Source organism: Carex rostrata, chromosome 8, assembly GCF_964058835.1.
Source record: "Carex rostrata chromosome 8, lpCarRost1.2, whole genome shotgun sequence".
NCBI classification, from domain to species: Eukaryota; Viridiplantae; Streptophyta; class Magnoliopsida; order Poales; family Cyperaceae; genus Carex; species Carex rostrata.
The window spans coordinates 512,992-657,170 of record NC_135925.1 but is presented as its reverse complement, the minus strand read 5'-3'; the positions used below and the strand labels follow the sequence as shown (position 1 = coordinate 657,170).

The window sequence follows — 144,179 nt, the reverse complement described above, 5'->3', positions numbered from 1 at the left end:
GGCAGTGCATAGAGAAGAGAAAGAGAAAGAGAAAGAGAGAGAGAATGAGGAGTTGTTGTATTGGTTTAGTTTGGGGCTTTGTGGGGGGAATGGGGGCTTTTATGAGAGAGTAAGGGAAGGGTAGACCGTAGACTAGAGAGAGAGAAAAAGAAAAGAAAAGGCAGCAAGAAAAGAAAAAGGAAAAAGAAAAAGAAAAAGAAAAAAAATATAGTTGGGTTTGCAAGAGAACTGAAGAGATGCATATAGAGCTGGGGGCAGTTGTGTAATGATTTGTGATATTTGACACCATCTATGTAAGTAGTAAAATTCTTCTTCTTTTAGGGTTAGTGAAGTCGGGATTAGTTTTGGAATAGAAGAATAGAGATGGTGTGTAATGTGTATCATGTGAGTTTGACCTAATTTTGGTTTTCTTTTATGTCAAGTCAATTAGACAATTACATTAATTTGGTGCTTTGGTTTTAGCTAGTTTATTCATAGAACAATGCGCAGTCATTCATTTAATTTGCTTATAATTTACTTCCAATTCACTCCTCTTCATTAATACTCTAAAAATTGTTATTTTTCTAATGAGGGTTCCTAGCTAGAAAAAATAAAAAATAAACAAGTTGCAAGATCAACACCGTTCCATATAATAAATAATAATAATAATGATAATAATGTTATAATTCTCTGATTTCAGCCCTCCAGTTGGGAAGCCCATGTGCATGTCTTCTATGAGTGTATATAAAAAAAAAAAAAAAAAAAAAAAAAAACACTTTATACATTTATTTGATTAAATTGAAAGAAAAATTAATTTCATAGATTGTTTTCTCATAATTTCTAATTATGATGGATACAATGATCAAGGAGCCATTAAAAAAGTTACTCAAAAGAGCCTTTACTGTTTTTTCTGTATATGGTAATCTTACTTTTTTCCATTTTTGGCTCAGTTTAATTATTCATCTATTTGATTCAATTGAAAGAAAGATTCCATTGATTGTTTTCTTATAATTCTATAACGTATCTCTTAAGTTTTATTTATGATGGATATAATGATCAAGGAGCCATTCAAAAAAATTACTCAAAGAGCCTTTACTTTTTTCTTTTTCTTTTTTCTGTATATGGTTATCTTACTTTTTTTGTCTTATTTCCAAATTTGGTTCAGGTTGAATAATACGGTTTAATTAATAAAAGTACAATTGGATTTGCTAAATGCACCCATAACTTGCATCTTCAACACTTGCTCTGCAAGTTAAGATCGTATAGATCCATAGAACCTTTTTTTATTATATTATATATTTAAGAAAATAACTTCTTGAATTATTGAAAAAAAAAAAAACTTCCAGCTTTACTATAACATTAGTTTTTACAATATAGACACTAACATAATAACATTAACAACTTTAAGAAAAAAAATACAGCATTAGTATAATCATCTAATTCAATTAATAATATAAACACCAACATCAATAATTTAAAATTTATCTGTCCTTGGGCATTTTGTCACATGGTCACGCGTCACGCTCACGCCTCATTCGTAGAACATTGACCAGTCGTGCATTCTTACTATACAACATTCTTATTATATTTTTTCAATTTTATTACTAATTTTTAATATGTAAAAAATATTACTATTAGACTATCATGGGAGTGGCAAAATAATTCATAGGTCGTGATTCGATTTGAGTTTGATTTGAGTTTAATTCGATTTGAAATTAGTTCGTTCTAAAACAAATCAAATTAGTTAAGTTCGAATCTTATTCAAATAAAACTCAAACTGGATATAATTCATTCAAAATTAATTCGCGAACTATTTAGGTTTGAATCTCAAATAATGCAACTAATGGATTCAACCATTAATCTTTAATAATGCAGGAACCAAATTTATATCACAGCTGAAAATTGTTAATATCATGGTAATTTATATTAGAAAAATGTTTCAGCAGCGTAACAAATTAACAATGAAATAAGTTTCATTTGACTAAGTTCATGCTGTGATTTTAATCAATCCAGCAACATAAAAGGTAAGGAAATCTTGAACTGATCCATAATTCATTAGTGTGAATTCGTAAAAGGTAAAAAGAAACTGTGTAAATTTTGTTTCATGAGAAGAAAACTAATCCATAAACTACCGATATAATTAGGGCTGCTAAAAAAATTTGTAGTTTGTAATTCGATTGACTTCAATTTGAAAAATTTGTAGTTCGTAATTGTCACACCCCAAATCCCGGGTCTGACAGCCTGCCGCGTATATTTATTAAGGCATATATATACGCAAGGCAGTGGATCTTTTATATGCATTACCAATATCCTCATCTGCTGTATCCCTGTAATAAACCTGAAAATGACCCAAAGGGAGGGGGTGAGAATAAATTCTCAGTGCGAATTTGCCACAGTTAGATTATTGGACTTGCAATCAAACTCCATATTCAAAAATGAAACCCATTCAATAGCAATTCAAACAAATACATATTCATAATAAAAAGGAATGCATATGCTCGACAACAAATAATAAATCGAATCACAGTTTACGGAATTTCCAAGATGAATTTCAAACACGACACATATTTGGCTTAACTCGACTCATTAGGGCTTGTAACAACTACAGATGTTCTTTCGAGCTGGACCCTTTATCAAACCCACATCTGTAGGGTTACTGGCACCTACAGATGGTCCATCGAGCTGGACCCTTTATCTGACACCCATCTGTAGCTGTTTGGCTTAACCATTTCCTAAGGTCTGGTTACAAGTCACCTATACAGGTCAACTTGACAAAAATGCAATCACGCGGAATCAAAGTCAGCCATACTGCTCAACTTTGCAATTTCATTCAAATAGAACCAAAGTCGGCTATCAGCCTTGCAAAATTCAGTAAACAGATCAACGGATAGGTCACTGTCACCTGATCCAGCCACCTAAACAGGTCGGCCTGGCAAATTCAGAAACAGATCAACGGATAGGTCACCGTCACCTGATCCAGCCACCTAAACAGGTCGGCCTGGAAAATTCAGAAACAGATCAACGGATAGGTCACCGTCACCTGATCCAGCCACCTAAACAGGTCGGCCTGGCAAATTCAGAAACAGATCAACGGATAGGTCACCGTCACCTGATCCATCCGCCTAAACAGGTCGGCCTGGCAAATTCACTCACGTATAGAACAATTAATAGAACTAATCAAATAATAACCATACCAACATGCCAATTTACCTTAACCGAACAATTCAATCATTCTCATTTATGCGAGAATCAATATGCAGCATGAATTTCAAAGTATGCAACAATTAAGCATTCAACATGACAAACGAATAAACAGTTTAATTCCTGAAAATAAAGTATCAAACAAGTCCAAGAATCCCGCACCTGATTACGACGAGCGTACAGCTTAGTTATGGATCAGACGTCTCGAAATGTCCCGCAAAGTCTTGCTCGACCGAGCCTACACCTATATTACATGTACCCTTGTTTAACCTTTGTTCGAGTGCTTGCTTGAGTTTTACTAATCTCTTTATACTTTTCTTAACGAAATTCATATATTTTAGTGTCAACCCTTTCTTCATTGGTCTTAATTACTTAACATCTCTTATCAATTCTCATATTTACGTTTGGGTCCTCTAGACCATACACAATTTCAATTGGGTAACAATTCCTCTCACTATTTTGGTTCTCGTAACAATTCAATGTGCCGATTAATTAAACCCTAATTTGGTCGAAAATTGAATTAATCGCTCTATGTCAAGGTTGAGAAGGAGGTTTACCGATTACAAGTCTATTTGGTCGGATTAGCCTAAGCGATCAACAACATTTCCCAATTTCGGATTTGGTACCAAAAACCCTAGAAATGGAAATCCAAAATCGAAATGAAATCGGGAAAAGAATCGACACATAAACAACCAAGGAGGCTTAAGGAGCCAGTCTACAAGCAATTCAAACACAAATCTCGGATTTACAACGAAAAACCCTAACAATGGTGAAATTCAGATTTTGAGGGAGAAGAGGAGAGAAGGGAATACCAAATGGGAGAGCTAGATGAGATCCACGTCCAATTTCTCGTTCCTACCTTCGATTTCCCGAACTTTTGTGAAATAATGGAGCTCTCTCTCTCTCTTTTCTCTTTGGGGCGGAACACACACCAAGCAGGGAGAAGGGACGGAGTGAGAGAGAAAGAGACACATAATTTTGCTAAATAGACCCTCACATTGTCGCATAAAACGTTATAACGTTTTGGTAAATCGTTATAACGATTCAGCCGGTGAAAAACGTAGAAAATAGTGTATAAAACGCATAATTTAGTGTATAAAACGTTATAACGTTTTCTGAAAACGTTATGACGTTTTAATTGAATCCAGCCTATATAAAATTGTCATTTTTATCAAGTTTTTACGGTGAAAAACGTTACATAACGTTTTACGAATTTTTTTTTTTTGCTTGCAGATGTAACAGTAATTAATTCAATTCGAAATTAGTTTGTTTTAAAACAAATCAAACCAGTTCGATTCGAATCTTATTCAAACTCAAACTCAAACTGGAGTAAGTTCGATTCGGTTTGATTCGTTTACAGCCCTAGACTATCATGAATGAAATTTTATTAATTTAAGATGAAGTGATACTCAAGTCATATTAAATCCGTCAATATGTGCAAACTTTATGATTTGGAATGAATTGTTTGATACTTTATAAGTCTATTTTTGAATAGTACTTTATAAAAAAAATATTTATTTTGTATAGTTTTCTACTATCACACACACACACACAAACATTTTTTTTTCCAAAACGTCAAGTTGGAGCTATAAATTTGCCAGTGTGACTTTGCCTGAAAAGTGAAAACACACAAATTGTCATTTGATATTAAATTGAGAGCATGTGACCTGCTATCTGTCTGATTGCTTTTTCATCTTAAAATAATTTCAATGTTTAATTTAATTGCTATCATCAAGTAGCAATTTTGCACCTAAATTTTCCCAAAATGTTTAACATAGCATCAAGTTAAAATGCCAAGCAAACTGTTGGGCATATTAATACCGGTATTAGGTACCGTACATAAATATAAGTAGAATCTATGATTCCAAAAATGTTGAATTCCAACTGAAACTAGTAACATACAAGTACAATATGTTAGGTTTTTGAGAGGCACCTTTCACAATTTGTTATGTATCAATTTAAAGCATTCTTTCTTTATTTTCATGGGCATTTATATACATCTTTTTTAGAACAGATGCTGCCATGGTTTTCATTGAACGAAAGAAGAATTCAACAATATTTATTATTTCTCAACAAATAAAAGATACCAAAAAAAATGAAAAACATGGGAACTTGTCATCGTTTTAAGTAGAAAGGTGTTACCAAAATTACTAAACTAAAATAAATAAAATGAAAAATATGGGAACTTGTCATTGTTATAATAACTCACTAAATGTTAATTATAATTAGCTAAACATTACATAAGATTCCCTAATTGTTAAATGGACCAATTAATTTGACAAAAATTCTAGCAGTTTAAACTGTGTTGTTTAATTTGACAAAGAACATGTGGACCGGTTACTTATACTTATTAAGAGCATTAAACCAACAAAAGTTGATTCTTTCATTGTTAATTGGGTGGCCATTGGAAGCTTGCTAAACAAGCATGAGACATAAGAGTAATTCAGCACACATAACCAGTGTTCTAAATAGCGTGCTATAGCGCTATAGTGTTTTTGGACACTAAACGCTAAGCTATGACATAATAATGCGCTATTTGAGCTACGGACGCTATAGCGCATAGCGTGTAGCGCAAATAGCGCCCACTATGCAACATTTGCTGTTTTTTTTTCAATTTATATGAGCTTTAAATAAAGGCTCAGATTGGATTTTAACCGTAATTTTTTTTTCAATTAATGTACTAAGCTTTATATTAAACTATTAAATATTTAATGAGAGATCCATCAAACGAAATTAAAATAAGGAAGCTACAACGCGCTATGCAACATGAGTTTTTTTTTTCTTTTCAATTTATATGGGTTTCAAATAAAGGCTTAGATTGAATATATTAAGACATTTCTTGAAGTAATAAAATAATACTTACTATACAGTAGTTTGAATATTTTGAATATATTAAGATAGTTAATTATGCCATGATGTCTAGCTTATTTTGAAATTTAAATAGAAAAAAGATAGATCATGTCATGATGCTGAATATATTTTGAATAGAAAAAAATTCATAGTATATGATATTAGTATTACTATGAATATTTTGAGTCGCAATTTGGACTTTGTATTGGTTCAATATGAATATTATAAATTTTTAATCAATTTGATATTATTTATTGTTCTATGAGACTTAGATAATGTTAATATTTAGTACAAATATATGACATAATTTCTATAAAAATAAAAAAACGCAATGTAGCATAACTTTCGCTATAGCGACGCTATTCGCTATAACTTTTTTTGTAGGCTTCCCGCTATGACGCGATAAACGCTATTTAGAAACTTGCACATAACATAACATTCTTTATTTTTATTAACTATATATATATATATATATAATTAGATGCCTATTTGCACCTTGACCTGATCATTGGTACTGATAACTCTCTGATAAACCTTTCTACAAAACAAAAGGGCATTTCTTATACTTTTATTGCTGTATTGGAGATAAGAGGAGCATTTTTTATTTTTAGAAATTAAAAATCGATTTATAGGAAAATATATTGATGATTTTTTTCTTTAAATATTATCAAGGACCAAATTAATAGTTCAGTCCACATTTTATTATTTTAGCAACGTTGTTCAAAATTTATATCTGGAATTTATACCTAAATTTTGTTAGAAATGTACTAACAGTCCAGAATATTTTGGGTCTAAATTAATAATTAAGTCTTATTGGGTTGTATCATTAATGGACTCGGAATTTTGATAGATCTCTTTGATTGGGTGCGAATTATGAATCGGTGCGATCTGAATAGGTGCGGTGTATTATATATACATGTACTGTTGATTTTCGGATGAGAAATATCTTTTATATTTTTGGATTAGGATTAGAAAGTACAGACAAAAATTGATAGAGAAAAACATAGAAGCAGATTTTCAGTTTTAGATAAAAACTGAAAATATGATTTATCTATTCTTGTACCAATTCAGAAACTGAGAGAGAAGGAGAAAGACACAAAGGGGATTGTTAGTTGGAACCAGCACTCTGATTCACGGTTGTTTTTGAATCTGTTCGTGTACATACTGATAGAGACACAACTACTGATTGGTGTGTTTATCGAGACGAGATCGAATCAAGAAGAAAGGTTTTTCTTTTTTTTAAATCATGAGTTGAGGATCAAGCCACCCAATACATTTTCAAACTCCTATGTATATTATAGAAGATTTTTTCACTTTGTGGGTTTCGAACCCATGACCTCCTATATGGGAGTCATGTGCCTTTTGCCACTAGACCAAAGGCAAGTTCTTGAATCAAGAAGAAGGTTACTGCTAGAATTTAAATTATCCGTTACGTGTCTAGTAGTAAACTCTATATTAAATTTGAAATTAGTTGTATACATGAATTCTTATTTTTAGATAATGAACAAATTATGAACTGAATCAAATTGTTATGCATATAACCTAATTTATTATGGTTCAGTCTAGCTATTACTGGTTGTCTATAAGTCTAACCTTCAACATTTTGATTTTTTTTTTTTTTTTTAAAAAAAACCTGTTTTTGCTTTGCAAACTATTACCGTTAATTGGTTCATTAAGTCTTTGAATTTTTTGTAGTTCAATCAACACCTTAACGATTAAGCATAGTTAATGCGTCCGTTTATGTTAACTTTTCTTCTATAATTGCTGACTGTGTAAGACGGACTTTTTTCGAAAGGAATGTAATTTAGACGGACTTAAATATAATTTATTAACATGTGCTGATTATTTTATGACATAAAAATAAATAAATGACACAGGGACCAATTAATTATAAAAATATCACGAATACCCAATTAATTTATAGAAATATCGCGAATACCCAATTAATTATAAAAATATCACGCATACCCACATTACTAGCGTCTGGACTGAAAATAGAAATGCATAAAATCAATGTCTTTAAATTGAGAACAGGGTAGGTTTGATGGGTATGGAATTTACTTTTGGGTCCAATAAGTTCTTACACCGTCCAATCTGAATTAAGATCTGTATGCACGAAATTAAAGCAAACACACATGAATTTAAAGTAGAGTACACGTATCTTAATACAGATTGGATGGTGATTGAACCCATCAACATCGGACCTAGGGGTGAGTAAATTGCTCATAACTCGTGAGCCGCTCATAACTGGCTCATTAAATGCTCACTTAAACTCGCTTATTTATCAACTCGCTTAAACTCGCTCATTTAATAAATGAGCGGGCATGAGCATGCCCCAACTCGCTCATAACCCGCTCATTTAGGATTTGCCACATTTAATTTCTGCCACATTCAATCCTAAATAAATTTCTGCCACATCAGCCTTGCCTCATTAAATCCTGTGTAATATTCATAGTTTCATCATATATTCAAATTTGTCCCACATCTCTTGGACGACACATTAAAACTTGTTCTAAAATAAAAATTACACTAGGTAGAAATCAAGGTCTTCTTAAATTTGAACCTGATAGTACTATACCTGATGTGAGTATCACTGTTGAAGTATTGATGATACTGTTGATTTTTCTAATATGATTATATTTTTGTTGAATTTTTATTCTATTTTATTTAAATGAATTATGACAATTTATTAAATTTTAGCACTCATAACTCATGAGTCGTTCATAACTCGCTCATTTCCGACTCGCTCATTTATCAACTCGCTTAAACTCACTCATTTACTAAATGAGCGAGCATGAGCATACCATAACTTGCTCATTAATCACTCCTAATCGGACCTACTCTAAATTCCTTTAAATTTGACGATGTCAAAATATTTATTCTTACTTTCTTAAAACTTATCGCACAAAGTATTTTTTATTTTCAATCGGGAATGTTGGTTGTAGCTTGTACGAGTGCTCGAACTATTTTAAAAAAGAATAAAGGATATATTTTGCCGGATGTCACTAAACTTTGTCATTTGTCACAAATTGATTATTGAAGTTTGATTTGTCCCTCTATATATAGGTACTTATTTTTTAATTTGTTCCAATCAAGTCATCCTATAATTTTTTTCATCCAAAATATTAATAAAATATAACTTTTTCGTTAGTATTTTAGACGGAATCAGCATATTATATTAAAATTTTGGATGGAATGAGCATATTTCGATATATTTTGAACATAATGAGAATATTATGTTAATATATTAAAATTTTGGATGGAATGAGCATATTTCAATATATTTTGAACATAATTAATTTATTTATCTATGCCACTGTAAAAAAAATTGTAATTCGTGAAAGTAACAAAGATCGAGTCAGCTATCGCCGAAAAACTAGTTCGCCACTTCAAAAAAAAAACCCTAAACCCATCGGAGTCCACATCCTATGAGGTAACAAAATATTTCCATTTTGATCCGGACCGTCCGATCAGAATTCGGCTCAATCCGGTCCTAGGTAGAATTCACAGGCTCTTTTAATATTCGTGCAATTCTGATTGAACGGTCCTGATCTAAATAGGAATATTTTGTTACCTAAACTTAGGTGATATGAATACCGTTTTCATCACCGTACTTACTCCATATATAGAAGCAAAATCCTGATTCTACAAAACCCGACCTTTAATTTATATTGCTCGTTGCTCCCCACTGAGAAGTTCAACGAATCTCGCTCAAACATGGTTGATTAATGCCAGTAAATTAAGTCAATTTTAGAAGTGGTTTGGTGACTTTGTACTCATATATATATATATATACACCTAGCCGCCTGTTACTGGGATGTTTTAATTTGTTGTCTATAAAATTAAGGTTGGTTTTGTTGATTTATATATATGTGGAGCATGCATGTCGATCTCTTTACCTGAGTTGTGACATGATGAAATAAGAGATCAGTACTTTAATTCAGGTGAAGAAGATAGTTAATTGTACTGAGACTAGAGAAGAATTAGAAGAAAACGTACATCAATCGGTTTATCAAGTTTTAAAGCCACTAATTAGAATGTAGTAATTAAGATCCGCCCTTGAATATATATATATATGTATATATGTCATTATTGCTATATTAATTCTACCATGGTACGTAAAGCACCGAACCGAAGGATCGATATTGTATCCTTATATTAGACAAAGACAAAGACAAAGACAAAGACAAAGTAGATGCACCAAATGACCTCTCTCATGTTTTAAAGCCACTCGTTAACTTGGAGATCATCATTGGCCAAGAACTGAATCTGATGCTCCGGAATCCACCACTCAAAAAGAAAATGATCGAGAAATGTCGAAGAGGAGAATATATAAGGTGTTGTATTACTAAAAGTACTAGTCACAACCACTAAAGCTTCAAGATCCGGAACAGTCATAAGATGCAAGATGTGTTGCAACTTGCAAGGAAGGACACAACAAAGCCACTTAATCTATTAACAGATACAGAGGTATATTATTATTATTATTTTTTTTTTTTTATGATAATCGCAGTTACTTCCAACTATTAATGGATTAGATGCTTATTGAAATGTAGGAAGAAAATTGCAAAGATCGATGTGCTTTTTATTTTTATTTTTATTTTTATAGGAACTGAAATTGTATTGATTTTTCGTTATTTAATTTGTTAGTAATATTGAACGTGGTACTGTGTTAACTGTTTTGTTATTTTGATAGTAATAGAAAATGTGAAGATCGATGTTGATCAAATATCAATACATGATGTGATTGTTTATACTAATAGTGATGATTATGATGTGTGCTTAATATTTGATTCTTAGTTTTATATTTTATATTGGAGAAAATTTCTAGTGTATCCATTCAAACTTTAAAATAGCTATTTTTCCAATCAAAACATCATAATATCCAATATCCCTATAAAAACTTGTAATCATTTCTTCTATCCCCTTTTGTTTATTCAATCTACAATTTAGTTTTTTTTTTAATTGAAATTGGCAAATATACTCTTTTCCCTCCTTCTCCTTCACTCTTCACTGTAGCAACCGCTTTACATCACTGTATAAATGGTAGAGCCATTTAACAAGGAGCACATTATGTGACTTATGTGGCGAGATACACGCCACCTCTCCAGTGACCGGCACAAGAGTCAACGACTCGCCATCTCTTCTCCACTGTCTCGACGTCGACACAAGTATGACACGATTTGAGAGGTGGGTTGAGAGATTATTTATAGGATGGATGAATTTGAGAGTGAAGAGGCAATTTTCAATCCAACCATTTGAATTTGGCGACAATGAATTTAAATTAAATTCAAATTTAGTTAATATAAGTATGAAATGAATCAAATTGGGAGGACAAGAAATTGACGAACAATTTTTTTGAAATTAATTTGACATTTGGTTCAGATCAAGTTTGATCGAGTGTTAGTCAGTATTTGTATTTGGGTTGTCTTTCTTTTTTTTCTTTTTTTTCTTTTTTTTTTTCTTTTGCTAAAACTCTAGGCAAAGGCTGCCAAAATTTGACTTAGAAAATAAAAATAAAAAAACATCTTTTACATCAAGCTAGGGGTGTCAATGACACCCGTTTACCCGTTTATCCTACCCGTATCGTATTCGATAAGACGGGTATGGGTAAGGTTTTTTTTTCGTTAGTTTATTGGGTATGGGTATGGGTAAAGATTTTTTTTCATTAGATAAACGGGTATGGGTACGGGTAAAGGTTATTTCGTACCCGTTGGGTAATGGGTAATTATATGAAATATATTATATATAAATATATCAATATTATATCTAATTTATTTATTTTTCTTCTTTTCATATTGTTGTATGCTTGTATCAACGCTAGAGACATATATATTAATGAATTAATTTCCTTGTTTTCTTCCTTATTCATCGTTATTGCCTTTTTCTCAATTCTACAAATGAAAATATTCTATGTTTCAAAGAAAATATATCATCACCTTATTTTCTGGCAATAATGTATTGTTTGGCATAAATAAGTAATCCATTAATGTCAGCTCAGGTGTTAGCGTCTGAATTTTGCATTACATGTCAGCTTTCTCAAGGTTATACTATATATTTAATAATTGAATGAGATGGAATGAAATGTTAGAAGAAAGAATGTAACAAATGACAAAATTGACCATATGTTGTCCGAACCATTATATTGGTATTTTCGTTATTCGCCCACTACCGTTTCGTTACCCGTTAATCATAACGGGTATGGATAAGGTAGGGTAAGACAAATTCTTAACGGGTATGGGTAGGGTATGGGTAAGGTCAATTCTTAGTGGGTATGGGTATGAAAATGGTTCCACCCTCCCCGTATCGTACCCATTGACACCCCTACATCAAGCTCTCAAGAATAAAGGAAATAAACTAAATATAAATAACATTCACAATGTAAGCCCCTGTATCACTGAGTATTTGGATTGTCAGGTCTCCTTATCAGATTATGTGCCTTTCTTTTGAACCTACTAACCTGCTTTGGAAACTATTATTTAGCCCTTGCCAATATAAATCTTCGTCAAGATCAAATTTATAAAACAGCTATGACCTGTAATTTGAAATATTGTTTGGGTTTGTAATGTTGGTATAGGCGATAGTTGAAGAATTGTCAATTAAAATCTTGCCTCTCGTTCACGGGCTCCACCATTTTTACAGTAACGTAAGGTTGTTGCTATAGTGAAGAGTGAAGGAGGAGAAGGAGAGATGAGGAAGGAGGGTATATTTGTCAATTTCAATTTTAAAATAACTAAATAATAGATTGAATAAATAATAGGGAATAGAAAAAAAGAATTATAGGTTTGTATAGAGATATTGGATATTATGGTATTTTAATGAGAAAATTAGCCATTTTAAAAGTTTGTATGGGTACCCTAGAAATTGTATATCATTTATAATGTTTTCAATTAAGACAAATGTTGTGTGTGAATGACAAGGGGAAAAGAGAACAAAAGGTGAGAAGAGTTTACTCTTTTTTTTCTCCAGTATAAACTTTTAAAAGAACAAAAAAGGTGAGAAAGAGGGGGGAAAAATTAAACGACATGGATGTCGGCACTTTTAAAAGAGAATATAACGGAAGAATTAACAGAAGGGGTAGAACGAATTAAATTTAATAGTTGAGAGGGTTAATTGAACTAAGGAAAATGGTTAAGGTACTGAATTGCAATTATACAAATGTCACAACTCACAATGGCTGAGTTATACAGTTATAGTTGGTCGTTTGCTTTCTGCTTCAAGCAATTCTGGTATCCCACGTGTTCTGGTTTTGAACTCGGTGTCTCTCTCGTTTTGAACCAAAATTAATTAAAAAAATTGACTAAAGTTCCTAATACAGCCTACATCAAACTTATATTAGTACGAAAATTTAATACGAAAGATCTTTCATACTAAAAGTATATATCTGGTTGGGACTAATTGAATTTACCAGTACAAAAATAGACATGGACAAAAAATTGGGTACACATTTGACAGAGAAATTTTTAATTCATACATCATACAAAATAAAGTTAAAACAATACTGCATATAATTCGTCCATTACATAGAGGCGGGTGACAATGGTCGTTATCAGTTTAACAAAACAGTAAAACTAGAAGTCACCGTTGGATTAATAATTTTCAAAATGGCTTAGTAAATAGTAAAAAATTCCGAAAAATGTAAAATTTGGTTTCCAAGCACATTACTATATAGATCAACTTGAACGGTTCCAATGCATCATGTCTTTCATACCTCATCAAACCTCATATTTTATATCTTCGTTTTCAAAGTCTAAATTATCTATCCGAGCTGTTAAACATGATAGATATACTAAATATGGTTAGAGATGGAATTTTATAAATTTTGAAATTTTTTTACTATTTTTTAACATGAGTAGAAAATCACTGTTTTTTGAACGGTTGAAAAACAATGATTTTGTACCTATTTTAAAAAAGAGGAGGGTTCAAATGCCTCCATTTTTTGTGCCCCATCATGCCTCCATTTTTAAAAACTTAAATAACTCAAAATTTAAATCTTAAAATTCAAAATAAAGCCGTTGGATATGAACTACATCATTTTATCAATGCATGTGTAAAAAATTATGGCATTTCAACTTTGTTTTGGTTGTCATCTTGAGCATGTAAAAATGTATACTAATGTGGATAATTTCTAGACGTTGATTTTTCAACTTATGGATTCATATAAAAGAAAAATCAAAATGTGATAATTTTTTTATGGACACATAGAGAAAATAACATAGATCACATATAACAGTTTTATTTTGACATTTAAGTTTCAAATATTGAGTTATTTAAGTTTTTAAAAATGGAGACATGATGGAGGCACAAAAAATGGAGGCATTTGAACCCTCCTCCTTAAAATAATAGTAAAAAAAAAATTAAAAATATAAAATTTCATCCCCATGCATATTTTAGTATAAAAATTATATTGAACGGTTCGGATTGACAATTTGGACTTTGAAAACGAAGATATAAAATATGAGGTATGAAAAAGATGAGGCATTGAAACCCTCCTCTCCCTCTCTATACATATATATATACTAGTATCGTGCCCGTGCATTGCAATGGAGTTATATTATAAGATTGAACTTTAAAATTGAACATATAGATAAATAAATAATAAATAGCAGTAGAAGATAGCATACACAATTTTCTTTTTCTTTTTTTTTTCAAGATTATTTGCAACACAAATAATCCATGTATACTAAATTCGAAGAAGGAACAAATAATTGTTTTATTTCTTCATTCAACACTAATGGTGAAAAAACATATTCTTATTTATTTATACCAAATAAGTATTGGTTATTAAAACTAACTTAATAAAGATGAACATAAATTGTTGGTGAAATAAGATGAGTAAAACTATAGTAAATTCTATCATTTTCTTCCGATTATTTTTATTGCATTTTGAGATTTTCAATCAAGAGATTTTGAAGGTTGGAACCACAATTGGCTAGTATGGTTCCGGTAATTTGGTTAGGCTTTAGATTTTATGTTTTCAACATTTTATGTTTTTAATTTTGAAATGCAATAAGTTTCAAGAGAAATTCAAAAAATGCACTTAATTTATCGTATTCGGATGGATGATAAATGTATATGTTGGTTTCTGTGACTTGTGCAAAGATCACGAAGGAGTAGGTTTATATGAGTACTAGAAATTTATGTAAATAAGTTTTGATAAATGATGCTAATATGCAACTGTAGTCATAACCTATATGAATTGAGTTTGAACATAACAGTAAACGTACAATTTGGCTGGACATAGACCCCTTTAATATAACTTAATTTACTTACCAAGTGATATGGAAAGAGATTTGATTCGCTTTTTGGAGGCCTTAATTTTTTCCATTATGTCATAGGAATTTGTATAGAAACAAATAAAGAGAAATAAGAAAACAGTGAAAAGTTTGATTCTATACAAATAAGGCAAAATAAGAAAAAAAAAAAAAACTAATAAAAAGTCACTAAAATGCAGTGTATTTAATTTTAATTATAACATATTGTGTGACCATATGTGTGATGAGTATATTTTTAAATATATTTAGACTTCTACACGTAAAAAGTATATATTTAATCAAAAGAAGATAAATTATTTGATTGGAGGACTGAGATTAAATATGAAATTTCATCTTTCAATCATAGCCGTTGGTGGATTAGACACCCAACATGCTTAATAATAGAATAGATATATATATATATAGAGAGAGAGAGAGAGAGAGAGAGTGGCTAATATGCATTCGGTTGCATATGGACCAAAGTGCTTACGGTCCAAATTTGATTTTTCAAAATCCAAACGGTCGATCTGAACCGTTCATCTTGTTCTCCATATTAATATGTGCTTGGAGACCAACTTTTATATTTTTCTGAATTTTTTTACTATTTATTAAGTATTTTACCAAATTGTTGATCCAACGGTAGCTGCTGATTTTACTGTTTTGTTAAGCTACCGTTGGATCAACAATTTTGTAAAATAATTAATAAATAGTAAAAAAATTCAGAAAAATATAAAATTTGGTCTCTGATATTGCTATATCCGACCTATTGTTTTGACCAATTTCAGTACCAAAACACGAATTTTGAGCCATTAAATAACATATATTATAATGATTATGCGTAGAATTGGTACTGCTGTGCTTTCATTCTTATCTTGTAGGAAAATTGGTGAAATCAAGCGAATTGCTGAAGTTAAGAGACCTTGATGCGACCCTCATCAGACTTGACGCGAGGCGCATCGACCACTCAGAGCCGCACCAGCAGGTCGCAGCACCACTGCATGCGAGGCGCATCCATCACACTCCGATGCGGGTCGCTTCAGTGGTGATGCGGGTCGCATCGCGAGCTTCCAGAGCAGACAGCAAGGGCCCAATAAGGGCCCAGAATTAAAGCAACCGTTTTGAAAGGTCTATAAATAGACCACCTCTGTCACCAGAGAGGGGGTTCCGAAATTTGAAGATTCAAAACCTCAAGATCCTTGGAGTGTGGTGCAAGAAAGGGAAGAAGGAGAGAAGATCCTTGCAAGATTGCTTCATTTGGTTTTATCATGATCTTCCCTCTTATCTCTTCTTTTATTATGATGCTTGAGTAGATCTTTCTTGTTTCTAGGGTTGATGTAGTCTAAAGCTTTGATTGTATGTATTGCATTTGAATTTGAGTTGTTCTTGTGATCAATTGATTGAGTATCAATTCTTTCATTGCTTGATTTTGATTGTTTGAATCTTGATTGTCTATTGTTGAATGTTTCTTGCATCTCTTCTAATTTCTTGACTTGATCCTTCTTGCAATTTAATCAAGCACATGAGGTAGGTTAGAAATCTGAAAAGATAGATCAATTGAACCGAAAGGTGAGATTTCCATTTATTGAGAGATAGTGGATACCTTTAGCAAACCGATCAATTGACCTAGATTGAACACGAATAAACGAGAGTTGAAAGTAGTAGATCTAAGAAGGTGAAATTGCAATTCCTTACTAGGTTTCTGGTGCTAATAAACGAGAGTTGAGGCTCAGGAATCGTGGGTAGGGTCAGTAGAACCTTGCACAATCGAATAACTCAGAAATAGGTGCAATGCTGCATTCACTCGAGGGCCATGCGAGTCGCATAGGAGACCATGCGGGTCGCATCACTAGGGTCGCATCAGAGATGATGCGAGTCGAGTGAGGGTCCAGAGAGGCAAAGCTGAGGATGAAATCTGAAACCCTGGAAACATCATTTTAAACTTGACTGAAGCAAACATTTATTTTCTTTTGCAATCTTTTGTTATTGAATTGAGAAATTGAAACGAATTCAACCCAAACTTTTCACTTCTAGTACCTAACTCGGATTTGTAGGAATTTAGAATCGAATCAAACCGTCCCTGAGGATCGAAAACTTATTATACTATACGGATAGGGTTGTGCACTTGCAACCTTAGACGAGAGTAGATTCAAGGTTTAAACTGGTACAGCTAGCTGTACCTGAGACTTTGTAGCATACCTTTGTAAGCGAACAGTCTCCAAGCACATATTAATATGGAGAACAAGATGAACGGTTCAGATCGACCGTTTGGATTTTAAAAAATCAAATTTGGACCGTAAGCACTTCGGTCCATATGCAACCGAATGCATATTAGCCACTATATATATATATATATATGCTGTGGCTAATTTGCTGCCGGCAGCATTTCTGCCGGCGATGTTGCCGCCTTTTTTTTTATTATGTGATGTCCAAACAATAAATCCAAATTGTTAGATGTTTAATTTATATTATAATCTACTTGGAGACCAAATTTTACATTTTTTGAAATTTTTTTTACTATTTATTAAGCTAGTTTGAAAACCGCTATTTTCAGTAAATTTCTGCAGTATTGAAATCAGCGATTTTCAAACCAGCTTAATAAATAGTAAAAAAATTTCAAAAATATAAAATTTGGTCTCCAAGTAGATTATAATATAGATTAAACATCTAACGGTTTGGATTTGTTGTTTGGACATCACAAAATAAAAAAAAAGGCGGCAACATCGCCGGCAGAAATGTTGTCGACAGCAAATTAGCCACAGCCTATATATATATATATATATATATAGAGAGAGAGAGAGAGAGAGAGAGAGAGATGGGCTATGGTGCATTGCAATGCATGGAGGGGTTTGTGCATTGGACCATAAATCTAAAATTCAAAATCCAAATGACTGATCCAAACCGTTCATCTTGTTCTCCATATTAATATGTGCTTGGAGACCAAATTTTACATTTTTCTGAATTTTTTTACTATTTATTAAGTATTTTACAAAATTGTTGATCCAACGGTGGCTTAACAAAACAGTAAAATCAGTAGCCACCGTTGGATCAACAATTTTGTAAAATACTTAATAAATAGTAAAAAAAATCATAAAAATGTAAAATTTGGTCTCCAATCACATATTAATATGGAGAACAAGATGAACGGTTTGGATCGGCCATTTGGATTTTGAATTTTAGATTTATGGTCCAATGCACAAACCCCTCCATGCATTGCAATGCACCATAACCCATCTCTCTCTCTCTATATATATATATATATATCTATATATATATATATAGAGAGAGAGAGAGGAGGGTTCAAATGCCTCCATTTTTTGTATCTCCATTATGCCTCTATTTTTTAAAACTTAACTAAATCAAAGTTTAAAACTTAAACGTCAAAATAAAACCGTTAGATGTGATCTATGTTATTTTCTCTGTCCAAAAAAAATTATCACATTTTGTTTTTGCTTTATGTGAATCAATAAGTTAAAAAATCAACGTTTAGAAATTATCCACATTAGTATACATTTTTACAAGCTCAAGATAACAACCAAAACAAAGTTGAAATGTCATAATTTTTTACACATGCTTTTTAAAATGATGTAGTTCATATCCAACGGTTTTATTTTGAATTTTAAGATTTAAATTTGGAGTTATTAAAGTTTTTAAAAATGGAGGCTTGATGGAGGCATTTGAACCCTCCTCATATAGAGAGAGAGAGAGAGAGAGAGTGTGACTAATGTGCAGTCGAATGTATATGGGCCGAAATACATACGGTCCAAATTCAAATTTTCAAAATCCAAACGGTCGATCTGAACCGTTCATCTTGTTCTCCATATTAATATGTGCTTGGATATCAAATTTTACATTTTTCTGAATTTTTTTATTATTTATTAAACATTTATTTTACAATCTATAAACAAACATTTTAATATTAGCCAACTTTCCCTCCCCCTCTATCTCTCTATCTCTACACACTATAAAGATATGACAATACAAAAAGAAAAAAAAAAAGGAAAGTAAAAAGAAAAGAAAATGAGTATAATTGGAGATGAGGGGCCTAATGAAATAGTTTGGATCCGAGGCCCCTGTCACGTCTCCAATGAATGTATTAAGTAGGCATCTCTAATATCTCTCTCTCATGTTAAAGTAAGATGTGGCTGTGACAACCACCAGCAATCTAATTAAACACGACAAGTATATATTTTTGTCCGTACACTGGCCACCTAACTTAAGACTGTTAGTGTCACTGCACTCTGATTTAACCTCTCGCATTATTATTTTCTTCACTCTTAGTAAAAACTTCCATTTTAATATTTTATGATTGATACGCAAACAGACAAACTTAACTTAACCCCGGTGAACAATAGAAGCTTCTAATAATACAACATGGACATTGACAATAATTGACCTTTGGAGCAACTGTTCCTTGTCTTTTATTACCCTCCCCCACTTTGTCTTCTTTTTTTTCTTTCTACTCTTTCTCTTTCTCTTTCTCTTTCTCTTTGACATCATTGATGCTTCTATTAATACAATCTGGAAGTATTTTTTTTTTTCGTAAAAATTATTTTGCATTTTATTTCTTTAAAAAATAAATCTGCTGCTGCAATCCAAATTAAGGAATTGCACGATATATATGTTGTTTCAAATCCAACTTTTGTTTTGAGATTTGTGTATAAAAATTACTTTTGTTGAGATTCGTGCATTCTAAATAATAAAAAGTTGGATTTGAAATAACAGAATTGTGCAATTCCTTTGGATCGCAGCAGATTTATTTCCAGTTCTTTTGGTAGCACGTGCTTATTGCGTTGACAGTGCATAGTTTAAAATGAAACAACGGTTCAACTTAAGTAGACAAATATGCTGAAAAAATTTTAACTACCACCTTAATAAATCAAAATTCTGACATTGGTACCATTTTGACAAAAATTTAGATTTTAACATGAGCACCGTTTTTTGATGGGCTACAAATGAGCGAAAATTTAAGCAGTTTTCATTTACTCAAGGTGATCATAAGCAAATTAAGTTCTAATTTTCAATTGAAGTTGTAAACTTTTTAGGTTTTATTTGTTAGTTATGTTGTAGTGAGTCATTTTTGAGTTAGGCTAATATGACATTGGTGTTATTTGAAACTAAATAACACCAAATCTTAAACCCTTAGATCTGCTTTAAGATTCGTACAAAATAAATTGCTTGAACAATAAAAGCGGATATTACGAATCTTAAAGCAGATCTAAGGGTTTAAGATTTGGTGTTATTTAGTTTCAAATAACACCAATGTCATATTAGCCTAACTCGTCATTTTTAGTTCAAACGTAGTGCAATTTTTTTATTTATTAAATATGTACGTTTAATTTGAATTCTATTTTCTAATCAAGTTCGGGTATATAATTTATTTATCTAATATGATGCGAACATATAATTTCAAACATAACAAAATAGAAAAAAACAAAAACAAAAAACAGATGACAACGTATAATTCTAACTAAACACAACAGAATCATAAACAGATTAGAAAAAAAAAAAATCATTCGGTGCACGTGTTAACATCTGAATTTTTGTCAAAACGGTAGTAATATCAGAATTTTGAATTATTGAGGTGATAACTAAAAAAAATTCGGACAAATAGGGGGCCAAATGCCAGGGACTATAGCATAATTTGCCAAAAAAAAAAAAAAATTGTATGTAATTGTTCAAGTGGTGGAAAATAGGCACGAGGTATTGACGTGTCTCGTGTCATGTTTCGGCCATCTAACACGTTGCGATGAAAATGTCCACATGAATTTTAATTTTATTTTCCTTTTCTGTCGGTTAAATGTTAATATAATTGGTACGTATACTTTGTCTTATATATAATATGACAGCGCGAACTATAATCAATTATAATATTCAAATAATTAAATAGAATAAAGTAACTTGCGTTCTTTCCAATTGAATAGGAAAAAGACACGCAAATCCAAACTAATATTTGAACATTCAACAAATCATTAAAAAAATGAAGCTAATATTTTTATTTTTTTTTAAATAAAAAATAAAAAATGAAGCTAACTAACGATTTTGGAACTGTGGTGAAGCACCTATATATTTGTGAGACAACTAACGACAATCAAATTGAATGAGGCAATGTGCATTGTTTTCTTTAATAAATTAATAATTCATGCAATTTAAAACTTGACTAATAAAGAACACAATTGGCAGAGATTAACAAAATTAGAGACTCAATCTTATATTATATATATATATATATATAGTACGGCTAACGCGCTTCCTCTAGCATATGGGCCGAAATGCTTCCAGTAGAAATTTGAAATTTCAAAATCCAAAAAGTCGATCTGAACCGTTCATCTTCTTCTCCATATTAATATCTGCTTGGAGACCAAATTTTACATTTTTCTAAATTTTTTTACTATTTATTAAGCCATTTTGAAAATCGCTGATCCAACAGTGGCTTACCAAACAGTAAAAATCAGAAGCTACCGTTGGATCAGCGATTTTCAAAATGACTTAATAAATAGTAAAAAAATTTAGAAAAATGTAAAATTTGGTCTCCAAGCAGATATTAATATGGAGAAGAAGATGAACGGTTCAGATCGACCTTTTGGATTTTGAAATTTCAAATTTTCACCGGAATCATTTCGGCCCATATGCTAGAGAAAGCGCGTTAGCCGTACTCTATATATATATATATATATATATATATATATATATTATTTGAGTTGACAGTGATGGGATTTGGTGTCAACCGCCTTTAATTTGCTGTTGTCATACACATAAACAGGAACAACTAACAATATCAAATCCATTATTCACATAACAATCTAAATAATAGCCAAGTTGGATTACAAACGGATAATAAATTAACAACAATAATATCAAGTGAAAAATATTATAAAATACAAATATGTGGCTGCGACTTTTCAATAAAATAATTATATGATTATTATAGTTTATGAGATAAAGTGCTACCAGAAATCAATATTCATAAACATTGATATTAAAATTATCAATATTTAATGTCTTATAAATTAAAAGTAACGAAGAAAATATTTCAAACAATAATTCTTGCGATATTAAATTCCGAAACTTTGAAGTCATTCTTTATATTGAATTATTGAATTTTAAAATTTATATTACAGTTGATATGTTATTCTTTAAGCATTCAAGAAAATACAACGATGAAATAAGTTTCCTATATCAAAATTTGGTAGAGGATGGTTCAAATGCCGAAATTTTTATAAATACCCAAAAAAATAAAAAAAATTATTAAATCTATCCACCTTTTGAAAGTATTTCGATTTATGTCCCTTCCGGTTACCAAATAACTAGATTTGGAACAAATTTCTGCTGACTAGGTAACCGGATGCATGCAAATTGTTGGGTTACTGGGTTACTGGGTTACCGGAAAGGTGATTTTTTTATAAAATTCGAAACCGGTTTTGGTTCGGTTATTGAGTAATCGGACATGTCCAATATTTCCAGTAACTTAGTTAGCGGAAAGAAATCCGGTGGTTTGATAACCGGTTTTGTAATTTGTCTATAAATTCGAAGCGCATCTCAGATTACACTCAGAGAAAGAAAATCACACTCAGATGGAGAGAAAAGCTTTCCTCAGACATAGGAAGAAAGAAAGAAAAAAAGTAACATTTTTTTTATAATTAATTTGTAAATTATTTAATTTATGAAATTATGTTAGTTATTATTATTTTTAAATATCAATTTTTAACTATCTATCTTTTTCAAAAATTATATTAATTATCTTTTATACTAATTAGAATATTTTGAGCTCTGTGACATACATCGCAACTCAAACAATCAAACAATTCAATAAAATACAATGCTAATTAATTAATGGGCCAATAGGACCTATTTAAGTGCTACATGCTGTGTGTACTATTATCAGCCAAATTTTTTATAAATACCCAAAAAAAAAATTACAAAATCTATCCAATTTTTGAATGGTATTATAACCGGATTTCGATTTAATTTATGAAATTAGTTATTATTTGTTTAAAAATAATAGGCCTTCAATTTTTAACTATCTATCTTTTTTTTGAAATTATGTTAATTATTATTTCTTTTAAATATCAATTTTTATAATTGGTTTTGTAATCTGCTATAAATATGAAGCACACTATCACACTCAGATGGAGAGAAAGGAAGACACTCAGATAGATAGAAAGGAAGAGAAAAAAAAAAAAGAAAAAAGGTAATTTTTTTATAATTAATTTGTAAATTATTTAATTTCTAAAATTATGTTATTTATTGTTTAATTTGTTATAAATTGTAGTTTATTATTTTTTATAATTAATTTTATTTAATTAATTGTTTAATTTGTTATAAGTATGTACGATGCCGAGAAATTGTTTAACCAAACCAAAACCGGTTTCGAATTTTATAAAAAAAATCACCTTTCCGGTTACTGAGTAACCCAACTCTATTTCCGGTTACCCAGTAACCCAACAAATGCTTCCTTTCCGGTTACCCAGTAACCCAACAATTTGCATACATCCGGTTGCCCAGTCAACGAAAATTTGTTCCAAATCCGGTTATTTGGTAACTGGAAGGGGCATAAATCGAAATACTTTCAAAAGATGGGTAGATTTGGTAATTTTTTTATTTTTTTGGGTATTTATAAAAATTTCGGGTTCAAATGCCTCAATTTTGTGTACCTCCACCATGTCTCTATTTTTAAAAACATTAATAACATAAAATTTAAAACTTAAAAGTCAAAATAAAACCGTTAGATATGATGTACACCATTTTATCTATGCACATGCAGAAAATTATAATATTTCAATTTTGTTTTGATTGTCATCAATAGTTTGTAAAAAACGCACTAATATGGATAATTTATAAACATTGATTTTTCAACTTATTTATTCACATAAAGATAAAATTGAAATGGGATATTTTTTTTTATGAGCACAGAGAGAAAAAATAACATAGATCACATCTAACGGTTTCATTTTGATTTTTATATTTTAAATTTTGAGTTATTAAAGTTTTTAAAAATAAAAGCATAGTGAAGGTACAAAATATGGAGGTATTTCAAGCCTCCTCAATTTGGTAATTGCATCAAGATTTTTTGTGCAATCAAGTAATAAATTAACTAAATTATAAACGACGCTTGCCCCTTGCCCCTTGCCCCTTGCGCCTTGCCCCCATGGCACGTGATGTGACGAGGTTTTTTTGTGCAATCAAGTAATGAATTACAGGAGTAACATATGGATCTGGTCGCATGCCGATAAATGTTTAACGCAAATGAATGAAAGACAGCGATAAATGTCGCATGAAATGATTGAAACCTCAATGTGGAAGAACTACTTTAAATATGGGCCTTGGCCCAAATAAAAGAGACAAAGGACGAAGCCATCAGTAAAATTTTAAGACTGAGATAGCTCCATTCTTACATTAAATATTTATATTTTCTTATTCGTCAACCATGTGTAAAAGTTTAAATTTATTTAGACATGTACTCGTCACATATAAATTATATTATCTTTCTGATTGATTATTATTTTTTTCTACTTCTTAAATGTTATTTAAAAAAAAATAGATTGATTGATAATTGATTGACATATCTTCATTTCATTCTATTTTTTTATATCATTTAAGAAGTGGCGTTTGTAATAAGATATTTCATTTTGTCTAAAAAATTTGTATGAAAATATGCACACACAAAAAAAATGTATGTCATTTAAAGAATATTATTTACGTGTAGATGTCTTTTAATATGTCATTTAGTAATTTATTTTTATGAAAATATGTCATTTTGTAAGAGATTTCAATTTGTTTTCTTATAATGTCTCCATTGCAATACGTACATTATACTAGTATATTTATAATTATTTTAAAGTTCAATTATACATATAATTTTGTGATATTATTTTAAGATCAATTATACTTATAATTTTGTGATAAGAAATATATACTTTACAAAATATTTATATTTATATGTGAATTTGTTGTTTCTGACTCATCCATCAATGACTCTGTACAAATTATCTAGAAAAAGAAATTCAGTAAAAAATTCACTCAGGTTTCTGAAATATACACTTCCACTGTCCCATACATCCAAATTCCAACTTATATAGTTTTACTTATCAGTGTTCTCCATTTTGGCAGGGACTGGTGAGAATGATTTATAAAATGTATACTTCAGCTCGAATATTTTTATGATTACAAAATTTTATAAGGAATTTTTAAAGAGAATATAGATATCACTAATTTAGGGGTGGAAGAAGGTAGAGGGGATATATATATATTTTTTCTTATTTTTTGTCCTTTAAAATTATTCATTTTTGTAAAAAAAATATTATAATTAGACATCTTTGTAAAATGAAACTACATAACACTTATTGATTCATCTAATCCCGAAATTTTTATTTATACTGTATTCCAAAAAAAAACCAAAAAATCACGTTTTATGTGGAATTGCAAAAATATCAGAGCCGCCAATTCAATCTGCGGCACTCCAAAAATTAGAGGCCATGGACCCATGGTACTTTCGAATTCTTCCATTTCAGGAGTATTATGGTTCTTTTTTTTTTAAGAATAATTATATTATTCTCCTTACCCCTGTCCCTCCATTTATCCCCCCACTTTCTCTCTCCAAATTAACTTCCTCAACTGCCTTTTATCTCCCCATTAATTATGCTAAGAATTTTCATTTATCCCCGCATTAATTACTGTCCTTTAATAACAATCCCCGCATTAATTATACTGTCTTTTTAATAACAATCATCAAATTAATTATATTGTCATCTAATAACAATCCCCGCATTAATTATACTGTCATTTAATAACAATCCCTACTAATAATTATTTATCTGTTTATTGATGTTCAAGAAACTATTTATCATTGTTCTAACAAGTATTTATCATTGTGTCTCAGAATAATTTATCATTGTCCTTGACATGATAATACTTTGATTTAATTAAACATTACTTACTGACAAGTTCAAGCAAGTATTTATCATTGTTCTGACAAGTATTTATCATTGTCTTTGACGTACATATGTTTTACTGAAAATTACAATTATGTCTGAGAAGTATTTATCCATGTAACATAAAGTATTTATCATTACTTTTGAGAAGTATTTATCGTTGTCTTTGACATACATATATTTTACTGAAAATTGCAATTTAAAGTTGATAAAAATTGATAACAACCAATTATTAAAAAAAATAACGTTATATGGTATAAATTTTTTATATGAAAAATATACATTAAACTTCCGTTGGGTCAATTATTATATATGAATTCATATAAAACCATAGAAAATACTAACAGATTACAATTTGTGCAACATATATATATACATAACATTTTGTACATGCAATCCCATGTGATCCACGTAACATATACTCCTCAGAATTTAATACAATGTTTGTATAGAAGTTATATTCTTACCACTTAATAACCATGTAATCAAGCTTTGGCCCACAATTCGTAAAAGTTGGGCTCATGTTGCCAAAACGCTTGGTTATGATCTAGTTTGGACCGAAATTTCATACATACTTAGTTGTATTAGATCCAACATATCAAAAAATGAGTGTGCATGTGATTCATGGCATGATGCCTCTTAGTTAAAGGTCTCCAACAAAATTGCATCTCCAATGGAAAAATACAAGGATCAACATATATGTGCATACATACATACATAAGAAAATTATAATGTGCATGCATACATATATAAGAAAATTATAATGTGCATGCATACATACATAATAGAGAATAAAAATTCTTAGTTAAAATTTTCGTCCAAAATTATAAGAAAATTGCAATTATGTCTGAGAAATATTTATCCATGTAACATAAAGTATTTATCATTATGCTTGAAAAATATTTATCATTGATGTTTTACTAAAAGTTATTGTTATGTATGAGAAGTACTAATCCATGTAACATAAAGTATTTATCCATGTAATATAAAATATTTATTATTATGTCTGAGAAGTATTTATTATTGATGTTTTACTGAAAGTTGCAATTATGTTTGAGAATTATTTATCCATGTAGCATAAAATATTTATCCATGTAACATAAAGTTTTTATCATTATGTCTGAGAAGTATTTATCATTGGGTGAGGTGATTGTTTATTTAATGGTCACCAGTTGTGTGGGGACAATCCAAAAAAAAAAAAATTGTGCGGGGATAAATGACAAGTATTTATGAGGGGAGTGTTTATTTAATGGTCTCCAGTTGTACGGGGACGATTAAAAAAAAATTGTGCAGAGACAATTGATAGATTGATTTATTCTTTCATAAATGGAGATCATTGCATAGGGATTAATACTTTGAAAATTCAAGATAAATACTTTGATGCTTCAAGTTAAATACTAACATTTTACAAAATGCTTATTAATGACTGAGCAGTCCCCCCATGATTTTTTTGACAGTTTGTGCGGAGTTTTTTTGCGGAGATAAAGCTGAGGGAATTGCTATCATGATCCTTTTTTTAAATGGTTTTAATAAAAATTCCGGCATCTATTCTCTGCACAATCTCAATTTTATGGACTAATTATAGAACAAAAATTGAGCGTTGAGTAGATAAATAGGGGGCCGCATGCTAAGTACTTGTAGCATAATTGATAATTGCCTAAAAGGAAAAAAAAAATGAAGAAATTTTGTTTAATTAATTGTTCAAGTGGAAAATGAAAATAGGCAGGAGTTTGTCTTGTGTGATGTTTGGACCATGTAGCATGCACGTTGCGATGAAAAATGCCCACATGCATTTTTAATTAATTTTCGTTTTCTTTTATGTCGGTTATATTTTAATATAATTGGTACATATTCCTTCCTTGTCTTGTATATGCCAATACGAACAATAATTAAACCTAATATTCCATGAAATTAATATATAGAATACAGTTACGGACATATACTCTTTCTAAATACCACCTTGATATTAAAACTAATATTTTAATATCAACAAATGAGCTTAGCAGCCACTGCATGTCAAGACGTTTTCAATATATATATTTTTAACTAAATAATAGAAAGTTCAATGCATGTTGCTCCAATTAATATTGTTTTGGACTCATCTGTCAATGGCTTATATATGGTAGGATGTGTTGTTTCTAATTTGTTAGTAAATAATAACATGCAATAATTAATTCAGGCTTCTAAAATATACACTTCCATTGTCCCACAGATCCAAACTCAATGCCCATGCATTCAAAGTTGCAACTTGGATATTTTATTTAATATCATTGCTCTCTCCATCAACGTCGGAGCCTAAATTAAAAGTTGTAACAAGTTTTTGTCCATATAAAAATTGTACACATACTTTCTAAATGAGAATAAAAATATGGGTTGTTGTTGGATTAAGAAACTGAAAATAAATAAGAGTAGGACAATAATTAAATATATAGTAATATGGATTAAGAAAAATATTCAAATTCAGAAGTGGACAGCATTAGCTCCGCCTCTGTTCTCCATTTTGATGCTGATTGATGAGAATATTTTTATATATGATTGCAAAATTTAACATGCACGTTAGAAAACGCACAGTGTTATAAATTTAAAAGTATATATATATTTGTTTTTGTATTTTTTAGTTTTATCTCCTTGTAATCATCGTTATTTGTTCATTTGTATTATTTCTTTCGCTACTAACATGTGCCCATCAATATATTGCTTTTTGTTTCCAAACATATTCAAACATATTGACGCACATTGCTATATTCACATAGGATCAAACCCAATTGCATTGTTTTTTATTAATATTTCAAAAAAAAAAATGTGTGTATTACATATTAAAATCTAAATTTTCTAATAATCAAGCACTATGCATTTAATAGTAAATTACATATTATAGAGTGGTCTAGAAAATAAGTATAGAAGTTCGCAATAGCAAGTATACAATACATTAATTCCAAATTTATATTATAAGATGCATGTAGAACAATTATAATGGTAATTACTAGGCCCGCATCTTATCTAAATTGCATTTAGAAGAAAAAAGAGAAGAAGATGGATACAAAAAATATTATAATAGTTTTCCAGCTGCCTTTCCTGATCAAAGCCTCAAACAATTCAACTGTCCCAACAAGTTCTGAAATTAGATCCTCTCAGGCAGGGGCGGACCCACATAGTTTCAGAGGGCAACTGCTTTCTTTGGATTTTGAATTTTAGTGGAAATCGGAATGTTTCGATCGATTTTGCCTCCTTGAATTTGTTTTTGCTCCCCTCTAAATGTTTGATTTGCAATTCGGGATAAATTTAGAGTTAAAATTAAAATAAATTTCTTGAATTATGATTGGTAATTAGAATTATAGATTAGAGAATCATAAATTACAAGTAAGAGTATTAGAAAATATAAGTTAAAACATTATTTTTATTGAGTACCTAATTAGTTAATGAGTTAAATCCGATTAGCTATTTAAAACTTTTTTTTTTTTTTTACCTCCCTCATGATTCATGAAAATCCTAGATTCGTCCCTGCTCACACGGGCTTTAGCTACAAAGTGCCATGTTTAGTTTCTCTCAGTGCAAGACCCATGAGGCCATGACCCCTTGCATGTTCTCCTTCTCCTATCATTGGAATGTATCCAAATCAATGCAATTTGAAAATTTGAAGAAACGACCTCCTGATGGGATACAAATTCAGTTGAAAGGTTATTCTCGGTTCCAGAAAAAAAAAATGCACAAATGACAACGATTGCTCAACTTCAAACGCCATTTAATTAGGACAAAAAAAATGACAACTGATGAACACAAATCTAAATTATGCATGTCACAGGTCATCATTTTAAATGGTCAATTTCTCCATGACGTGAGAGATCTTGACCCATTTATAACATAATACCCCACACTCCAAAAAAACAACAACAACAACCTAATATTATCAAATACCATACATTTGTATTCATCAGTGTTTTACACTTTTGCACAAGGAAATTGACAACAACAAAATTCAACTTGTTTCATCTGATTTTAAATAATAGGGCCGTTGATCTAACAACAAACAACATAAAAAAGGCCCAAAATTAAATCAAAATAAGTAGACGCAAAACATCTTTATTGCTTGGCGTGATTTGAATTTTGTTGTTGTCACAAATAACTTGAATATTCATGGCTTAGCTTTGTTGAATGCCACTGGGCCAGGTCTTGTTCTTAACAGGCTCTAGAATGTTCTCTAGTTCATCAAGTAGCTCTTTGTCAATTCCATTGCTGGATAACTCCAGTATAGCTGCTACATTCTCCTCAACCTGTTAAAATCTCACTATTAGTATTAATTACATTATTAAAGGGAGTGAGGCTATGATATTATGCATAGCACAGATTGGTCTGTACTACGGATCAATCTTTTCGTTTTCAAAGTCCAAATAGTTGATCTGAACTGTTCAATGTGATTTTCATATGAAAGTGTACTTGTAGATCAAATTTTATATTTTTTGATAATTTTTTACTATTTTTTTAGATAGTTAGAAAATCACTACTTTTGAATGGTCTAGAATCTTCAGATCAAGTGATTTTCTACCTATCTAAAAATTAGTAAAAAAAAACTCTAAAAAATGTAAACATGTTAAACGGTTCAGATCGATTTGAAAATGAAAAATATTGATCCATAGTACGGACCAATATGCGCTATGCATAGTACCATAGCCTCATCTTGACTACATTATTAAAGGATGTAAATATATGGTGTTAGCCAATTCCAGAAAAAATTTGTGCCTGACAGTACTGTCTAATACCTGAGTAGGAGAGTTCATCCCAACAAGCACAGTTGTGATGTCTTTGTTTGACAAGCTATACTGCATGGCTATTTTTGTAATTTTTTTGCCCTTCTTCCTGCAATGTTCTGCAGCCAATTTACATGCACTCTGAAAAAAGAAAAAAAGGAAAAATGTTGCCTATCATGGACATTATAAATTCACCTAGAACTGCTAAAAAAATTATCTTGAAATTGCTTAACAAGTTTAATGATTTTTATCCCAAAAGACTAGAACAATAATGTTGTTCATATTTTAGTATAGGACAAGTTTTTATACCGTTATTATATTAAAATAATAGACATTTCTTAATCTTGCATCAAATTATGGGCCTTCAGTCTAATACAAATCATCTAACAAATAGCATCCGACAACAAAAGTAACCATTTTAAGCACACCTCGTAGGCAAGGAGAGAGAACAAAAAAAATAACAGAGAGAGAAACTTGATCACTTCTTTAGAATACCAAACAGTCGGTATCACTATCACCCCTTAAGAAGCACTAAGTGTACATGGCAGCACATCTAGTAATTAAGAAAACAAATACGCAATGTACCTTCAATTCATCAGATGCAGGGTGCCAGGCTGGTGGCCCACTGTCAGTTAAAAGGCCCATGGCCAGAGGGGAGGCGCTAATCACACCCACGCCTTTGCTTTTCAAATAGGGAATTAAATCCACAAGAGTTGAATCATTGATCCCAAAATGGCAATATGAAAGAATGACATCTACCGAAGCAGGTGGGACCCGGTCCAGCACATAAGTGTAGACATCAAGTGGGAGTCCGGTAATGCCGATGAACCGAGCCTTTCCTGTCTCTTTTATCTTTTGGAGTGCTGGAATCGTCTCATTCACAATCTATAAAAGATAAAAAATTGAAAAAGATCAAATCATATTCATCTAAAAAATATCCAATTAAAAAAATTATGAAAAGAAAGTGTGCAGGATTTGCTAGAGTTAGACATACCATGAAGGAAGATCGACATATTGGAATCTAACTTAACTGGTACATAAAGGCCTCAGCTTAAGTAATGCACCAAACTTTGAAAACACTTGGATGGTCGCTTACCAAGCAAAGAGTGATTTATAGGTGCAGAAATTCTTGGTATAGAAATAATAATTTTTACCTGATCAAGTGATACAAACTCAATGTCATGGCATTGTAGGATGTCAACATAGTCTAACCCAAGCCTAGTGAGGCTCTCATCAATAGAGCGGGTAACCCGTTCAGCACTAAAATCAAATCCCTCAACGTATCTACCGCACTTGGTCGAGACAATGATCTGATCTCGTGGTACACCAATTGCCTTAAAACACTCTCCTAATACTTTCTCCGAGACTGTACCTCCATAGTACCTTACAAATGGTAACCCAATAGGAAAAAAGATATTCAGAAATTTTTTTCCGTGCTTAACTTTGTGTGAGATCAAAGATAATATTTTCTTTAACAAGATGAAGTTGTAGTCTTGTCACTGGTAGCATGTCTAAAAGTTGTATCTGGAAACTGGTTTTCATACCAGCAAGTGGTGATTCCTATTTGCCTTTGGCTTTTGGTATAGCTCAAGTACTTTATGAAATTAATTACATCACTACTTAAACACAGAATAAATCATTCAAAAGCATTTGTAAAATTAACAGTGCTGGATCAGTTAACCCAAGACCCGGGTCTGTCTAAGTTTTATTTACCAGAGCAACTCAAAACCCAAATTGAACCGAAAAGCACAAAAACAGTACTACCAATCAATTGAACTCTGTCATTATTAAACAGATGAAATCTAAAGAGATTCAGAGCTACTGGTGTACTAACGGAGAGGTGTCAAAGAAGTTGATCCCAAGGTCGAGAGCTCGACGAACGGAAGCAATGGAGTCAGAGAGAGGCACGTCACCGAACACGTTGCCGAGAGGAGAGGCGCCGAAGCCTAAAGCACTCACCTTTAATCCCGTCTTTCCCAATTCTCTCTTCTCCATCTTTCAATTTCTGATTTCTCTCTGAGTATCTGACCGACTGTTATTGGCCTCCTCTGCGTCTTGCGAGTGCTTCGCCATATCGAATTCAGAGTCTCCCCGGTACCGTAATGGGGAATCTTTTAGAAATATTGGATCCGGACCGTTCTTTTTAACTTGGCACGAATTGCAAAGCAATATAATACTGCCCATGCGTTAGCCCGAATCTCAAAGCGTGTGAGAATTAATCTGAAACCGTACAGTGAAGGGAATCTTTTACAATATTGGAGAGGATACTTGTCCTCGCCATATCTAGCGGTTGTTTTTGTTTCCCCTGAGTGCGAATCCTCTGAGATATCTCAAATTTTGCGTGACCGACGTGGCAGGTGCTTATTCGGGAACAGCGCAAAGGGCCAGTATTACTTGGGATTTAAGATTCGTGCATAACGTATTTAAACAGTTCAGATTTTCCAAAAGGTCACGCAAAATATGAGATATCTCAGAGGATGCGAACCACTCCTGGAAAGTGGCATGAGAAATTTTTTACAATTTCTTTAGCTAAGTTTGTGTTTTCTTCTGTGCAGCGAATCACTGAGAACAACGTACATGTTCGGTGCTATTTCCTTAGACCTCCTTTAACCTTAATCTCTCTTAATCCAGCCGAAATTGTCAAGTCAAGTTTTCTTAGAGTGGATTAAAGAGCTTCCTTAGCTGAAATTGTTAAGTCGAGTCGGACCCCTTCTTAACAAATGGGTCTCTTTTAAAGCTCTTTCTCTATGTTTGGTTGTGGCCTAAAGCTAAGCATGTTTAAATTGGTTATTCCAACTTAGGCCGGTCTAAATTTTTCATATTTGATTGAGACCTAAAGTTAAATCATAGCTTAAAACTATTTCTTGTTTAGTCAGAGTTAGTGGAGGACTAAAGTTTTGAAAGCCTAAATTGGTTAATTATTTATAATAAGATACTAATTATATAATATTAATATATTAATAATAACGGTAAGATATTATATATTATTATAAAATTTATTTAATATATTAATTATATATTAATAATAAAATACTAATTATATAATTATAAATTAATAATAATTATTAATAAAAATATACTAATTATATAATCTTATTAAAATAATTATTTAATATATTAACAATATAAAATATTAATTATATAATTATATATTAATAGTAATTATTAATAATAAGATACTAATTATATAATATTAATATATCAAGAGGAGGGTTCAAATGCCTCCATGTTTTTGTGCCTCCATCATGCCTCCATCCCTCTCCATCATTTTCAAAGTTCAAACAGTCGATCCGAACCGCTCAACATAACCTCCATACTAAAATATGTTTGGAGACCAAATTTTATATTTTTAGGAATTTTTTTACTATTTTTTTAGATAGGTACAAAATCAGTAAATCTGAACCATCTAAAAACAATATTTTTGTACCTATCTAAAAAAATAGTAAACAAATTCCTAAAAATATAAAATTTGGTCTCCAAACATATTTTAGTATGGAGGTTAGGTTGAGCGGTTCGGATCGACTATTTGAACTTTGAAAATGATGGAGAGAGATGGAGGCATGATGGAGGCACAAAAACATGAAGGCATTTGAACCCTCCTCATATATCAATAACAACTATAATATATTATAATATTATTATAATAATGATTTACTATATTAACAATATTAATTATATAATTATAAATTAATAATTATTATTAATAATAAGATACTAATTATATAATATTAATATATTAATAATAACTATAATATATTGTAATATTATTATAATAATTATTTAATATATTAACAATATAACATATTAATTATATAATAACAAATTAATTATTATTATGAATAAGAAAATATTAATTATACAATATTAATATACCTAATATTATTATAGTAATTATTTAATATATTAACAATATAGGATATTAATTATATAATTATATATTAAGAGTAAAACTAGGGTGCTCTTAAGCTCACCAAAGTTTTGGTGAGCTTAACTCTAAAACTCATTAAATCGATTTCAAATGACGAATCCGAACCATTGAAACCCGCCTACCTTACGTGTGATGCATCTACATGTGAAATTTTTAAACATTCGAATTAATTTAGTATAAAGTCAAGCGGTCAAAAAACGTTCAAAAAATGAATGCACTAAAATTAATTTATTAACCTTCTAATTTTGACCGCTTGACTTTATACTAAATTAATTTGAATGTTTAAAAATTTCACATGTAGATGCATCACACGTAAGGTAGGCGGGTTTCAACGGTTCGGATTCGTCATTTGAAATTGATTTGATGAGTTTTAGAGTTAAGCTCACCAAAACTTTGGTGAGCTTAAGAGCACCCTGGTTCTACTCATATATTAATAATAATTATTAATAATAAGATACTAATTATATAATATTAATATATTAATAATAACTATAAAATACTATAATATTATCATAATAATTATTTAATATATTAACAATATAACATATTAATTATATAGTTATATATCACTAATAAGATAGTAATTACACAATATTAATATATTAATAATAACTATAATATATTACAATATTATATAATAATTATTTAATATATTAACAATATAGCATAATAATTATATAATTATTTATTAATAATAATTATTAATAAAAGGATATTAATTATATAATATTATAATAATAATTATTTAATATATTAACATATTAATTATTTAATTATATACTAATAATTATTATTAATAATAATATACTAATTATATACAAAGAAAATATTATTATAATCATTCAAGTTAGGCCACGATGTGGAATAAAAGTTAAACCACCATGTGAGGTGGTTTAATTTAGGCCGGCCTAAAGATCGGCTTATGCCATCTTAGTCCAGCTCAATTAAGACACGTTTGGTGGAATAACGAGGCATAAACTCCTTATTCCACCCTTTAGGCCACAACCAAACATGATGCTTAGGCACTGTTTACGGACACTAATACTCCTGAAAAGGCATGCTTTAAGGAGCTCCTTTATATTTTGTCATATTTTATTTCCTTCTTCTTCCCACTCTAGTGTGCTTCCCTAAACAGGAGAAAAAAAATTCCCGCTTATTTCCGGCCTTGATGACTGGATCTCTGGTGATCAAAACTCAAATTTGACATCACAGTCGGTTTCTCATTGAGACGACATTTCTATAGACACCCGTCAAAGGTATTTCTCCTCCGCCACCCCCTCTCCCTTCCCCACCCTTTCCGACGGCGACCTCAATTTTTATACATTGATTACATTGAACGGTTCATATTAACTGTTTGAACTTTAAAAACGAATATATCGATCTATAGCACAAATCAATTCACAATTCACGCTATGCATAGTACCATGCACTCACTCTTTGTAATCTAAAATAATCAGAAATTAAAATGGAACCCGTTAAATCAGATTAAAAAAAAAATCTTGTAAACAATAAAACAATCAAAGATACAAGCCATCTAAGCCTTTCGTTTTTAATCAAAAGGACGACATAAATGATGGTACTTTGCTGTCACCCCAATAATAAATTCATAATATTTCGGAGACAGGACACCAAAGCAAAAACATTTCGGAGCTTATTTAGAATAGAATAGGGAAAATTTCACGTACACTCTTCAAAAATCTAGAAATTACATATATTTTTTTTCTAAAATTCATAATATACTATTTATCCTTCTAAATTTCTTTATTAACTTTTCTATTAAAACTCATTTTAAATTTATGAAGTATCCATTACATTTTTTTTTTGAAAAATAGTGGTATTTTACCACCGATTTCATTGAAATAAAAAACCATAGCATATTTGACCTAGTACCTAAATTTGGTATCAAAATCAAATATGTCAAATCTTTATAACTGTTCAAAACATAAGCAGAAACAATAGAAAAAACCAAAACATTCTTCCATGCCCACAACACAAGAAAGCAACAATCCTAGGAAAACACAAAAACATCATAACATACATAAAACTAAGTACTACAAATCTAATAAGTCTTCATCTTCTTCCTCGTCGCCAAACATTGGATATGGGGGGTTGCCATCCCCAAAACCTTGCACCAGGAGGTCCAAAGTTTGGGTCGTATCTGGGCTTCTTTCCTCTTCCAGCAGCAAGAAATCTGGAAGATTCTTAACATCAAAAGGCAATATAAGATTTAATTTAGAAAATTAATCATCATCTGGATTTACACCAAAATTGAGTTAAAACTATAATCTTAGTATCAATAACCTTAATAAAAATAAGGAGAACTAACATTAAAACATAATCTATTGCGTTCTAATCAAATAGTCCATAGAACAGCACATCGTAATAATTCAATTAATAATCTATCTTTTAAAGGAATAGAATCATCAATCATCCATAAATCCTCCAAAGTGTAACATTTATAACTAAAGTTATTATGATCTGCTATCCAGTTCCAGATTAAGCTAATGAAAGAACATTGAATAAAAAGATGCTCTGTACTCTCTATTTGATCACAAAACATACATTTCGTATCTCCTTGCCAACTTTTATTTACTAAGTTAGTCTTAGTTAAAATCTTGTCTTTTCGCACAAGTCATAAAAATATTTTAAATTTTAATGGAATATGAGATTTCCATGTAGTGTTATATTCAAAATTAGGCATGTCCCCATATTCTAACCATTTATAAAAGTAATGAACAGTAAAGTTATCGTCAGTGGACCATCTCCATATAATCCTATCTTCTAATTGGTCAGATAGAGTAAAGTGAAAAAATCTATCTTGCAAAGCTAACCATTTAGTCTTATATATACCAGTTAATTGTCTTCTAAAACTAAGTTGCAAATAAGAATTAACAAAAGCATCAGCCATAGACACAAATCTATTGGTAACAATTGAAAACAAATTTGGATAGAGTATGTTCAGTGTACAAATCATATATATACCATTACATTTTTTTCTTAAAAAAATTAAAATACAAATGTTTTTTTTTTTTTGGAAATAAGGTTTTTAAGCTCATTTCATTGCATAAACAATATATAACAAAACAGAGTTTGCAGATCACTAAGAAAAGCTGATATGATCCTTTAACCTAAGCAACTAACAGCGATAACAAAACAGAGTTTACAGAAACACTAACAACGATAACAAAAAACATATATATCACAAAATCAACACAAAGGTCAAAACTGCTGAGCGCAGTCAGCAAAAAGATAGCAATATTTTTGCAAAAGAGAATATAACTAGAGCTCTCTCATGCGGCATTAAAATATAAATGTTTAGTCTTCTAATTTGTCAATTTCGAGAGCAAATGATTTATTTTCTTACCTTGTATGTGTCATAAATAGAGAAATGTATCATTTGTCCTCGGAAATTGATTAGTTAGATGACAAAATATTTTTCTTGCACATACTATATATTTTTATTTTTAATAAAATATAAAATGACTATTTTATAAATTTGAAATGAGTCTTAATAGGAGATGAGCAGTAGCAAAGTCAGCTAGGAGAAAATGTCCTACGACTTTAGTTACCCAAAGGCCGATAATTCGAACCCTGCTCACAACTTTACAACTTTTGCAAAGATTAAAAAAAAAGAGTTTTAAATTTCAATAGAAAAATCAATAAAATTGAATTAATTTGTAAATTTTTAAAATTTAGAAGGGTAAATATAACATTATGACTCTCAGAGGGGTAAATACACAATTTCGAGGTTTTTGAGGGGTATACATGAAATTCCCCCTTAAAGGCTTCTGCTTTGAGATGCGTGTGAGATTAAAACGGACGACTTAGATCTCATTTTACCCGATCAGATATTGCACTGGATCTGAATTGAATAATGGCAACGGATGCGGAGTCTAGTAATGTAAAGTCCGTAAACCAGTAAAATTAACCCATCCCGATCCCATTCTTCCCTCAGACCCTCACTAAACCCGACCGACGAAAGCAAACCCTAACCCGTGCGATCCTCTTCTCCTTCCTTCGGCGGCTAACCCATCATCGCCACTCAGCTTCCCGCATCACTGTCGCTGCTCTTACCTCCTCGCTCCCCTCCCCGTTTGCATCTTACCTCCGTTTCATTTTTCTAGTACAAGAAGAGTCTTCGTGACGGGTCTCAAAAACAGTCGCCAAGATGAGGATTATGATCAAAGGAGGCGTATGGAAGAATACGGAGGACGAGATTCTGAAGGCGGCTGTAATGAAGTACGGCAAGAATCAGTGGGCCCGTATCTCGTCACTTCTAGTAAGAAAATCGGCCAAGCAGTGTAAGGCGCGCTGGTACGAGTGGCTTGATCCCTCAATTAAAAAGGTACTTTCTCTGTAGTGCTGTCAATGGGTACCGTATGGGTCGGATGGACACATTTTCGCATCCGTACCCGAAATATATCTTACCCTTATCCGGCAATTTTGTCATGAAATACTAAACAGAATTATATAAAATGCTGTATGAATTAATCTCATCATCATAATAAATAATTAAATATTATATGTGTATATGTACGAATAAAAAATTGTCATGTACAATTTTATTTTATATTTATTCATTATCCTATAGGTTGTGGGTAATAAATAGGTCTTACTTATACCTTTACCTGTTAAACTAGCAAAAATAATTATTTGCCATATGGGTACTGTAAATGGATAAAAGGTTTTTATTGACACCCTTATTTCTCTGCACTTTGGAAGCTCATTTAGAAATTGCTGATTGGGGCCTTTTAAGAGTATACTGTCTTTGATTTCTGTCTTTAGCTACTTCTTTTTCTTTCAATTTGTGGTGGTTTTGTTGAAAGTTCCTAAGTTTTGGTTCAGGTTTGATTATCTAAGTATTTGCCGCACGCATTAAATTGAACATAACAGCAATTCTAGTCATGGTTAAGTGATTCTATAGATTGGCGCAGTTGCTAACTGACCCATGTACCAGAATGTACTCTAATCTTTAGAGGGCTTGAGGAAACATAGTAGTTTTTAAAGAACATTAGATTAGGTATGTCTTGTGCTGTACCAACCTGGTTTCTTCAATTATGTATTACAGAAAAGACTGACTTTTGTCTGTCATGTCAGACTGAATGGACACGGGAAGAGGACGAAAAGCTTCTCCACCTTGCCAAACTCATGCCCACCCAGTGGCGCACCATTGCCCCTATTGTGGGCCGCACCCCATCCCAGTGCCTGGAAAGATACGAAAAACTCCTCGACGCGGCATGTGCTCGTGACGAAAACTATGAAGCGGGCGACGACCCCCGAAAGCTCCGACCCGGCGAGATTGATCCGAACCCGGAATCAAAGCCTGCTAGGCCTGATCCAGTTGACATGGACGAGGATGAAAAGGAGATGCTCTCTGAGGCCCGGGCCCGCCTTGCAAATACACGCGGAAAAAAGGCAAAGAGAAAGGCTAGAGAGAAACAGCTAGAAGAGGCTCGGAGGCTTGCATCTCTGCAAAAGCGAAGGGAGTTGAAAGCAGCTGGCATTGATATTAACAAGAGAAGAAGAAAGAGAAAAGGGATTGATTATAATGCTGAGATTCCCTTTGAAAAACGCCCACCACCTGGGTTTTATGACACGATAGGGGAGGATCAGGGGCCGGAGCCAATGAATTTCCCGACCACAATCGAAGAGCTGGAAGGAAAGAGAAGGGCGGATATAGAAGCACAACTGAGGAAACAGGATATTGCTAAGAACAAAATTGCTCAGAGGCAGGATGCACCAACAGCCATAATTCAAGCTAATAAAATGAATGATCCTGAGGCAGTGAGGAAACGAGCAAAGCTAATGTTGCCCGCACCTCAGATCTCTGATCAGGAGCTGGAGGAAATAGCAAGGATTGGCTATGCTAGTGATCTAACGTCACTGGCTAATGAGGAGATGTCTGGAGGTGGAGGGACTGCCACACGGGCCCTCCTAGCTAATTACGCCCAGACACCCAGGCTTGGGACAACTCCCTTGCGGACCCCACAGAGGACCCCATCTGGGAAGGGGGATGCTATTATGATGGAGGCTGAGAATTTGGCTCGGTTGAGGGAATCTCAGACTCCGCTTTTGGGGGGCGAGAATCCTGAGCTTCACCCATCTGATTTCTCAGGGGTTACGCCGAGGAAAAAGGAAATACAGACACCAAATCCAATGGCAACACCTGGTGGAACTCCTGGACCCGGTCTCACCCCCCGACTCGGCATGACACCTGCACGTGACGGGCAGTTGCTTGGTGCGACCCCTAGAGGGACTCCATTTCGAGATGAACTGAGGATAAATGAAGAAATGGAGATGACAGAAGATGCGAAGGCAGAGAAGAGAAGGCAGGAAGAACTGAGGAAGAACTTAAGGTCGAGTCTGATGTCCTTACCGCAGCCCAAGAATGAATACCAGATTGTGGTGCAACCGGTACAGGATGAGGCAGAGACTGAGGAGAGGATAGAAGAGGACATGTCAGATAGAATGGCTAGAGAGAGAGCTGAGGAGAGAGCCAGAGAGGAGGTGTTATTAAGAAAAAGGTCTAAGGTGTTACAGAGAGAGCTCCCCAGACCGCCAGCTGGTGCACTGGAGATTGTCCGGGCATTGATTGCTCGAGGAGGTGAGGGGAGGGGATCCTTCGTGCCACCAACATTGTTCGAGCAAGCTGATGAGTTGATTAACAGAGAAATGCTTGCTCTGTTGGAGCATGACAATGCAAAATACCCGCTTGAGGATAAAGAAAAAGAGAAAAAGAAGGGAAAGCGGAAAGAGAGAGTTTTTATACCGGAAATTGAAGATTTTGAAGAGGATGAGTTGAAAGAGGTATGTGCAGTAGGGTTTTATGGTGCTGAATAGCAATTTGTTTGGTAACTTAAAACTTTATTGATACAATTTAAAATTGATTTATTTATGCTCCACCCAAAATTATTCATAGTTGGATTGGCATGTTATGTGCTACTTAGCAGTTTCTAATGGTGTTCCGGCTAGTAAGCTTTGAGGGTTAATTATAATTTTAATTTTATTTTTGATGATATTTCTATGCTTTGAAAGAGTCATCTCATATGTCTTTGAACAACTATTCCGCAGCATGATTTCTGTTTGTTTTTTCTCTATTATAACTCCATTATACCTGCTATATGAGCAATTCATGTGTTACTAAACCAAACTGTGAGGGGTTGAGAGCGGGAAGTCTAATTCTTTATGGTCTCCTCAGTAACTAATCATTGATCAAGCATTTACTAAATAAAAAAAATACAAATGTTTATGTTAGAAATCAAACAACATATGCTGAACTGCAAAGGTGCTCTTTTCTATATAAAAGTTTGTTCCTTGTTTTCTCTTATAGGCGGATGCAATGATAAGGGAAGAGGTCGATTTCCTCCGTGTAGCCATGGGACACGAGAATGAACCCTTTGAGGAGTTTGTGCGGGCCCGTGATGCCTGCCAGGAAGACCTTATTTTCTTCCCAGGGACAAGCAGCTATGGTCTTGCTAGTGTCGCATCGAGCTCTGAAAAGCTTGCAGCTGTCCAGAATGAATTTGAGATAGTTAGGAGGCGTTTGGATGAAGAGGCCAAGAAAGCAACCAAGCTTGAACAAAAGATTAAGGTTCTCACTCATGGGTACCAGGTACTACAAATTTATTAACTTGAATTTTTAATCCTTTGTCTCAATATTTATTATCAATTATTGACAGTGGTTTTCGTTATCGAAGATCACATGCATGTGCACTTGTACAACACATACAAGCACATGCCACATCCTCGTACCAACTAGTACGCCTTAGGTCCCAGATCATTGTTAGTTTACTGTTGCCAAGTAATGATTGTGATCCTTAACCAAAATATGCCCAGAAATTATTCATGCTATTCTGTTACATAATCTGTTAGAGCAAAATGTGGCAGTGGGACTTGAACCGAAAAAATAAGAGTGATTCAATCAGTCGAACCAAAATAAGAGTGATTAAATCAGAACCAAACAATAAAACCGAAATAATTCAAGTAAATATCAAGTAAATTTTGGTTTGTTTGGTTGGACCGAAAAATAAGAGAGATTAAAGCGAACCAAATATAAAAAAACCAAAGCAATTCAAAAATTAAACTGAACCAAACCATTCAAACTGAAAAACCGAACCATTTAATCCAACATTTGTCAGTTCGGTTGAAAACCAAATAAACCGGATCCAATAAACACCCCTACATGCCACACAAATGTATTGACTTGTGAAAATTGGAAATTGCAGGCAAGGGCAGGGAAGTTATGGTCGCAAACAGAAGCTACTTACAAGCAAGTAAACAACCTATCGACTGAACTTACTTGCTTCAAGGAACTTCAGAAACAGGAGCAGCTTGCGGCCTCGTACAGAGTAAACAATCTTCTAGATGAAGTCAACAGGCAGAAAACACTCGAATCACAGCTCCAGCACCGGTACGGTGACCTCCTTGCTGAGTCTGAGAGACTCCAGAATTTTGTGGAAGATCACAAGAGAAAAGTGGCCGCTGAGAGTACTGAAGTTGGCCCCACTGAAGCAGCAGAGGAGATGAAAGTCGACAATGAAAATGACGCCTCTCAAGTAGCAGCGGTTAGTGAAGAGGAGATGAAAGTCGAAAATGAGGATGTCGCTGGGGTAAAAAATGACGCCTCTCAAGTAGCAGCGGATAGTGAAGAGGGGATGAAAATCGACAATGCTGATGTGGCTGAGGTTGAAAATGACGCCTCACAAGTAGCAGTGGGTAGTGAAGGGATACCTGAAGATACAGTCACCGGTGGAGATGATAAATCAGCCGCTGAACCAATTGCCCCTGAGAAGGATATAGAGGCTACAGAGAAAACAATGGATGGAGATGCCAATATTGTCCCTGGCCAAGATACAGTGTAATAAGCTGAGTAATTTTTTTTTTTTTTCCCTCATTTCGTCCTTTGAAATTTTCTATGCTTTTCCAAGGACTTGTAGGAAAACTGAGATGGATGTTTACTTGTTGATGTAAGGGGACTGTGTTATTCAGATTCTACACTGACAGTGGTGTTTCATTAGCAGAGACCACCAAATTGGTGATGGTTGTGTGAGACCTAGTTCAATTTACACATTGGGTTTGGTGGTATTTATAAATGTATTGAGATTTTTTTTTCAATTTGAAGGCCATCCATTTGGAAAACAATCTCAAACATTTTTGTTAATAAGTTTTATGTTTAGAACTTGAGTTTAAAACTTTGTAACATTGCCAATTTGTGGGATAGATCGCCATTCTTATTTAGCAATTGATTGTATTGTTTTTTCACTATTTTGACCTGCTGGCAAGATTTAATGAAATTCTACATTTTGTTTGCGGTGAAGTAAATGTTGTGCTCTTAAAATGAATGGAGATGTTGGGACTTTGAATTTTAACGTACAGTAAAAGTTCCCTTTTTACTTAGATGGACGTGGATTCTGCATTCTAAAACACAATTCTTTTGGATAAGCATAATTCAAACGCTTTGTGGCGCCAGTAACCTGGATTAAGTGATTAACTGAGATTTCTATGAGATGAGGTTGGGTCAAAGGAGAAAATCAGGTCAACTCCTTTTGAGATGAGGTTGGGTCAAACTCCAGAAGCCCAAGGATATCATTAAGAAATTTGCATGCTCTGTACTAGTAGATAGTTGTAACACTGCTAGTCAATAGTTACCATTTTATCACTTCGTTCAACAAACCAAATTTTAAATTTCCTTAAAAAGAGTTTAAACCAAATTCTTATAATTTGGACATTTTTCCTCTCAGATGTAAATAGAATCTGAATGTTATAGAATTTTTTTTTTTTTTTCTTTCTTTTGAACAAGAAGTTTATTGGTGGTAGCACACCTAAAGCTTGAGTAAGGCATGCAAGTCCGGATCCTCTGAAGTAGCTCAGATTTTGAGTTAAGATCCAGACCGTCCGATCATAATTCGGGCCAATTCAGCCCGAGGTAGAATGCACGGGTTCCCTGCTAAAGCATATCGAACGGTCCGGATAATTGCATGAATCCAAACAAAGTGTGTTATTCGAGTAAGGACGCCTAAAAGGAAATAAGTTTTATTTAATTATTTCTGGGGCTGTGTTTGACTTGGCAAGTGTACTATTGGTGTAAGTTCATGCTTGCATGAATCGGGACTACCGAATTATGCTCAAATTACCATAACTACGAGACATAGCAATGATATATACACAATCATATACAGGATGCGAGATTCAACAAACAAGTAGAGAATAAAAATGATATGATCAGATCAAATTCAAAATCGAAATTTGATTAAAGACTGCATAACAAATTTGTGATAGATCAACATTCAAAATGTAGTTCTTTACGTCTAGGTAAAATAAACACACATGATCACATAGCATAGAAAATTTGCATCATCCGCTGAGTTAACAATTTCATTGTAAAACTGACACTGACACATGCCTTGCACTCAAATTCGGAACATGTAACACTAAAAATGCAAGACCAAACATTACAACTAAACTCTAACAACTCAAAAATAAAAAAGAAAGGGAGGTGAGGCCACTCAAAATGACTTTAACACATCAGCCGTGAGGTCATCAAAAGTTAGAGGCGCACAGCAGGACCTACTACAGCCTAATAAGCAAGGATCAGATTCATGGTAAACAAGTTCATTTTCAGAAAGACGATCAAAGAATGGAGATTGGATTGATTGGATTTGCGGTGTCACGTTATTGAATGGTGTTGATGAGGGTCCACTCTTTATGCTGGGTACATTCAGGGTAGGTACAGTCAGAACAGGTGTTGCTGATGTGCAGTTCAGGAATTGACGTAGCATTACATCATCGAAAGGTGCTGATAAGGGTACTGTGTCGAGAGGTTTGATGGTGGGTAGAGTCAGAACAGGTGTTGTAGATGTGGCGTGGAGGTACTGCTGATGTGGCATTACACTATCGAAAGGTAATGACGAGGGTTCGTTATTCGTGTTGGGAGGTTTGCTGGTAGGTAAAGTCAGAACAGGTGTTACTGATGCGCCATTCAGGCATTGCTGAATTGGCATTACATTGTCAAAAGGTGCTAATGAGGATTCAGTCTTTATGTTGGGAGGTTTACTGGTTGGCCCAGTTAGAACAGGTGTTGCTGATGTGCCAGCGAAGCATTGATGAATATAAGCTAGGTCGATGGTTTCCTGATGGTTGAATGCAATGGCCTCGCTTTGTTGTTGATCGTTTGTGGGTGTCTGTCGTCAATAAACAATATATGTTATTATATTTATTTAAAAATAACAGATGCAAAATTGAAATAAGTTGTGAAGTATTAATTCTTTTTCGAATGTAAGACTGCAGTTAATCGCTTTAATAAGATAATTCATTCTATTACGCAAATGCTTAGCTAGCATCTATTACGCAAGTGCTTAGCCCAGTAAAAAAATGAATGCTCATGATCAGTAAAACTACCTGAGCTGTACCAGTGGCAAGTGTGAATTCTGATTTGTAATTAGGGTTAAATTTATGACAAAAATTAGGATAAATTCCTTAAATTCTTATTGGTAATTAAAAAGTTAGAACATTGAAAATTAGAATTAAGAGCATTGTTTTTTATCTAGAGTAATTAGCTAATGGATTTGAACCCAATTAACTATTTAAACCCATTCATTATTTTTTAGTTTTTACCCCTCTGACGAAAATCTTGGTCTGCCCATATAACTCCTACCAACTGCTGGTAAACAGTACATAAGGCACATAAAAATGCTTACCTCATAAATAGGTACCTCATTAGGGGTGACCGCCTGCTCTGGGCCATCCACGCCAGTTCCATTCTTGGATATGGACGGAAGTGGGCCCCGATGGCTGCGAGCAAGTCTCTTCTTACGTGTACTCCAGAAGTTCTTCACGTCATTGTCAGTGCGGCCCTGAAAGGACTTTGCGATACGGGCCCACTTGTTGCCGAAGCGGGCCTGAAGTTGTACCACCTTCTCTTCTTCCTCCGGTGAAAATTTGGGGCCCCTTTTGTTTAAGGTTGTAAAAATATTTGTCAGAAATTATTCAAAGTAAAATATGTTGTTCACAAGGATATATTACAAACTGAATCAATAAAGTTACCAAATTATCAGAGTTCTCTGGTTGAAGGTTATATAAAACTAGTAACACATGAAGATTATATAAAACTAAACTAGTAACTAGATCTTGACATGACATGATTAATGCAACTTTGGGTGGTGAAAAGAGCAACTGCGAGTCGACTCACATCAAATCAAAACTTGCAAACTATTGTTATAGAAATTCGCGACTATAGGAGGTGCAACAAAGAATACCCTAAAATAACATCAATGAAACAGAAGCAAAACAGTGTACGCATATAATTAAGTTGACTTACTTCTTCAAACCAGGTCGAAGCTTGTTGACCCATCTGAGGCGACAGGACTTGCCAGTGCGCTTGAGCAGGCCTTTGGATTGAATGCAGCTCCAATAGTGGGGTCCGTGTGCAGCCACCCAATCAAGTAGTATCGCGTCTTCCTCCTCTGACCATGGCCCCTTTTTGAAACCCTCCATTGATTTCCTTTGCAATCGATTGGAAATTGCGGTGCGAGGAGTTTGCAGAGATGCCTCTCGGTTTGTCTCTCAATAATGTGTTTATTTGATGGTGTGTGTGGGGAGTTCTCTACTCTCTAGTAATCGTGTATTTGTATTTCGAAATTGGAGCGCAATGGTCCAAGAGAGAGAGAGAGACTTGTTTCCTGAATTAATTAAATAAAAGGACCGGCTTTCTAAAACGATTGTGAATTAGTAAATTACACTTCACGGAAGATTTCTCTATGTCACAAGTTCATACATTAAATGCTGGTCTATGTCTATTTTATTATATATAAGATTGCTCCACGTTCGCACCCACGAAAGACACGTCAGACCACGGTAAGGAGTGCGAAAAGAGAGGGAAAAAAAAAAAAAACCGAAGCGACTAGCGAGCAGTGGACCTCTTTCAATGACATATTGGACCCACAGGAGTAATATTTATGCGGTGTACTAATTTAATGCAGTCCCGATACCTTCTGACAACATCTAAATTTGATCCCCACGAGCCGGGAGTTTCTAGAAGTTCGGAAACGTGGGATCGTCAGGAATTCAGATCCTCTCCGGTACCGTAATAGGGAATCTTTTAGAATTAGTGAATCTGGACCGTTTTTTTAACTTGGCACGAATCTCAAAGCCCAATAATCCTGCCTACTGCGGTAGCGCGAATCTCAAAGCGGATGGGAGCTCTAACTGTAAAGTGAGGGGAATCTTTTACGGTACCTGGGGCTGTTACTTTTCCGGATCGTGGGATGATAAAGCAAATAAAAGGTCCGATTAACCCAAAGGAGTGATCTTAACCCGATCCACTAATTATCCCCATTCCCACAGTGCTGGCCCAGTTCATAATCGGCCCGAATTTTGAGGAGCTTTTGCCCGCACTAAGCTCGTCCATAAATAGAAATAGCGTCAAGAAGTCAAATTTATCAAATGACTTCTTGAGATGTTGGAACTAGAAGATTGACCCGAGAATACATTGAGATGTTGGAACTAGAAGATGACTCATCTTCCTCAAATCAACCAAAAAAGAAAAGAGTGTACATTGAGAGAGGGCGTGAAGAAGCAGACCAAAAGTTGTATGAAGACTATTTCTCAGAAAATCCAACATACGATAAAGAATATATAATTTATGTGGAATAATTATTAATTTGGTCTTGTTAGAATATAAATTGCAGTAAATATTTCTCTGTCATTGATTTATTTGAAAAATTGTTGGTGTGACTTTTGAAATATTATAAATTTTGCTGTTTGGTTGGAGTTGGTACCAGCAGAGAAGAGGAGAATAGCGAGCGGTTAATGAACTTCAATTTTTCTTAAATTTTTCTTGAATAATACTGTATCCCAGCAATTCTAAATTATACTGTATCGGAACTTCAATTTAATTGCTCCATTCGAAGGGTTAATGAATTTAGGGAGATAAATAGCGAGAGAAGAGGGGACAGAGACAGCAACGGAGAGAACAGGAAAAGAATAAAATTAATTGACGGAGAAGAAGAGAAAGGAGCCGTTTTTTTTTTTATTTTCGCTGATGTGGCATTAATTGCAATTATTTGCGGATTGCTGGGATGGAGTGTTTAGCAATTTATAAGAGTCTTTAATTGGTAAAAGTAATGATGTGGCTGTTTAGCAATTAAATTGAATTGCTCTATTGGAGATGCTCTAAGCTGTCATCGAAACCTAACCTTTGTAAGAGTAGAAACAATTTTAATAAAAAAAAGAAATTGAATATATGCAATTCAGAATTTTAACTTTTATGATTGAAATGAAGCAGTATACAATAAGAATGAATTCATTGACATACAGAAAACATCAATCTTTACTTTTCTTCTTATTTATCTCATGTACCATCAAACTCCAACAATTAGGATTTTGTATAGAAGAATAACACAGTCAGAAAATCCTAATTAGGATTTTGCTCCTTCCAAATCACAACGAATCTTTTCCTTTCCCTGCTACTTTCTTGATCTTTAATTCTTTAAAATCATCATAATAAAATTGAAACCCAGAACCCATCATGTTAATAATTGATTTCAATCATATTTAGTTTTTTTTTTTCTACAGGTATCTATTTAGAAAAAAAAAAGGGCTAACATTCTCCGAATCTAGTCTAAATTACGTAATAATTATCTGAAAAAACACCTTAAAATGTAACAATAATTTCGTCTTTGGCTTTGTTATAACGGTTTTGTATCTGACCGAAACGTACTTTATTTTTGGTAACACACGGCAATCCGTTTCAACAGTTCCTCTCTAAATGCAATGATTTCCTCTATTAGAGACCTTTGTGTAAATAATTTGACCATTAATTATCATACTAGTTTTCATTTTAGTATATCACACCGAATTTACATTACATACTAGTGAGAATTTGACCATTAGTTTTAGAATCCTAATTCTCTTGAACAACACAGGGAGCTAGAAACCAATGTTGATTCAATGACAACGCTTTCAAGTGCTGCTTACATGCATAGTTAGTGCATGATCTTTTATACAATGTGGGTCCGATCAAAATAGATCGGCGGTGTTTTAAGTACAATTTGCAATCCGGTAATTTGTATTCGTAAAAGGAAAATCAAGCCAGACCGGGCGACCAGATCTGACGGCTGAAAGTTTATGTTATTCCTGTAAATTAGTTCATTGCTTGCATAGCAACTGAAAAATATCATATTGGAAGAGTGAATATTTGGTTTCCTTCTCTTGATCAGGAACTGAGAAATTTGAGATCACCTGACAAATGCTCAAAATCAACATAAATTTTACCAGCACTAACCTAAAGTGGAAAACAATATCTTTTGGAATTGTAAAAGGAACCAGCAGAAGGAGAATCTCATTCATTCCCACAAAAACTACATCCTTCATTTTTCACAGAAAAATTATCAACAGGGAAGATTATTGGATCATATCCTCCTCAATACAAAAATCCAATTACCTCGCAGTCCTTTTAGGTGGCGCACCCATCCATCTCCGACATCTCTCCCCAGCATCTTGCACATCCTCCAGCTGATTTCCAAATTCATCACAAAACATTCAGCAATCAACAGCAAGTAAAATGGAGGCTACAATAGGTAGTGAACCGACAAAGCGATCTGATATTACCGACTGGAAACCGGAGGCGAAGAAGGAGGCAGTGGCGGCCGAGGCCGCTGCTGATAAGAAGAGAGTGGCGTTGGCGAAGGCCTTGAGAGGCATGGAGGCGCCCGTACCGGAGTAACCTCGTCGACACCACGCTATTCCAGCCACCAACTGCGCCGAACTGGCTGCCGCCCACCAAATCCACCGTTGATCTCCGATTCCTATCGCCTCCGCTTCTTCACTCATCGCTGTTCCTGTCGATTTTGGTGGAATTGACAATAGAGGGGACTAAGGTCAGAAAAAAGAGAATGGGGGCGGTCCAAACCGTTCGATTTCTATCAAGATTTGCGCGAATAGCTTTCCGATTCGTGTCGATCTAATTTGCACGATTTTGATGCGAATCTAACGGTTTTCCTTTTGAGCGACTTTGGGTTATTAGCGTGTTAGTGGGCTTGTGCTAATTGGGCCTAATTTAGGTCTGATCTGCGAGTAGCTTGGGATTTTGGGATCTTTTTAGATGTTCGCAGGAATATGATGTGTTGATAACTTGATATTCTCACAAGTCACATGTCATTAGAATCTGTTGAAATCACATTATTTGATAATTTTGAAAATAGTAAAAGTTAATTATAATTTAAAAATCTAGCAGTCGGGATGCAATATATACTTTTTATACATTTTACATATAAAAATGATAAAATATGATGTAAATTTTAGACTTTAGTTTTACGATAATTTATATTTAAAAACATTAATGAAATAATAAATAATATTTAAATTACATGAAGAATAAAACACAGTAAAATTTAAGACAAAAACTGTACGTATAGCTTAATTTAAATTATTGTCAATGTTGTGAAATCAGTAGTAAGGTACATTACTTTGTGATGATATCCCTTTTCAGTTTTAAAAGAATGTTACTGTTACTGTTACTGTTACTCTTGTTGTGGAAGTCGTATCACTCAATCTAACAAATTTCTTTGTTTAGATCTGATCGTCGATCAAAATCCGCACGACATTAAAGGAGCCCTGAGCAACCCACCTCGGATCAAATTGGTCTTGATTCTGATCGGACGGTCCTGATCTAAACAGAAATATTCTATTACCTAAGAGGATATGGACTCCAACTCCAAGTCAGCTCTTCCATTTCCTTGACGAATGACAATCACATGAGTCCAGACCTCCGAAGTAACTCAAATTTTGTGTTTAGATCGGAACCGTCCGATTCAGCTCGTATCACGGAGGTCCTTTAATATTCGTGCCAAAACAATTATCACGGTCCCGATCTAAAGTAAAAAAAAATTGAGTTACTTTTCGATAAGAATCCGATCACACAGAGCTCCATGAATTCGCATCCTCTGATATATCTCATATTTTGCGTGACTTTTTGGAAAATTTCAACCGTTACAATACGTTCTGCGCGAATCTCGGAGCTCAACTAATACTGGCCCCCTACGTCACCCCCGAATAGGCACCGGACACGTCGGTCACGCAAAAATATGAGACATCTCAGAGGATACGCACTCAAGCTCCATTGCCCCAGTACGAATTTGGAGCTGAAACTAACCAATTCACCCATGGCTTCAGAACACTTCTCAACTATCTCCCTTCTACTATTAGTCCTTCAATGCGCAACCGTACCTACTCCGCTCCCCTCTTTATTTTTATTTTTATCCTTTTTAATACTCTACCAATGCAATCGATACATTTTGCTAATGGATCAGGGTTTGGAGGTGGAGGGAGTAGCTTATCCTCTGGTAGTCGCCACGTGGCCATTTAAGGAGGCGGTGAGAGCTGCGTGGAGATCAGCGAACGAGAAAGCATCCTCGGCTGTTGATGCTGTCATCGACGGTTGCTCTGCCTGTGAGGAGTTACGCTGTGATGGCACCGGTTAGTCAAGTTTCGACTTTTTAAAATCTTGCCTATCCAATCCTACAATCTTACCAGAATAAATCATTGTGCTGTTTCTGTAATGAAACTCCCAAATGACCTCAATTAGGTCTTAATTTAATAACAACAACAAAATAAAAATAATTTTGCTGTTCTTGTTACTTGTTTTATATATAATTTGTGTGTCTGTCTACTAATTCAACTTGAATCTATGTATAGTGGGGCCTGGTGGGAGTCCAGACGAGAATGGAGAAACCACTCTAGATGCTCTCATCATGAATGGAGTAATGAAATTCTTACTTCTATGTTTTGTAAACCTCACAATGAAGTACACAGCGTAATGTTAAGATAAACTTTTAATCCTTTTCGAATTGTTGTCTTAAAAATATGCCTCTTTATGTGAAATTGTGAACATTTTCTTTTGAGTTTGAGTTTTTGAGTTTTGACATATCTGAATTAAAGGCGGTTAGAAAAAAAACAAAGGTTCCTTGCCAGCAACTGAAATTTCACTGGTATGCTTGAACTTTTCCTTACCTGTATCATGAATTTTGCAACTAGAACTCAATTGCCTCGCATAAGCTCGAGACAAGTTATGATATCGCAATTGAGAATCAAATTAATCAATATTTACTCCTGTTAAGTTCAAATTATTCAATATTTTAGGTCGCTGTTTAGATTGGTATCAATATTGATTTTGTCTATTTTAAGGAAAGAGTAGACGACAATGGAGGTGGGAGCTGTGGCTGGAATGAGATTTGTGAAAGATGGCATAAAGGCAGCTAAACTGGTAATGGACCACACAGAACACACTTTACTAGTTGGTGAGATGGCTTCAGTTTTTGCAATTTCAATGGGCCTTTCTGGGCCTACAAACCTTAGCTCATCAGAATCAATTGAAAAATGGACCAACTGGAAACGGAATCATTGCCAGCCCAACTTCCGGAAAAATGTTTTCCCGGAAATTGGTTGCGGGCCCTACCATGTGCATGATGTGAAGTTGAATTTGTGTGGAGAGGATGACGCGAGAAACTGTTTTGAAGCATTCGAATTACAATCCAATGTAGTTGGTCGGCATAATCATGATACTATCTCCATGGCTGTTATTGATAAGGTAATTGTTGCATTAATTATTCTGACTAATATAAGTGAAAAATGTGAACTTGACCTGATGTTTCCTAAAAGTAATACTGTACTAGCTACTGAGGAGTTAAAACCATGTTTGTTTGTTTTTTTTCCAATGTAGTGGGGACACATAGCAGTTGGCACGTCAACTAATGGAGCTACATTTAAAATTCCTGGCAGGTTAAAATTTGAAAGATTTCCCTGTTATAAATTTTAATCTGAACTGGTATTAGTCTGATCCGTATATAGTCATGCATAAACTACCAAATATAGAAAAATAAGTAAAAAATAGCAAAAGAAAACACGTCAATGATTGGACTTCCAAATTCTCATGTCCTTTTTTTTTATGACTGGTTCTGCATGAAATATAGTTACCAGTATATCCAGTACATTTGTCATCTATTTCATGTAAAAGAGAATAAACCATTGATGCAAGAATGAGCATTCATGACACTTTTGAGTTCCATCGTTATTAGTATATATGATTGAATTTCTATAGGTTATGTTTGAGGGTCTGACTGGCATGGTAATAAAAATCAGGATTGTTAACATGGGCAGCGAGTTTATACCATCAAGTAATTTTGTAAGACAAAAACATAATCACTAAACTATTTATACTTTAATTTGGTCATTTTATTTGGAAGCCTGCTACGCCCACTCTGTTAGTTGACCTACTTGCAATCATTTAGCCTGTGACTGAACTTTCAATGGTTATAGGGTTGGAGATGGTCCAATTGCTGGATCGTCAGCCTATGCTGACGATGAAGTCGGTGCCTGTGGTGCTACAGGAGATGGTGATGTCATGATGCGCTTTCTTCCATGGTACTTTCATTCTTTGATCTCCTTGTTCTTTGCAAACTATGCACACTTGTACCATCACTTGCTATTTGATTTCCAGAAATATTAGGTTTCATCGTTTAAGAATCAAGGGGGGATTGGATGGAGGTTTAATCCGTGGTGATCTTTTTTCTTTTTTGTTGAATTAGCCTCTCTAATTGGTACATTTGCTACACCCAGCTAGATACTAAACTGAACAAAATAGGATAATGATTTTTCGTGCACTGAATTTCCCAGTTATCAAGTGGTAGAAAGCATGCGGCAAGGGATGGATCCTCAAAGGGCCGCATCAGATGCAATTTCACGAATTGCACGCAAGTTTCCCAATTTTGTTGGAGCTGTAGTTGCTGTAAATCGAAATGGTGTGCATGCAGGTGCTTGCTATGGTTGGACTTTCCAATACTCCATTATGAACTCAACCTTGGATGATGTGGAGATCATTACTGTACTTCCTTGAAAAAAATTGAGACAGGAGATTTTTTTTCATGCCACAGCAAGAATTGGCGGTACGCCTGTGAATTGTGTATTCTATTTTTACAAAAGCTGTGAGTTCTTGCACTTTTAATCAGTTCATACAAAATCTCATCCAAAAAAAATCAAACTTGCGAGGGCTGCTATTATCTTTTAATTTCACATGCTTTTGGTGAGATTTTATACAGGTCAGATATAAATCAAGATAAGTGTGGCAACGATGTTTTAAAAGTTAAAACAAATCAGCAGATGAATATTAAATGAGCTGCAAATATTAGGGGTGCTGGTAATGATAATGATCATAACAATAAAAGAAACAACTTAAAGTTGTTATTGCAGATAATGCGAAAAAAAATTAGCAGAAAGGTTAGGTTACAAATTAGCAGAAAGATTAGGTTGTACGTTACAAATTTTAGATTAAGATAGAAAACTTACGAAGATTGAAGACTAAAGGTCACACCAATTTAGGTTGTGATCACAACTTTTATTATTTTTGAGACTTATAGCGGTTAAGACCACACAGCATTGCACTAAAATAGAAACGGGTAAAAAATTTGAACGTATCAATTACATACTGATAAAGAAAATTTTCCGTCAAATCGTATTTGATTGACAAAATTATGTCGGAGGTGAAAGGTTTAATCTTGTATCATTATAATCAATATAATTGGTTTTTCTCTTAATTTGAGGTGTAACAGATGGAAAGAAATTTTATTACAAATATTTTTAGAAAAAATAACACAAATGTCAAATTCTATATCTTATCAATTTAATTCTCATATAAGTTTTTTTATCACAAATCTACAACAACCACCAAATATCTCATTAACCTTCTAAATTTTAATCAACTAAATAAGATAGAAAAAAAAATTAAATTTATTTTCTCTCATTAATCATTCAAACACCGAAGATATTAAATATGTTACTCTTCCTTTCTATTTCATTCCAATCCCTTCTATTTTTCACCTCCCCTTCCATTCTCAACTCTAGTGGTTTGCAAACGGGCCAAGCCAGGCGGACCGGGCAAAAGCCAGGCATGGGCACACGGGTACAACGGGTCGGGTATCACGGTTTTTTTTTCAAAAACCCTGCCATGCCCGTTTCAAACCCGTGCCCATCTCGGGTTCGGGGGCAAGGCGGTCTGGGTAGGGGGTAGGGCGGTCCGGTCCGGGTTTTTTTTTTTTTTCTCTTTGTAAACCAATAAATTATAAATCCAAATTCATTTAAACTAAAATTCATTTGACATGGTTGCATATTTGAACTCAATAATTTTTGTTATAATAAAAAATAAATAAAAAATTACTAATTATTTTAAAAAAATGTTGGTTAAATCAATTACTTTAAAATATCTTAACTCAATTACTTTAAAACAATAAAATATAAATCAAAAATTTCTTAAATCAATTACTTCAAAAATAATTATGAATTATTTTAAAACAATATATTACAAAATAAAAGTTACCCTCCTTTATTCTGGACTTGGGACTGGCTATGTAAAATAACATAGGTGGAGTTATAACTTTTTTTTTGTTAGTAATTCTTCTTTGAATTGAATAATTTAAAAAATTAAAATGTTTAGAAATTTATAATTTAAAAGATAATTATAAAGATTAAAAGAGGTTAGAAATTTATACCGACATTACCTATCTAGAAGTTCTCATTCATATACCATTGTTCGCTCTCCTCCGCACCGTCTGAATCCGAGTTAGACTCGGGCCGCGCCTCGGTACCGCTTTCTTTAGTGTTTACTCCGGATGATGATTATTGTTGATCTTGATGTTGGTTGCGCTCTTTAGCATCAATCCAATATTTCAAGCATACAAGTCTCTCAAAAACAGGTGCACCCAACTTATTGCGTTTATCGGAGAGGATCCTATTCGCCGAACTAAAACAACTTTCAGAACGGACGGTTGACACGAGCACGACAAATACGTCGCGGGCCATCATCGCCAGCGTTAGATAGGCCCTTCCATTCCTCCTCCACCAAGCCATGATGTCAACCTGTTCATTTTCGTTGCACCCCGCAAAATAGCTCAATAACTCGTTTGTGGATGTGTGTGGTTCGCTCTCCTATGAAAATCTGCTAACAATCCACCACTGCTAGTTCTCCTAGAAGTGAAACTATTAAAAAAAAAAAAAAATTAGCGGACAAATAATGTAGATATTATAAATAACAAAGATTAAAAACACATGTATATTTATATTCATACCTAGCGGCGGCACGGGACGAAGACGGGTTTTGGTTGTCACCCATTCTTGAGTTGTATAAGTTAAACATCTCATTGAACTTCGAATTCACGAATGCCTCCACCCCAGTTTTGTCTAAATATAGATTCTTTTTATACGTTTCAAGTATTCTGATCATGAAATATTTCTTGTATACCGGGTTAAGGTAGCTTGCGATAATAGCTAGGAGGGGTACATCGTCCCAATATTTTAGAAATTTTGTTTCATGGCATCTACGATTAGTGTGAGAGTGGAGTAGTTGCTTTCAACTTGTTCCAATTCACGATACACCTTGGAAATGTTATAGAGATGTTTGATCAACTCAAATGCCGTCAGTGAGTACGAGCAAGATAGTTTGACGGTTGCATTAAAAAAAGTTCCTAGGAAATTACTAAGGCTTTGTAGTTGCTCCCATTCTCCGTCAGTGGGATACAATGCCATTCCCTCGGGAGTAGAGCTTCTCAAAAACTCTCCTATGACAGCTTTGTAAGAAAGACCACGGTTTAACATCCTATAGGTTGAGTTCCAACGGGTATCTATATCCCAATGTACTCTCAACTTGCTCAATCCATTGTTGACACACATAAACGCAAACCGTTGTTTTCTTTCTTGGTTTGAAACAATGTGGTTGAGAGCATTTTTAAATTTAATTATCAATAGGTTTACGGCTTCTGTTTTAAGACCCGCCTTCACGACGAGGTTAAGTATGTGGCAAGCACATTTTTTGTGAAACATTACACAATTCATACTGGGATTAGTGACCATTTAAAAATATCAATGGAAGGTATGTTGTTGCTAGCATTATCGAATGAGATAGAAAAAATCTTGTTATCCATATCCCTCTTAAGGTTATACTCTTGTTAAACCTCAATAATGGATTTGAAAATTACATTTGAAGTGTGCGGGGAATCCAACACTCGAAAACTTAATACCCTTTTTTGTAATACCCAATGATCATCGATTCAATACCCGGTAATACAAGAGTACCCAAGTCCATGTTTACCGGCAGTCCATATATCAGAGGTAATTGAGACCTTATTATTTTGATATGGAAACATAACTTTAAGCTCGTTTTTTGTAATGGTAAACTGATTTTTTATTTCATTAACCATCTTTTTATGATGGAACCTCTTGTACATTGGTTGACCACACTCCCGAATGACTAGCCGGGTAAAACTCATGCAACCACCCATACTTATTGGTTGTTCTTTGTGAGTAATGTACTGGGTCAATTAATTAAGCATTTTTTATTCATCGTATTTTGGATTGGTTATGGTACCATCCAGGTTCACAAGGGTTTGGATTTGTCTCGGTTCATCACTTTCACTTGAAATCTCACCCTTTCTTTTGTGCATTTCGGCATGTCTCTTAAAGCTAGTCATACCAATATGTTTTTTATACTAAAAAACCTTGTTGTTGCATTTTTTTACCTTACATTGTAGATATTACATAGTGTCATCATCCAGGAGTGTCAGCTTATAATACTTCACCCACCATTGATTATATTCGGGAGCTCTTCTAGTCTTCTTTTATGCTGGTTCTTTGGGGGGGGGGGGGGGGGGCACTTGTCAAAGGAGGGACATCAACCTCTTGAATTTCAGGGACACTTGTAGGAGTACCTTCTATAGTGGACGTAAATTGACTAGATGCTACAGAAGAAGTGTCTCCATATGCATACGGTGGTGTCAATTGATATGTCTCTTGTGGAATGAATATGTTTGGATCGTTTGAAGTATAATACGGTGCACTCATTTTGGGGGTTGTTGATAATTTATTTATAGCATTTGGTCCAATTTTTGATAATTTTGTGGATAATTAGGTGGTGGCATTTGAGAGGAACTATCAAGATAATTTTGTGGGTAATTAGGTGGTGGCATATCGGGACCAAAAATATCAGTTGTCATTTTTTAAACCTATTCAAAAAAATAAATCTAAACTATTTATTTAACCTATTAAAAATAAATCTGAATTTAAAAAATAAAATCTAACATATTCAAAAATAAATCTAATTACTTAACATAAATCTAACATATTACATTTGAATTCGGATAAAATTAACATATGAAAAAATAAATCTAACCTATTTATTTAACCATTAAAAATAAATCCAAATTTAAAAAATAAAATCTAACATATTAAAAAATAAATCTAATTACTTAACATAAATCTAACATATTACATTTGAATTCGGATAAAATTAATATATGAAAAAATAAATCTAACATTATAATTAAAATCTAACCTATTTAAAAATGAATCTAACATTCATAAATAAATCTAATTACTTAACATATTAAACAAAAAATCTAACATATTTTTAACCTATTAAAAATAAATTCGAATTTGAAAAATAAAATCTAACCTATTCAAAAATAAATCTAATTACTTAACATATTCAAAAAATAAATCTAGCCTATTTTTTTAACCCATTAAAATAAATCCGAATTTAAAAAACAGATAAAATTATGTTGTTTCAACCTCTGCTCCTGGTCGGAACAGGCTGTTTTGGCATGTTCCGGCTAGTAATAGAGGCCGAAATAGCATATTTTTTTTCTGTTTTTTATTTATGTTTTTTAAAAATAAATCTAATATTTTTAAAATAAATTCTATTTAAAAAATAAATATAACCTATTCAAAATAAATCTAACATTTTCAAAATAAATCTAACATATTTAAAAATAAATCTAACATATTTAAAAATAAATCTAACATATTCAAAATAAATCTAATATTTTTAAAATAAATATAATATAACACATTTAACTTTTAATATTCAACAAATTTTAATCTAATAATCTAACCATATTCAAAAATATTTCTAACATTCAAAGATTTCTAATTATCTAACATATTCAAAAATAAAATCTAACATATTTAAAAATGAATCTAACATTTAAAATCAAAATGAATCTAACCTATTAAAAATAAATCTAACCTATTAAAAATAAATCTACCATTTTTAAAAATAAATCTAACCTATTAAAATTTAATCTAACCTTTTTGAAAAATAAATCTAACCTATTAAAAAAAAATCTACCATTTTCAAAAAAAAAAAAATCTACCATTTTCAAAAAAAAAATGTAACCTATTAAAAATAAATCTAAATTTTTTTAAATAAATCTAACCTATTAAAAATAAATCTAACATTTTTCAAAAATAAATGTAGTTATTTAACATATTCAAAAAATAAATCTAACATATTTATTTAACCAATTAAAAATAAATTCAAATTAAAAAAATAAAATCTAACATATTCAAAAATAAATCTAATTAACATATTCAAAAAATAAATCTAACATTTTTAGCAATCCACTAACATTCAATAAATCTAACATTCAATTTAAATTCTAAATTTCTTTACAAAAATAAATCTAACATCAAATTTAAATTTTAAATTACTCTACAAAAATAAATCTAACATTTAATATTTCAATCTAACAAAATTTAATCTAGCAAAATTTAATCTAATAAAATTTAATGTAACATGAAATAAATGTAACATTTAATCTCGCGGGAAAATCTTCGAGAATACCTTCGTAATTCCGTTTGTGTTTGCGTATTTGTTAAATGAATTAAATTAACAACTATATTTTTTTTAACAATAAAATTAAAATTGAATAATAATGAAAATATTGAGATTGGGATTGAGAGAATGAGAGATGAAAATATTGAGATAGAGATGTGAAAATTGTGAGAGATGAGGGGTTTATTTATAAAGTTTTGTTTGGAGGGATTGAAATTTGAATTTTAAAAAAAAACTGAAAAAAAAGGGTCAAATCGGGTGTGGGGCCGGGTAGGGGTCCGGGTTGGGGGAAATGGGGTTTAAAATTTGAATTTAAAAAAAAATCTAAAAAAAAAAGGTGGTCACAAGCACGGGTTCACTCCGGTCCGGGTTCCAATGGGTTTTTGCTCTAAAAACTGGGTCCAGTCCGTTTCAAACCCATACCCGTGTATACCCGGAGCACAGACATGATCCGGTCAAGTAACAGACACGGACAGACCGGACCGGATTTAGCCCCGCGGTCTTTTTGAAACCACTACTCTACTCTCCATCCAAACGGGGTGTTAGAAATTGAAGTAATTATCTCTTCTGGACCGTAGCGTTATAAACTTGTGATGAAAATTTGTTTGTAATGAAAAAACCACAATGAATCATTGCATGTTGCAGCCCGTTGGCCGCATTTAGTTAGTGTGGTTTTGTCCAGACAAGACAGCATTTTGAATAGCTGTTTTAAATTTTAGTAGCTGAGAGCGATGTGCGCTCTATAATTTGAGATCCATCATAAACTATTTATTGACTTAATAACTTAAATAATATACCTGTTGAGTAACAAACTTGGTTGTCAATGCGTGCAAGCAACTTAGTTGTCTTTATCAATACCAACAGCAAGACCATTAATTTTAGTAACAGAAAAGGTCTCTGTTTAGTGACAATTTTATATGTAATGTCTGTCAAAATCAATCGGATCGTTATTAGAAATACGTCCATTTTAAGATGGTTAAAAACACTAAGCATTATTTATTTTATTTATTTTTTATAATGGACAAAATCGAAAATGAGTATGAAAATCATAGTAGCTGCACGATTTTATTTTTAAGAATGACGATGTCTATTTTTTTCAAATTATATTTTATCACTAGACTAAAGACGGATAGGAATATTGATTGGATAAGATAGCAATTTTTATTTTCTATGTGCCATTTGAATTCGACTAAGCAATTATAATAATCTGATGATTTATTTTCTTAATCTGGAAAAACACTTGACATTATTAGAACAAAAAAGAGTCAAAACATTCCTGCTGACTTTCGATTAAAGTTTTCTAATTTATAGAAGAAAAAAAGCTGCAATACATCATCGTCAGATAAAAAAATAAAAAAAATAAATAAGCCTAAAATCGATTCCTTCATCAAATAGAAATTTTGAATATTGGTAATGCCAATTTTCTATTTATTTTCAAAGAAACCAAATGTCCTTTTAGTTTTAGCTTTATTTTTTTTTCATGAGCAATCTGACTCGTCACTTTATTTGTTTATAATTACATTTCACCAGATGACTGTTCTAAATATATATATATATATAGCAATTGTTTAAGCCTTGTGGAATATTTCTTGAAGGACGCAAGTTAGAATTTTATAATTCACCCTCCCCGATAAATTTAATTAAAATACGGGGGCTATCAATAAAGAATTTTTTTGATAAACCATAATTAAGAAAATCACTTTTACTAAACCAGCATGATTGCTTTTTTTTGTGAAAAACCACAAAGACCGAAAGCTCTATTCGGTCTACCCATTTTGCTTTTCTCCAAACCGAATGGAGCTCTCGGTCTAGCTCCTTTTTTTCAGTTTTTCCGACTTTTGGCGTGTGGCCATTCAGTCTGGAGTTTTTTTTTAAATAAAATAAAATGACTCGTGTAAAGAAATAAATAAATACATTTGTACTTAGCTGAATAAACATACAAATTTTTGTAAGAATATTTTTTACATATAAGTTACAAATTTTATTTATTTAGAAATTATAAAGATGTGACTTGATAATCATTCAACAATTATTACATGCATGTACACTAAAAAAAACTACATGCACATAAACCATGCAAATAAATAAATCATTCAACAATTACTACATGCACGTACACTAAAAAAAACTACATGCATATAAACAATGCATCTACATAAACCATGCAAATAAATAAATCATTCAACAATTACTACATACATCTACATAAACCATTTATACTGCTAAAAAAATTACACATAACCCATTTATTTATACTACATGCAAATAAATTACTATATAATCCATTTATTTATACTACATGCAAATAAATTACTACATAAATCATTTATTTATACTACATGGAAACTACATACAAATAAATTGCTACATGCAAATTAATTACTAGATAAATCATTTATTTATACTATAATTACTATCTAAACTATTTATACTACTAAAAAAAATTACATATAAACAATTTTTAAAATACCACATGCAAATAAATTACTACATAAACTATTTTTTTATACTACAATTACAATATAAATTATTTATACTACTAAAAAAAATACACAAACTATTTATAACGAAAAAAAAATTACACATAAATCATTTACTTATACTAAGGAAATTAAGCTTCCCACGAGACCTAGAGCTACTTTCGGTCTTGCCTTTTTCAGATCTTCTGCGGCACCATTCACGGCAAAATTGAAAAAAAGTTGAGATCGAGAGCTCCATTCGGTCTGGAGAAAAGCAAAATGGGTAGACCGAATGGAGCTTTCGGTCTTTGTGGTTTTTTTAAAAAAAAAAAAAAAATCATGCTGGTTTAGTAAAAATGATTTTCTTAATTATGGTTTATCAAAAAAATTCATCAATAAAAGTTAGAAATTATTAGATATATAAAAAGTCAATAGCCTTATTTTGTGTCTTCGAAGATTAAAAATACGAAATATCCAACAGCATCAGCACACTGTAAATTTTTGAAATTGCTTTTTAGTTTTGGTCCTGATGAGAACTGAAGCCCCTTGTCTCTCAGATGAGTTGTACCTAATTCAATCCATGTCAAAAGAGAATCACAGAATTTCTAATCTTCAATGGACAGCAAGAAATTTATAGATTAATAAGGGAAAATTTCACGTATGCCTCTCGAAGATTTAAAACTTTTTTTTCCTCCCCAATATTACAACGCAATCATTCTAAGTCCTAAACTGTTGGCTCAATTCAATTCAAATCAACCTCATGAAATTAATCAAAATGTAAATACATTGCTTCATTTTACAAAAAAAAATCAGGAAGGATGAGCAACTGTTTCACTTGTTATGATTTTTTGTTTTGTTTTTTTTTACTGGCCTAATAAAATCAACAGACTGGAAAAAGGAAAAATATCAAGACAACCATTACAACTTGTGTTCCTTGGGATTCCTTAAAATGGCAATTGTTAGTCACGTCTTCACCAAATGATGGGTCCCATCTATTGGTTGGTTTTGCAAGTCAAAATTATTCCCCGTCCCTGCTATTTTTTATTATCCGATATTTCATTGAATTAAAATATAATTGGCATAGAAGCAAACAAAGGATAAGCACATGTATGTGCAACCCCATAAAAGCATATAAGTACCCAGCCCTGTGACATCAATGAAGAAACCCAACAACAACAACAAAAAAAAAAAAATCAAAAATAACAGAAGAATTACAACTAAAGGTTGCTAATGGTGATCGAGTTCTTTGGCATATGGTTCATTCCACTAACCCTAATTCTTGCACCAGGTAGGCGGCTGGTACATTTGGTTTCTCGGCTTCAGCAGCTGCAATTATACTTTTTACGGCTGTCAACCATGCCGGAACCAGATCATTGGAGTCAAATGGCTAGGATCAATTCCATGACATACACCATATGACCACTCGATGGGTCAGGAGATTTTTTTTTTTTTTTGTACATTATGAAATTTGATTTTCTTCCTTTTTGTACAAATAGCTCTATTAGACTTGCTTGTAGTAGGTTTTTGTATTCCACAAATCCAAATTTGTAAGTCCTTTATAGAGTCCGGCTTCTCTCTCTCCCTCTCTTTGAAAACTTGAAAGCGGCTGTCACTCTCTCTCTCTCTCGCACTCACACAGGATAATTATAGTTTAGGGGGCAAAATGGTCAATTTCCATTGATGCAAAACCAGAACTGGATGCTCTCAGACCTCGCAGGATTGACTTCGCCGTCTCTTTCTCCTGCAAATTTCAATGACACACCATGACAAATTTAGTACAACTTATTTATCCCTTTTTCATCATGCATGTAGATTCATGAAATAATCTCAAAAGGATGTAGATATAATAATCTTAGAAAAAGCCCTATCACCTCTAAATTAGTAATAGTGGACATGACTAGAAGAATATAGCATGATATCAGCTTGCTTGTTTAAAATTAAAGCCATATATGACCAATGCGGTGAGCTGAATTACAAACTAGACAAATTGAGCTAGCCGAGCCCACTTAATTATATCAACTCAAAGAAGGTTGCGTTCTATGTAGTACATTCTGAAAAGTTCCTCTGTTACAGCCCATTTACAACCACACGGTTGTACTTTGAAATAAACCTCAAAATCTAAGCACACTAACCTGTTCAAAATTTTGACCATTAACTCTAGCTACAAGCCAAGCCGGCAGGATGCAGATGCAATAAATTGAGCTCAAAGAGACAAGATCCCCATAAATTTTATGTATTAGGGTAAAATCAGCTTGAAATTTTGGATGATTCTATCACACGCTGAAATTTCTAGCTGATTTTCACACGCTGAATTTTAGCTTGTGCCTTGTACTGCTTGAAACACTCCTTTTTTTTTAATTTGCACTTGTTTGGGATATTCTTGCATGTGTTTTATAACCAGACCAATTTGTAAAAGGGCAGTGATAGTGCATGCCGCATGACAGTATATACTTCTACTAGCACTAGAAACTGTAGCAATCTTTGCATTAAAGGATGTAAATCCAGCTCTATTAAGAAAACAAAAATTTGAAGAGTTATATAAACAAACAAACAAACAAACAAAGATCCCTACAGTCCATAGAATTTCTTTTAGTAATTTGAATAAAAAAACCCTATGCTTAATGAGCTGTAGTTGAAATGTCAGATATTTCACAATGCTATCTGCTAACTTCAACACTGTTGATGAAGATGAACATGACCAATCCTTATTAAACATAAAATAACCTTTTCTACATGCTTAGTTTTTTGTTGGGTTAAAAGGAATAATAATGTATTATTATATTACTTTGTGCAACACTATTTAGGTCCACCTATAAGCAGCACTATAATAAAAATAAACACACACACACAGACAAAATCAAAAGAGGTCCATTTCCAGCTAGAGAAGGAAATTTGTCATGCCATGATCAGATACGTCACGGAACATGTGTCGATCACGTGATGTGACCACATTCGAGCAAAAATTACACGTCATGTCACGTCATGCAAACCAATCACGTCACATCACGTTACGGTATGAAATATAGAGTATCCAACTTTTTCTAGTTAATTTTCAGCTTTTTTTTGGTATGCATAGAGTATCTAGGTTTCCCTTTTAGTGTAGGTTCAGTGATACCGGTACTCATTGAGTACTAAGTTTTTATTTTCTTTAGTTTAGTCTAATGAATATTTGTAATTTGAATTTTTAAAGTAATGTCAGATGCCGAACGGCCTTTCCTCAAAAAAAAAAAATTTGCAACATTATTTACTTATTTTAAAAATTTTACAATTTTTCATATCTCTTGATATCTTTTTTCTGAATTTTCAACAATTTAAATTAAAATATAAAAAAAAAATTGACGTGACTAATTTACGTCACTCCATGTCACGTGGCGGGACCATCTGCCACCATTTTGGTCACGTCACGTCACGTGAAAAAAAAAAATTGGTCACGTCATATCACGGCGTGCCACGTATTTCCTTCTCTAATTGCAGCCAACTATCTTGCGGCATGTACTTGCATTCATCCAAATTTCAACAGCTTTAAAAAATTAAAAATAAAAAACACTAATAGTTTGCTGTTCTGATGTGATCTATCTAAAATCACTTGTACTAAATTTGTACCGATGATATTAAAGAAAAACCAACATATAGGACTTAATTGACATCTAACCGTGTACACGCCTAATATTTTGCAAACAACGGCACTAGGATTTGTCTCCAAATCCATGAGAAATATGTGCTTGTTGTAATTGATTCAAAAAAAAAAAGGAGGCAAAGACTTACAGGTCCAGTGGAATCCAGCAAGCGAGTGGCATAGTGCTCTGCCTCATCATATCTCCCGACACTCTTGCAATACTTGGCTAGGAAAAACAACGCCTCCACATAGTTGGGGCCCTGCCGCTCCTCGGCATCCATCCGATCAAGATCCTTCTTGTAGTAAACCGCAGCTTGATCTGCCTGTCCTAGTTCCCCATACAGCCGTGCCAGCTCATGCAGTGCTATCCCTTCTGCATCGTTGCAGTCTGCTGATCGTTTGTAGCACCTGAGTATTAACATTGCATTGACCAATTAAGGTTAATAGAGATAGGCAAGATATAAGTTTGAAATCCAGATGAGTCAAAATCAAAGTTTGAAATTTCAGAACTCTTTAGCCAGGTTTGCTAGGGGATTGTAAAGTAAATTGCCAATTCTGAACCTCACTGTATGGTGTGGTACATGATATGATGTGGCTGAGGTAGGGGACAGGTTTGGTTGTTACCACTTTGAGGTATTTGGTAACAGAGCCAATATTAAATTTAAAATAGTCTCAATTGAGCCAAAAAGGGATAAAGTAATTGAAAATATGGATTAACTTGAGGTTTCAACCAATGCATGTTCACCGACCAGAGGCCACGGTACTAAGAGGAACAGAAGATTATCCAAATTCAGTTGTGAAACAATAAATTATCATTTGCTGAATTATTATTATGAAATGTGAATCAAGCAAATGACTCAGAATTTATAGAAAATATCTTCAAATCAATTTTAAAAGAATGATATAATATAGAAGGATATGATCCCGCAACAATCCGGGACACCCACCATAAAAAATTTAAATTTGAGTTTAATCTAATCCAACAATTAGGATGTGATCCACATGAAATATACATCATGCGCATTAGCAATGATAAACTTGATGTCTGCTTCTCCATTCATTGAACAGCTTAAATAATCAGTTACCATGTTCGGCTTGATCATATAAGTTAATTTAAAAAAAATGGAGTGCTATAAGTTTTAAATATTTTCACAAATATTTTTACTTTATATAAAAAAAAAATTGCATGTTAAAACAATACTTAACATCAAAAGAACGGTCTTTAATTTAAAGGAAAAAACAAATTATGTTTCAGAGCTGAGCCGGATGAAAATAGAGGCAGCTTCAAGCTTAATCAAGATGTATGAATCGAAAATCATATAAATCTTCGAGTCAAAAGCATACCTGATAGCCTCTTCTATTCTCCCCAAAGGTGCACTCTCATAGCAATGCGCCATTGCATTCCACAGCCTAGCATCATTTGGCTGCAATGCCGCCGACTTGCTGTAATAGTACAAGGCATAAAATATCATACCCATCATCTCATACATCTGGCCCAGCCCATACCAGGCCCGGTAATCCCGTGGGTTTATCTCAATTGCACGCCGGTACGCGTCAATTGCGGCCGGTGTGTTCTTCATCTCCACATACTCATGCCCCATCAATGTCCATGCCGACAGATACTTTCGGTTCAGCTTTAGAGCTCGCCTGAAGTACAAAACCGACTTTTCATGCTGCCCCTTCAAACTGTAATAGTTTGCAATTATGCAACATGATTCAGGACGATACTTGTCGGTTAGGAAGACCCGGTGAGCAAGGAAACTTAGTGTTGAGAAGCTTTCTTTTGCATAGAGGATGTTGGAGTAAGTGTCCATAGACTCCATGCGGTACGGATCGGTACGGAGCAACTCCTCGAAAATAAGCTCGGCCTCATCTAATTCACGCATATTATAGTGTACCGTGGCAACCTGAGCTTGGATATAGTCGCTAAGGCGAAAAATGGTTAGTAGTCGCTTGTATGTTTCCAAAGACTCTTCATGCATCTTCAGTTCCTATAAGAATAAGTGTAATTTTGGTTAGAGACATCTGCACCTTGGGTTCCACTGTTGTGAAAGTCCAGCTTCAGTATTAGTTGGGGGTGCTTATGGGCTAGGGTATGCCCTTGGACTAAAGTGCTGGGCTAAAATCCAACAGGGCCCAAAGCTTGGCCCTGATTTGTAATTTAACATTATTTAAGGCCGAACTAGCAAAAGGCCCAGATCAGCCCGAAGTTCAAATGTTCTAATCAGCACACCTTTTCCTGTCAACAATTGGGCTTTTTCTTATGAGAGAATTCTCTCCTCTTTCCAATAACCAAACGAAGACAAGACCCAAATCTGACATTTTCTCAATCAAATCCTTCACATCAGAGAAAGTCGGAGTCTCTTTATTTTCCCAAAATAGGGGATCAATATTGTTTTTTTTTCTTGGCTATTCAGGGTTTAAGTACAGGTAGAGAGTAATCAAGGGTTTCTTCATAATGGTTGTTGTTTTCTTCCTTTAGATACAACCTTAATTCTAATTAATTTTTGGTGAAATGATAAATAGTACCGATATAGTTATTCTCAGTATCAGTTTCCTAACTGAACTATATAATTTTCAAAACAAATACTCGCCTTTTTTTTAGTTTTAGCTTTGCTCTATTAAAAAGTATTTTGTTTCTATTGTTTTCTCTTTAAAATTTGTGTGAATTAATCTAAGTTTATATTCATTTCCTAACCGAATGGGGCTCATGGATCTAATAAGTAATTGCTACAAAGGATAGTTGGCATTTTTCCATCTCTTAGTTTCCAAAAGCTATCGCAATCTCTCATTTATCTTTCTGTAGTAGACCAGGACATCTGAGGGCCTATTTCTAGCTGAGCCAAATTTGGGTCTCATTCAAGTTTGAGTCGAGCTTGGACTTCAAAAGATTTGAGCAGGGCTAATTAATTTGGATTAATTTGGGTCTCCAAGCACATTAATACCCCTAGTTTTAGGTTACCTTAGTCATCGTATCTCAGCTGGGACTTAAAAAGTACCGATCAGTGATACAAATGTCCAGTGTGGTACTAACTAGTCTGTACACTACTATACAAACTGTCCAGTACTATAATAACCAGTCAGTGCAGTTATTAGACTAACCACGGTTAAAGTAGAGTTTAACTTGAGGTGGACCAAACCTTCAGTAAAGAAATCAGTTACAACTTACATGTATTGAAAGATTCAATAACTTACCAGAAATGCACTTGCAAGAAAGAAATCCTTCATCCAATGGTTCTTCAAATTTAAGGTCCTCAACATATCTAGAGTGGTGCACAGAGAAGTAAGCTCAGTCCATGCGCTCCAGTTCCATGGATAGCTGTTGACTGACTCAACCAAGACTGACAGAGCCTGGGACCCACACCCTTTGTCCCTCAAAACAATACCATACAGGTACAGACCAAAAGAGTCAATAGACCTGTTTCGGTGGAGGGAGGAGAGCTCTCTTTCTATAGTCGCCAACTCGGTATTGACAGAGTCACTTTTCCCCAATGGACCCTCAAGTTCAATTGTTTCTTCCTCTTTCCTCTTCTCTCCAGCCTGCAGGGATATAGACATGAGTATATGGAAAGCATTTTTTGAGTGTAGATTGAGGTTTAATTTTGAATTAAATTTCTTGTGTGTCCTTCTGAATTTCAGGAACATCTTGTTCAGCCCACCAAAATATAAATTATTATGATGTAAATCTACAAAGCTGTCCATACATTTGGTTAGGTGGAACATACTTAAAGTTCACCCAATCCATGATATTTTCTCAAATTGAATTGCTTCAAGTAACAAAAAAACCTTAGAACTATGTCTAGCTCAAAATGGTTATAGAAAAAGAATGTCAAGTTTATGAAACACGAACTTACATAATACAAGCAAAATGGAATATTACGAGTGAAATGAGAAATATTAGAAAATAAAAAACTCACGGCACAGATTAATAAACTTGACTCCATGATTATTTATCCAAGAACTCTAAATTTTTAAAGAGGCATAAATGATGCTACGTCTTAGGAGGGGCAAATTGAAAACTTTTAACTCTGAGATGGCAAATGAGAAAGTACACCCTACAATATGCAATTAAAAACAAGTATATTATCAGTCACTTTACCATATAAAGAGCATAGCACCGCAAAAAAACTGCCCTTTTTCCAGTTTGCCCCCGGAGTGCATGAGAAGCACGCCTGTACTCACGGCAATCAAAGCATGACTTTGCCAGAAGGTAACTATCATAGTCGTCATTGTCCGTGTCGTCAGAGGGAATCGGAGTGCTGACATATGACACACCAGCTGGTGGTGTGGCAGTGGCTGGGGACTCTGCGGCAGCAATTGCACGGAAGCGGTGACGCAGGGTTGATGACAAAGGCGTCACGCCAGAGGTGCGTGGTCGGGAGGAGGGAGTGTCAGGCTCAATCCCAACTAAGAGCTCCGCTGCCCTGTGAACAGTTCAAAAAATATAAACTGAGAATTATACAATTTGGTCCGGAAATAACTAATGTAAATATGTTGCCAACACTGCCAGTACCTGTAAGACGTCTTTCTAGATTGTAAATGGCATATTTTATCAACAAAGTTCTATCCTATAGAAAAAATTGGTGCGTTGGAAAAGTTTGAGAGTGGCTATTTTTTTCAGATAAGTGTTTCCCTTTTGAACAAGGCAAAAAGCTTTATCTTTCTTTGTTCCTGCTGAGACAGATAGAATACAATTCTAACATCTTAAGTCTTTGTTTCTTTCCAATACCAGTAGCAAGTTTAATTTGGGCACAATAGAAGGCAAATAGATATAATCGGGATAAAGGTTCCAAATTCAGGATAGGCAGTCGCCTCAGATAAATCTTGACTGCTAATTTCAATAGGAACAGCATAGGAAAAACTGGTACTCCAGTGAAGATCTAAAATTTAAATAACAGGGGAAATAACATGATCTGCATTGTGATAATAAGCACTGTATACATTAATTCTGAGCTGGAATAAGCAATAATAGTTCCAATTGAGCCACTATTCTGGCCTTGGTGATAAATCAGAAAAAATTGTATTAACTGTAAGAGTTACCATTTTGCAGCTGAGTGGAGGCCGCGATCAGAGAGCTGTTTGACAGCATGCCTAAGCTCGTTTCGACAGCTTTCTTTGGAAGCCATTGCCTTTTCGGAGAAGAGAAGAGAAGAGAACAGTACAAAAATTATAGCAGAAAAATGGGGTTCTTACGAGGAGAGGAATAAGGAGGAGAAAAGAGAAGTATGGCCTTGAGGGGTCCCCTTGATCTGCTTCTGCGCCGTGGCCCGTGGCCCGTGGGTGTGCTACGCCTACGCGGGGCAGGCTCCAAGGGGGTTAGGGTTTCACTGGAGAGGTAAAAATGGAGGGATGCACAATTAATTTGGAATCTTGTTGGAAAATGTTTAACGTTTCGAATTTCGAATTTCGAATCCTCTGGGGAGTAGGGGAATTCGTATCCTCTGCATTAACTCAAAAGGGAATCTTTTGAGTTAATCAATCTCAACTGTTCGATCTATTTTAAAATTCGTGTAAATTAGATCTGCACTAATATTGAAAGACCCCTCATGTTATAGGCAGCTGTCGGATTAGCTTCGTTTAAAATCAGACGGTCAAAAAAAAAATTTTTAGTTAATGCAGAGGATGCGCATTCGGAGTGGCGAGGGTTCGTGCGAATTCAGATCCGGGTACGGGTACCTCACTCCTCACATGGGTTTCCGATTTAGCGCCGTTTTTCTTTCTAATCAGAAATACAGAGGTTTACTTACTCTACTGATTTTCATTTAATATTCATAATAAAATATTTTTTATTTAAATTTTAAATTCATGTTCTCTTATATAAAAAAAGTATTGTTATTTGTTACTAGATTAAATGTTAATTCTTTGATTTAATGACGTATTCAATTTCTATAATATAAAATGAGATTAAATATTATATTTTAATCTGGTACTAATTTAAAAAGCGGACTTCCTTTTTAAAGAAGGTTTCAAATATTTGTATTTGTTATAAAACCGTTTTTTTTTCCTACCACCCTAAAAAATCGAAATTAAATGAATACCATCCGGAAAATCGGATTTCAAATTCCGCCACGTTCACGTAATGGATCTGTGGACGGATCGCCAACCCGTTCGCATAATGGATCTGCGGACTGATCCACTCGCGCCCTGACCCACTCGCGCCATTACCCGCTTGAGTGACCCGTTCGCACTGTGGATATGCGTGCGTGGTAGAAAGGCATAAAAAGGGCTCCGCTTGGACATTTACCACCCGTCCCTGTCTGTCTCCGCTGCGCACCAGACCAACCTAAGGTAATTTTTTTTTTTTTAAGTTAAAATTTGTTATTTAATTTTTTTATTAAGTAGTTTTAGTTTAGGGTACCAAAATAGTATTGTAAATTAGACTAAAATATTTGTGTAGTTTTTAGTTGGTATATTTTTGTGTAATATTTGTGTAGTTAGTTTATTTAAATAGTATATTGTTGTGAATATTTGTATAAATTAGACTAAAATAGTATATTGTAGTATATTTGTAAATATTTGTGTAATTTACAATATACTATTATTTGTGTATATTTTTCATTAAATAGTAGTATATAAGTGGACCAAAATAGTAGTTTAGTTTAGTTGGTACTTTTTTTATTTAGTTTAGTTTAGTTGTGTACCAATTTAGAAATAGACCAATTTAGGAATGTCCAAAAATTGTAATATATTATTATTATTATTACATTGTTATATTTAGACCAAAATTGAGTAGAAATGCACCAAATCATAAATTTATCGTTATGCACTACCGTAGATTGTATGATTTTTTACCGATTCATCTAAGAATAGTGATATATTATTGGATTACCATAGATATTTGTATTATTCTTAGATTTGTACTGTCCCTGAAATTATTGATAGAGGCCAAAATTAACAAAATTGATAAATTTGATGTTAGTATGGCGTCAACCAGCGGTAGCAATGAAAACCGTACGCAAGATGATTTACAGCTGGATTTATCACTGGCCCGTACCATATTTCCAAATATGACAAAAGAGAGTATCAGCTCTCTTTGCTGGTATAAATTCGAGAAGTACAAGATGAGAGACACATATGTAAGTTTACGTTTTGAGAAATACAAATAATTTTAATTTTCACTTAGATAAAAATAGGTAAGTTAGTTTGTTTTGAAATTAAATGCAGACTCATACCTTGACGGGGACGCGGAACAATCAGATGAGTATCCTCTACGATGAGCGATACGCTACATATGGGGCCTGGCTAGGACCCGCTACAGATTGCTAGAGCCCCAAACCCTGAGTCAATTGCAACAATTGTCTGGCATTCTGTCTGGGGTTTTGTCTGGGGTTGGCTACCACATATAACTCTAGGATCTTGAAAGGAGTGGTCATATTCATTGTCATTTGGACATATAACTCCCAACTGCTATCGTCTTGTACCGGTAGCTGTTGGAATCAGGCTTGGTTGCCTTGGCCAATATTGATCCTTGCGATAATTACCAGTTCATAATTACGATGGTCAATATTGAATTGTTGGTACACTTCCCTATTTAGACCTCTAAAATCCAAACCTAAGCCGATATTGAACATTTTCAGCATTTGGTGGCTATAATAGGCGCCATTTGGTCCTTGTAATACTTCACCACCAAAATAACAAGCAATCCCAATCATGATTCGTTGAATAAACCTAATATTACAAAATAATGCACTAAATTAAAAAATACTACAAAAAATAAATTTTTTTTAAAAAAGGATAAAAAGTTAAAAAAACGCACCTCTGCAGCAGCTTTGGTGAAGAATGAGTGGATAAATGGAACACATAACTGATTTGCTGCATATATAGCTTTAACTTACCACGCACGCATATCCACGGTGCGAACGGGTCGGTCCGCATATCCACGGTGCGAACGGGTCGGTCCGCATATCCACGGTGCGAACGGGTCGGTCCGCATATCCACGGTGCGAACGGGTCGGTCCGCATATCCACGGTGCGAACGGGTCGGTCCGCATATCCACGGTGCGAACGGGTCGGTCCGCATATCCACGGTGCGAACGGGTCGGTCCGCATATCCACGGTGCGAACGGGTCGGTCCGCATATCCACGGTGCGAACGGGTTAGTCCGCAGATCCATGGTGCGAACGTGGCGGAATCTGAAATCCGATTTTTCGGATGATATTCATTTAATTTCGATTTTTGAGGGTGGTAGGAAAAAAAAAACGGGTTATAAAATGAGATTCAAATATTATATTTTAATCCGGTACTAATTTAAATAGCGGACTTCTTTTCTTAAGAAGGTTTCAAATATGTTTATTTGTTATATCTCATTATATCTCTATTACTTAAACTTTTTAATAATAATTATAAATTTATTTGTTAAAATAAAATTGTTAGATGTGATCTATACTATTTAGTATATAAAAAATTATTACTTCTTCTAATAGTTTTATGTGAATCAATACATTAAAAAATATAACAAAAAAAATATTCATGTCAGTATATTTTTGTAAACTCTTGATAACAATTAAATAAAATTAAAATACTATAATATTTTACATTTGAACTCCTATCTTATATAAGTTATAGGGTTAATTTTTGGTATATTTTTGTAGACTTCTCTAATTTCCTATATACACCTCAACTCATGAATATATCTAGTTTGTCTCTGAACTCTTAAAATTATTTTCTTTTTACCCATTACATGTTAAATTTAAAATTAACCATAGTTAAATATCTATAATAAAAGACAAAAATACCCTCCAAAGAAAGTTGATCAGTCCTTGTTTTTCTCCTCCTACGTATTCGATCGCTTTCTTCTCCTCCTGCGTTCTCGCCCGTCCTCTTATCTGGGAAGTTATTTTTATTGCTCTACAGTACGGTGTAAAGAAAAAGCCTTTTCGTTCATCTAATTCGTCTCTACTGCATGGTAGCCTCCACTCCAACTACCGAAATTACTAATCACTATTTTTTCTTTACTGATGGGGATACTTTCGAATATTTTTGTTGCACTGAAATAATTTGCTTTGGGGTCATGGACCCATGTTATTGATCATGGAAATAATAAGTAGTGTAGCTATGAATAATGAGTTATTTATGCTGCAGTTTAGAATATTTGTGGAGCTTGGTCCAAAATACTGCTACTAGGCTAGGCTTAGAATTTTGTAGTTATTCATTTTTTTTTTAAATTCTTTTGTTATTTTGTAGTACTAAATTGTACTGGGTGTGCGAGTTGTATTATCTTTTGAAAAAAAACAAAAAAGATTCGAAATTTCATAAAATCAATACAACTTTGTATTTTTCATTTTTTTCATGTAAGTTGATAACCGCCATCAAAGAAATTCAAGTTTACATTCTAGATTGGTTTTTAATCAGCAAAAATGGAATCAATGATATATAACTCGATGCCATGTAAGCAATATGTCATCAAAATAATTATTATCAAGAGTCAAAATTGAAGTTTCATTCGGCATTTTACCATGAATTTTAACTTTAGAGTTTTTCTATTTTGCAACAGTCTAAAATATTTTAGAGCTAGAACCAAAGTATGTGAAACTGTAGATGCTGTCAAAAACACTCCAAAGAGCCTTGAGCGAACCCTTTCAGGGATAAAAAAATAAGGTGTCACAGGCCAGCTTTAAAATGCTTTGAATGTGCTAATTTGACAGAAATATTAATTTTACCTTACTTGGTACATAAGTACTCATGGAACATGATTCTTTCCATATTCTATAATCGGATGATCGGATCTGCTTTATTAGAGGGCTCACGCAAGAGTACAATAGGAAAAGATAAAGGGTAATTATAATATCTCCTACCTATCCATCACCCATTTCATCCCCCAACTAACTTTCTATTTTAACTATAACTATAACTACTATTTTTAACAATCTTTATTTCTTTCCTCTTTCTCCATTTCTCTTCCACCTCTATTTTTCTCTTTCACCTTCATCATCTTCTCCCACCTCCGCCTCCGCCTCCCTCTCCCACATCTGCCTCCCACCTCCCTCTCTCACCTTCACCTCACCTCACCTCCGCCTCTACCTCTCTCTCCCACCTCTGCATCCCACCTCCTCCTCCACCTCCGTTTTTCCATTGATAAGCTCCCCTCCCTCTCCCACCTCGAAATGATAAATACAATAAGCTCCCTCCCTCTTACACTTTCGCATCGATTTTTTTCCCTCTATACCTACTGCTCCTGCTCTAGCGAACGTTCTGCCGGAGATCATCCGTCACTCCATCCCAATCAAGCACGCCTCTGCCAGGAATGAATACTTCAACATGTATGAATGAATACTTCAATGTGTTTGAACGAATACTAAAGCACGTCTCTACCGGGTCAGATCCGTCACTGTCGATCGTATCAAAATAATTTTGTATATGTATATGCAATTAATCTTTTTCATGTTTATGTTTCTCTTCCTCGTGAAGTAGCGAGTTTTGCAAAGAACAAAGTTTTATTAATGGTGAATTAGGCCACTGCGTATTAAATAAATGACATAAAAACAAATTTTGAAAAAAATAGAGATATATGAATGAATACTTCAATGTGTATAAATGAATACTTAATATCTTATGTATGAATACTTGCGTGACAAGATATTAATATTTGTGCAACAGACAACTCGAAAGTATGTCATCATGGATCTCATTTGAAAGATAAAATTGTGTAGAAAACGTTCGTGGTTTTAGATTTGCAAAATTCTTCCCAGATCGTCAGAAATATTGGTTAGATTGAACGGAGAAAAAAAAACCCACCTCTAAAAACATGTAAAAAATGAATGAGTGATGTGTCTAGTTTTTATATTTACACTTATACGATGAGGATTAATACTTTCTCGATAAGAGATGAATACTTGTGCAACGGACAACTCGAAAGTATGTCATCATGGATCTCATTTGAAAGATAAAATTGTGTAGAAAACGTTCGTGGTTTTAGATTTGCAAAATTCATCATAGATCGTCAGAAATATTGGTTATATTGAACGGAGAAAAAAAATCACCTCTAAAAACGTGTAAAAGATGGATGAGTGATGTGCCTAGTTTCTATATTTGCACTTGCACGACGAGGATGAATACTTTCTCGATAAGGATGAATACTTTCTCGATAAGGATGAATACTTGTACAACGGACAACTCGAAAGTATATCATTATGGATCTCATTTTAAAGATAAAATTATATCAAAAACATTCGTGGTTTTAGATTTGCAAAATTCCTCACCGATCGTCAGAAATATTGATTAGATTGAATGAAAAAAAAAATCTCACCTCTAAAAACGTGTCCAGTTTTTTTTTTAAATATTTGATATATTAGGTATGAATACTTGATGCATTATAGATGAATACTTACGCGCGCCAGTTGTAAAATCTTTCAAATATTATGTGGTCCCCAAATAGTAAGTGGTCCCCCTAGGTAGTTAGTAGTTATTGAAGTAGTTAATGCCTGAGGGATGAAATGGGGGATTGTTACGGGGGATAGCTAGATGCTCCCAAAGATAAAATATGACAATGAGTAATTAATTGTATGGGTAAATAAGAAAAAATGAAGAGAGTTAAGGAATTTATTAGATATAACAAAGATCTCAAGGGTAAATAGAAAGTGAAGAAATTTTCAGGAGTAAATAGGAAATTAATCCTAAATTATATATTTGTTTATATAAAGCCGCCATTGGAAGAAATTAAAAATCGCAGACCGGGACTTCATATTACCGAAGGTAACAGAATATTTCTATTTAGGTCCAGATCGTCCGATCAGAATACGCACGATCATTAAAGGGGAACCGTGCATTATACAACGGACTAGATTGGCAGAATTCTAATTGGACGTTCTACATCTAAACACAAATATTCTATTACCTCAGAGAATATGGATTGGGTAAGCACGCTGGTCTCTTTATCGTACTTCAAATCCCTCAAATCTCAGATATTTCTTAGAAAATGGAGAACGACGATGAGGTGGTTCTGAGCTCGACTCTCTTATTGGATGGCGTAGGCGAGGTCTTTGCTAAGCTCAACACCGACGGATTATCATGCTCACCTGTCGATTCGGTAAGCTATTTCTACAATTTGCTTTAATTTGACCCGAATTTCATAACTTTCTGATACCATGCCAGTACCATGTGATTCAAACTGATGTAAGTTTAACTCGACATTTGAGGTATAAGTCGGTCATTTTGATTGTATGCTAGTGGGTTTGAGGATCGACCTTTGTTTAATTAATTATATGAAGTCAAAATTTCAACTTGCTATTTTCCTATCTGAGTCAGCTGACATTAATCATAGTCTTCATTGTATCATTGGAATTCTAGTATGGTTAAGCTAATTATCTGAATTTCTTATAGAATGATGTCACTACATATTGCTTGGGGCTAAGATCCTATACAGCAAAAGAAACAAAGATTAGTTTATCGGATATCTATGCAATAGAGCAACAAGAGTGGGGCTCTGTCTATGATCCTTCAGTTACTGGCACATTTCTTCATGGTGATTATGTTGAGGTTATATATTTTATTTCTCCAGAGTGTCAATTTGGCCCTGTTCCTTGTAATACTACCATTAGAAGTCAAAAATATCTTTCAATTTACCGATGCACAACAGAGATTTAGATATAATCCTGCTGTGGACAGTGGTTATATGGGAGAAAATTCTTTTAATAATGTTCTCCTAGTGAAGATTTTTTTTTTGTAATTATTATCCTTCTGCTACTGTTTCAAGCTTTACACTGTGAACCGGCCAACGTTTCAGTTGGCACTTGTTTGCTGGTTGCATGCCAGTTGATCGCGAACTTTGTTATTTTTTTTCCTTTTTAATCTTTTATTTTAATTGTCTTTAATAAATCTATGTGGCTCATGTGAGGTTAAACATCAAAATTAGGCTAATTAACAATTTTGACAAGCTCAAAAATTTATGTGCCTGTCTCTGCTAAATAGTTGAAACTTCCTGGTCTTAATATAGCTTAAATAATTGATGACCAGTAAGTTCTTAACATGACCTATCATCTGATATTATGCTGTTATTATGATACAGATGCACCGATTTGTTGTACATGCGGTTGTAAGACCCAAGAAACAACCAGCCCCTTGGATTTTGTCAGAGTACATTTTTGGGCACAAGGACCTAAATACATGCGAAGCATGGGTGAAACAACTCAATTCTTACATGAGCAACCAATACAAGAGGCCAAAGAAACTTTTGGTACACTTCTGAATCTCATCCTATACCGTTATACTAAATTTTTTTGGGTACTGTTAATTCTGTCGTTGAAGAACAAAGAGATGCCTGATAAATGGCTTGTTGTTATTTCCTCATAGTTTCACAGACTTAATTAATTCCCTGTATCATGGGCGGATGCCCAATAGAATTCTTCCATGCTGTCATATTCTTTTTTTTAGTGTCACACCCTGTAAATGTAATTCTGCTGTGCTTGTTCTAAGATCAAAATAACTTGTGATGAAATGCCTGCCTTACCTTTAAGCTTGAAACTAAGGCCTGTAAACAACTCCAAAAATATGCTGTAGAAAATATTGTGCTATAAAGAGTTCAGAAACCAGAAGCTGAAATAAATTTTACAAAAAAGGCTGGTATTTTATTGAATTGCCTAAGGCTAACAAGAAGTTTGGTGTGCGACATTAAAGGGCTTATGTCATCTCTTCATCACTCGTACCTTGTTGGCTTCTGGTGGGACCATGGGAAACAACCTTTTTGCCCCTTAGCTCAAAATTGCGTAATAGGTCTCATAACAACTTACAATCTTCAGACAATTCTATGTCATGAATTGTATTGAGAACTGAAAATATTCTTTATTATAAAAATGAGGCTAAACTTACAAAATTTCTTCTAAGATAAGGTGATAGTACCAGCTTTTAAAATTAACTGATGCAGCATTTGTTTTCAGGTACTAGTACATCCGTTGTGTGGAAAACGAAAGGGAGTAAAGACATGGGAGATGGTTGCACCTATATTCTGCAGAGCTAAAGTAGAGACCAAGGTGGGTGATATATTTCCAGTATAACACCTGCTTCTCTAAAAAATATTTATTCTTGGGAAATATTTTTTCTAAATATGTATTTCAAAATATTCTTCAAAAATGTATTTAATCAGGTGATTATGACGGAGCGAGCTGGACACGCATATGATGTAGTTTCAACATTACCTGACAGAGAGCTTAGATCTCTAGATGGCATTGTAACTGTGGTACATACATTTATGTTATCTGTAATTATATGACTTAAAGAAGTAACAATTAAACAAGCATTATACAATGGTTGATTAATCGTTTTCTATTTTATGTTTGATGACAAATAATGACGCAATGTTTATAGGGAGGAGATGGCCTATTTAATGAAGTTTTAAATGGGCTTCTCCCATCAAGGCATAAGACCTATTTTCCTCCGCCTCCAACAGGCTTGGGTCAACACGGAGAAAATTATCAAAACAAACAAATAAATTTAACCATAAATGCTGATGACATGGGCCATACATCTGCTAATGAAGGCAACTCATCTCCAGAGACTTCATGTAGATATGATGACCATGAACCACTTCTTCCCAATTCGCTACCTGCTAGTAGTCTTGCCTCAAATTTAGGTATGACAGATGTCAGCTTATTTACCTAAATGCACCTGTTGGGATGGGGAAATTTTACAAAATAACCTACTTTTGAAAAAAGTTTGCCAAAATACCTTCTCTCCAAATTCTTTGACAAAATAACCTTCTGAGGCCCACTAATGTTAAATTTTTCCTTCCCTTAGTTTTACATCCATTCTTTTTTCTCGCTCTTGAGGTTAATGGTGCATTGGAATTTTACTTCTTCATAAATTGAAGTATTTGAATTTTCTTTTATGACATATAAGTGCAAATTTATCACTTATTATACATACAAAAATAACTGAATTGTGGTTCCTTTTTACATTCCAGATATGAACGAAACATTTCATCGCATCCGGAACTAAACAGTATGTTAATTTGGTCTCAGTTGGCGCTTCATTAGAATTTTGCTATGTTTGCAATTTTTTGCAAAAAAACTGATATCCTTTTATTTTATATCTGTTTTTAATGCAAAAAATGCTATGTTTGCAATAATATTAGTTTATGACTACCTAATTTAGGATTTTTTTGTATGTAGAAAATATTTGAAATGATGAAAGAGAAACAAAAATAGTACCTGCAAATTTTTATGAATAGAAAGATCAGTAGGAATTCTACCGATTCAAAGTTTAAATTAGTTTGGATCGGTAGAATTCCTACCGATCCAAACAAGTTTTTTTTTATGTTTTCTCTTTTAAAATATAAAAAAATTTAAAAAATAGATTGAGTCTTTCTAATATATTTAAATTTGAAGATACTTTATCTATTTTTTTAAGAAAAAAATCGTATTTTAGTAAACAATTTAAATTAAACAAAATAAAAAATCTGATTTAGATCAGTAAGAATTACAATTCAGATTTTTTTTAACTTTTAGATCACTAAAGTTCCTACTGATCTTTCTATTCATGAACACTTGTAGGTATTTTTTTTGTTTTTGTTTCTTATATTAAAAAATTCTCATTCACCTGGATATGGAAATAATAACAAAAAATGTTGAGATAGGTTGTCTCCGTTTATTTACAAAATTATCAGTGTATATGAGAATTTTTTTGCAAAAATATTTTTTATTCATTTCATTAAAAACAGATATAAAATAAAAGGATAGCATTTTTTGCAAAAAATTGTAAACATAGCAAAATTCTAATGAAGCGTAGGGACTTTCCAACTGAGACCAAATAAACATACTGTTTAGTTCCGGTTGCGATGAAATGTTTCGTTCATATCTAGAATGTAAAAAGGCACCACAATTCAATTATTTTTGTATGTATAATAAGTGATAAGTTTGCACTTATATGTCATAAAAGAAAATTCATATATCTCAATCTATGAAGAAGTAAAATTCCAATGCACCATTAACCTCAAGAGAGAGAAAAAGAATGGGTGTAAAACTAAGGAAAGGAAAATTTTAACATTAGTGGGTCCCAGAAGGTTATTTCGTCAAAGAATTTGGAGATAAGGTATTTTGACAAACTTATTTCAAAAGTAGGTTATTTTGTAAAATTTCCTGTTGGGATGGGTACCTGTATGACATAATAAATATACATGGACATACCATATTGGTCGTACCCAAGATAAACTTTGTGTTATGATTATTCAAGTCAATTCTACTGATACTCCGACCCTTTGTTATTCTTTTCTTTCAAAAGAAAAATAGCAGTTTCCCGGATCATAATTTTCAAATAATACTTTGAAAGAATGAAGAAATATATGTTATATTGAACATATCTTATCCTTCAATATCGAAAATTGGCATTATCACACTGTTTTGTGTTATATAAGTTGCCACTCTATCCATAATGCAACATAGCTGCGATATAATATTAAGTCAGTATCAGTGGCAAGTTATCACAACATGATGTCTTTTGCCTAATCTTTGAACTCGTGTATATGCTCAGCTACCTTTCAATGTGCCTATATAAAGAATTCTGTTGATGTGGCATGACTTTTAAGACCTTCAATATTTTGGGCTATATATGCAAGTAAACCAAAATTCAGAGCTGTTTTTGTAAAGTGGGAATTCTTGAAAGTCATCCATGTGAAGATCCTCAAGAGCAGATTTTAACATCTCTCTCTTTTTTGCGGGGTCCACAGGAACTCAGTACAGAATTAACAAACCAAGTGATTCAGGTCAGTCTGTTATACGACTTGGTGAATCGGTTGCCATTTTGTGGCAATCAAAAGATCGTGATTTATTAATCAGAGTCATTCTATAAAACAAATTTCATATAACTGAATCGGACACAATTTTTGGTTTTTGTTGTAGATGAGATCCCATCAGTTTCTTTTCCAAATGATTGGTTCAGATTAGGGCTCATACCTGCTGGCTCTACTGATGCTATTGTGTTGAGGTACAGAAATTAACAACCTTTAAATTAAGTTTACAGCAAGTTCTTTCAAACCAGCTTGGTTTGTAATGAATGTTGGTTTACTATGACTGCATTTTTAATTCAAAACAGCGCGGCAAAACCATTAGACGACCTGTAATGCCCGGTAATTTTAATAATTTATTTATGAATTTATTTTGGACTTATTTAATATATTAGAAAATATAAAGGTTTAATATGTAAAAATTCAATCTTATCTTAAAAAAATAATATAAATTACCGGATGCTAACGAATCAGAACTCAGGATAGTTGTCAAATTGCAATTTTAAAGAGGGGAAGAATTGTAACATCCGGTAACTTTAATAATTTTTATGAATTTATTTTGGACATATATACAGTACTAGAAAATTTAAAGGTTTAAAATGTAAAAGTTCAATGTTATCTTTAAAAAAAATATTAAATTACCGGGTGTTACATGACCAAATTTGAGTACTCGACTAGTATGTTCTCACTGATATGTTATGTTACAATACAAACTCTCTTTCCCTCTGTTACAGTACAACTGGAGTAAGAGACCCTGTCACATCAACATTGCATATCATTCTAGGTAGTAAGATGTCTCTTGACATAGCTCAAGTTGTTAGATGGAAGACTAGCCTTTCCTCTATTTTGGAGTCTCCCACCCTTCGCTATGCTGCTTCCTTTGCTGGGTATGATTCCAAAATCTCTTGTTTTGATTCAACAAATTGCAAAAATTATCTTTGGAGATCAACTTTTATCTTCCTATGCAGGTATGGATTTTATGGAGATGTTATCAAGGAGAGTGAGAAGCTTCGTTGGATGGGTCCCATGCGCTATGATTATGCTGGAACAATGGTTTTTCTTAAACACAAGTACTTCTCTTCCAATTTATGTCATTCTCTATATGACTCTACATTTATTGCCATAGAAACTACGCCACAAGTTCCATAGTTTGCACATGGACGGTCTGATCAAAACATACAGTTCAGAACAAATTAGAAAGACTTCCTTAAAAAAAACAAGGTTTAATTTCTTTCTTTTAATTTTAATAGGCAGCAGAGCTATGGTACGTCTATGCCATTACTTTCATGGCAGCAGATCTCAATTCCCTGAAATGGTTGTGATTTTTAAATTATAGAGAAGGGCCTGCCTGGAAAGCTGCAATAGTCAGATTTTTTTAAAATAAAATAAAACTTTAAAAATGAAAAACAGAGGGGCATTTGGCCTTCACTTAGCCTCTTTTAATGAGGGTCGTTGACATGGGGTTAAGATTTGGGTGCATCAATCATTCCTGTGCTGATCAGTCTATACTCTGTATAACCAGCCCATGATGCTGGTAAGCTAGTTTGGTATCACAATGCCAAATGCCTCTTTGTTAAGCAAGGAAATTAGAACAAATTTAAACCAAAAAAAAAAGAGGAAAAGGAAAAAGGAAATAAGTACCAGAACACAGTTTTAGATCCCTGATGCTGAAATCCTGTAATTGATTAACTGATAATTCCCATTTTATCCAGAACATACGAGGCAGAAATAACTTACTTAGAGCCGCAAATTATGGAGTCTTCCTCTCATGAACCCAGAAGAAAACAGCAAAAGCAAATCTGCCGCACAAATTGCACGGTATGCAACCAGCCCACTGTATCAGAATCTGACCGAGATTTCTCAGATGGAACAGTCAGCAAATCTGACATCTATACCAACAAAGATTTTAAGTGGTCGAGGGTGAAGGGTCGCTTTCTCAGTGTCGGCGCTGCCGTCATTTCATGTAGAAATGAAAGAGCACCTGATGGTCTCGTGGCTGATGCTCACCTGTCTGACGGTTTCTTGCATCTCATACTTGTCAAAGACTGCCCTCATCCTTACTATCTCTGGTAAATTTTAGTAAACTAGACATGATTTTTTCTTGCTTTCCAGCTTGTGTGTTAGTCGAGTGTGGGTATATGCAATTGCTCTTAGTCAATGATCAAGTTGTCTGTCTTTTGTAATAAATGGATCTATACTAAATGGTTGCTGTGTTGATGCTACCATTGTTTTATTTGATTACAGCTTAGTATTCTTTTCTACATATCGAACTAAATGTTCCTTGGTAAAATTGTAGAAATAGCCTTAGTACCCTTTGCTATTCTGTAAAGGGGAAATACTGCACATGCCTGACGGCCTCTTAATTTAGTCATCTCAATAGTTTCTACACAAGGATACATGGGATATCTTCAGGTTCTCTGATAGCCTGTGCACCAGATTACCAGAAAAAAGTTGAAAGGGAATAAGAAAAATAACAATTAAATTTTAGAGACATGAACTTGACACTGTTGCTGCAGGCATCTCACGCAGCTAACAAAGAGGGGTTCTGACCCGCTGAACTACAGCTTCATAGAACACCACAAGGTTAATTTATTCTATAGTCACTATGTCAATAACCTATCATTTATCTTTTTTAATCAATTTTAATTATGTCAATAAAACAATAGCTACATTTTAAACTTCTTTCAGACTCCAGCCTTCACATTCGTCTCACAGCATGATAGAAGCTTATGGAATTTGGATGGAGAAATTCTTGAGGCAAGCCATGTGTCGGTTCAGGCTTGTCGTGGTCTCATTAACCTCTTTGCATCTGGACCAGAAGTATAAACATTACCACGTGATTGGAGTGTTGCAACTTGCAAATAATTAAAATTTACAAAACGTGTTAATAAAAATTTTGGGTGGCTTCATGCGTGATCGTAATTTGTAGTTTTTGTATATAACGATTTAGGATAAATTAAAAACCCTTGAATAGTTTGCTCACTTTATGGACTTTTATTTTTATAATTCTTTTCTTTATCTAGAGAGGAGACAATCTCAGAGATGTTTTAAAACTAGTTATAGAGGTTATCATTAATTTTTTTTTTTAATTTTCTTTTGAGTGAGGCTATGGTATTATACATAGCACAAATTGGTTCTTACTTTGAATCAATATCTCTATTTTTAAAATTCAAATAGTTGATTTAAATTGTTCAAACTCAACATGATCTTAATATAAAAAATGTAATAATAAACAAATTCTATAAAATGTAAAATTTGATCTACAAGTACATTTTATAAAAAGGATGACCACGTTTGAAAGGTTGAGATTCATATTATGAACAAATATGTGATGTACGTAGTGCCATAGACTATAGCCTCATTTTTTCCTATTTATTGTTTTAATTTTAAGCGAGGATCAATTTGACCTGCTTAGTTTTCAAGGATGGAAAAGATGATGCACATCTAGACATCTTCCTTGAAAGAAGAAAAAGAAAAGGACTTTAATGCATACTTTGGGAACAAGTGTCTATTATTCGTATAATTATTGTGCTTGGAAAGAGAGCAACATTTGAGTTTGATCGGACGGTCTGGATTCAAACTCAAAATTTGAGTTACTCCAAGCCCAAGGGATGCAAATTGAGTAGACTAATACCTCATTACCTCTTGAAGTTGAAGGGTGTGAAATGAAATTAAAGCAAGATGTGGCTAATTACAAGAACTGGGGTTGAAGCATGCATGATGCTTATGTTTCATGGAAGAGCAAGAGCTGCAATGCACGATTGCACGTGCACCGCAAATCAAAGCACAGTCACCGAATTAATGGTTAAAATTCATCATCATGATTTGGCCTGCTGCAACCATCCAGGATTTGTACAACCAACAACGTCATTGCGCGAATTTTAATAAATCTGCCAACCCATCAACTTGTTTGCCAAATTAAAAGAAAACTGTATGCCCGAATCAGTATACTTTTTGGCTAGTCCCGGTGTACATCCGCCGATCCTTCCTAAGTCCTAAGTCCTAACCAATGCATGTTTTCAACAACTATTCTATTTTTTTTTTCAACCAATTTCATCATCTATTTTCATTGGCTAAATAACATCAATAACAATTGTTTGCGCTGTGTTAGATTTTTATCATCTGATTTGTATACATATGTAGTTTAAATAGTAGGCAGATAGATTGATAAAATTGATAAATATATATTTGCATGATGATCCAAACCACACATTTTTAAATGAATTGTTTACAAGTTTATATTTATATATTTTAAGCCATAAGTGATATCACAATTCACAAACAGTAAAGGTATACAAATGTTTGAGTCTTAGGACGGTACCTAGCCTAGCCATACTGTCTGTGGCTGTGGCTGTGACTGTGACTGTGACATTGATAATTTGATTTTGATATAGACCGTGTGCAATTGAATTTCTTTATTTATTCAAGTTGGGGCCCAACTGTAATGCAACTAGCAAGCCTTGGATTCCCGGATCCTAACTGTAATGCCCAGCACATGGGAAGTTGGAACTGGGAAGGGAAGGGAAGGGAAGCCATATCAAATTCTGCAAAAATAAAAAAACAGACAAGTCACAACGCTCAACCTCAACTCAAGGACCCAGCCAGCCAGCTACAGTAGAATACTGTTATCCATCCAAATTAATACCTACCTGAATTATATTGTATGTATGAATATCAATGATCCATGTATCTGATAATTAAACACACAAGTGTCAAATCTTGTAATAATTTGATTTATACTCTGACAATAAATTATATCCCTTATCATATCACTAAGAAAACAAAATAATCTAAATATACTAAATTATGACTCCATGTTACCGTCTAATTTTGGATAACAATGTAGGTCCAATGAGCTTCATAACCGTTTGATTTGTCTTAAGATTTGTGCACATAAAAATAAAAGCATGTATGCACGAATTTTGAAGCGTATCACACGAATCTTGAAGCATATCAAACGGTGTTTGAACCCATCAAACCAAAGTAAGTAAGTCCTAATTTTGATATTGAGATTAAGTTAAGGTACCGAAATCTGACCGTGCGGATAAGGCATTTAATACGATCTGGATTTGAACTCAATTTGATCTGATGAATTTAATTAAAAGGACAAACTCCTTCCAATCTGTCTTGATTCAATATTAATTAATGATTTCAAAATAAGACAACTTGCAGACTCTTTATATATTAGATTGCCATTATATATTCCAAAGACTGCAACTCTTAATCCAATCCAAAGAATTTGCAATTGTACCACATAATATTTTAATAATATAGATTACATTTATAATATTAAATTTGAAATTTAACATTTATTTCTTAAAATGTCAAAATTATCAATTGAATTTGAATCCCCTCTTATAGATATATAAAAAAACCGATGGAGATGCTAAAATAAAAATAAAATTGTATTGCAAAGATAACCAATGATTAGGGGCACAAGCACAAATAGAGTGGCAGTCGCACGTGCGAGGGGCAGGAGACCGTACGACCTCTTGCTGTAGTTGAGCTGGTGTCTCCCGGACACTCCACGTCATCCTCACATGCTTGCAATAATTTATAAACACCCTCCTTTCAAAAATATAAATGGATAGTAGAACAACCATTAAAGGGCGCAAGTTTGAATCAGATAGAATAATATTACATCTGAACCGTTTAATACAAAACGTCGTTTTTTTCTTCTATAAATTTAAAAAAAAAATATTTCGACAGGAAAAATGACTTTTATTAATGAAAACATAAATTGTTATTCTTGTTATTCTGGAAGATATTGTTATTACTAATGAAAATAAAAATTGTTATTCAGAAAGATATTGCTACTACTAACGAAAATATATGGATGATATGATATGGAGATGCTATCTCTTTTTCTCTCTATTTTTCTTTTCAAAGAGGAGGAAAGAGAGAGAAGAGAGGAGATGTAGAAGCACTGTAGTAAAATGCGATCTTTGCGGTCGTATATGTGTATTCCATTGTAATTTGCATATAAATATGTACGTATGCGGTCAATATATGTGGCTCTGTATATGCGGCCGCATATTACCATATATTACTCTTGAGTTTTGGTGCTACCTAATGTAGGGGCGGATCTACTGTAGCACAGGACGGCCCCCCTCCCCCCAAATTTCAAGTTTTAGTGGTGATCTATTGGTACCAATCGACTTTGCCCCTCCTTATAATTTTTTTGCCCCCCTCTGGATGTTTGATTTGTAATTCGGGTTAAATTTAGTGTTAAAATCAAAATAAATTTTTTGAATTATAATTGGTAATATTAATTATAAGTTATAGGATCAGAAATTATAAGTCAGGGTATTGAAAACTATAAGTCAAAACATTGTTTTTTTTTTATCGAGTACCCAATTAGTTAATGAGTTTAAATCCGATTCGATATTTTTTTGCCCCACTTGAAGAAAATCCTGGTCTGCTCCTGACCCAATGCCATTAGGATTAAGCTGAGGAAAGACCGTAAAACAAAATTTTTACTTCTAACTCAAGCTGAGAATTAAAAGAGGTGTGTTGGAAAAACAAACGAGAGTTCCTTCTCAAATCTTTCCTTGGTATCAAAACCCATTTTAATCCTTTTATAGATCTACTCCTTGATTGATTTCTAAAAATTAAATCTATTTAACAAGTAAATAAATTAATATAACATTTATACCTCATTTTTAAATTTCAATTGGAATGAAGACCGACTCGTCTCGAAGCACCAGACATCTGATGCCTCTATCAGTAATCCACCGGGATTAACTGGAAAGCGATTTATTTCTCTTACCAGAAATATCATAAACCACAGTATTTGCAAAAACACTATTCACTGAAAAGGCGTAATAACACTATTCACAAATTTACAGTTATTTTGATTCACAAATATGCAAAAACAGAAATATAGTTAAATTTAAGAAAATACTATTCACCGATCTCGCAATTTATTCGACAACCCGTAAAATTATACGTGAATTGCGTATAACTTTCTTTTCTAATCGGAAATACTATTTGGAAGAGAAACCGAGAAAGAGAGAAAATAGAATACCGAATCGATTCGGTATGAACTCATAAATTAGTACCTTCTCTCTCTACACCCCCATGCCTTTATATAGGTCATAGGGTCGGTTCCCAAATGACCAAAATACCCCTCTAGGGTCGGTTATGGGGTGAAATGACCGAAATACCCCTTGGCCCATTAAGCTTTGAATTGATTTGGGTTTTTAATCTAATGGACTTTAAGCCCAAAATATTAATCCATAATTAACATTTAAAATTCAAATCAAATATATATAATTGTTCTTAACAATTATATTTCTTTCGGTTGTTGTTTCGGTAACTTTTATACAACGTACCGTGTGCGCTTATAAATTAACCTTTGTTTTTGCTTGTCATTTTTACATGACATTTATAATTTAATTATATCATGTATAATTTATTATAACCATCTTATTATTAATTATAATCAATTTATAATTAATCAATAAGATTATCCTGTTAGCTCCTATACGGTGTGACCCGATAGGAGCTGTGTTATGTTGGTAAATAGAATTAAAATTGTTTTAACTTCTACAAATCATAAGGTGCACCTGGAAAAATGCATTATGACCATCCAATTACACAGATGATGCCGTACTGTACAATATTATGATCCAGTAAACTATTTACTCGTGTTAATTCTTTTGTCTCATAGCTATCAGATCAGTTTCAAGGTAGGTGTGTGTCATCCTTGCTAACTTAATTTTTCTTGATCTTGAGTAGATTATCAAATGTGATTACTCTTGTTATCATACTGCATGCAGATAATCTAACTCTACCAAGGGGCCCAGTGAACTCATGTAGAAGTACGATAGACAATAGTACTTTTGGTAGACCATCTCTTCGTGAGCATAAGTTATGTATACCGAAGTGCTACCGTTATAACTGTTTTTTACAGACAGCGTTAGATAACACTCACACATACACATCTCTTAGTAGAAAATATGAATACCTCATACTGTAAAACTTAACACTGAATGAAACATTAATGACACGAACACAATTCCATTTAATGTTTCATTCGGGGTCTGTCAAATACCATGTTCCTAGAACATGTATCTATGTGATTAAAATGACATCTCTTGTCTATGGTCTGTAAAACTTAACCATTTTTTAATCCACATACTAATCTTGTAACGGTTAATTAGTGTTCCTGCTAATTACCTTGGTTAGAGACTTTTAAGAGTATATATTATCTATATTATAAAGTTTCACAATTTCAGTCATAAACTCGAAATGATTCATAAATGCAATAATACTCAAGGCAATAAAATGACATTTTATTAATCACTCAATTCATGAACAAAACATATATGATAAATTTATCGTATTATTGACTTCTAGATTATAACAAACTAACAATTACTACATATTTGTTTATATGATACATGATATTACAACATATTACCGCATATCGCATATTACCATATATTATCGTATATCGTATTTTACCGCATACTTATTTTTAGGGGGGATTTCATGTATACCCTTCAAAAACTTTAAAATTACATATTTCTCCTCTAAATTTTGAAATTACATATTCTCCCCTCTAAATTTCAAAAACTCACATATTTACTTATTTTATTGTCTTTTATATTAAAACACGTTCTAAATTTATAAAATACCTATTTTACCATTTTATTAAAAAAGTATAAAATGCCCATTTGACTCCAATATAAATCTAAAAGTTCCTCTACTGTTTGAATTGCTTCAAGATATGTGCGCGCTAGATCAACACGAATTTTGAAGCGGACACACACGAATATTAAAGCAACGTGCACATATCTTAATGTGATGCATGCAGGTCAAATTGCTTTGAGATTCGTGCGCACTAGATTAGCACGAATCTTGAAGCGGACATGCAAATTTGAGTACGGACGGTAGACGAACCCTTCAGATTCAAATTTGAGTTCGATAAGGCGTTTTATACTTTTAATGAAGGGTAAAATAAATATTTTATAAATTTAGAATGAATTTTAATATAAAATACAATAAAATGGGTAAATATGTAAGTTTTTGAAATTTGGAGGGGGAAATACGTAATTTCATATTTTAAAGGGGGAAATGCGTAATTTTGAATTTTTGAGGGATATACGTGAAATTCTCCCTTATTTTTATATACATATAATTCTTATTTTAAAATTTACATATAAAAATTCCACATATATGCGGCGGCATACTGATACCGCATAAAATCTGTATTGATAAACATTGTGTGGAAGTAAGGCTACTAATAAACCTCCTATATTTTATGCATGGAGATGTATGAGAACAAGGAAATAAATCTACTGCAATTCTCTGGAATTGTAGAGACTCTGTTTTTCCAAATCTAACTACTCATTTGTTTTGATATTCGTACATACAAACTAACTGTTTTTGAGATTCGTGTATTTCAAAAAATTAATGAATATAAAAAAGCAAGATCCCTGAAATTCTTGAAAATCGTAGTAGATTTATTTTCACAAGAACAATGTATATTTTTACTTAACGGTTGCTGCCAATTTTTTATATGAAAAAAAAGAGAGGAGAGAGAGAAAATAGTAGGGAGTTATGTTTCGGTTGTAGTTAATTATTTTTTATTGAAATATCCATTACAGATTTATTAGATACATGCAAATTTGATACTAGTAATATACGCATTAATTATACAATCACACTATAATCCAATAGAAACTTTGGATTTCCTAGCTAACAATTAGACTACTTAATTGTTTTCCTGTTTTTCTCAATATAATGTTAAAGAGCAAAATGGGATTGAAATTATCAGAATTTGGAGAAATGAAGCATGAACTCAGCCGAAACAGAACCAATTTAACAAGCATTTCAGACTTTCTTTATAAAAAAAAAGAAAAAAAAAGGTATTTGGAATATATTTTTTTACCGGAAAGAATCAGGTTCTGTCTGATAAATAAAGGTGTTAACAGCTAACACGCTGATCACCAAGATACTGTAAAATTGTAACCTGGTAAATGTCAAAATCAGAATGCCAATTGCCAAGCACTTAAAACAGATCACCTTCCAATTTTATATCAAGGGCCATGAATTAAAGGTATATTACAGCATATCAGCAGTTATATGACCAGTTAGTTTGACCGAAATTTTTTATTTATACCATATTCAAAAAAAAAAAAAAAAAAAAAAAAAAAAATCAAAACACCCAGGCCGCATCATGGTTTGGTGGCTCCATTCTTGGAGACCTCTGAAAAACCTAAATATATTTATTAACACAGCGCATTTTTTTGATTTTTGGAGGGCCTCCAAACCAATCTGTAGCTCCACAAAAATGAGACCGACAAATCATTCTGCAACTTGGGTGTTTTTAGAAATCTCCACAAACTATAGTTTTTTTATTTTATTTTAACATGGCATAAAAAAAGTTTCGGTTAGTTTGCATTAAATATCTGTACTTAGGTGTTGTAAATATTCCATACTAATTTGTATTTAATAGTTTGAACATGATTATTTGTGAAATAAATTGTTCAACCACCAATATAATTGGAGTACAGCACACGACCACATGGGACGGTTAATGGAAATTTAATAACAACCATTATTTGGACAGTTAGATTTTGAAAATAATTAGAGGGGGTATAATTGGAGAATGAAGAGAGATGATAATTGGTGTCACATTTTGTTTTCTAATTTCTTTATTAAACTAAATGTTATAATGAAATATAAAATATTGTCATCTAAAAGACTTTTGAGGATATATATATAGTTATTGAGTCCTTATCTGAGGAGATAAAACAAGAATAAATCAAGTTCCATATGATATGATGCATGCAAAATTCTTCATGCAATCAATCCTGATAAAATTAATATTTGGCAAAAAAAAGGAATTTCTCTAGATGGATGCTCTTTTCATCTTATTCCACATTCACATTCACATTCTATACCTAGACTTGTCATGATTTCATCCTAGCTATTTGAGCTTATCATGATTCCTTAGCCACGCACCTTAATTCGATTATATTTATTCCACAAATTAGTTCCTCAGAATAAATTAAATACAGACGGTCTGTAAAATTAAGAAGGGTTATCAATTAATTAATTCCATCGAATGTGATTAATTAATCAAATTGTAAAAGCACATATTCTCAAATCCAGAATAATATCTATGCTATTTCCAAGCATATATATCAACTTATCGTAATGGTATATTCTACCATATTGAAAGTTGAAAAAAAAATTAAGGATAGGCTCGATTGCTTTGACTTCCTGGAAAGCTGTCTTTAATTTCATTATTGAAAAAAAAAAATTAAAAAAAATTAGCTGTTAATTAACGCCGACTAATTAATCGTAAACCATGCATACGTGTTACATATTAATTACTCGAGTCAGAGGACATTTTGTTGCTCTGAACATAATTATTCATTTTTCATATCTAAGACTCCATAGAAACTAGACTTCCACAAATTTAATTTTCAACAATATTTTTAATTTGAATGATATAGGATAAGGAAATAAAAAAAATATAATTGATTACAGAAAATTTGAATTTTCTTTATGTATTTATTATCCTTTCGGCTTAGGAAATCAGATTGAGACAGACAAGTGTTAATTAAAAAAGTCATGAAGAATTTTCTTATCTTTACTTTTCATATTTTGCCTTGCACTTTTTTTTTTATCTAAGATATTCCTCAAAATATTGTTTTATCCTATATATATATATATAGAAATCAAACAGTCATAACAGAGATCATGGCAAGCTGTGTTTTGCCTCAATTTTTTATAGTTTATCTTTCTGCAAAAATAATAACTAAAAACTTATCAGATTGCTTACTCAATTCAAGTATTCAACTGAAATTTTGTTTAATACCAATTCAAGTTAAAAAAAAAAAAACACTTTTAAAATTGGAGAATTTAAAAAATACTCGGGCTGTCAATTCAATCTACGCCTCATTCTTAGGAGGACGTAGATTGAATTGGAGGCCCACAAAAAACCTAAATATCAGTATATTACAATTTTTTTTTTTGGAGGCCTCCAATTCAATCTGCGCCCCCCTCGAGAATGGAGCCACATACTGAATTAGCAGCCCATGTATTTTTAAAATCTCCCAGAGAACGTGGTTTTTTGCTTTTTTTTTCTTAAATAAGGTATAAATAAAAATTTCGGTCAATTCAATGCTTCATCTCTTCAATTTCTTGAGTATCATTTTTTTTTTAATAAACCCGTAGGTAAGTTACGTTTTGTTGGAATATTTTATTTATTTGAAAAAAACTATCTAACGTGATACCAATAATAACTGACGCCGAAATTTAAAAAAATATTAAACCATCTCTTGCGCAATTTATTTGAGAAATTTATAAAATATTATGGTTTGGCGTTATCAACTTGTGATTTGTAAAAAAAAAAAAAACAATTCTAAATTTACACACAATTTGTTATCCATCAAAGATGATGCAAATTATTCGAGTGTCTCAATATATCTAAAATCTTATGTATTTGCAATCAATTACTTGATCACATCTCTATTAATATATTTAATAAATTAGTAAATTGTAAACTTAAAAAAAGAGAGTTAAACTTAAATAAGAGTAGGGAAAGAATGTTATTGTTTGATGATTTCAAATAGTATTAATCATGGATTGATCTAAAGTCTAACCAGAAATGACTTAGCTATCCTCATAAATAAAAACTTAATAATTTTGATCTTTATATTTTATAATTTTTATAAATACTTATACATTTAGTCTTTCTTATAATTAAAATTACATTACATTAACTTATTCAACACCTTTAATCTCAGAGCGAAATCGGAAAAGAAAAAAATCGCGAACTAGGGTTACAAACCCTCTACCGTTTTGAGAGTTGGAGGCGCCCACACTCCCCTCTACCCCTGCCCTGCCGCTTCTCACCCCGCCCCCACAATCAATCCATCCACTTACTGAGTAGACGAGGTTCTCTTTTCGAGCTGAGCCGACTAGGTCCTCCTTTCGATCCGAGCCAAGGAGGTTTCCCCTTTCTAGTCGACGCTTCGCCAACTACCACCACCTTGCCTCTGTTGAGCCGACGCTTCCACTTGGGATCTAGTCGCAGCTCATATACTCTACCTTGTTTTGCTCCATCGTCCTGTCTCGAGTTGTGCCGTTCGGGTAGTCTTAGGGTTTGGTCCGCTCCCTCGTTAATATTGTCAATGACGACAGCGAGGGGATAAGGGGGTTTGAGATCCACCACCCTATCTTGGCTCCTCAGCTTTGCTGCTCTTCACCTCTGTCTCAATTCAACGGGTTCGGATGGTTTAAAAATAATGATGATGCTAACGGTGACCTTTTTCCTTCTCCTCCTCTCTCTCTCTTCTTCTCCTCCTCTTCTCCTCATATCTTCTTTCACTGTGTTTTCTTTTTAAATAACTCATGTACAAAACTAATCTGAGCACAAAGGCTCTTTTGGATACCCCTGCCTCGTCTTGATTACAACATCACTACTTTGTGCTAATGACAAGGAATTATGCAGGTTCACAATCTACCAATCTGAGCATGAGCACAGAAAATCCTGCAGGCTCACTATATATTGATCTGAGCGCAGTAACCCTTGGTTCTGCTTTTTTTCTGATTTTTTTTTGTCTATTTTGTAAAGGGATTTCAGTTGTAATAATGTAAGTACTGGTACAAATATTGTATGTACTAGTACGAAATAATATGTAACTGATTTTGTCCTGATTAATAAATATCGCATACTGACTTTCAACCCAAAAGAAAGAAAAAAACACCTTTAATCTCAATTTTTAAAGTCCGTCTTATCTCTATTTTTCAGAATTTAATTATCACCTAGCATAATTTCTATTAAGAAGAATAATATAATTATTTAGAAAAAGTATCTAATATTCTTTCCAGAGCTTTTCCAATTTTTGTTGTCATCTATTATTTTGAATAATACCTTTTCGTCATTTTTCTAGGTGTATACCCTTCATCATCATCTCTCTGCCTTTCAAAATCATAATAACAAAATTACAAATAATTCAAATAATAAAAATAGACCGTTATATGTTACATATATTTATTTCTCTCGTTATACATACAACTTATGAATTTTGACTCAGTTTTGATGGACATCAAGAACCCAAAAAAGTAATGCGTACATTGTCTAGTGAATATTAAAAGTTTTTTATGTCGATAAAAAATAAAAATTCAGATGTTACAATTATTTAAGTGTATGTAGGTAAAGTCTGAAATTTTTATTTATACCATATTCCAAAAAAAAAAAACCATGTTTTCTGGAGAATTTGAAAAATACCAGGGCTGCCAATTCAATCTGCGGCTCCTAAAAAATCTAAAAATGCATTGTAATATACTGATATTTAGATTGTTGTAATATACTAATATTTAGATTTTTTTTAGAGACCTCCAAAAATGAGGTCACATATTAAGTTAGAGGCCCTGTTATTTTTCGAATTTCCCAATCTCAGAGGTTTTTCTATTTATTTATTTATTTTTGAAATGGTTTTAATAAAAATTTGAGAGGTAAAGTAGCATAGATTATATTAAATGTGGCTTTTAAAATTTTTAAGGTTGAACTAATAAAATGTAAAAAATAGAAACACGGTGGATTCAAAATAATAAAAATATTTGAACACTTCTCAATTTTAATATATATTTTTATTTTAAGAAAGGAAATAATGTAAGAAGCTTCGATTTTAATAAAATAAATTTCATTAACTCAGGATGAAAGAATTAATATTGAGCAATCAACTAATGATAATCGCCATAATTTGGTGGGCTCAAGACTTACCTTTTTTTTCTCTTTTAGAAAGGAGCTAGAGATTTATTCTTGGTTTAAAAAAATTGGAAAAGCAAGCTGAAAAAAATGGTGGTCTAATGATTGAGGAGAAGTGTAGCGTGTGAAATTGTCGGTTCAGAGCAGACAGGATAACACCCACGACGGGCAAATGGGGCCCATAATTAGGTCAAGACTCTAGGACTATTAAGTGGTCTGGTCGCACGTGCTGGGACAGGGAGCACCTTGGACCACGTGACTGGTTTTGGGGCTTATTCCTCTCTCCCACGTGAACCCACATCTTTCCAGCACCAACTTTTCCCATCATGCGCAATCCACGCCATTTTCACATTTCTATTTCTAATTTCCGGTAAGAATCCTAAGTAGCACTGTTTCTACCACTTTTTTATATGTTTATCCGATTCTCTTATCATATCTGAAAATACAGACAAGGGTAAAAACTTTTTTCGTTAGCTATTACTATTAGTAGGGGTGACAACGAATCAAATCGAATCGAACTTATTCTAGTTTGAGTTTGAATTTGAATAAGATTCGAATCGAACTGAGTTTAATTTATTTCGAATCGAATTAATTGTGAAATGTGCATTTTTCTTCTTGTAGAACAAAATTCACAAAATTTCCTTTTACCTTTCATGAATTCACACTAATAATTGTGGGCCAGTTTGAGATTTCCTTACCTTTTACTCGGTCGGATTGATTAAAATCAAGGCATGAACCTAATCAAATTAAACTTATTCCATTGTTAATTTGTTACGCTGCTAAAACATTTTCCTATTATAAGTTACCATTATATTAACAATTTTGAGCTGTGATATAAGTTTGATTAATGGTTGAATCCATTAGTTGTATTATTTGAGATTCGAACCTAAATAGGTCGCGAATCAATTCGAATGAATTATGTCTAGTTTGAGTTTTATCTGAATAAGATTCGACCCAAACTGATTTGATTTGTTTCAGAACGAACTAATTTCGAATCGAACTTAATACAAATCAAACTCAAATCAAACTCAAATCGAATCACGAACTACGAATTTTTTTGCCACCCCCACTTATTAGTACGGGTAACGATTTTTTTTATCTTACCCGTTATTGTATAAGATAATTTTTAAAAATAAAATTATATACATAGATATATATTTGTATGAAAATGGTACATGATACAATAAAGTCTGTATCTTATTAAATTTTTATAATACAAATTAGTTGTATTAATTATTATTATTTTTTCTTGTTTTGAAAAATATTTTATCGAAAACACAATTCAAGATGTCAATGACATTTTTTTATCCGTTTATCCGACGCGTACCGTATTCGAAAAGACAGATAAGAGGGAAGATTTTTTTTGTTATCATAATAGATACGAATATGAAACGGCTGAGAATAAATATGGACCGTAAAATTCTAAATCCTACCATGCAATAATACTACAGAGTACAGACTATACGGGCACATGAATAGAGAACCAACATTTCAACTTTTTGGAGACCTTTAATTTGTAATTGTTTTTTAACCTGACTTTTGAGTTTCCTCTATAATACAATACACCTTTTCTTCTTCTTTTTTTGTTTAAGGAAAGACCCGTAGGTATTATATTAATGAAAAAGGTCTACAGCTTGCATTACATCTCCTACTTGCTTTGAAAATAAATAAAATAAAAACATAACAGCCTTATGAATCCCATTGTAAAATCCTATTTGGGAACTTATCAGTTCCGCCCTTTTCTTTTTCAATACTGTCTAAATTTAGGGGTCCCATTGTAATTTTCCTTCTAGCTTCTGAGTTCTGACAGCTCCCCTTTCCTCCTTACCAGTATCTGCGAAATTGTTTAGAAAACACTGGTGCAGTGGTGCGAGGCGATCTTCATGGTCTTCAGCTTCTATTCTTCTGAACATCGCACTTTCATGCATGTGTCTTTATATGTAATTCTTAGAGTTATAATTATATAATTTCGGCCAAAAAAATACAAAATATGTAATTGTCTAATTTTATATTTTTTTTTAAAAGTTTACTATTTTTTGAAATAGATGCAATCATACAAAATCACTGTTATTCAGAAAATTGTGGACCATATAAAAATAATACGATATTCTCTGAAGAAACCAACTCATTACAATAAAAGAAACTAAAAGTCTAAAACAAACGGTTGGTATTATAGGATAAGATGTTCCTTCCATTTCTAGAATATTGTGGGAGTGAAGTATCATTTGTATTATGATACCAATCTTACTATTTGTAGGTTTAAATAATTTGAACCTGAGTAGCATTTTTAATCAAGAGCATCCATACTTAAGTGGAGACCATATATTCCTATGTAAAGGTACAATACTAGAAAAAGATAGATTGGAAGTATGAAACATAAAATGATAACTGGAATTTGAACCTAAGTTTACACGAATTAAAATTCAAAGTCATTAAACTACGAATATATATATTTAGTATTTTATGAGAAAAGTTGAACTATATAGATATTTAAAATAAATTTATTTAAATTTTAAAATATATAACAAAATAAAATAAAATTATGGAGGTGATTATCAATCCACCGTTGTCTATTTATATGGAAGTTTTTCTCCTCCTAAACCTTAATTAATCTGAATTTGTTATAATTCGAGACCAATGAACAATGACCCTCAAATTCCTGCAATCCGAATTCAACCGTTGAACTGTTTCGAGATGTGTGCATAGAAAAAACAGTTATTTTGAGATTCGTTCTCGAAAAAATATTCGACAGCTAGATTTGGAATTACAGAGTTTAGATTTCATATAGCGTTCACTGGATCTGGATCGGGATTGCAGCAGATTTATTTTCAACCTTGATTTCCTAGGGTAATTTAATTTGTTTAAAAGTGAAAACTGTATCTTTATTATTTAAGAAGCCAATAATAAGTTGAACATATATCCTAGGGCCTAGGCTAGGGGAAGGGGACCATGATTGAATAAAATAATAAATTAAACACGAGTTGGCTTTTCATGAAAAAAAAAAGATTTACACTTGGAATTTGGAGAATGAATAATTAGGCGGTGTAAATTAAATGCAAGTGGGCCAATAACAATAACAAGGGTCTTGCCGTTGGACCACCAAACCATGTTGGCTTGGCCCTGGCACATGATAATACAACAACAGTTATCATTCATTTCATTGTATTGTATTGATAAGATAGCAACTATGATCATTTCTACACAATCATTTCATGGATAGCTCGGTTCTCATGTGGCGCTTACACTTCTAACCGGTGCTGTGCTGTCTCTATTACATAATACATATTACATAATAGTAATACTGCCTTTATTTCAATAAATATTATCATGTCATTTTTAACTTTAAATTTATCAATGCATTATTGGACAAAGAGGATCTAGTGCCAATTTTTACGAAACTCGATGCATATCAAATCCTTCAAATTTTTTTGTGCAAAATTATTGTATCTCGGTAATAATAATAATATGCTATGGGTTGCATATAGGCCTTCCGTGCTACGGCTCAATATTCGAGTTTTCAAAATCCTAACGGTCGATCCGAACCATTCATCTTGCTCTCCAATTAATATGTGTTTGGAGACCAAATTTTACATTTTTTGGAAAATTTTTACTATTTTTTTAGATTTATTGAATATCGCTGTTTTTTATGGTCCAGATTTGTCTGAAAAACAACGATTTTCAATAAATCTAAAAAAATAGTAAAAAATTCCCAAAAAATGTAAAATTTGGTCTCCAAACACATATTAATATGGAGAACAAAATGAACGGTTCAGATTGATCGCTAGGATTTTGAAAACTCGAATATTGAGCCGTAGCACGGGAGGCCTCTATGCAACCCATAACACCGTAGACAAGTCCTAATAATAATATTATGGAATATGCTAGCATGCTACGCGTAGCATAGAGGCCCTCTGTGCAACGGCTCAATATTCGACTTTTCAAAATTCTAATGGCCGATCCGAACCGTTCATCTTGTTCTCCATATTAATATGTGTCTGGAGACCAAATTTTACATTTTTTGGAATTTTTTTACTATTTTTTTAGATTTATTGAAAATCATTGTTTTTCAGACAAATCTGGACTATAAAAAACAACAATATTCAATAAATCTAAAAAAATAGTAAAAAATTTTCAAAAAATGTAAAATTTGGTCTCCAAACACATATTAATATGGAGAACAAGATGAACAGTTCGGATCGGCCCTTAGAATTTTGAAAAGTCGAATATTGAGCCGTTGCACAGAGGGCCTCTATGCTACGCGTAGCATGCTAGCATATTCCATAATATTATTATTATTATTAATGATAATAATACATCTAGTGAAACATTTATATTTTTGAAAAGCAATAACTTTTTCTACGAAGCCTTTAAAGAAAAGGTTCAAAAATCTAAAGACAAAAAGTTGTTGAATCCCCATCAACTTGATTTTAATATTTTATTAATTATTCATAAGAAAACAAAGTTGTTATTTATTAGCAGAAGTCTCATTTATGACATTTTTTTTAAAACTATAATTATGGATTTTCTTGTAATATAAATAACATTATCTATTTTCAAAATTGAGCAGCATAATGAAATTTGTTAGCTTTTTTTGCTCGTTCATGAACAAAAAAAAGAAAACTAATTTCTCGAGTAGAACTAAAATGTTCTTAATCTCACCAAGTTCTTTGATGAGTTTACTTATAAAACCTTTCAGATTGATTTCAAATTGCTGATCAAAAATGAAAAATTGTAAAAGTTTATTATTTATTCATAATTTCTTGATCACTTGACTTTATATTAAATTAATACAAAATTCATAGTAAGTTTTGTTTTTTAATCGACGTAAATAAATTGTTAACTTATTGATTGAAAAGGCAATCATCGATTTATGCTTTTTTCAGTTTAAGAATTGATTGAGCTAATATGTAGTTATATGTATATCGATTTCAACAATTTAAATTTATTGTTGAAAACTAATGTAATAGATTTTCAAATTAAGCTCATCAAGAACATCATAGTTCTACTCCTGATTGGGTTTGGATTTTTATGAAGTAACTCAAAATTTGGATTTTGATTCGGACCGTCGGATTAGAATTCGAGTAAATCTAGTCAGAAGCATAATTCATGGGGTCACTTTAATATTTGTGCAGATTCTAATCGGGTGATCCAGATCCAAACTCAATTTTGGAGTTACTTTTGATCCGAATTTAATTCGTAATTAATTTCCCTGACCAAATTAATGTTGAAAACTTTGCAATCCTTTTTATTGGCTTGTGCAAGTGAGCCTGCCACTGCCACACAAAGGATAGCAGGACCTTTTTGAACAGTAATATTGAATCGGAGAGAGATATTGATAATGATGATGTGATGATACGGAAAGATTATTGTGGGGCCCAAGTAGCAAGGACTTGTATATGCTGGTCTAAAGAGGGACACCATGATATGGTGAGGGGCATGCATGCCCATTTTCAATGGATGTGTGGGCCCCTCTCACACATGCTCTTCTACCTCTTCTCTTAAAAGTTTAAAGTCTTAATCCTAGAAAATATATTTTAAGTGCACAACTCATGATTTTCCATTATGGGTAATTGATGCATCAGCAAAACATTCCCTTCTCATGCATCTTGTTGTTTACTAATTAAATTGATATCCACAATAGGTTTAGTGGATTAAATTATCTACATATCAACAAAATCGAATAAATTTTAAAGTGTTAATTTTGTAATTATTTGATGTTGTACACACATTGGTTGCGAGATATAATTAGATTAATTATTTTACTTTCTCATTTATAATTCCAAATTAATTTATAATGCAACAATTAAAGTTGTCATGATATATCCCAAAAAGTGCTGTCCCTCTTTTATTAAGGAATATCATTAGAGATCGTGATAATGTCATTTTTTAAATGAGATGTACATGAGTGCCGATCAATGAAACTTTTAAATATTTTTTTAGTAATCTCGCTCGAACACTATAATAGAATTATGGAACTTCTAATCTATATCTATGTTGTTGTATGTAAGAATTCTTCTAAATTTAAACGAAATCGGTGGATTTTATTACTATTATATTGTCAAAAAGATGTAATTATATTTTTTTTAACGACTCCCCTTTGTAAATGATGGGATGGGATGGGATGGGATGGGATGGGATTGGTAGGTTTGGTCCGTTTAGGGACAATTAGAAGCGTTGGGAAACAATTTCGAAGAGCCAATAATTGTGCAGCTCTAAGCAATGATAAACATGGATTGGTACCATGTAATGCAATCATGCGACCTGACATGACCCTACACTAATACACTGTGAGTTGTGAACCATGAGACAGGCAACTACAAGTGGGGCCCCTTCCCCTTTTCTCTTCCCAATTCTCATCCCATCTCAACAGCCAACACCAACTCCAACAATTTATTATTTCTTATTTTTACCCGTTACCCATCATTTATTAAATTAAATATTAACAAATCAATAACCAATTAAACTATAGTTAATTCAGACTTGTAGAAAGAGAGAGAAACAAGCACGCACTTGGTCTCTTTATAAAAACGCGCTTATCCCCCCCCATTTTTTTCTTCAACCATTACTTCACCTTTATACTCGTCTCCCTCCTTCAATCTATCTCCCTCTAAGCTATATTCTATATATATAATATAACCTTTTCAACTTAGCATTTCAAATTAAGTTAGATTATAAACAAAGATCAAAAGAAGAGATGATGATAGGAAAGGAAGATCTGGGACTTAGTCTCAGCCTCAACCCGACAATCACCGCCGCAACCAATTGCCGATCTCGTCAGCTCAACCTCATGCCTTCTTTCTCTTCTCTAGGTACCAACCTCAACCTTTCAAAGAAACAACAACTATATATATATGTCATGTCACCCGGCTATATATCTACTATGCAATATATAGATTTTATTTGGTCTTTTGAGACAATTAATTTAATATATAGTTGGTGAATCAATTCGAAATTCAACTTGTTTTCCACCTTTTTATGGACAGACACGAGAACAGCACGATCGACGTCTCTCCGAGGGATCGACATGAACCGGGCCCCAGTCACAGAGAGAGAAGATAGTGAAGAGGATGTGCATGCGGGTGTACCCTCCTCGCCTAACAGTACAAACTCCAGTTCAAGCGGGAAAAGAAATGAAAGGGATCAAGGCACTGGTGAAGAGGGCATGTTAGAGAGAGCCGGTTCTGGAGGTATCAGTGATGACGATGATGGCGGTGATGGATCCCGCAAAAAATTGCGCTTATCAAAGGATCAATCTGCGGTGCTCGAAGAAAGCTTCAAAGAGCATAATACTCTCAATCCGGTATGCTCGGTATAATGTCTTGAATACTTATATTTAAATTTTAATTCCGATTTGAGGTTGTCAATTTTGTGTGCTTTCATTTCATTTCATTATATTTATTTATTTATTGTTTTTTTTGTGTGTGCGCGTGCAGAAGCAAAAAATGGCGTTGGCACAGAGGCTGAACTTGAGGCCAAGGCAGGTGGAAGTGTGGTTCCAGAACAGAAGAGCAAGGTAATAAGGATTAGATTTCTTTTTAATTATACAGATCATGTGGGGGGGTTCGTTAGAAAAATGCAACTATATATTTGTAAGTTTAAGCATGTGTACTGGTAAAAAGACATACAAAGTTATGTACGATTAAAGGAGATTATTTTGGTCATGTACCAGCCCTTACTGTACATGGTATCATTTTGAAATAAAAATGTACCTTACCAACAACCTAACCAAAAACAGTTCTCAGTTGCATATATTAATATATGTTCTTAATTAAACTTTTGTAATTGCAGGACAAAGCTGAAGCAAACAGAGGTGGATTGCGAGTTCTTGAAACGCTGTTGCGAGAACCTCACGGAGGAAAACAGGAGACTGCAAAAGGAGTTGCAGGAACTGAGAGCATTAAAACTTTCACCACAATTTTACATGCAAATGAACCCTCCCACAACCTTAACAATGTGCCCTTCTTGTGAGAGAGTGTCGAGTTCATCTGCTGGTAACTCGGGTTCAGTGGCCGGTTCATGCACCGGAACAGTTCCTCCTTCCATGCATCAGACATATCAGCATCACCGCTCCATGGTTACGGCACCGTGGACCCCGATTCCTCTCCGGCCAGCCTTTATAGATACACCACCTCAGCGTTCTTAGATCAATTCTTTTTGTACTGAATTTAAACAGTTAGAAGTATTTTGGAGTTGAATTACATTGTGGAAATATATATTAATTGCTTTGGATGAGCCATAGTTCTGTGCGCCTTATTTAACTTACTTAGTGCTATGATAGTTTATTTGTACACTAGTTTTCTTAATTTGTTGTTGATACTTCATTTCTGTGCATTCTTGTAAACTTTTTTACAGAGCAGTTGGGCAGCTAGCAAAATAAGCATAGCAATCATAACATTTTTTTATTAAACAGGAGATGGACAGTAAAATCTACGTACATTCCATTTTTTGAGCTGTAGACCGGATTAAAAATTTCATGGTGGATCGGATCGGATACAGCATGGTACGTGTGCCGACGATGTGATGTTATTATTCGCGCGATGTGACTATTTTTTAAAATTTTAGCATGACACGTCATACAAAAGATCTGATAACGGCACAGCATGTAATTATGACCGTTATATCTTGATCTAATAATAAATTTTAAATAATTAATTTAAATTATGAAAAAATAGTTAAGCATAACAAACTTAACCAGTCGTATTTGAATACGTCGGTCAAAGCCTGACTAATGTACCGTACGTGACTATCATTCAAAATTTGAAAAAAACACAATACAACATATAAATCTAATCTGATCACGACACCACGTATTTAATATCTTACTTGTGCCTCTAATTTCTATTTTCAAGAGATGCTCAAAGTTTTTATTTCTAAGAAAATTCAAAAACAAATGTAAGGTGAAGGTAATTAGGACAATCCAGAAAGTTAGAAAATGGGAGGCAGTCGGATGCGCATCAAACCAAAATCAATCAGATGCCAGATCAGAGCTGGTCCAATGCTATTATCAGATCAAGATGTCAGATCAGAGTTGTTTTTTGTATTAAAATTTGCACGAACAGCTTTAAGATTCATCGAGATCAAATGCATACGAATCTTGATGTGGATCGGGCAGCTCCGACCTTTGCATCGGATTGAATTTGATTCAATATAATAATTAAGGTGACTTGGAAATTTATATATATTCATAATAAATCATGAAACTACCTCTCTAATTTCACCTTCCAAATACTCCCCCCACATGATATTGATATACAAATTAATTAATAAAAGCCACTGGAACCACTGGCCTTAAATTTGGGAGTGAAAACTGGAAATTTGTCTGGGATGAATGTGACTGATAATTGCCCCACACATTCTGTTCTACACTTGTACCAGTACCTTACAATTCAATTGAATGCAATGTATCCCAATCTGTAAAGCATGATGAACTTGTGTTGGTCCCCTTATCCCTGCCGGGTTCAGAATATATAGGAAATTATTTGGAGTACTGTTTTGTGGGTAAAGATATTAACAGAGCCAGTACCATTTTATGCAGTGCACTAACAACAGAGTCAAATTGAAATGGTATACAACTGGTGCATTGCATGAAGTCAATACAGACGGCCAGACCCCAGCACAAGGGTTCAAATTCCCTTGAAGGCAAAAAGAATTATTTCTTTTACATTAGTGGGTCTGAATTATGCATTTATGCTTACTGAGTTTCGAATGGGTCAGTGGTATAGACCATATTTATTGAGTTCCGGATGTGTCCGGATATCTACTATGTTTAGGTCAGAATTCACATCTCCTAGCCTCTAGGTATTTAATAATTATCCAGATTCCTATCCATTTAAATTTGGATTATAAGCGGATTCAGAGCGGATATCCATATCCGTTTACAGCACTAGGTGTAGACAATCCGGATGCATGAAATAAATGGTTTTTCAAAGGTTTGAAATTAGTTAGTGGCTTAGTGCTCGTCCGGAACCCAACATGTGCTAAAATTTGGGTGGTATACTAATACAAATAGCAAATAGCAAATAGCAAATAGGGAACTTAAATTTGTTATGGCTTGTGTTTAAATCCGTCTGTCCTTTTAAGGCTTTAATAACGTCAAGGTCAAATCATCACAAGATTCACAATTTTCTCGTACCTTTTAATCTTTCATCTTCAAAAGAAAAATTCTTAGGTGGGACACATGCCTAATCATTTTCTGCTTTTTTGGCACAATACCTAACACACAAAGGCACATCCAGTGGAAGAATGGTAGCTGCTATTATAATTTGCCTTCAACCTATATATATATATATATGTGTTGGTGGCTTGGTGCAGGGATGGAACTAGATTCCTAAGTTACTAAGACACAATTATATACAATTGTCATGTGCATATGAACGTACATTTTACGGTATTTATAGTATTTTACTATAAATTATATAGAAAATCATGTATAAATATATAAATTTTAAAAATAAATGAGAATTAATTGACCTCTATATGTTAAATGTGCATCCATTATGTATTACTGTAAGTTTAACACGGTACCAAATGTGAAAATAAAGATTAGAATAAGAATAAATGGCAAAATAATGAATTTATCCACACAATTATCTCATGTCATTTTTGTTTGCTTTAGCGAAACATTTTACTATTCGATCCAATTTTTGTTAAAAAAATCCTTATTTGGCAATTGTTTAGACCTTCAGAATAACCTAACTTAGAATGGATCCAAGGAATTTATAGGATTTTGAACATAATATACTAATATTACCGAGTGTAAATGCCACTAATTGAATCCTATTATTTTATTTCCATTAAAATTTTACTATAGTTTTGCACATACAAATTGGGCTTTCAATTATTATCCTCTCTATGGGCCGGAGATATCCACAATTTTTTTTAAAATTGGGCTTTTTATTGTATGTTTATAATATGCCAAAGTCTAAACCCATTTAAGGCCTTTAATTGTTTAAATAACATCGGAAAGCGTAATAGGTCGACTAAGACCCATTTAAGGCTAGATCCAAAACCCATTTAAGGCCCAAAGGTCAGAGTAGTAGATGCTACATATAAATTTGTCATTGGTAAAGTATTAAAGTATTGATATTTTAATGATAATAGATTTGTTTCTCTCTTCAAATATTTCAAATTCAGAGACAGAGACGCAAGTCACGCAACTCGTACAAAGTAACATTTGTGCATTCAAAATTTCATGTCCAAACATAGCGAAATTCTTGGAGAACAGAACGGTATCTGTAGCAACCTCTTATTTCCCTTTAATGGTCCCTTTTTAACAGCTTTGCTTCATTGCTTGTGCCCCCTTTAATTCCCTTCTAACACTTTTCCTTAAGAACCAAGTCTTCTTGTCCCAACATAGCAGTAGATCCAAAGAGAAAGAAAGGAATACATCTCCCAAGTCAATTAAAAAATAAGTAGAAAGAGAAAAAAAGAAAAGAAAAGGAGATACAGAGAGAAGAGAGAAGAGCTTCCTAAACCTTTCTAGTTTCTTCTCCTACAATGGCAGAACCAATCAAAACACAAACCCCAAAAAACCAACAAGACTCATCTCTAGTTCTTTCCAATTTCCAAATCAAAGCTATTTTTATTGCAATGTTCATTGTTTTTCTTCCCATTCTGTCCTCCAAAGCCCCAGATTTTGTGAAACAAGTTCTTTCAAATAAAATGTGGGAGCTTTTTCATCTTCTCTTGGTTGGCATTGCCGTATCTTACGGCCTTTTTAGTAGAAAAGGCAACGACCAAGAAACCGAGAAGGGCAATGCAGATGAACCCGACAACCCCCGAAGTTTCGTATCGGATATGCTAGATGGGTTGCCGGTTTTCGATTCAAATGAATCCGACAACACAAATGTTCAATCTTGGAGCTCCATGCACAACCCTAATGAGCCTCTTGTCGTAGTAGAAAATGAAATCATGGATGGAAATGCACAGAAAATTAACAAGCCCCTTCTTTTGCCTATTCGAAGCCTGAACCAATTAGCCCGAGATGTACCCAAATTTCATGGGCAGGATGAATCATTTCAAAACAATGGAGATGCCGATGCATATGATTCAACCAACGAAGAAGAGAAAGGTGACATTCTTCAACCATCTCATAATTCCAATTCGGGTCGTTCAAAGAACGAGTCGTTTCGTTCTTTGAACACAAAACAATCAAATAATGGTAAAAAAATTACACCTGAGAATTTCAAGTGTGAACAAAATAATTCAAGTTCTATAGGCCAGTCAATCGAAACAGTTCGATTGAACAGTAGTAACTCCATGGATGAATTGATTAAAACATTGGAGTCAGAAAGTGATGAATCATTCGATGAAGAAGAATCATCGAATTCAAGCAGTTGCGTAACTGATGATGGAACGGAAGAAAATGAGGTCGATAAAAAAGCAGATGAATTTATAGCAAAATTTAGAGAGCAGATCAGACAGCAGAGGATGCAGTGTAGGAGAAGACCAACTGGTAGGAAAGGTGGTGCAAAATAGTGTAAATTAATTTGAATTAAATTTTAAAGTTTGGTAGGTTAATATGTGGATCAAAATTACTTGATCTTGTATTTTCCTTATGATCTACCTGTATTTTTTTTTTTTTTCTCTTCAAATGAAGATGATGTTGTGTTATAATAACTAGATGTCCGATGTTTTTATGTAGCTACATTTGCATGAAATTAGTTTTTTATATACTAATTTACGTGGATATTTATTATTTGGTTTATTGATGTTTAACTATTTGGCAATTTATCAAATTACATGGATATTGGTTTAAACCTTGAAAACATAATATTAGTTCATGTCGTGGCAATGTTTTGTTTAGAGTTAATAATGGCGGGGAAAGGTAAAAATTAAATCTAGGGAAATGTATCGGAGAGAAGAAAGGAATCAATCCATGTGAATATGGGATAATGGGAAAGAGCAGCAAAGCAAAGCAAAGTTCCAGAAAACCAGGGCACGACGCAACCCAACCTTTCTTGGAACATTGCACCGCGTTTTAATTATTATTTTCTATAAATAAAAAAGAGTGAGGATGAGGATGAGGATATCTTTTGTGTTTTTGCTCGAATCGAAGTGGACGTGGACGGGGTAAAATTTGAATTACTTCCCGCCTGAGTTACCTTTCCGGGTCGGGTCCCCCTTACCCTTAGTCCTTGCTCCTTAGTAGTGTTTGGTAAACGGGCCGGGCCGGGCGGTCCGGGCAAAACCCGGGCACGGGCACGGGTAGCCACGGTCACGGGCACACGGGTAAAACGGGCCGGACATCACGGGTTTTTTTTTCAAAAATCCCGCCCTGCCCGTTTAATACCCGTGCCCGTCACGGGTTCGGGGGCAGGACGGTCCGGGTACGGGGGGCCGGGCGGTCCGGTCCGGATCCGGTTTTTTTTTTTTTTTTCTGTTTTTTTCTATTTTTTCTGTTTTTTTTAAAAACAGAAATAAAATAAACAGAAATAAAAAAACAAAAATAAGAAAAAAAAAAAAAAAAAACAGAAATAAAAAAAACAGAAATAAAAAAACAGAAATACAAAAAAACAGAAATAAAATTCAGAAATAAGAAAAAAAATATAAAACAGAAATAAGAAAAACAGAAATAAAAAAAACAGAAATAAGAAAAACAGAAATAAAAACAACAGAATTTAAAAAACAGAAATAAAAAACAGAAATAAAAAAAACAAAATTTAAAAAACAGAAATAAAAAAACAGAAATAAAAAAACAGTATTTAAAAAACAGAAATGGGGGGAATTTGGGTTTGAATTTTGAATTTTAGACCAAAAGTAAAAAAAAAAAAAAAAAATCTGCCACGGGCTCACGGGCACGGGCACACGGGTTCACGAGCACGGGCGTCACGGGTACGGGTTACGGGTACGGGGGTCCGGGTTCTCACGGGTATTTTTTTAAAAAACCGGGTCCGGCCCGTTTAATACCCATGCCCGTGTACCCGTGTACCCGTGCATACCCGTGGCACGGGCACGGTCCGGGTTGAGCCCCCGGGGGCATTTACCAAACACTACTCCTTAGAGAGGAGAGGAGAGGAACATCCAATCCAGCATTCCATTCCAGCCCAACAAGTAGAAAAAGAGAAAAAAATAAAAAAGTGGGAAGGGAATATAGATATAGAGTCGTAGCCCAGTCGGCCTAGTTTTGCATCATTCAACATTTGAATTTGAATGAATACGAAAAGGAAAAGGAAAAGGAAAAGAGAGAAATTAGAAAGTATCGTAACCTTATTTGTATTTTTATGTTAAAAATAAAAAAGTTTGACAAATTTACATCATTTTATTTTTTAAAGTATGAGGTTACACTACACTACAGGTCGTTATGGCGGACAATACAGTAGTATATATTAAGTCAACTGTTTTTGGTATACAGGACATAATAAAAAAAATAAAAAAAATATAGAAAGAATGAGGATGGGCCAAAAAAGAAAAATCAATTCGTTATAAGTTTGTTAGCTGCGCCTGCGCAGAAGGTGCGGATCCCAAATTCCCAACTTCCAAGTGTTAGTGATATGACACATTAACGGATGTACGTCCTTAGCACAAAGGATCTGATCTGATCTGTATAATATAATTATAAGACAGTGGTACTGGCCTACTGGGAAGTGGGAACACTGGTGCTGTCAGTGTCAGCGATAGTATAGTATAGACAATTAAGGGTTTGGATTGGGACGAGCCGACGAGGGCAGTGGCCACTGGCCAGATCAAAGACTTCTCTTTAACATATCAGATAATTAACACATTTTATTTTTTAGGATGCAAATCGAGCGATTGGATAGTGGTGAAATTATATATGTATTCATTTTTATTTTTCAAATACGATACATATAATTTATTAAATAAAATCACATACTAATTGAATATTAAATGAATATGAATACGTATATAATATATTTTGAATCTCTAATTCATATATTGTAACAAAATATATTAGTCAACAAATTATTTTTCGCTTTAAATGCATATATTATTCGAACATTTGATTATTATGGTGAACAAAATATTTTTTGCATGTTAAAATTATTACGTCATCACAATGTATATATTTTATTTATAAAAGTTAATCATCAGTATTACCATATCTTTAATCAAAATGTGCCAATAAAATAACATTCCTTTCTCTATACATACATGGTCATTAAATCTGAAAAATTAAAACATACATATACCGATAATTTTATTAATTTCGTACCAATATTTAATTCCGAAGTTGAAACCACATTTATATTTGTATTTGTATCCGTATAATTAAATCATATCTACATTTGCTAACTACTTGTATCCAAATATCCAAATTCACAAATATTCCAATGCAAATTATTATACAAACTGATAATATATATCCGTTTGCACCCGAAATTTTTAAATATACAATATTCTGAAAAATAATAAATCAAAACATCATTTTTTTTTCTGAAAATTTTAAATATGCCATTGCTGCATCCCCTAGAAGTGGGTACCTATTCTGGACCGCTTCTAGAGGACGGCCGCTTCTATGGGATGCGAAAACTAGAGGTGCTATCGGGTCGGGTCGGGTCCGGGTACTATTATATTTGGACCCGGACCCTAAAAGTGTTCGGGTCCAAATTTCGATCCATATACTTATTTGTTTCAAATCGGGTCGGGTCCGGATCCGGATACCTATCTACCCGTAGATATTTCGGGTCCAGTATTTCGGTTCCGGATAGATAGATATCCGTAACTTGTTTGTGGATTATCGGGTCCGGTTCAAATACGGGGCGGTTCTGGATCCAGAGCGGGTATAGGTCACAACTCCAAAGTATTCGAGAAATTATTTACATTTAAATATAATTATAATTTCTTAAACATCTCATATAATAAATCATTACAATATAAATTAAAAACTACTGCAAAATAAAAATTATACTATTAATCATGTTTATAAATAATAAAATATATCATGCTACATAGCAAAATAAAAATAATAACTCTAAATTATTAGTTGGTTGTTGGTTGTTTGGAGTACTCATGGTGTAACAAAAAATATTGAATTCAGTTTTTTGTTAATAGCTTTTGAATTCAGGAGGATGGAGGAGATATAATTTTTAGAAAGTAAAATATTAGAGATGATGATTTCATTTTCTATAATTCAAAAAAATTTATGAATTGAATGTAATAGAAGAAAAAAGGTATAAAATAAGCTGGTTATGGAAGAATAAATTTGACAATCATGTGTCGTGTGTCACATGTGTATAATATAGAACAAAAATTAAAGGGGCGTAATTAAAGGGCTAGTTAAGGATGTAATTAAAGGGTAGTGTAAAACAATAGCATAAATTTGGTTAAGTTTTATCAAATTATAGCTCAGCTGAAATATATTATCTAACACAAAAAATTGATGCAGAGTTATTAATATATATTTTATCGGGTATTTATACGGGTATCGGGTCCGGTCCGGTTATGTGTCGGATAATTAAATGATACCCATATCCTACCCATTACAGTATCGGTTCCGGTTCGGATCCGGGTCGGATATTAAATTATTAATTTTGTACCCATACCCATAATTTAATCAGTTATATTTTTTAAACCATACCCTATCCAAATTAATCGGATCCGGGTCAGTTCCGGGTCGGATCCGGTTCGGTTCCGGGTCGGATCCGGTTCGGTTCCGGATCGGATCCGGGTAATCGGGTAAAAGTAGCACCTCTAGCGAAAACCTTATTTTTTTTCCAGGGTGTATGTATTTGTTTTGTTTTTTTAAAAATATTTATTATATAGTTGTAATTGTGTTATTTGTTTGAAAATAGTTGTAATTGTGTTGTTTTTGTTTTAAAAATAGTTCTAATTGTATTTTTTTTTGTTTAATTCATTTGTTCGATATGTTGTTACGAAATAAAAACAACAAATAAAAAATCAAAATAGTACGATAAATAAACTGTATCTGACAAAATAAGCATCCTGATATAATAAATCATAGTATCTGACAAATACTACAGTAAAAAAAGTACGAAAATAAGGTACAATCTAATAGTCAGAAGTACTGAACGGCTGCCTCTGTCTCCTGGCCCTCAAGCCCCGAATCCGCAGCGCAAGTGGCGTGTGGTCGAGAGAATCATCTGACTCAGCGGCCTTAGCATCCTATACAATCTCAATCGACTGCTGGACTGCAGGACCAAATGCTATTGTCTATGCAGTCTCAGCTGGCTAGGCACATCTCTTGATAGGATCATCCATGGAGAAGGGAGGATATTGTGTGGAGGTGCCAGCAAAGTCTGGACAGGGAGGATACTGAGTCAGCTGTGCGGAAATGTCAGGAAATGGCGAAAATGGGTGAGGCTGAACAAACCCCGGTAGATATACAGAAGGCATCGACTGAGTCAGAACGTAACCCAGAGAATACAAACCATCGGGGTTTGTATCGAGATTGAAACCCAACTCCTCCTACAAATTTACAAATTAGTTATGCATTATTTAATTTTTTTAAAATCATACCACATTTGTATATTTTTAAAAATCATAGCACATGATGCGCATCCTGAGTAGGGACTTACTCCTAAGTCTGCGCGGCATGAGTAGGGACGGTTTTCTCTGCGGCTCGCTGGCACAACGTCTCAGCACCTTTGTCGAACGCCTGACCGACAGTCTCAGCAGCCTGGACCGTAGCCCAAATAGCCTCATCACCAGCGTACGTGACGTAGATATCAGGCTCATCCGATATGTCATCAATGGCATCACATCTAGGCAATCCTGCACATCTCAGGAGAGAGTCAAGGCACGTCTTGTACCCACATGCGCACACTGCAGGTACATTGTGCTTGAGGATGGCTTTCCCAAGCCTCTTCCAGCCCCGCACTATGGCCATTGTCGCCGCTATGACGCAGCTTTTCACCAAATATAAAGCATGCAAAAATGAGAGTAAAACAATACATAAATATTGTACAGATGTAAATATTACAAGTTTTTTAAAGTAAACATACCGTAGATGCAAACGATGCACCGACTGGAATGATACCATGGATCCGTCCAAACCAATCCCTCAACCTCGGTGCGCGCTTGTGAGGGTTGTCGGTGATACACCACTCTAAATACACCGTGTACGCGCCATTCTCCTGATACCAATCTCCATAATGTTGGGGTTTACGGTGCTGTAACCAAAAACCCGTTTAGGCTTAAGTTGCGGAATGACCATAGAACAAAAATTTCTACGGCCAACTTAAGCTCAGGATTAAACGGGGTATGTCAGGAAACTTTCCAAGACGGTCCACCTTCAGTATTCCTTTAGCATCAAAACCCAATTTAATCCTTTTTACAGATCTACTCCATGATTGATTTCTAAAACTTTAATCTACTTACCAATTAAATAGATTAATATAGCATATTTATACCTTGTTTCCAAATAACAGTTGGAATGCAGACCGAGCGAGTAGAGCCTCACCAGGGAAGGAATCGACTCGGAGTATCACACGTGTGATACCTCTATCGGTTATCCACCAGTACTAACCGGAGAGCGGTTTATTTCTCCTGCCAGAAATACCGTAAACCGCGGAATTATGCAAAAACACTATTCACAGGAAAAAGACGAAAACCCGTAAATACGAATTTTCGGTTGCTCAGTTTCATCAATATGCAAAACTGACATACCGCGAAATTCGGTAAAACACTATTCATCAATCCCGTAAATATACTTCACAACAACTCGCAAGATTATACGTCAACTACGTATAACTTTCTTTTCTCGACCGAAACACTATTTGGGAGAGAAACCGAGAAAGAGAGAAAATACCGATTCATTTCGACATGAAATGGTATGAGTAAATTAGTGATTTTTCTCTCTACCCCTCCACCTCTATTTATAGGGTTTAGGGTCGGTTGCCAAAAGACCAAAATGCCCTCCAAGTTCGGCCTATTTACAAGATATGTCATTGAATGGATAAGGATGACATGTCATGTGGATAAGATCGATGACGTGTAATCTGGATAGGATCGATGACATGTCATGCGGATAAGGACGAATATGAAAAGACCCGAATGCCCTCGGCCCGAACACAAATAATGCTCGTATAATTATTCTGAACAATTATATATATTTTTCTTGCGGTTGCTTGTTTCGGTATCGATGACGTGTCATCTGGATAGGATCGATGACATGTCATGCGGATAAGGACGAATCTGAAAAGACCCGAATGCCCTCGACCCGAATACAAATAATATTCGTATAATTATTCTGAACAATTATATATATTTTTCTTGCGGTTGTTGTTTCGGTAATTTATACAATGTGTCATGCACATTTATAAATTAACCGGTTAACTTTTATACAACGTGTCACACACGTTTATAAATTAACCAATGTTTTTGCTTATTATTTTTACATAACATTTATAATTTAATTATAACACGTATAATTAATTATAACCATCTTACTATTGATCATAACCAATTTATAATCAATCACAATAAGATTCTCCGATTAACTCCTATATGGTGTGACCCAATAGGATCTGTGTTATGTTGGTAAATAGAGCTAAAACTGTTTTAACTTCTATAATCATGAGTGGCATCTGGCAACACATCATGACCATCCAATTACACAGATGATGCTGTACAGTACAATATCACGATCCAATAAACAATTTACTTGTGTCTGTTCTTCTGTCTCATAGCTATCAGATCAGTTTCAAGGTAGATGTGTGTCATCCTTGCTAACTGAATCTTTTCTTGATCTTAAGAAGATTATCAAATATAATTACTCTTGTAATTATACCGCTAGCAGATAATCTAACTCTACCAAGGGGCCCAGTGATGCTATAGCTCGTATAGAGATACGAGGGACAATAGTACTTTTGGTAAACCATCACTACCTCAGCTAAGCCATGTATACCGAAGAGCTACCGTTATAACTGCATTTTACTGACAGCGTTTGATAACAATTACACATATACATTTCTTAGTAGGAAAGATGAATACCTCATACTTTAGAACTTAACACTGAATGAAAACATTAATGACACGAACACAATTCTATTTAATGTTTCATTCGGGGTCTGTCAAATACCATGTTCTTAGAACATGTATCTATGTGATTAAAATGACATCTCGTGTCAGGTGGTTTGTAAAACTTAACCATCTTTTAATCCACATACTAACCTTATCGCGGTAATTAGTGTTCCTGCTAATTTCCTTGGTAAGTGACTATTTAAGAGTATATATCATCTATATTATGGAGTTTCACAATTTCAGTCATGAACTCGAAATGATCCATAAATGCAATAATACTCAAGGCAACAAAATGATAAACATTCAATTCATGAACAAAGCTTTATGATAATTTATCGTATTATTGACTTCTAGATTATTACAAACTAACACATAAGGCTTGTATTTTTTTTTAAATAAGTCAGATATTACAATCATAAAGATTTAATAGAGACATTAAAAAAATAGATTCTTACTCTAGAGGTACGTCCATGTGATGCTGCTCCTCAGCTATGGGTGGGGTAGCAGCTAATGCCAACTGGACGTATTCTCTGCGCCAATGCGCCCAGTCTCTACCCGGAGAGATATCCCTGGCTAAATGAAGCTGTCGCCAAGTGTCCTCACTAATCGGTATCGGGAGAGGAGCTGTCTGGCGCAATCCGAACTGTCTCATGACCCGTCCGGGATAATGATACTCGACAATATGAATTTAGTAGGTTTTTTTTTTAATAAAGATTGTCTATCTGAAATTTATAAAGTAAATTGAAAATACAGTACCTGATAACATATGAGCGGCACCTCGGGACGCCAATAATGCTCTTGCTGCCGACATCTCTCAGGCAATATCTCAAGGTAGGTTTGATGTACCCCATCTACCTCAACATGAACTTATTATAGATTTTAACACTTACATCAATCCAAGTGCCATGATGTACAAATTTATTTAGATCAAATTTACAATAAAATAAGAACTTACATATTCTCTGTAGGGCTCCCAGGTCACATACTCTAGATCATCCCTGAGATGCTCGATCTCCTGTCTCCAGTGATTGATGCCGAGTGTCTTGCCATTACCTACCCCGACATAGGTCTTCGGTTAGCCATACCTATGTGCGTATGCAGGGCATGTGTTTGGCTCAGGCCTGCCCCAATCCGGCACATCTGTCTTGCAAGTGATTATCGGATGACCAACAATCAGATGCGCCCAGGACCAATGCTGCAACAACATGCATGGTCCAATAAAGGTCTTGTTCTTCTTTAGGCAGGCTTGATTAAGACCCCTGTACAATGTTAGTGTTAACAACAGGTCTAGTGCTGGTATTTTCCATATTAAATTTTTTTAACAATAATTTCAAGTCACATACCTATACAAGCACGCCAGAGTCGCAGCCCCCCAATTGTACTTGCCCGCATTGGGTAAATCAGCCAACAACGGGAGATAGCACACCAGCACCTGATCTACGTGTGAATGAGGGAACAACTTGCAAGTGATCATCTCTATAATGTATGAATGCAGGTACTGATCAATGGTGGCCTATTATTTATTTTAATTAGAACATTTTTTAGAAGAAAACTTAAATTTTCTATAAATAAATAAGATAAAATTTAAGTACCTAAGAGGGATGACTACTAGGAGCTGGAAACTCCTTGAAGGCGGCTCTCAGCTAACCAAGCTGATGATACCGGGGGAGATCTGGGTCTTTGCGCCTCTCTTCTTCTCTTTCTACAGCTGAGAGTGCAGTATCCCTAGCAAATCCTGGCACAAGGACCTTAATGCCCATCACAGGCTCCCCGACAATAGTCATGCCCCACAGACAGCTGACATCCTGTAGGGTGACTGTCATCTCAGCGTGGGAGAGATGGAATAAGTAGGTCTCGGGGCGCCATCGCTCAATGAGACCAGAGCACAGTCCCTCATCAGCATTCTCCTCGACCATATGGGATAGCTGATACAATCCCATGGCACGTAATGTCCCAGCATAGGCCGTCTGGTACTTAAGCCACATCTTGTTGTGGCGTACCATAACTGCATCTAGTCCCTAAATTAAAAAAAATGTCAGATCATTCAAATAAAATTAGAATATATTAAATATATAAAACTTACCCCAGTGGCAGCCTCTAATATACGGTGCTCTGCGTTCGGGTACTAGAGAAAGTCTAATACCCGATCAATGCGGTGCCGGGGGACCACAGATGTCAACGCCTCTTGAACGTACTGTGACATCTCAAACGGAGTGGGTATGGGGGCTGCACCTCGACTGGAAGAAGGTATATCTCTCATAGATGCCATGTTGTATTTAATATTCTGGTCTTATTAGGATTTGCAATTATATTTTGGTCTTAATTTTGGCAGCTACTTTAAATTTGGACCTAATTTACTTGGTCTGTTAAAAATAATTACTTTTGGTAAAATAAACTAATTATTTTGGTCAATAACTAATTTTGATACAGATCGATATTTATTTTGGCCAATAACTAAGTTTGGTACAATTCGATATTTATTTTGGTCAATACGATGTGTCTCGGTTACATAAATCATAAATTCTAAACCCTACTCCTACTACACCTACTTAAAATTTGGACCTAATTTACTTGGTCCGGTAAATATAAGTACTTTTGGAAAAATAAACTAATTATTTTGAGATATAACTAATTTTGGTACAATTTGATATTTATGTTGGTCGATAACTACTTTTGGTACAGTTCGATATTTATTTTGGTCAATAACTAATAACTAAGTTTGGTTCAATTCGATATTTATTTTGGTCAATATCTAAAATCACAAATTCTAAACCCTTGATAAGCCTAAATTATATACATATTTGATCTGATTTTTAACACGAAATAATATCAAATATCTTGTATTTTAAATATAAAGTGAATATAATACACTCAGAATCAAGTTACTGTGTTTGTTTGGTTTTAATTTGCAGAAAATGAAGAAAAATGCTTAGTGCAGACGCACAGTTTGCGATATGGCCGCATTAAGTACTTATATGGATTTCTGGACGCACGCCAATTTTAAAAAGGTATAATAAGCTATTCATTAAAATCCGTGCGGACGCACGGATTTCGATGCAGCCGAAATCTGGACGCATAGGAAAAACCGAGCCCATTGCGGGTGGCCTGGCCGCACTGTAGCAGAACGCATAACTGAAGCCTGAACTTTAAATAGCCATAACTTTTGACTCGTAACTCCGTTTTGGACGTATGACTACTTTTTGGAAAGCTAACAAGAAAATCTAACACCTAAGAATCTAAAAAAAAGGAAACTTGGAGTCGGAGCATCTTCCTGGACTCGCAGACAGCCAGAAATACGCGTTTTTGACACGGTTTCTATTTCTGGCGCACCAAGGACGTTTTTTGACAGCCAAATGTGGACAAGGCAACCTGAGAAACAATCCAAATATAACACCCACTAACTCCACTTCCTAGCCTCTTAATTGGGCATAACCCTTGGCTATAAAAGAGGGGGTTCATTCCCATTCAAAACAACACAACACAACACAACTCTCATCTCTCTCTCACCCCTTGGTGCTATCCATTTCCATAAAATACACACTTAGCGTAAAATTCTGCAGCCAAGGAAAACTTTTCAAGGAGGGAGAAGAAGGAGATTCGAGCAAGAAGTCGGCAAAATTGAGGGTTTTGATCCAAGAAAGGGTGTAATCATTTCTTCTTATTTTTGTCAATTTTTATAATGGATCTCTCCATGAGGGAGTAAATCTCTCTCTAGGGGTTTAGGTCAATACATGAACTTGTTTAATTGTATCTTATTCGGTTATTTGTTTTTATTATGATTATTTTATGGGATTTCATTGTTAATTTCTGTGATTTATCATTTGTGTTGATTACATAGTTTATTACTTGAAATCGCAGTAGTCCCGCTTTGGAATCGCTTTGTTATGCAAAGAATCCAAAGAAGTTAGGATGAGAGGAGAGTACCAAATTATGAACACAAATATCTTAGGTTTTGGGTTATAAGCGACCGTACTTTGATATCCATAACCGGAACTATAGAAATTAAGGGTTAGGGTTTGGTGAAGAATGACCATGAAATCAAAGCCCTACTTAGGACACCTAGATTAATTAAGTATTGATATGTATTTTGTGTAAATGTGATTGTTAAATATCCCTTTATGATGATGACAGCACCTAAAATTCGAGGAACATTAACCCAACCCACCAAAATACTTATATCAATAATTAGTCAATATAGGCTAACAAGAGCTTAATGAGTCTAGATAACTAGGGTGAAGAACGACCGTGAAGTCTGAAATTATCTAGGCACGTTATTAATTCACGACCGTGACCCTTTTTAACACTTTAGGTTAGAAACCTCATCAAATCATACATGAATTTAAACAATACCGAATATATAGAATTAACAAGGGATTGTATACCAAATGCCCCTAGATCTTCCAATTCTTGAAAACAACCAAGATTCGATTTTACTTTTATTGTTTTAAACCTCCTCTTCTCGGGTATTGAACCTAAAAACCTTAGAATTGTTAGAACAAACCCCCCCCCCCCCCCCCCATTTAATTTTACTTTCTTTCACAAATCTGAAACAAATCGATAGAGTTAAAGATTAGTATTTCCCGATTTCATTGTGGATCGATACCCAAAGTACTACAATGATAGGTTGTGCGCTTGCAACTAACCTTTCTTTGAGTATTTAGATTTATAAATTTAAAGGCATAAAGAGTATAAAATAATCACAATTCCCTATCTCCAAAATACTCAACAACCCTAAATCCTAATCCTACTCCTAAACAAAAAATGAAATTAGAAAGAAGAAGAAACTTATCCGATTCGAAGGGATTGAAATTTTTTTGAAATTGTGAGAAAATCCGGCACTAGCAGCCCCTATTTATAGGGCCGGGGTGGCCGCATCCCCTAGAAGCGGCCATGGCCGCATCCTCTAGAAGCGGTCCATAATAGGTGCAAGGTGGCCGATTCTAGGAAATACATCCATGACATTTTAAAAAAATTTCAGAAAAAAATAGTGTTTTGATTTATTGTTTTTCATAATACAGTATATTTAAAAATTTCGGGGTTTGCACCCCTTTGTTTGGTAGCATGAAACTGAATTTTCTGTTTTAATGCAGCTAGAAATATCAGTGTTTTCATTATATTTTATTAAAAACCATAATTCAGATATATATTTCTTATTATGCATATATTTAATCACTTTAATGATATTGTTTAATTAAGAAAAATACTATGAAACTTGCATTAAACTGAGATCAATTTAAAATCTGATTTGTCACACGTTAAAATATCATGAAGATTCCACCCTTAAAATTTTAAGTTGATTAACTAAAATTTGAATGATATCAAATTGACTAAAATTTAATAAAAAAACATTCTTAAATAATGAAGAGCATATCTATAATTTGAAAAGAATATGATTTTAATATATGATGGTTAGAATTATCTTATAAAAGAATATGATTTAAATATCTCCGTTTAGTGTTCTTTTCATGTTTGACAGCTATGGAACAATGAAATTTCCGTGATGATACTTGAATTCGTGTTACTAATCCTATGCAAATATGTTTGACAGCTGTTGAAATAGTAAAATAATACATTATTGGAATGTCACTATTCTAGCATCATTCATTGATTTGTCGGAGCAGCCCTATGTACAGATTTAATTAGTTACCTATAACTATATAACTATAAGAGTAAGGCTACGGAGCTATGGATTGAATAGAGGGTTACAGTGTTACGGCTAAATATTCAAGTTTTTAAAATTTTAGAAAATTCTCTCTATTCTTATTCTTATATTAAGCATATAGATGTTCTAATTTGCCAGTGAATATCAACCCTTCAGTAAAATAATATTTTTTATTTTATGCATCTTTTTTATGTTGTTTTAAATGAAGAAATCTAAATTTATTTAGACACGAACTCGCCACATTATTTTACGTGTTTCTTTTTATTTTTTAAATGTCATTTAAGGTACTTTTGAATTGATTGATAATTAATTGGAAATGTCTTCATTTCTTTTCTTTTTTTGTATTATTTAAAAAAAATATTATTTGCCATTTAATAATTTAATTTAAGTAAATATTTTCTTATTCTTTATTTTTTGTTTGTTTTGTTCTATTTGTATGAAGGCTAGATATACTTTTGAGTAGAACTAGGGTGTTCTTAAATTCTTCAAGTCTCTTGGTGAACTCAAGTCTAAAACTCGTTAAATTAGCTTTAAATGACGAATCTGAACCGTTGAAACTCACCTACCTTATGAGTGATGCATCTACATGTAAAATTTTTAAATATTCAAATTAATTTAGTTTAAAGTCAAGCGGTCAAAACTATAAAGTTAATAAATTAATTTTAATGTATTTATCTGTTGAACATATATTGACCACTTGACTCTATGCAATTTTTTTTTTTTTAAATGTAAACGCATCACTCGTAAATTAAACGGGTTTCAATAGTTTGGATTCATCATTTAAAGCTGATTCAATAAGTTTTAAACTTGAGTTCACCAAGAAAATTGGTGAACTTAAGAACACTCTAGTTCTACTCTATACATTTTGCATAAGGACTCTATATCTCTACGGCTACATGCGTACAACCGATTTTTTTATTTATATCCAAAAAATATATAAATTAAAAAAACTAACCAAACCTCTTATTTATTTCGAAAACTACCCAAACTGGAAAAAAATTTTCCGGTTTCAATACCAATTTCTGAAATTTTTTTTTTCCGGAAATTGGATATTAAATCCGGAATAATTTTTTTCGGATTTAGGATTTTTTTTTATTTAGGAAATTTTTTTTTTCCGAATTTTTTTTTCATTTTTCAGTTTTTATACTTTATTTATTTTTTGTATTGAAGTATTACAAATATTTAATATATTTTTTTAAAAATAGATGGAATACTATATAATTTGATTTATTCGAAAGACTGCTACAAATAATCCGGATCAACATTTTTCATGCCGGATTTTTTACGGCCGTAAGAAAAATTAATATTATATAATATATGTATATATAATATAATATATGTATGTATATGTATATATAATATAATATATGTATGTATATGTATATATAATATAATATATATGTTAAAATTTTTATACTAAAACTTTTTATTCGACCCGAACCGTTCAACAAAATTTTTTATTTGATCCGAATCGTTCAAAAACAGTGATTTTCTACCCATCTTAAAAAATAGTAAATTTTTTTCAAAAATTATAAAATTTCAACCCTAACCATATTTTAGTATGGATATCATGTTGAACGGTTCAGATCGACAATTTAGACTTTGAATATGAAGAAAATGAAGATATAAAATATGAGGTATGATGAGGTATAAAAAAAATGAGGCATTGGAACCCTCGTTTAGTGCCTCAAAAATTCAGTTTAAGTTTTCGTTCAACGGTAGGCGTTCAACGATCGGTATTTTCAAAGTTTTCAAAGTCCAAACAGTCCATCCAAACCGCTCAACATGGTTGATATTTTAAAATGTGCTTGCAGATCAAATTTTACATTTTTCTAAATTTTTTTACTATTTATTAAGATGGGTACAAAAATTCAATGGTTTGAATATAGCGATTTTGTTAAATACTTAATAAATAGTAAAAAAATTCAAAAAAATATAAAATTTGATATGCAAGCACATTTTAACATATATATACATATACATATATTATATTATATTAATTTTTCTTATGGCCATAAAAAATTTGACATGAAAAATGTTGATCCACATTATTTGTAGCAGTCTTTCGAATAAATCAAATTATACAATATTCCATCTATTTTAAAAAAAATATATTAAATATTTGTAATACTTCAATACAAAAAATAAATAAATTATAAAAACTGAAAAATGAAAAAAAAAAAATTCCTAAAAAAAAAAAGTCCTAAATCCGGAAAAAATTATTCCGGATTTAATATCCAATTTTCGGAAATTGGTATTGAAACCGGAAATTTTTTTTCCGGTTTGGGTAGTTTTCGAAATAAACAAGAGGTTTGATTAATTTTTAAAATTTATATATTTTTTTGGATATAAATAAAAAAATCGGCGCGTACAAGCATATGGTATTGTATCCGCAGTTCCACACCCAAAAGATAAACATGCTTTATGTTTTCTTTTATTCCTACTTATATATTATATTGATATACACTTCTCCCAAACATTATTGTCAATAGTTGTCTTAATATTTCAAATTTATTTTTTGTTCTTCTTAAATGCATCCTTTAGTTTTACATTAATGAGCAATTAAATACTGACTCTGCTTATTCAGTTTTATATTAAAAGTTTGTAGAACTATTAGTTGAAGATAGTTTAGAAGGGAGAGATTGAAGATTGCATATAATTTATTAGAAAATAAAGCAATAATTGTTAAGGGAAAAAAAATGAAATGACCATCTACGCTTGCTTGCAGATTAACCTCTTAGAGCAATAGGTCTGACTTAATATCCCGTTAGATTTCTATTATAAATTAATTATTCTCTTTTAATAGTGTTGTACCTGATAAAAAAAACAGAGATGTTAAGAATGTAAATGTCCTGATTCATCAACAATTATAATTAAAAATAAATAAAATTTTGAATTGAATATGTTTCCATTACAATGCAAAGACACAATACTAATAACTAAAGCGTTAAGTGCGGATAATGAGAAAGACCATAACGATCATGAAGATTGAATTTCTCCTATTAAATATTGCGTCTTAAATGTTTGTTTAGTTGGTGTAAAATGCTATGTTTCTTATACTGTGATAGTGGGATGGATAGTAATTGAAGTTGAAGTTGGAGATATTTTTACATTTGAAGTAGAATCAGTGTGTTTTAAGCTCAACAAAATATTTTTGTAAACTTAATTTTTAAATTTATTGAAATAACTTCAAACAACAAATAAGTTATTGCCATCCATTAACTTTATAAGTATTTCGTTTACCTAACAATTTGAATTTGTTGTATAAAGTTATTTTGATAGATTTTCGAATTATATTCATCAAAGATCTTGCTAAGCTTAAAAGTACCAATTTTTACTTTTTCATTTTGTGGTCTGAATTTATAGCATAGATCGTCTATACTAAGTTTTTGTAAATTGTTTTCTTTCGGAAAGTAATGAAAACTGGTTCTTCCTATTTTTGGTAATATATATTTTTTTAGTTTGAAAGTAAATACTTCCTTTTACTTTAATAGTTTAATATAATCTATCTTGTGAAATTTATGTTTGACAAAAATAGAATCAATGAGGGATTTTGCGGCGATTTTTATTAATATCCCTAAAACAAATTAAAATTTTAAAAATGTCCCTGCTCCCAATTTTTTTTTAAAAATGCCCTGACCGCCTGGGCTTCGGGCGGCCCAAAAAAGCCTGTGAGGCGCCACCCCCTGGGGCGGCCCAAAGCACAAGTGAGGCGCCACACAGCAGGGCGCCTCATGTGTGTGTGTGTGTTTTTTTTTTTTTTTTTTTTTTAGAGAAATGTTAGTATTTTGATTTGAATAATTTTGTGAAGAAAAACGGATTAAAATTCATAATAAATCCAGGAATTTAAAATTCAAATACATTACTAAATAATACAGTACCGTCGAGTCCATAGAATAAGGTAACATAAAATTCATACAGCAACAACCAGTTCAAATATCAATTATACAAACCGTTACAGTTAAAACATAAAATACTACAACAACATACAATTGGGGTCTAAGCCTTACGAGACGAGGAGCTTGCTCCCTTTTTTTCCTCAGCCCGACGGACGCACGCAGGACACTCCCACATAGTGAGACGAGCGTCGTTCAGCAGATCTGCATGCGGGTCCATGCAATTGGGATGAACAGCTTTGCCACATTTATAACAGAAGAACATATCCACCATATCTCCGTTCAGCTCACATAAGCAGCACTGTCCCCATCCAGGTGGAGGGACCCTGTCCACCCAGCCTTCCATCAGCATTTTTCTAATTGATGGATCAAGAGTGCTCAGAAATTCTTCATTATTTTTGGGTGAAAACAATCTTTCCAAATTCCTCATCGCGTAGGCTTCAGCCGTCCAAAAATTATTAATGAGTGCTCTTTTTGCTTCGCGTTCGGTTTCAGTTCTTCCTCTATTTTTTTCAACTTTGGGTGCCATTATAACTAGGGTTTCAAGTGACAGCAATTGATTAGGAAGGCTAATTATGTGCGTAATTAAATACTAACTGTACAGTAATCAACGGCTAATTAGAAAATAATTAGAAAATATATAAAAAATAATTGAAATAAATATTTTAAAAATAATTAAAAGAAATATTTAAAAAATAATTACAAAAAATATTTAAAAAATTATTAAAAAATTATTTAAATTACCTGTAGCTGTAGTCGCCCAGAAAATCGCCCGAAATCGCCTTGAGCGCTTTCTCCCTTCTTTCTGCCTTTGAGGTGGAAGGTAGACTGATGTTGGAGTGAGAAGAGAGAGAGAGAAAAAACGAATAAATAGGCATCCCTAGTGGACCGCCCGTGGCCCAGGCGGTCAGGACCCTAGCAAACTGCCCCTGTCACAGGCGGTCTGCTGGGAGTGTGGGTCGCAAATAGTGAAGAAATTGTAATTACTTGAATATAATTTCTTAGTTTGAATGTAATTACTTGAAGTATACATGTGCTGCTTTTAATTATATTGTTGAACTTTAATTGTATTGTTGAACTTTAATTGTATTGTTGAACTTTAATTGTATTGTTGAACTGTGTTATAATAATGAAATGTAAAGTGCAAACAACATAATACCAACATGAACATAAAATAAAAAAACGTAATGTCAACATAATACAGCAGTCCCATAGTCAAAATACTACAGTCAGAAATATATCACAATAAACAAAAACTCTACAATCATCATCTTCGTCTCCTTCCGGATAGAGACAACCTAGGAGCCGCTACGCCCTTGCCATGCCTGTGCGGCTGCACGCGCCTCTGCGGACTCACATCTCGGAGTGCATCCTCTCCCAAATCCTCCTCATCGTCCCCCATATCCTCATCCTCGTCCCCCGTATACATGTGCTGCGTACCTGTCCTGGCTGCCCGTGGATCAAATCCAGCAGCTGACTCTGCATTGGCGGGCTGTGTACGCAGCTCCCATGGATCTTGCTCCCAGCTTGCAGAATACGTGGAAGGAGGCGGTGCGCCAAATAATGCAGAGACAAAGCCATCTGCAGTCTGAGATGAACTCCCACCAGCCTCAAAGTCATGCTCCATCTCCACTCCATATCGTGGTCTGTGGGAGCCATACGCCTCTGCATCTGTATCTGCCGGGTCCAGCTCATTTATGCTAAATATGGGATCGGCATTCCAACGAGGTGCTCCATCCTAGATTAAATATGGGGTCGCCATCGATACGTAAACCCCATAAGGCGCTCACATCACCAAGGGTGACTGTCATCTCCCTGACCGGGAGATGAAATGTATGAGTCTCAGGTCGCCATCTCTCCGCTAGACCCTGCATCAGAGACACATCGATCCTACTCTGCGGCATGGTGGCAAGCTGATACAAGCCGAGGTTCAAGATGTATCGCTGCATTTCTTTATGGGGGACGTACGGAATCTCAGACCTGCGGTGCCTCACCGTAAGCATGACATCGTCCTGTATTTATTATCAATTTGTCAGACTCAAATCGTGCATCTTTTTTAATAACTCAACAGAATGTCATTTTTTAAAGTATAAAATTCACGTACCTCAAGAGATGCCAATGAGACGCGGTGCTTAACATGATGGGTCCATAGAAGAGGACTAAATGTGTCAGGATCATGCACACCATCTGGAAAATCGGCCTGAGACGACGGATCCGCTCCAGTCGGATCCTCAAAACCCCTGCCAGTCGTATCATCATACGACGACGGGCCCTCTCCAGTCGGATCCACCGAGGACGTGCCAGCTCCACTCGGATCCACAGGATCTGCACCCTCTGCAGGCTCAGCTCGTACTCCCCACCGTCTAACTCTAGGCATACTACATTTGCCAAAAAATATTAATCAAAACATACAATTTATATAAAAAATTTTTAATAAGAAGCATATACAATTCTGGGTTTACTTTTTTAATAAGAATTGCATGTATATAATCCAAAAATAATTGTATGTAAATAAATTGCATTTATATGATGTTCAAAAATATACAATTAATTTTGTTGCATGCATATGCATTTGCATGTATATACAATTAATTTACACTTTGCATGTAAGTAAATTGCATGCATACGCATTTTTTTTTTACAAAAATTAATTTTGTTGAAAATAAATAAACTTTACAAAAAAAAATGCATATACAATTCTGGGTTTATTTTTTGGGTGTATATGCAATTTGTTTACAAAATTAATTTTGCATGTACATGCATTTTTTTTTTGTAAACAAATGCATGCAATTTACTTACAATAAAAAAAATGAGATATAGATGCAATTTACTTACAATAAAAAAATATATATATCATTTTTAAACAAATATTGATATACTTCAAAATAATTAGTTTTACTTCAAATCTTTTATATTCATATATACATGTTTTTTATAAACTATCACAAAAATAATTTTCAAAAAATAAATATGCATATTTTTAAATCATAAACCCTAAATTGAAGTGTAAACCCTAAATTTGTAAGTAATTCACAATTGACAACCATAAACCCTAAATTTAACTATAAACCCTAAATTTAAAAAAAAATTCACAATTCACAACTACAAACCCTAAATTCAACCATATGTCATTCAAGCAATTTTACCATAAATCATAATCCTAAATTCGAGCAATTGCACCAATTCAAGCAATTCAAGCATCCAATTCAAGCAATCAAGCAATTCAACCATCTAATTCAAGCAATCAAGCAATTCAACCATCTAATTCAAGCAATCAAGCAATTCAATCAGCTAATTCAACCATCCAATCGAACCAATTCGACCAATTCAATCAATTCAACTAATTACTAACATTTCACCCTAAACATCGAATCAAACAAAACCGAATCACATTACATCATTTAATCACATTTAACCGAAACCCTAAACCCTAATCAAATCGAAAAAAAGAAAACTCACTTGTTCGATCGAGAGAGAAGCGAATCGAGGCGCGAGGCAGAGAGGAGCCGGCTCGGAACGGCTTCTTTCTTCTTCTTTCTTCTCTTTTTTTTCTCTTTTTTTCCTCTTTTTTTCGGCAGAAACAATGGGGGAGAGAGAGGAGGGGCGGCTCAGATGGGGGGGTTATAGATGGGCAGTGGGGCGCCAGATGGGGGGGCGCCTCACTTGGCTTATGGGGCGCCAGATGGGGGGGCGCCTCACTGGTGTTGTGGGCCGCCATTTGGACCGGCGTCTCACAGGCTTTTTTGGGCCGCCCGAAGCCCAGGCGGTCAGGGCATTTTTAAAAAAAAATTGGGAGCAGGCGCATTTTTAAAATTTTAATTTGTTTTAGGAATATTAATAAAAATAGCCGGGGATTTTGTTTTGAGCGCACTCTTCTTCTTTTTGACTCATAATTTTTTTTAAATCTATCTTTTAAACTGGGTAAAAATCAACTTTCTCTGGATTCTGAGCTCTGACACAGTGACACTATCGACTTTTTAACAGCACCGGAATTTCCTATGAGTCAGTAGACCATGTCTAGTCAAAAAATAGAGAAACGTCTCGTTTTCTCTTCTCTGTTTCATAGATCACATATTACTTGCCTCGATTCCCACACCTCCCTCTCTCTCTCTCTCTCTCTCTCTCTCTCTCTCTCATACACACTGACACACACACCTCCCAAAAAAGTTCCCGACTTTTGTAGTTTTTACACCTCAAGAAAAACCCCACAAAAAAAAAGAGAAAAAAGCTCACCAAAAAAAAGGAATCTCAGTCACTTGCTGTTTGTTAGCTTAGCTCTACGATCAATCTTTCTTGCAAGGAAGAAAAGAATCGCTTTCTTCCTTCTCCTTCCTTTCTCTCTCTGGCATCCTCCTCCTCCCTCCCTCTCTCTCTCACGAACCAAAACCCTACTCTCTCTCTCTCTCTCTCTCACACACACCTGACCACACGCACAAACACACAAAATGAGCGAGCACCAAACAAATGTGATCCTTGCAATAGCCACCCCTCTCTCTTTCCTCCTCTGTCTCTTCTTTCTTTACTTGTATCACTACAACCACCCCTTTTGCAAAAGACTAACACGCCATTTTCGCAAGAGATGCACTGACCTGGCGAGCTCACTAGAGTCAGGTATGATATACGGTACCGAAAGTGAAGGTTTAATAACTTTCTCTGGAGGTGAAAATTTAACAGTGGGTAATATCTTGGAGGCGCCAGGAGAGGTGGTAGGAAAATCAGGTCATAGTACACTGTACCGGGCCTCTATACCTGTGGGTCCTAGTGGTACCAGTTCAGCGAGTGTGTTGCTGAGATTCATCAGGCCTGGCTGTGCTGGCCGCTCTGAGGAGATCGTACCCATTCTGAGAATGCTCGGTACGATTCGGCACCCCAATTTGGTACCACTAAGAGCACTCTATGTGGGTCCCAGAGGAGAGAAATTGCTTGTTCATCCTTTCTATGTAGCGGGCACACTTGCACGCTTTCTCAGAGGTGTGTGCTTTAATTATATATATTTCCTCTTTTGTCAATTTGGAAATTTAAATTTAAAGAAATGAATGGAATTATCTGATTTTGTACTGTACTAAACTACAGAAGGAGTTGATGAAACACAAAAATGGGACATAACTTGTAAGATTTCGATCGGCATTGCGAGAGGATTAGACCACCTTCATAACGGGTTATCAAAGCCCGTTATCCATGGCAACCTGAAAGCGAACAATATACTCCTCGACTCAAACTTCCAGCCTCGTTTATCGGATTTCGGGCTTCAGCTGTTGTTAAACCCGAGTGCATCACAAGAGATGCTTGAATCAGCTGCATCCACTGGCTACAAGCCGCCAGAACTAATGAAATTGAAAGATGTTAGCACCAAAAGTGATATATTTAGTTTCGGTGTGGTTCTACTGGAAATGCTCTCTCCCAAGGAAGAATCCGTACGAGATGGTAGTGTGTTGGCAAGTGAAGAATTGCACGTACCGACTAATTTCAAGGATTTGGTGCTTGAGAGGAAGATAAGTGATGCATTTGGTACCGGGATTTTGACAAAGAACAAAGGCGGTGCAAATGAAGCAAGAATGCAGATGCTTTTTAGACTCACCACAGCTTGTTGTTCTCCTTCCCCGCTTTTGAGACCGGATATTAAGGCTGTATTGCGGCAGCTCGAGGAAATTTGCCGGTGACGGTGAGGGGCCATCATGTAATTTTACTTTTTTTTTTTTTATTACATGGTTGGTAGCAAATGTGCTGGTATAGTAATTTGTATAGCTTTCTTTAAAAGAAATTTTATATATAGGTGGAGTGGTGAACGAAGAATAGCTACATTTAGAATTATATTTAAGTTGCTAAAGGCATGATTTCTCTGTTAACCTTTTTTTATAAATGATGAATCTGATTTACCCCTTGGTTTTTACATTGTTCAACGATACTTCAATGATCATTTGACAAGAAAAAAATTATTTGTGTAACTGGAAATCAAGTCCTATAATTACCATTAAGTATTAACCAAAGCAAAATGTATGATACATTTCTCCTGGACCTGGTAGAGACTAGAGAGGTGTAGTAGCTGTTAGCCACTTAGCCTGGCCTTCCTGTTTTGTTATTACAACCAAAAAATCAAAGTAGCTTGATTTGGTGAATCACGAATCATGAGGAAGATCGGATGGCAGAGAAAGAAACGTGACAAACTTTCCATATTATTTGGTTATTTATTTATTTTTAAATATTCTCCTTAATAATATTAATAACTGATCTGAGTTTGGCAGCAGTTGGGCCTATGTTTAATTAATTTTAATAAATTGATAGTAGCTCAAGTTGGTGAATGTCTTCATCTCAGATGCAAAGTGTTTATTTCATTTGCTATTCCAGCTCTTGGATTTCTGGAAATTTTTTATTCATAGAAATTGAAAAAAAGGTAGAGAGAGAAACAGAAAGAGTACAGTATTTGTTATATTGATAGAAAGATCGGTACAGATTCTACCGATCTAAAAAATCAGAACACTTAGGATAGGCAGAATTCCTACCCATCCTAACTCTTCTTGGATTTTCTGTGACGTCGTCTTCAAAACAGGAATAGCAACAGATCAATTCTTGATCTTCTCAGGCACCGTCTTCACAGAAGATCCGAGAAGAGTTAGGATGGGTAGAAATTCTGCCTATCCTAAGTGTTCTGATTTTTTAGATCGGTAGAATCTGTACCGATCTTTCTATCAATATAACAAATACTGTACTCTTTCTGTTTCTCTCACTATCTTTTTCTTAATTTCTATGAATAAAAAATTTCCTGGATTTCTTGCTGCCTATACATTCTGTAGCTAGCCAATTATAATAATAATATATATATATAGCTGTTCTCCTTATTTACTATTTTTTCTTGATTTGTTGTTGAAAGAAATTGAAAAGGATTGTCACATAACAGTTTACAAGTCCTTTGGAGTTTGAAATTGCAAATTTCCAACGCCTGTTTAATCAAATTTTACTATTTTCAGTATAGACATGCAAAATAGTTCCGAATTTTTTTATTAATATCCAAATTTTATATTAAATTTAAAAAAATATCCGACTCGTTTGTTTTTTTCGAAAACTACCCATTCCGGAAAATTATTTTCCGGAAATGGCCCCTAAAACCAGAAATTTTTTTTCCGGACTCACCCTTCTATTCCCGGAAAAAAAAAATTCCGGTTTCAGAAACAGGAAATTTTTTTTCCGAAGTTGTAGTGAATTCGTTTATAAAAACCGCGGAGTGCTGTCGCTTTCACGCAGTGCGTTTTCTCTCTCACAGTAAGTTATTTAATTTATAATTTATAATTTAAATTTAAGTTATTTATAATTTAAATTTAATTTATTTATATTTTAAATTTAAGTTATTTATAATTTAAATTTAATTTATTTATATTTTAAATTTAATTTATTTATAATTTAAATTTAATTTATTTATAATTTAAATTTAATTTATTTATAATTTAAATTTAATTTATTTATAATTTTAATTTCATTTATTTATAATTTAAATTTCATTAAATTTAGAATTAAATTTTTTTTTTTATAATTTAAATTTAATTTATTTATAATTTAAATTTAATTTATTTATAATTTAAATTTAGAAGTATTTAATTTGTAATTATTTAAATATGTAACTATTTAATTTTAAATTATTTAAATTCTGAATATTGTCATATTAATTGAAAAAAAAATTAAAAATGGTGCAGAATAATTTTAAAAGTTTTATTAATTCTAAAATAATTTTATTAATTCTGAAATAATTTTGATTAATTCTAAAATGATTTAGAATTGTTTTAGGAACTTTTTGCTTTTCAGATTCCTTACGGAGCTCTGACTATCTGATCGATCGATTTTCGATTGAGGTAAGTTTATTTTATTTATGTTATTTTTAATTTAATTTATAATTAATTACTTCATTCCAAAATATTTTTTATTTTTTATAATATTGTCCAGAAAATTTAGAATTGTTTACAACCTTCTAAAATGGTTTAGAATAATTTAAAAAATTCCAATATAGTTTAGAATGTTGACCTATTAAATTATGAAATTCCAAAATAGTGTAGAATAATTATAGAATATTGAAAATTGTCTAGAATATTTTTATTAATGGCAACACAATTTTTAATTACTTATATGCTATTATTTTTGAAATTGTCAGACCAATCGAAATTAAAAATGACAACTATTTGTGTGAAAATTTATATTGGAGGGGAAATCCAATACAATCATGATGGGGTCTATTACAGTACCCGAGCTAACTACTCATTACCACTAACTGTGAACCACAGTTTTGATTATCTTGTGAATGGGATTTATAAATTAATTGGGTACAATTCTAGCCATGCAAAGCGAGAAATCCAGGCCAGGTTTAACATGTCCACCGATGGCCAACGTGACTACCAATTAGTACCGGTAATGAACCAACAATCATTCGAAATGATTTTAGGAATTGTGTCGTCTTTTCCACAAAGGTCACCGGTTCTGGAGTTATATGTAGAATTGGAACCGAACTATACCAGTCATATACCTGAACTTCGATCCCGACCCAGGACCAGTCGGAATGCTATGGATCCCGACCCAATACCAGTTAGATCCCGACCTAGCACCGGTCAGTACTCTGTGGATGGAACAATGAGACCCCGGCCCAGTATCGTCAGATGAAATTTCCTCCCAGTTTGGTGGAACCCTCGCATCCTCCAGCATGGCAATAGCACGGTCTCCATAACCATTATCTCTGCAGAGGCACAAACCTAGTCTAATTTTGCCCTTGCCAATTGCACGGAGACCCTTCGTGAAAAATGCTCGTGTGCCATGTGCCAACTCTCCTATCCCACGCAAAGCCTGTACGTATATTCGGAGTATAATAAATGATATATACTTAACCAATTATAAATTTCAGAGTTAGAAATATTTACATTTCGAACAAATGTCTGTCCGCTGGGAATGTATCCAGACTTGGAGTGCTCGTCTCTTGTCACCGGAACATTACGATCCATCCCCTCCACGTGCTGGCCAAACAGGTAGACGGATGCCATGCGGTTCTCCTGGTACCATTTTCGATATCTTAGGAGGTCATTTATATCCCACGGATGACCTACTTCGTACACACACTCTGCATAATGTGTCGCCTCGTTTACATGCCGACGGTGCACTTGCGCCCAGTTGGCATTTCTTTTTGAGCCCCATTTCAACTTGTTTACAAGGTTAGTAGAATAAATAAGTAAATAAGTACTTTAAACCACATATGGTTTGCGAATATTACTTGTGCAGCTCTTGGTGCTCGAGCATATCCTGGGGAAGCGGTGGCTCTATCTGTTGCCATCTTCCAAACTGTCGCATGCAGCGATCGGGATTGTGATGCTCAACAATCCAATAAAAAATAAGAGGACCGCGGTACAAGTAGTACGGCTGATAAATTTAGAGTTGCAATGTTCGGTAGAAATTATAATTGTGATGACATGAATAAAAGAAAGAATACGACTTTATTGGATTGTACCTGGTCTGCCCGGGTTCTTCTCGAAAGGTCGTGGTAAATAGATGCATATGGCTGCCAATTCACCATGTTATCCGTCAGTTGCTGAAGCTGGTTGCGGGGGATACTTGGACCGGAGGTTCCACCATGGGATGAGTTTTCCCAATTATGTGGGTCTTTCCACATGTCAGCAAATGATGGACATGTATCTTCTATTTCTGTGCCCCAATTCGGTTGAGATCCCGGTAACGGCCGGTGAATTTGAAATCGGGTCCACGACTAGTGTTGCAGAAGCATGGTGGGACCATGCATGGAGTGGCATGAAGGACTGGATGCGAGGCATAGATTTCTATATAAATAAGCGAGAACAGCTCCGCCCCAGTTGTAATTTCTCGGCTCGTCCAAGTTTTCAATCATGCCGAGATACCACAGCGGTATTCCGTCCCCGCTACTGTCAGCAAACATTATATTCCCTAGCATGTTGAGGAGAAATCCACGGACATACCTAATCGTCAATTGTAGAATCTAAGTACTTTAGAAAATCACTTTATTTGAAAATTCTGGACCATCCAAAAACAGTGATTTTCAATAAATCTAAAACAATAGTAAAAAAAATTTTAAAAATGTAAAATTTGGTCTCCAAACACATATTAATATGGAGAACAAGATGAACGGTTCGGATCGACCGTTAGGATTTGAAAACTCAAATATAAAGCCGTAGCACAGTAACAAATCGTAATATGCATAGTACCATAGACTCACTCTTATACTAAATTTCAAACAACAACAAAAATAGACAAATTCATTGTTGTAAAGTTATACAAATACGATTTTGTTTTTAATATTGGGTATTAGATGTACATATTGATGTTATGTACTTGTAAAGTAAGTTTGTGTACACTAAATTATGTATTTTCTTTTTATACATATATTTTCGTTTGAACCGTAGGAAATTATAATTTACGTTTTTGGACTAGATATAATATATTTTTATAATTAAACTACCATTTTTATTTAATATTAAATTAGGATATAATTGGAACAAATATGAAATACGTGAGCAAATTAAAATGTTCAAGTTTGAATAGCAGAGCTCTAGATTTAAAAAAGCAACATTAGAATACAAATATAATGGCATGTCTCCTAGTATAAAGGCACGTTTTGGAATTTATTTTTTATTTCTAACAGCGCTAGTGTTTTTTATTCTATTTTTAATTTTTAATTTAGAAATGTTTATTTTAAATAAATTATTTTCTAGTTGTTTCTATTGATTTTTATTTTTGTCTCCTTTGTAGTAATAATTGCTAACGTAACTGCTAAAAGTATTAAAATTTAATTACAGAAGTATAGAGTTTTAAACAAAATTATTTATTTTTATTTAATGCTTGATAATTATTTTATTTTTTTTCTTAATTTTAATAATGTAGACGCTACAAAGGCTTGAGATTAAAATCTTGCAGAAACCCTATGGCTTGTAATAGTGTTGTAAATAACGATATACGGTCGTCGGACGGATAGAGCACCTTCAAGCGATTAATCAGAAATAATCAGCCGATTAATAAAAAAAAATCCATAATAATTTGGCTACCGCTAACGACTAATCGACCCATTAATTGATCTAAATGGACGTTTTTTACAACACTAGCTTGTACTAAAATATACATAACTACTCAATTGGTCGTGCTATCAAGCGACACATAAAATCAAAACCAAAAACATGCAAGCGGGCGACAAGGATCCAGATTTCCTGATGGGCACAAATTTAATGAGGCGAATCAATGAAATTCAAACCCAGTTAATCAGTTATAGATAGCATAATTAGAACTTAATTTCCAACGCCCCTCACAGTGCAACGGCCCCTCTACGCCACAGAGGATTCTGAATTCAGACCGAGATAGAATTAGATAACATTCTTGGAATTGGAAAGGTGTGCAGTATGAGATTTGTCTTTTACTAATACTAACATGCAACACCAAGAGCCGATCGAGAGCTGTCTTTTTTTCATTCAATATAAAAAAAATTGCGATCTTGTCCGTTACGCCGTGGGGTTAAAAAAAAAATAAAAAAATAAAAATACGTAGATTAGGTTTGAAATACCAAATATTATATTATGGTCCCATCACCCCATCTGACCAAATAGTTCCCTTTTTTTAATTGTTCCAAAGGTTTATGCAATTTTATCCTTTTGGTTTTGGTTGGTTAGCTTTTGGACAAGGAATGAACTGTAACGTTAACTACGCACAAACACAATTGGGTTTCACCCGCGAATGGTATTTCATCAAAGCAAGAACTAACGCTAAAATATGTCAATTTGCCTTCAAGTTATGAATAAATCGATTTACTTCGTGAATAATATATTTACATGCAAAATTTATAAATTTTCAAATTAATTTAATACAAAATCATATGTTAAAAAATAAAAAACAAAGGTTTATAAGTTATTTTTTTATGGACCCTCTGCACTTCAGTCTCCGCATCAAATATCCAAAAGTATTAATACATATGTACAAAAGTATTTATACCTATGTACAAAAATGAGGTGAACAATTTTTACGTAAATAATGACCCCCCAATCAAATCCCCCTAATCTCCCCGCACCATAAATATATGTGGGTGACCACTCAAACTAAATGGGGGGACTATATACATTTCTAAAAATATTATTATTGTCATACTATCTGGGAACTGTAAAACTTGATATTTTTTACGTATGATGTTGTATGACGTATGAAAATATTAATATCAAATATTACAAATATTTATATCTATGCACTGAAGTATTTATATATGTTTAAATTGTACGAAGTTTAATCTTTAGACGTTTGATCATATCAAGCAACACATCAAATATTAATATCTTATTTTTCAAGAATTAATATGCACTGAAGTATTTATTCCTATGAGGTATCTATTTTTAGTAGGACCACTACTTCATTAGAGGAAGGTTGACGTGAAAACTATTAGGGGACTGAAAAAGAAATGATTATAATAAGTTACACAACAAAGTATTAATATCTTATATTCTAAGTATTTATACTTATGAAGGTTGATACATGGACGCATCAAAATATTAATATCTTATTTTCAAGCATGAATATCTTATATTCTAAGTATTTATTACTTACGAAAGTTGATGCAGGGATGAGTGCGAGACTGAAAAAAATGAATCATAATACAACCCTCTGATGTTGCTACGAAAAGAGAGGAAGGACTGAAAAATGATACTATGTAATCAGGTGTTGTGTGAAATAAAGAAGCCTACGGGCATGCAAGATTGCAAAAAAAAAAAAAATAAGAAAAAAAAAGAGAGGAAGGACTGGAATGTGGAATGTGGAATGTGGAATGTGGAATGCGGAGATGAAGATAATTTTTTTTTATATGACCTCTGTACACTTTAGCATCTTTTAAATGTTATCCTCAAAATTTAAACTTGAATCTCACCAAAGAAATGGTTTGGAGAGACAGAACTCGTACACTACACCGAACCCAGTTATAAACTAATTTTAATACATTCATTTTCATTAATTTTTATGGTTTGACTTTCTAATAAATTAATTTAAAAATATAAGTTATTATTTAGATACAACACTCAGAGAGTTGAACAGTTTAAAACAGATAGAATTTGTCATTTGAAGTCGCCAATAGATTTTGACGTTAAACTCGCCGAATACTTGATGAGCTGAAAAACACCCTAATTCTGCTCAATAAAAGGCCAACAGAACATCTATTACAAAAGGCTGCTACCGAAGTGGCTTTAGTCAACACACTGTAAATTAAACATCATCGGCTATTCTAATAAAGCGCAACTTTCTATTGTTGGTATTTCTCAAAAATTATTGCATCACAATGCCATTTCCCAACGAGGGACCTTTTTTTATATCAAAATCCAACAAACCATAATTGTTTCTTACATATCCTCGTCAGGTCAAGATATAAATGTGTAAATGATCCAAGAAGGCATTTAACAAGAGTTGCATTAACTTACAATTATCAAAATCTTCTAATTCTTAATTTAAGAGGGAAAAAAAAATAATCTACAGGTATTGCGCAAGGCTTTCACCGCTAAGGCTCTCCATCTCCTTCAAGATCTCCTGTGCCAACGTCTTGACCGACAAGTCCACATCCTCTAGCAGCTCGCCCAAAAATGGAATAGTCTCAGGCAGGAAAGCCATGTATTCCTCTTTTAGGTGCTCAACCAGATATCTTATCACCTTCAGGCCAAGTATCTTCGGCCGTACCTTTTCATTTCTGGTCTGCATCAACACCTGCAAGTGTATACAATACATGATTTCATGAAAAAACTGTTCAGTTAATATAAAATGTCAAACACTCAGAAGAATGTTCAAGTTAAAAGAGTGAGGCTACAGTACTATGCATAACACATATTGGTTTGTACTATGGATCAATATCTCCATTTTCAAAATTCAAATGATCGATCTGAATTGTTCAACATAATCTTCATATGAAAATATACTTGTAGGTCAAATTTTACATTATTAGAATCCTTTTACTATTTTTTTATATAGATAGAAAATCACTTGATCTAAAGATTCTAGACCATTCAAAAGAAGTGATTTTTATCTATCTAAAAAAAATAGTAAAAAAATTTGATCTACACCCACTAGTCAAATACAACAAAAAGAAAACAAAACAAAGATAACCACTGAGAAAAAGATACACACCTCATGGTTAAGAGGTTTCCATAAGACATCAGATTTGGCTGTGACCGCCATTTGACCAAGGCATAGGACCAGTGAGTCATCCATTTCTTGTACAGTCGGAACATGTGACAAAGAAGATGACGGAGGTTCCAGTACAAACTGTGCTACAATAGGTCTCAACAAAACCTGGAGAAAGAAAATGCTAGTTGTAATACAAGTCCAAAAGAAATAGTTCAGACTAGCAACAAAATCAAAATGCACCTTATTTTACCATTTATTCACCAGAAACATATTCTTTCTAAAAATTGACATGGGATCATGATAGACTGTATATCATTTATTTTCATGAGAATGGTTGTGTGTATTACCTTGAAAAGGGAAATCCACATGTTGAAAAAGAAATATTAAGCAAGTATAGTAAAGTCATTGGTACGTCTCACTTGCGTCAATTTATGACCACAGTTTGAATAAAATAATTGTATATATCTCCAAGAGGACAAACTTACTAGAAATTATAAAATAAACACAACATGAAGTAAGACTAACCTCAAAATTGGAGGAATCCAGAATCTTCTGGTCAGAATCATAGAGGAAACACTTGTGCAATGTCTCCACAATTAGTGTTCTCAGATGCCAATGCTTCTGTGCCAGAACTTCATCATTTTCTTCTTGAATTTTCATGTCATTGATCTTAGCCTTCTTTTTCTTTCGTTTCAACCCGACCAAGTCGGCACCTTCATCTGATGATAAATACCTCACACAGCTTTCAAGCAAGTATTTGAAGTAGGGCACAAACAAGGACCTAAATTTTTAAAAAATAATGAAACAATCACTATTGCATTTATAAATTAGTTTAAAGTATGAAAAACATAAGTCTAAGCTACAGGCCCAGACAAACACATATCTGCCATAGACCGTAATTCAATAACAAACCCAACAAGATAACAAAAAATAGTCCTGAAAGCAACAAATACAACATAATATCGTGTGCTAATATTATTCTGTACCCCTCACATCCTCGTTTACTCAAAAGGACACATTACTTTCTAATTTTGTATACTTATCTCTAATAATGATAAATAGTGCTTGTAGAAAGAGAGGCCTAAACATCGAAAGGACACATTCTTACAGAGATATACATCTATTTTTGTACCATTAACAGTACTGCTTACACTATTGCAATGAACCAAACCTACCTATGTTGCTCGGCCAGCTTATTAACAAGCTTGTAGAAAGAAATCGCTCTGTCAAAGCTCCTCTTGGTCCCAGACTCAACCTCTGACTCGGCCCATTCAAGACTATGTAAAAAGAGAGGCCTAAACATCGACTCTGTTAGCCGCATTGTCAGACCCGTTAGAGCATTTATAACACTCTGCTCGACCAAATCTACATTCTTGACTGAACCAGGGGCCTCTCTGCGGATATCAAGCGCAACTAAACAGTGCTCAAAGATTTTTGCATGGTACGTGCCAACAGAAGGCCGGTCCATTGAGCCGACTAGACAGGCGAGCATCTCAAAGGTTAGAGATAGGCTCATTTCACCACATTCTTTGGCGCTGGTGTATAATTGAAGCAATGGTTGAAACAGGAGACGAACCTAGTAAAACAATAACAAAAATCAACCTAAAATGTCCATCAACTATAAGACGAAGGACCTCGCTCCCATACCAGAATAGTACAGTGCTGATACTTTGTATTCAAATCACAGGTAAGAACACTCATGTCCATATGTAACAAATCAAAAGAAAAATGAAACAGACAGGAACAGGTATAATAGGAAAATTACCGGTATCTTTTCAGTAAGAAGTTTCCGGACAGAAGCTATCTTCAGGTTTAACTTCAAATCGCCTTGAACAAATTCAGGATGAAGAAGAACAAGATCCAAAATACTTTCTAAATATGGGTTCAGAAACCCGCTAAGCTTTTCCACTATTGCCTCAAGAGTTGAAACTACAGAGAATAAAAATGACACAGTTTCACCAGTATGCCCCTTTTTCATACATTTCTGAGCTGTTTCTACCACATGCTTCATGACAAGAGGCAGCTGGGGCAGTGCCTTCGAGCCCAGCACGTGTATCAAAGCACCCGAGGCATGACATGCTGCAGATGAGATTCCCACATTGTCAGATGCTATGTGGTTTGCAATGCTCGGGAGAGAGGTGGTATACATTTCTGATGGATATATGCTAGCAAGCACTTCAAGAGAAGAAATGGAAGCAACTTTGACGTTAATGCAGTTGGGATTGTCATCGGTACAATTGATCAGCTGGACCAATTTTGAACATAGTTCATTGAACGAGTAGGACCCGCTCTCATCGAGCCGGATCAAGGAAATGGCCCTTCTGTGCTTCGATTTTCGTGTTTCCTTTTGTTTCTTCTGGTTAGGATCCTCTTCTCTCAAAGTTTCACATAACAATCCTAGTGTCTGTTTTACAAAAGAAACAAACAGAAACAAATTACCATTACCACAAATGACAAGCATGCCTCCTAAAAAATCATGAGTTGCTAAATT

General features: G+C 33.6%; 11 protein-coding genes and 1 long non-coding RNA gene across 16 annotated transcripts in view; 6 read left to right on the top strand and 6 right to left on the bottom strand.

Annotated features, from left to right (window-relative positions):
* LOC144558267 (ethylene-responsive transcription factor ERF039-like) overlaps nt 1-74 on the bottom strand; it is a 940-nt gene extending 866 nt beyond the window's left edge. The window contains exon 1 of the mRNA XM_078307075.1: nt 1-74. This exon is cut by the window's left edge and continues 866 nt beyond it. Within this exon, the coding sequence (XP_078163201.1) occupies nt 1-10 (10 nt within the window). The 5' untranslated portion in view covers nt 11-74.
* Nucleotides 75-29,983: 29,909 nt separating this feature from the next.
* On the bottom strand, nt 29,984-33,023 carry LOC144558114 (NAD(P)-linked oxidoreductase superfamily protein). Its single transcript, XM_078306844.1, has 5 exons — nt 32,792-33,023; nt 32,112-32,340; nt 31,543-31,842; nt 30,970-31,098; nt 29,984-30,483 (listed from the first exon to the last, which is right to left on the bottom strand). The coding sequence occupies exons 1-5, from the start codon at nt 32,950-32,952 to the stop codon at nt 30,352-30,354; spliced, it is 951 nt and encodes a 316-aa protein (XP_078162970.1). The 5' UTR covers nt 32,953-33,023; the 3' UTR covers nt 29,984-30,351.
* A 5,793-nt stretch (nt 33,024-38,816) lies between these two features.
* Nucleotides 38,817-44,033, top strand: CDC5 (cell division cycle 5). The gene is made up of 4 exons (XM_078306585.1): nt 38,817-39,230; nt 39,983-41,692; nt 42,216-42,497; nt 43,111-44,033. Exons 1-4 carry the CDS (start codon nt 39,054-39,056, stop codon nt 43,744-43,746), a joined length of 2,805 nt encoding a protein of 934 aa, XP_078162711.1. The 5' UTR covers nt 38,817-39,053; the 3' UTR covers nt 43,747-44,033.
* Nucleotides 44,034-45,375: 1,342 nt separating this feature from the next.
* On the bottom strand, nt 45,376-47,437 carry LOC144558577 (uncharacterized). Of its 2 annotated transcripts, none has more exons than XM_078307421.1 (3): nt 47,202-47,437; nt 46,582-46,831; nt 45,376-46,065 (listed from the first exon to the last, which is right to left on the bottom strand). In XM_078307421.1, the coding sequence occupies exons 1-3, from the start codon at nt 47,375-47,377 to the stop codon at nt 45,391-45,393; spliced, it is 1,101 nt and encodes a 366-aa protein (XP_078163547.1). In that variant the 5' UTR covers nt 47,378-47,437; the 3' UTR covers nt 45,376-45,390. The 2 variants fall into 2 exon arrangements, with proteins under 2 accessions (XP_078163547.1, XP_078163548.1); XM_078307422.1 differs by having other exon boundaries at nt 45,382-46,065; nt 46,597-46,831.
* A 2,370-nt stretch (nt 47,438-49,807) lies between these two features.
* On the bottom strand, nt 49,808-50,293 carry LOC144558304 (uncharacterized). The gene is made up of 2 exons (XR_013512882.1): nt 50,123-50,293; nt 49,808-50,086 (listed from the first exon to the last, which is right to left on the bottom strand). It is a non-coding gene; the product is annotated as an uncharacterized LOC144558304 (long non-coding RNA).
* Nucleotides 50,294-51,965: 1,672 nt separating this feature from the next.
* Nucleotides 51,966-54,917, top strand: LOC144558617 (N-terminal nucleophile aminohydrolases (Ntn hydrolases) superfamily protein). Its single transcript, XM_078307466.1, has 7 exons — nt 51,966-52,104; nt 52,192-52,357; nt 52,577-52,641; nt 53,076-53,468; nt 53,601-53,659; nt 54,197-54,301; nt 54,554-54,917. The coding sequence occupies exons 1-7, from the start codon at nt 51,967-51,969 to the stop codon at nt 54,771-54,773; spliced, it is 1,146 nt and encodes a 381-aa protein (XP_078163592.1). The 5' UTR covers nt 51,966; the 3' UTR covers nt 54,774-54,917.
* Nucleotides 54,918-64,054: 9,137 nt separating this feature from the next.
* On the bottom strand, nt 64,055-72,035 carry APC8 (anaphase-promoting complex subunit 8). The gene is made up of 6 exons (XM_078306893.1): nt 71,652-72,035; nt 70,711-71,035; nt 69,807-70,151; nt 67,956-68,602; nt 66,761-67,019; nt 64,055-64,736 (listed from the first exon to the last, which is right to left on the bottom strand). The coding sequence occupies exons 1-6, from the start codon at nt 71,735-71,737 to the stop codon at nt 64,647-64,649; spliced, it is 1,752 nt and encodes a 583-aa protein (XP_078163019.1). The 5' UTR covers nt 71,738-72,035; the 3' UTR covers nt 64,055-64,646.
* Nucleotides 72,036-78,497: 6,462 nt separating this feature from the next.
* On the top strand, nt 78,498-86,374 carry ACD5 (Diacylglycerol kinase family protein). 2 transcript variants are annotated; one of them, XM_078306686.1, is made up of 13 exons: nt 78,498-78,636; nt 78,930-79,085; nt 79,615-79,782; nt 80,483-80,575; nt 80,689-80,781; nt 80,910-81,174; nt 83,266-83,301; nt 83,438-83,522; nt 84,057-84,209; nt 84,291-84,392; nt 85,035-85,391; nt 85,839-85,905; nt 86,011-86,374. In XM_078306686.1, the coding sequence occupies exons 1-13, from the start codon at nt 78,526-78,528 to the stop codon at nt 86,146-86,148; spliced, it is 1,824 nt and encodes a 607-aa protein (XP_078162812.1). In that variant the 5' UTR covers nt 78,498-78,525; the 3' UTR covers nt 86,149-86,374. The 2 variants fall into 2 exon arrangements, with proteins under 2 accessions (XP_078162812.1, XP_078162813.1); XM_078306687.1 differs by lacking the exon at nt 83,266-83,301.
* Nucleotides 86,375-104,527: 18,153 nt separating this feature from the next.
* LOC144558230 (homeobox-leucine zipper protein HAT4-like) lies at nt 104,528-106,377 on the top strand. Of its 2 annotated transcripts, none has more exons than XM_078307027.1 (4): nt 104,528-104,865; nt 105,040-105,356; nt 105,490-105,569; nt 105,845-106,377. In XM_078307027.1, exons 1-4 carry the CDS (start codon nt 104,751-104,753, stop codon nt 106,197-106,199), a joined length of 867 nt encoding a protein of 288 aa, XP_078163153.1. In that variant the 5' UTR covers nt 104,528-104,750; the 3' UTR covers nt 106,200-106,377. The 2 variants fall into 2 exon arrangements, with proteins under 2 accessions (XP_078163153.1, XP_078163152.1); XM_078307026.1 differs by having other exon boundaries at nt 104,619-104,865; nt 105,040-105,365.
* A 2,913-nt stretch (nt 106,378-109,290) lies between these two features.
* Nucleotides 109,291-110,731, top strand: LOC144558224 (uncharacterized). The gene has a single exon (XM_078307013.1). It carries the CDS (start codon nt 109,553-109,555, stop codon nt 110,531-110,533), a length of 981 nt encoding a protein of 326 aa, XP_078163139.1. The 5' UTR covers nt 109,291-109,552; the 3' UTR covers nt 110,534-110,731.
* A 20,940-nt stretch (nt 110,732-131,671) lies between these two features.
* Nucleotides 131,672-133,401, top strand: LOC144558175 (putative kinase-like protein TMKL1). Its single transcript, XM_078306944.1, has 2 exons — nt 131,672-132,526; nt 132,629-133,401. The coding sequence occupies exons 1-2, from the start codon at nt 132,001-132,003 to the stop codon at nt 133,213-133,215; spliced, it is 1,113 nt and encodes a 370-aa protein (XP_078163070.1). The 5' UTR covers nt 131,672-132,000; the 3' UTR covers nt 133,216-133,401.
* Nucleotides 133,402-140,928: 7,527 nt separating this feature from the next.
* LOC144558813 (ARM repeat superfamily protein) overlaps nt 140,929-144,179 on the bottom strand; it is an 18,125-nt gene continuing 14,874 nt past the window's right edge. For both annotated transcript variants that reach the window (XM_078307690.1, XM_078307691.1), the window contains 5 exons: nt 143,454-144,092; nt 142,864-143,264; nt 142,214-142,469; nt 141,689-141,853; nt 140,929-141,271 (listed from right to left, as the gene is read on the bottom strand). In XM_078307690.1, coding sequence (XP_078163816.1) covers nt 141,041-141,271; nt 141,689-141,853; nt 142,214-142,469; nt 142,864-143,264; nt 143,454-144,092 — 1,692 coding nt within the window. In that variant the 3' untranslated portion in view covers nt 140,929-141,040. The remainder of the gene's footprint in view (nt 141,272-141,688; nt 141,854-142,213; nt 142,470-142,863; nt 143,265-143,453; nt 144,093-144,179) is intronic.

What these genes read in the sequence shown, in the direction of transcription:
- APC8 (XM_078306893.1), bottom strand. Translation starts at nt 71,737, where the DNA reads ATGGCTTCCAAAGAAAGCTGTCGAAACGAGCTTAGGCATGCTGTCAAA. An exon ending in CTCCACTCAGCTGCAAAATG is followed by an intron (nt 71,036 to 71,651) that starts GTAACTCTTACA and finishes AACTGTTCACAG; the next exon opens with GGCAGCGGAGCTCTTAGTTG. An exon ending in TTCTTGCAAGTGCATTTCTG is followed by an intron (nt 68,603 to 69,806) that starts GTAAGTTATTGA and finishes TTATTCTTATAG; the next exon opens with GAACTGAAGATGCATGAAGA.
- ACD5 (XM_078306686.1), top strand. Translation starts at nt 78,526, where the DNA reads ATGGAGAACGACGATGAGGTGGTTCTGAGCTCGACTCTCTTATTGGAT. An exon ending in TAGATGGCATTGTAACTGTG is followed by an intron (nt 80,782 to 80,909) that starts GTACATACATTT and finishes CAATGTTTATAG; the next exon opens with GGAGGAGATGGCCTATTTAA. An exon ending in CCTCATCCTTACTATCTCTG is followed by an intron (nt 85,392 to 85,838) that starts GTAAATTTTAGT and finishes CTGTTGCTGCAG; the next exon opens with GCATCTCACGCAGCTAACAA.
- LOC144558175 (XM_078306944.1), top strand. Translation starts at nt 132,001, where the DNA reads ATGAGCGAGCACCAAACAAATGTGATCCTTGCAATAGCCACCCCTCTC. An exon ending in ACTTGCACGCTTTCTCAGAG is followed by an intron (nt 132,527 to 132,628) that starts GTGTGTGCTTTA and finishes ACTAAACTACAG; the next exon opens with AAGGAGTTGATGAAACACAA.
- LOC144558114 (XM_078306844.1), bottom strand. Translation starts at nt 32,952, where the DNA reads ATGGAGAAGAGAGAATTGGGAAAGACGGGATTAAAGGTGAGTGCTTTA. An exon ending in AACTTCTTTGACACCTCTCC is followed by an intron (nt 32,341 to 32,791) that starts GTTAGTACACCA and finishes ACCATTTGTAAG; the next exon opens with GTACTATGGAGGTACAGTCT. An exon ending in CTGCATCTGATGAATTGAAG is followed by an intron (nt 31,099 to 31,542) that starts GTACATTGCGTA and finishes TTCTTTTTTCAG; the next exon opens with AGTGCATGTAAATTGGCTGC.
- LOC144558230 (XM_078307026.1), top strand. Translation starts at nt 104,751, where the DNA reads ATGATGATAGGAAAGGAAGATCTGGGACTTAGTCTCAGCCTCAACCCG. An exon ending in CTCTCAATCCGGTATGCTCG is followed by an intron (nt 105,366 to 105,489) that starts GTATAATGTCTT and finishes GTGCGCGTGCAG; the next exon opens with AAGCAAAAAATGGCGTTGGC. An exon ending in TTCCAGAACAGAAGAGCAAG is followed by an intron (nt 105,570 to 105,844) that starts GTAATAAGGATT and finishes TTGTAATTGCAG; the next exon opens with GACAAAGCTGAAGCAAACAG.
- LOC144558577 (XM_078307421.1), bottom strand. Translation starts at nt 47,377, where the DNA reads ATGGAGGGTTTCAAAAAGGGGCCATGGTCAGAGGAGGAAGACGCGATA. An exon ending in CTTCGACCTGGTTTGAAGAA is followed by an intron (nt 46,832 to 47,201) that starts GTAAGTCAACTT and finishes CTTAAACAAAAG; the next exon opens with GGGCCCCAAATTTTCACCGG. An exon ending in ATGAGGTACCTATTTATGAG is followed by an intron (nt 46,066 to 46,581) that starts GTAAGCATTTTT and finishes TATTGACGACAG; the next exon opens with ACACCCACAAACGATCAACA.
- LOC144558224 (XM_078307013.1), top strand. Translation starts at nt 109,553, where the DNA reads ATGGCAGAACCAATCAAAACACAAACCCCAAAAAACCAACAAGACTCA.
- LOC144558617 (XM_078307466.1), top strand. Translation starts at nt 51,967, where the DNA reads ATGAGACATCTCAGAGGATACGCACTCAAGCTCCATTGCCCCAGTACG. An exon ending in TAGTCCTTCAATGCGCAACC is followed by an intron (nt 52,105 to 52,191) that starts GTACCTACTCCG and finishes CTAATGGATCAG; the next exon opens with GGTTTGGAGGTGGAGGGAGT. An exon ending in GTTACGCTGTGATGGCACCG is followed by an intron (nt 52,358 to 52,576) that starts GTTAGTCAAGTT and finishes ATCTATGTATAG; the next exon opens with TGGGGCCTGGTGGGAGTCCA.
- CDC5 (XM_078306585.1), top strand. Translation starts at nt 39,054, where the DNA reads ATGAGGATTATGATCAAAGGAGGCGTATGGAAGAATACGGAGGACGAG. An exon ending in AAGAGGATGAGTTGAAAGAG is followed by an intron (nt 41,693 to 42,215) that starts GTATGTGCAGTA and finishes TTTCTCTTATAG; the next exon opens with GCGGATGCAATGATAAGGGA. An exon ending in TTCTCACTCATGGGTACCAG is followed by an intron (nt 42,498 to 43,110) that starts GTACTACAAATT and finishes TGGAAATTGCAG; the next exon opens with GCAAGGGCAGGGAAGTTATG.